This window comes from Colobus angolensis, unplaced genomic scaffold, assembly GCF_000951035.1.
Source record: "Colobus angolensis palliatus isolate OR3802 unplaced genomic scaffold, Cang.pa_1.0 Scaffold11, whole genome shotgun sequence".
Classification (NCBI taxonomy): domain Eukaryota; kingdom Metazoa; phylum Chordata; class Mammalia; order Primates; family Cercopithecidae; genus Colobus; species Colobus angolensis.
Window position 1 is genome coordinate 18361898 of NW_012112030.1, and position 105768 is coordinate 18467665.

Here is a 105768-nt window from a genome sequence, read left to right on the forward strand (position 1 = left end):
TTATAGCACCTTGACTTTTCTATTAGAAAGAAACCAAGCTTTTTAGGATAGTATTTATCCAACCATTCCTAACATTTTCTTCAGCGTGGTTCCTTATTCAGCCTGGGGTCAAAGAAGTGGTTTCAATAAACCTCCTGAAGTAGTATGCAAAAGTTCATGTGTATGCTTATTTTGGGGGACAAAAAAGGTCCAGAGCTTAGATCAGATTATCAAAAGTACTCTGAAAAAGACCCTCCTCTGAAGGAAAAAGGAAAAAAAGACAATTTGTAAATAGGTGTGTTGCTTCCACACAACACACATTTTTATGCTTCCACGTCTTTATGCACCTGGTGGCGTATTGGAAAGAGGATAGGTTTTGATCTTCCAGACTTCTGACTCAAGCTAAACCGGCTAAGTAGTAATGACATTTATGGAAATAAGAAATAGTAAATTTTTACTGATGGAGACATACTGACATAGGAGCAATTCAAAATGTATGAAAATTGATGAAGCTTAAGGACAACCCCCACAGAGGTCAATTTAACTAAGAAGCTGAAAGAAGGAGATGGTCACACTGTCCATAATAAAAAATATAGATATTGTAAAAAGTTACTGTAAAGATAGACAACAAAATAGGGGGGAAATTGTCGCACACAGCAGATTAACAAGAAAAAGTCAACTCCATATGACAGAAATTTTGATTTTCACAAAAAAAAGTGCAAACTCAAATACAAAACAGCTCTATTATTCCTACTGGCCAAAAACGTTGTCCATGCATAGATGCATCTCAAAAGCATTATGCCAAATGAAAGTTGCCGAGCACAAGATCCCATTGACATGGAAGAGGGAGTAGACTGCGGAGGGACACCAGGGAACTTTATTGGTGATGGAAACGTTCCATACTTGGTTACATGATGAAATATATTTGCCAAGCTCAAACTACACACTTAAAATAGATGAATTTTGTTGAATTTAAATTATATCTAACAGATTTTTCAAAATATGTAAGGATACACACTTGGTTATTAACATGGATTGGAAGGGATGTGATAGGGAAGAAGAGAAAACCAGGCAAAAAGGTAAAAAATAAAACTACTCTAAACATTGTTTATAGAATCCCATTTATGCACTTATGAAAAAGCTGTATGCATAAAAAAAAACTTTTGCCAAATACTTAATACCGCAATCCAATACTTCTATCTTTGGCATGTTCAAATTCAGGGGCGGAACAGGTGATAAAAGCCAGATGATAATGGATCATGGGAGAGAAGGAGGTGGAGGAAGTGGGACAATGAGTTCCTTTAAATTGAGTCATTTCCCCTTGGAGCAGCGATGAAAGATGAAGGGCATGTTAGACCTGCTGTAAATGCTGTAAACTGGCCTATTTCCAAAAGAGTAAGTCCTAGCATGTCCATTACAGATGCTCATGCTTCAGGGATAATCTACACATAGTGAAAGAGCAGCAGCTCTTGGGGTGTTGGGTAACATTGGCCTTCCTGGAAGGAACCAATCTTGGTCCAGATGATTGTGCTTCAAAGGTGGCCCACAGGAGCAAACAGGCCCATGTGAGCAAATGGGCAGCAAGTCTGGGTGGTCAAGGAAACTCTAGCTTTGACAGAAATCAGTCTGGGTCTCACCGTGAGTATACAATTGTTCATACTAAGAGATAATCCCACCTGGCTTGTTTTATGAATTATCGTACCCAGGACATGGCACAAAACAGCCAATTAGCAATGGCTGTGTTATTATTCCTTTGCCTAGAAAAGACTCTGGAGCACACTATGCAATCACTTAACGGCTGTTCGACGGACAAATGGTTGGACGAATGGATGGATGGATGAATAAACTGGCAATACCAAATTCCAGTGAGCTACTTTTCCTGACTGGAGCTAAAATACTGTCTCCTTTGGGAAGTACTTCTATTCCAAGCTACACTCACATTTTCTGACTTACTAGTGTAGGTTTTAGAGCCAAGTTGCCCGCGCTTGAATCTTGGCTCCACTATTTACTGTGTCTTTGGGGCAACTCACGTAAACTCTCAATTCTGTTTCCTCAACTATAAACTGGTGCTTAATAATAAGGTTTCCATAAGGATTTAAAGAGTTAATACGAAAACATCTTTATTAGACTGGCTGCCCATAGTAAGCATTCAATAAATATTAGCAATTATTAAAATACTGCACTACCACATCTTACAAATTGCTTACCTGTGTAAACACTGACTTTAAGCTCTATGAGAGGAAGAACTTTTGTGTTTCATTCACTGCTTAAAACTGTGCCCTACCATCTAGCAGGCATTTAATAAACAGTTGTTGAATGAATACCTACCTAACCTGAAACAATAATTAAAGAGCCAAAATTGCAAACACACACCCCTTCCAAAATTAAGGCCAGGGCCTTGCATTTAATAGGTGCTCAATAGATGTTTGTTGACTGAAGAAATGAATGGAGATGATCAGATAGAAAGTGATTCAGAAAACTGACAGTAGTATATGATGGAGATAAAAAAGAGATTTAGGAATATTCCAGTTTATTTTTATAAACTTTTTATTTAAAAAATAAAATTATAAACAAAATACAGAAAAATATTGACACCTGTGATAACAAGGAAATGACTCTTAAGGGCAGTTTGTTGTCCTGGGAGGAAAAATCGTTAAGTGTTATAAAGAAGTATTATTGTGCAAAGGAGGAATGTAATATTTAAGGTTCATTTACAACAGGTATTTGGCATTGACAGAAGAAGTCTTTCTATGTATACATTCAACAATTTGCAGCATATTTACATTCAAGTTACATTTCCAAATTCTATGCCAAATACAGTCTAACTCACCATCAAAAATCCCTCAGATACTACTAAAATTCTGTTTATTTGGTAGGAGTGCAATATTATCTGATTAGAAAATAATTTTATGTTCCTACTAAGTCACCTGTATTTTTACTACTTCAACAAAATTCACTGACATTTCCATCCTAGTTGAAGTCAAGCCACTTTTAGACAAATTCAATACTAACTCAAATATTGTCAGTTATAAAATTATATAATAATCTTTTCCTCCCTCCTTAGAGACAGTATTAAAACTTTCAGTGAAAGGACACCAGCTATGACAGATTATTTTCTTTTATAGGAGTTAGGATGTATTACAGACACAAGTTCCAGAATTTTAACTTGTTTTCAAAAGATGGCTGAAGTACTTTTCCCTTTCAGTTGTTACCAAATTCCTCATCAAAATAAAACACATTCAGAAATCTACATGGTAGTTTTCTGAAAACTTTTCTCCGTTGTCCCCACACATTTCTCATATCAGACTGCTTACTCACTAACAATTGGAGAATCTCTTGCTTAGTTTTTCTAAATTACACTACAGTAGCTATCCTAATTTCCTGACAATCTTCCCATTTCACTTTTTAAATTATGATTTTATTAAAATCAACATAAATTACAAAGGTTCCATCTTTGCTACAGTTCTTTTAAAAATTTATCTTAACTTACTGAAGGGTCAAGATCCCACAGGGCCTGTCTAGAACAGGCAAACAAAATGTCAAGATTAGAAAATTCTCTTGCCTCCAAAAGACTCCAGGCAAATCAAATCTACTCAATTCTTCCTTATTTATCTCAAGCTCAATTTTAAGTCTAAGAAGATAATTAATGACAAAATAACGTTGATTGATGAATTTCATTTAGTTGAACTCTTTTTTCCTAATTTTCTTCAGGTTGTAACTTCGCCTTCAGTACATGATGACTGGCAGTTGGTAGTAGGTTGCTGAGATGACACCACTTCTAAGTCAGATTCACGAACAAAAACCACTGCATCACCACTTACATTTATAAGACACTGTGCCTATAAGAACAACAAACAGGACAGGTTCAGTTATACTCAACACATTCATACTCTTCTGTTACACAAGGGGCAGTGCTGTACAGCCAAAAAAGCACAGGCTTCTAAACTTTAGGATAAAGATAGACAATCCAACAGAAAAATGAGAAAAGGGCAAGAGGGCAATTCACAGGAAAGAAAACTCAAGGAGCTCCTGTGAACATATGAAAACATATTCAAGCCTTCTATTAGAGATATACAATTAAAATGACGAGATACCACTTCATATATATTGGCAAAAAATGTAAAAGTTGGATGTTACCAAGTGTTAACAAAGACATGGGACAACAGCAACATACTTAACACTGCAGTGGGAAGTGCAACCATCCTGAAAACAACCATCTCCTAAAGCAGAAAAAGAACACACTCCGTGATCCATTAATTCCATGTATATGTGTTCCCTAGAGAAATCTTGGACACGTATGCAACAAAGATTAATAAGTGACTTTTCACTGCATCATGTTTAGCAAAATACTAGAAACAAACTAAATGCCCATCAAAAGGGAAATGAAAATAAACTGTGGAATATTCATGTCTGAAATACTATATGGAAGTGAAAAATGACCTAAAGCTCAATCAATATGGGTAAATATTAAGATGAATTAACAAAAACAATTTGCAAAATGACATATACAATATAAAGTCATTTACATAACTATATCTATCCTTATATATTTATATAAAGTGCAAAATATCTCAATGAAGGGGAACTTTGGAAATCTCTACGAAAATTACAAAGGTACTACTTTTGACCTAGCAATTCTGTTTTAAGAAATTTTCCCTACAGAGATGCTCACACTTGTGCTAATCAATTATGTATCACATTGTTTTTGTAGCACTGTATGTATTAGCACAACATTTACTGAAAACAACCTAAAGGTTCATCAGTAGGGGACTAATTAAAGAAATTCCGATCGACGTATACCATGGAGTGTTATGTGGTTGTAACAAAATTAAAGGTAATCTTTATGTCCTGAAATGAAAACCTTGCCAAGAAAAATCAGGTGAAAGAGCAAGCTGAGAAGCAGTATGTACTGTAGAGCTACCACTTATATTAAACTGGAAAATAAAAGAATATCTATTTATATATATTTGCTTGTATGTATAAAATCTCTCTGGTTACATACTCTGGAGTGTTACATCTCTAGAAGTTACCAAAAAAAAAAACCAAAATGAAAAATTTGGTTGCATGTGGGGAGGAAAACTGACTGGCTGGAATAGCAGACAAGGAGAGACTTTTCCATTCATACCTTTTTGAATTTTGAATCATGTACTACCTATTCAAAAATATATTAAAACATTTTAGATACAAAATAAGACTACAATTAATTTTTTTAAGATATAAAAGCATGCATAGGAATGACAAAATTAAGATGGTTCATTCAGTATAAAGAGGAAACAGGCCCACTGAGGCTTCAACTATATTTTTAATACTTTATTTCTTAAGCTGAGGGTTGTAAGAATGCCTGTGTGCAGTTCTCTACATTTTTTGTGTACATGCAAGATCTCACATAAAAGTGGGGGGAAAAGCTAATGACATAAATCATGGCACCTGATATGATGTGTGCACCTCAGTGGTAATCAGCTGTTGATAGTTATCATTTAGGTACAGAGGAAGAGAGTTGGTGGTGGAAAATCTGGGTATATTCTAGCTTTTCTATTTATAGCCTCATACCAAACTTAAGTTTTTTAACCCTCAGTTTTTTCACCTACAAACTGGAGTTAATATCAACACTAGAAAGTACCAGAAATGGGGAAAAAAAAAAAAAAAAGCACAGTTCATTTGGAAACCAAACAATTCAATCTACGTCTTGGGTATGTTAGGAGAGGTGAGGGGGGCAACAGATGAGTTTGAAAAGGTAGAAGACCTGAGAACGTGGAAGACCTTGTAGGACATATTAAGAAGCATGACTTTGTCTTGTGAGAAATCATTGAAGACAAACATTTAAAAGATAATAGTAACAACTTTTACAGTGCTTACTATCCACCAGGCACAAAGCACATTACATATATTAACTCATGATCACCCCAATTTTTATCCCAATGTCATAGATGAGAAAACTGAGGCACAGATATAAGTCCTGTTTTGGACAAGCTGATTTTGAGGCATTTGTTAAGGTGCTAATTAAGTCAGTAAACAAGTTGTATAAATTTAACACTGGAAAAACCCAAAACTACAGATCTCATTCTCAAATACAAAGTAATTAAGCAAAAAAGGATTCTTAAACTAGGGAAAATCCTCTTATATCAAATAAATTATTACAAAGAAGTACCCAGTTGAATATAATTTCAAGATCTAATAGATGCTTTCTTTATGACCAGGTAATACCAAATTGTATCAAACACACCTGCTCAGGATATGCCTGGTTTCCATTCTACTTCCACTTTCAAATGATCTGTGTATAGGTAGTTCTCAGCACTCCTGGTTTTCCTTCTGCCTTTCTCACTGTTCCTTTCTCAATCTTTCTTCTCCCCATGTACTCCTTTTGACCACTCCACACAATCTCCTTCACTCCAGATCTTATCAATAAGCTGGTTGCAAATCCAGAACTGCAGTAGCCTCACTGAGCTTTAGATACGCCCCAATTATCTACCAAAAATCCTCCTAGGATGTTTCATAGCCTTAGCCATTGCCAAAATTTATCAGAAGGTTGTCTCATAGTTTTGTTTATCACTATTTTTCTTCAACATCTGTTAATGAAGTTTAACATACCATGAGTTATGAAAATGTATAAACTATCAAGAAAACCTGAAAAGAACTTAGTAAATGAAGTACCCTTCTGAAGAAACTGATTAAACTTCATGACTTCAAAATAAAACTAAAACCAGTCAGGTGTGGTGCCATGTGCCAGTAGTCCCAGCCACTAGGGAAGCTGAGGTAGGAAGATCACTTGAGCTCAGGAGTTCGAGTATAGCCTGGGTAATATGGCAAAACCTTATCTCTTAAATAAAGCTAAAACAATTTTGCATTTCCATAACGTCTTATCAAACTGCTTTTATATTTATGACAGCAACTCACTTTCACTGTAAGATAATTTTATTAATGAAAAAAACAATGATACTAAGAATTTAAATGATTTGTCTTTGGTTACAATTATCCAGATGTACAGGTAGGGGCAAAAAATTTATATATATACACACATCTATTCATTTTTACTCCTGCTTAGATGATAAGTAATTAGTCTACATTAGAGCTTCTTAAGCTCTGTGTCTGCCAAGATATTGATCCCCTCTGCTCTCAGGGGAGTCACCTGGGTCAGAAACCCAGGGCCAATTACCAGCAGCCACATACAGCTTCATGCATTTACCATAGTATACCAGTTGAACCATAGAAATAGGATTTTTGATGTGTGCCAAGAGGAGCAGGTTGGGAAGAACTGTGTTTAAGGTATTTCATACTATTTAGTATAGTTAATTAATTTTTAAAAAATTTTAACCACTTTAAGTGAGTTATTATCTTAACACAAAATTTAGAAATGTATTTTAAGATTTAAACTAACTGCTTTCATCCCCATTAACAGAATACACTACTTATTAGAAATAAGCAAGCAGTCTGGCCTCACTATGATATACTCTTCATTAGTAAGGCAGCTAAAACTGGACAGCATCATAGTCCAAACTAAAGGATATCCTTAGCTCTCCTCAGTTAGCTATCACTGTATTCCAAACACCTACCAAAAAGAGGGTGGAGACAGTAACTCAGAAGCACAAATTCTAGACATGATTAAGAATAATACCTAGTTACCTGAGATGCTGAAATAGCATGTATTGACTTGTGACTATGTATGATGGTTATTAAGAAATTCATTAAAATGTCTTATGCATCTAGATTCAAAGGGTTCTAAAGAGCAATTCTCTTTTGGAGGGGGTTAGGGGTAGGAAGCCATGGAAGAAATTCTCAGGTTCCCACCAATCAGGAATTTTTAACTACATCTTACCTGGTTTTTATTTGGATTCTCCATGAAGACACACTGCTTCATTATGTAGGAGACAACAGCATTCCCTCCTAACGCAGCAACATGAGCTCTCACCATTGCAAACACTTCAGCAATAAAAGCATGGAGAAAACCACTGACTCCTCCTTCCTAAATAATAACGCACAGGGAAATCATACCATATATACATGTGTATGGATATAGGAATACATACAAAATGTCAAAGAATATATATTAAAACATCCTAAATTATCTTAATATACCAAATAACTTAAACTTCCCTCACAATGGGGATTTATTGAATGAACAAACACTGACTGAACACATGTCCAGGCAAGGATTTACTACATTTACTTTATAGATGATAAAACTGAAGCCCGGAGAATTTGTAACTTGCCCATGACTAGCTATGATCAAACAGCTAGTAAGTAAATGGCAGGGCAAGAATTCAAATTGTGCCTCCACCTTCAACATCTCCATTAAATCATGCTCATCATCATCAAAACAAATTGATGATAAGCCTAAACAATAAAACTTACCTGTTATCCATATCTCTCATTCCGAACCTGAACCATGTTCAATCAAACTTGCCTTTTTTTTCAGTTTCTCAAATGCACAAGCACTTTTCCTACCTCAGGCTCACTGGTACATGTTGCTCCTGAAGACTTTTCACTCATTTTTTTTTTTTTTTTCCACAGAACAACTCATTCATTCCTTGGTCCCAATTTACCTATAATGTCTTCAGAGATACCTTCTCTGACTGTGAACTATAAGTTGAATTCCTCTATTATATTCTCTGATAGCCTCTGTTCAATTTCTTTATATTACTTACTCTCCCTAGTAATTAGATACTAATTATATGATTATTTGTTAATGTCTATCATGCTCCAGTTCTACTAGACTGTAAGTTCCATTAGGTCAGGGACTGTATCTGTTTTGCATACAACTATATGCTAACATCTAGTTCAACAGGTACATATAATAAGAATTCCATACATAACTGTTAGGAAATAAAATCCAGTAGTTCAGGGTACCTTTTCCATATTCAAAAACAAGGAAAACAGAAATCAAAGGCTAATCAATAGCTTAAAATGCTTTTCAACCTAGGTTTCTACAAATTCTATTGGACTTATTTACAGTCTAGGAGGAAATTTCCAACTTTAAACTGGAAGGGGAAAAATGACTGCAGTATTAGAAAACCATTTGATTAGATCACATCTTTCTGAAAAGCCTGAGGATACTACATATGGTTTTGTAAAGATATCTCTTTTTGTAGTTCAGGAATTAAGGGAGTCGCTTCAGCCTGCCTCCAACTCAATCATAGTTCAGTATATTTTTTCTTTTGACTTTTATCAATTTCCTCCTGTTTATTAAATCAAAAAATTCTGATGACACAGTAGCTCTGTAGAGGATTAATTTTAAAAATATTAATTAACTGTAAAGAAACAACTCAAGCAATTAACACATTTGGAATATTGTGCTACACAGTTAATATTATAAGTTTCTGTTGAAGGAAAATTTACCAAGAAGCAACATTTTGAGGTGTGGGAGCTTAAGTAGTCAAGAAGGCTTAGGAAATAAAATTTTATGGATTCAAAATAGTGTAATATCCATGTGCTACCAAGAGCAAGTAGAAAGGTTAATTCATAATGCATGCCAGCTTTTCACACCAAATCTCTGTCAAATTTAAAAGGATGCAGAGAAGTATCATCTATTTTAATTCTCTATCAAAAGGTTTTTGAGAATATCTTGATAGTTTATTTTTCATCTTAACATAATGAAGAGTGATATAAAACTAATTTATCTTTTTTTGGGGGGAGGACAGAGTCTCACTCTGTCACCTAGGCTAGAGTGCAATGGTGCAATCTCAGCTCATTGCAGCCTCCACCTCTCATGTTCAAGCAATTCTTGTACCTCAGCCTCCCGAGTAGCTGGGATTACAGGCGCGTGACACCACATCTGGCTAATTTTTCTATTTTTAGTAGAGAAGGGGTTTTGTCATGTTGGCCAGGCTGGTCTCGAACTGCTGGCCTGAAGCAATCTACCCGCCTCGGCCTCCCAAAGTGGTGAGATTACAAGCGTAAGCCACCATGCCTGGCCTAATTTACCTCAAAGAAAACATCCATCTAAGTAATTAAATAATCTGTCAGAAGCTATTCATTCATTTACACAAAAACATATTGTGTTTACTCTGGGCCAGCCACTGTGCTAGGTGCGGGATGGTGAGTATGTTATTAAAGATAGTGTGCGGGCTGTTATTCCTAAGAAAGTATAGAAACACTGCTGATGAAAAAGGGCACAGCTAAGTTGTCTTTATAATGAATATACTTTTTAAAAATACAAACTGCAGCTAAAGTAAAATTTGAAAAAATTATTGGATGTCACACCTCAGTAATTAAAAAATTTCCCTATTAATATTAATTTGCTTGGTAGCCCCTGTTCCTTAACATATGACATTATATAATTTTTTTAAGTTTAAATTCCTTGTCACAAAAGATATAACAGGCTGACTCTGATTCTGAACTTTTTCCACATCAAGTAAAATATTACAACTTGTTATTTAAAAACCAAATTAAAGTTTAATGATACTCAGTGTGAGATAAGACTGAAGAAATGTCATCCTCATACACTAATGGAGAGAGTAAAAGATGAGCAGCTTCATTCCTTTCTCAGTAGGAAGAAACAGCAGAGCTAAATTAGATAAAGTATCTCCTTAGACATATATCTATAATACAGTCCTCTATTATTTCTAAATGTGATCTGTCAAAAGTTGCTAAATTACTGAGAAAACGAAGCTGTTCTTTCAGGGCTATTTTAAACCTCTATTTGAACACAGATATTTGTTTTATTTACTATATGATAAGGTTCTAAGATTTTTAACAATAAATAGGTTTAAAACTAACACAATTCTTGTGATAATCCTAGCTGCTAAATGAAATAAACTCTAGACTCAATCCAGATAGATTATTAAAATATAAATAAATATTTGTAAGTTATTTTTGGCAAAAAATAACAATTTGAAACTTGTTTGGTTTTGTTGCTAAATCTTCAATCAGAGAAAACTCAAAAAAACAATGAAATAACTTCTATAAAATTACCTCCCGAAGAGAAGTAGTCTCTCGAATAAAAAACATGTTAATTATCCCAAGATATTTAGTTATTTTTGCTCCAGGAATAAAAGAAAGAGGTGTCATCTTAACAACCCCAACTGTGGAATTTGCACAAGGTGGAGCAGAACGATTCCGGAAATTTCCATCACCCACTGGACTTGCTTTTTCAACTGTCACGGCTAAAATTGGAGAAAGAGGAGAAAACATTCAGAACAGATGCTGGTGACACAATTATTCCCTGAGGTTTCCAAATAAGTGGTGACAACATTCAGCTGTCTGTGAGGCTAAGCCATGTCATGAAAGAAAAGAAATTATCATGCACTGCATGCAATTAAAAAAGAGAGACAGAAAAACATGAGAGGAAATGCTGGCATGGAATTCTTTTGGAAGAAAAATGGCATTCCTGCAAAAGAAAATGTTGATGCAGTATAGCTACACACACAATGATTGGTTATAAAGTGAAGAAAAAGAAAAAGCGGCAGAGCATTAAAATTATCTGCTGTAGGAACAAATTATTACAAGGAGAGTGTGAAAGTTGTTATATTTCCCAGTGCAATTTTTCCATCTTTTTCAGACGACTTCATCATTGTCAACTTGTAGATAAACCTTATGTTATCTAATTGTAAGATATTTGCTTTTTTCAAACCTTTCTGAAAACCAACTCGTAGTTTTAAAAGCTTAACACAATGACCTCTGCTAGCTAAAAGCTGGTTGTTTATAAAGGAAAAACAAAACAAAACAAAACAAAAAACCAATAGCTACCACTTATTAAATAACTGCCATAAGACAGACATATATATATCTAATCCTTACAACAACCCAGAAACATAGGCTATCATCATCATCCCCATTTCATGCATGAGGAAATGGAAGCTTAGAGAAGTTAAGTAACTTGCCCAAGGTCTGATAGCTATTAAAATAGCACTTCTAGGATTCAGAACCAGATCTGGCTGGTTTCACATCCTATGTTATTTCCTGTGAAATGTAGTTTTTTCCCCTTCTAATATACGGTAAGCTCTTTCACTCAAATACATTTACCTCAAAATTTACCAAAACACATGGGGTAAAGATAACATATAAGTAATGATTCTGATTCTAGCAGTAAGGTAATAACTACTTTCCCTCCAGAAATTCTTTATTCGTTTAGCCCTCTGCATATCACACTTAATAAACCAACAGATGCCACATACTAAATAGCACCTTGGGTCCTGGAAGAACGTCTCTTCAATAAGAGAGTTGGTAATTTATTTTCAACTAGAACAATATAATATCTATTTATATACTTTTAAAAATGCCTGCACAAAAAGGAAAATGTTAAAAACACAATTCTATAGGTAAAACTAATAAATCTAAAGGCCTTTCAAAAGTTTTTCCTAAATGACCATTAGAGTCTGCAGCTTTCACACTCTAATACATGATGGATTGGCAATGTTGTTACTGGGTAGTAAGGTCTAGCTTTCACCACTGGGAAATCAGGGATATGTTTCTCAGATTATCATAATGTGGTAGAAACATCCGCCTACTTGTCTTAATTGATCCACGCCTTATGGTCTGAGCTTTCAGTTTAATGAGCTCTATCCAGCTGCTGCATCTGTCTGCAAAGGAACTGTAATCAACTGACGTTGCTGAAAACACAGACAGAAAACAAAAGAAAAAACAAAGAAAAAAATATGGATGATGTCTCTTACTCGTCTTAACACTCCTTTCGATGATGTAATTTAACTGTAACTCAGAAAAAGAATGGTCCTTTTCAAGTCAGATAAGAGAGATAGTAAAGAGTCAAGCTTTAGACACTGATTTGTCCAAAACCAAGTTCTCAGTTAGCAGGCTGAGCATTTTTGGTGATGTCATAGTTGTGTGGTCTCTTAGGGAGAGCCTGATTGGGGTCTAGCATAAATATCAGTGAAAGGACCACATACTGTGCTTTAACTAACTTTATTTCCTACTCTTCTTAATTTATAATATTTCAGTTGTTTCTATTTTATAATCAAAACTTTGTGAATAATTCATTTCCCTAGTTTTACCCTAAAATTTAAAAAAAAAAGGGAGAGAATCAAATGAAGAATACATTTTAAAAAGTTACTAGTTGATTTATCTGTTATTAAAATATCTTCCTTCTACAGTCAGTAAAAGGAAAACCAAAGGGCCATTTTTGTTAATGTTTTGTTTCCATGTCTGATTTTGGGCAATGAAGCCTCTGATAATATGGGGTTGGGGCAGGTGTGAGCCTCATAAGTTCCCCCTTTTTAAAAGAATAACTTTTACTACTGCTAAGCTGAGAAGAAATTTTAAGGAGCTAAAATTTTATGCTTAGAAACTGGGAAACCATTAACATACTAAAAAATTTAAATATTAGTTTAATTGATGTTTTTTAAAAGAACATATTCTACCTACAAAAAAAAAAAAAAGCCAGATTTTGGTGTTTATGCCATATTGTCCAGTGCATTTCTTTGATGTCTATAATTTTATGCACCACCAAACTAGAATTTTACACCTTTGGTGACTATTTGCTTAATTAGACAAACTCACCTCTCTGTGCAGCTGGAATACCTGAGTTAGAACTTGCACTCTCCAGGTGTTCTAATAAGACAATATGAACAACATTAGCTCGGATGCTAAGTACAAGCCAGTACCTCTTCTTTGTTATTTGTTAATACCTCTATAAGCCAGAAGAATAGGAGGAAATCTTTATGGCTTCATTGCAAAAGCAAACCAAATAAAAGCATTTAGGTTTAAAATGCAGTTTCTATTGATACATGAAAACTAGCTCAGTTCATAAATATCATGCCAAAGGAGACTACTTGCTTACTATAACACAAAAAAAGTTTCAGAAACTTTATAGTCACAAGAAAATATAAACATAGTAACAAATGTGAGTATGATGAAAGCAGGATGTGAGGCCAGGAAGAGAAAAGGGCCAATGTGTTGGGAAGAATAGCTGAAATGAAACACAGAAGGGAAATGTTTGCTGTGGGGAAGAGCCTATAAGATTAAAAATTACAGACAAGATAATGATTATGCTTCATAGATCAGCATAAGCTGCTCCCTAGTCTTAACTCTCCTCACCACCAATTTCTTCATTCGAGGACTTTGGTATCAACAGCTCCCTCTGGTGGTATCAAGACTTTGCAAAACTAAAAAATGAGTTATCACAGAGATAACTAGGAATCCCAAGCCAGTATCACTCCCTTTCCAGTAACCTCATAACAGTAGCATCCAGAATTTTCCGTGATATTTTTTATTACAGGTATTTAAGGTATTGTACCAATTTAAGTAGCACTATAAAAAAACTTTATAATCTATTTTTCATGCTCATGTTCTACCCACATTAGAACATTTAAAGTTTTGTTTGAAAGAATTTTACAACTAAAATAATAGTGTTGCCAATTTAGAAATAACTCATGAAAAGCACTGAGAATAATTTCGGTTGGCCAGTTTAAGTACAGATAAATAGATAGATACATTTTTTCATTTCTACTTTATGTGTTGATTTTTTTGATAACATTCTGAAATTAATTTAAAAAACTTTTCAAAACATTATTTGTACAGAATATTTCTGCCATAGAATGTTGCTGCTAATTGAGAATACAATGCAAGTATCTCACCACGACCCACCAACACAATTTTTTTTTTTTGAGACGGAGTTTTAGTCTTGTTGCCCAGGTAGGAGGGTAGTGGCATGGTCTCAGCTCACTGCAACCTCCACCTCCCATATTCAAGTGATTCTCCAGCCTCAGCCTCCCAAGTAGCGGGGATTACAGGCACCCACCACCACACCCAGCTAATTTTTTTATATTTTTAGTAGAGATGGGTTTCACTATGTTGGCCAGGCTGGTCTCGAACTCCTGACCTCAGGTAATCCGCCTGCCTCGGCCTCCCAAAGTGGTGGGATTATAGGTGTGAGCCACCACACCTGGCCCACAGTTTTTATAAAGCAATTGACCACTAGCTAATACTGCAGCATATACAGAGCTGATAAATAAAAAGGATCACCAGGTGGGGTTCACGAAAGGCCTGTGAGGATACCACACTGTGGACATGCCCATCATGCTCGCTGACTGGAGATCTAGATAGGAAAAGTCCTCCTGATTCAGAATCTTGAGGGACTTTGGAAGTTTAGGAGATGAGACCTACAGAAAGACCAGCACAGAGCTGACATTCAGAGGCTTACCAGATCTGCAGGGACACTCAGCACAGAAACAGACTCAATGGAGAGACTGGGACACCAACAGTCCTACCCCTAACTTACATATCCCGAGAGGGTCCTGAGGCTGTCATATGTCTTGTGCAGTATAGATTTGGTTGGTGTAGAATTACAGAACATATAGCTGGTATTAGGAATTCCATGCATTTTTTTAAACTGCAGGGGAAAGAGGAATGGCTTAAAATTTTCTGAAAAATCACTAAAACTAAAATCTTTTGTATACCTTGATATTATCTGAGTAATATAGAATTCCCTAGTAGGAACTACATATATTTTAATGGCAAATGTACAAAGAAAGAGCTTACCTAAGTATGTATTAAGTATCTGTTCCCATCTCTAATGTCAAGTAGAAAAAACAAGGTCAACAATGATATGTAAAATACTTGTGTTTTTTAAAAAGGATGAATAGAGTATCTTTGAAAGACAGACAGTAAACTGTTAAAAGTAGTTGCCTCTTGGGGAAGAAAATGGAGAAGGGAGCTTTATTCTGGACTATATGATTTTTGTAGTATTTGAATTTTTCGCGATATACATGTATTACTTTTACCCCATAACATTTATAAAGGGTGAAGAGGGAAAAAAGGGAGGGAAAATGTTTATTCCCTGCCCTCAAATATGAATGCACCTGAATAAAAATCTGAAAACCAAAGTTTTTAAGGGAGAAGATTTTGATTTCACTTAGGGAGAGCAGGTTCATCTTTTAACATGCTTGCTATCTTAATTCTTCTCCCAGAAAAAAAAGGCCCAAGAGGCCCAAGGCCAGCTGCTCCCAGCAGCAGGCAGACATCAGCACCTTGGACTGGTTTGAATACCTCAAATGTCTGATGACCTCAAACTCCCAGGCCCTCTGCTCCTCCTGATCAGAGTTTGGCTTCTCAGGTGATAGGCTTTTCAAAAGAGAAAGTACTGCAGATACATGCAGTCTGGCTCACTGACAAACTGGGAGTTCTGATTTAAAAGAAATAAAACAACATGCAATCTCTAGGCTAATACTAATTTAAAAACAATGTATTTCATTATTCAAGGGTAGAAATCTCCTCAACTCTTTCAGACTTTGTTGAGTTGTGCTCAGCTGTGTGCCATTTGTAGATCTACATGGAAGAGTGTGAAACAAATGTTTTTATGTCAGATCTCCCTTCTCGCTGCAGAGTCTCAAGCCACACAACAGTCCACTTCTCTTATAATTTGGTTTCCCATTTAATACAAGAAGAAGATTATTTTGCATTTTTTTTTTAAAGTCACCATTAAGTGATAACCCTGCAAGCCCCAAATAAATGACCCTAGAAACTTAGCAAAGCAAAACAGGGCTATGGTTTTATTATTCCCCTAGTGCACTCTAGCAGTATTTAACAAGCCCTGTGTCTAGTGGTGTGAGAGAGAAACTAACCCAGGTTAAAAGCAATTTAGTGGAAATGAGCATATTATTGAACAAAAATGATTCTTCCTCCCTCAAACAGACAATCTCCAGTGCATCTAAAGTCTGAGACTTTTCCATTCTTCTAAATAACTTGTCGTAACCAATGGCAAAGGTATTTGTTAGCTGCAGTGATTATTTGAATGTATGTGCCCTCCAAAACTCGTTGAAATTTAACTGTCATTGTAACAGTACTAAGAAGTAGAACATTCTGGCCAGGGGCAGTGGTTCATGCCTGTAATCCCAGCACTTTGGGAAACCGAAGTGGGCAGGTAAGTTGAGCTCAGGAGCTCAAGACCAGCCTGGGCAACATGTTGAAACCCCATCACTATGATAAAATATAAACATTAGCCAGGCAAGGGGGTGCTAGTGGTCCCAGCTACTCAGGAGGCTGAGGTGGGAGGATCGCTTGAGCCCAGGAGGTAAAGGCTGCAGTGAGCCAAGATCGCAGCACTGCACTCCAGCGTGGGGGACAGAGTAACACCCTGTCTCAAAAAAAAAAAAAAGGCCAGGGCGGTGGCTCATGCCTGTAATCCAGCACTTTGGGAGGCCAAGGCAGGTGCATCACTTGAGGTCAGGAGTTCGAGACCAGCCTGGTCAATATGGTGAAACCCTGTCTCTACTAAAAATATTAAAAAAAAAATTAGCCAGGCATGGTGGCAGGCACCTATAATCCCAGCTACTTGGGAGGCTGAGGCAGGAGAATCACTTGAACCCGGGCAGCAAAGGTTGCAGTGAACTGAGATCGTGCCTCTGCACTCCAGCCTTGGCGACAGAGGGAGACTCCATCTCAAAAAAAAAAAAAAAAAAAAGTAGGACATTTAAGGCCTGATTAGGCCAGATCTGCACCCTCATGGATGGGATTAGTGTCATTATAAAAAGGGAGGTTTGACCTCCTCTTGCTCTCTTTTTGCCCTTCTGCCCTGTGATAACGCAGCAAGAAGGCCCCAGCCAGATGCTGGTACCTTGATATTGGACTTCCAGCCTCCAGAACTGAGAGCCAATAAATACCTGTTCTTTATAAATTACACGGTCTCAAGTGTTCTGTCACAGTAGTACCAAACAAAGATAAATACAGTAATAAATTTCTACACTGATCAGTACCTTTTTTGACTACCCCCTTTATATCATTAGAATTTACAGATCATCTTTGCTCTAAATAATTAAAAAATATTTGAGAAAATCTTATCTGAATGTCTTTTAAAACTAAGAAAGTTACTACAAATGATTAACTAGTTACTACAAAAGTTAACTACAGTTACTACAAATGATTCTCTGGCAGATTAAAATATATGCAATTGGGAGTCATTATAATTTATGTTTTATTTTCCTATTTAAACATTCTCAGTTTTATTATGATCAAACCTGGGTTTTATGTTTCTTTAGGAATTCCCATCAATCGATACTGCATTGATTAGTTATGCTTTATAAGTATAAAATCTAATTTCATGACTGGGGTAGACAAATGATATACTTAAACATTCAGTATAAACAATACTCGAAACTGCCATATTACAGTTACAAATTACTAAAGCACACTTAAAGATAAAACTAGCTTCAATTTGGACAGTTTACAAGGGAAAAATTCAACTGTGATACCTCGGTAGTACATATATTAGATAACAAAGACAATTAACTTCCCTATTTGGGTCATTTAGGTTTCTAATTAAAGGTGTACAACATCCTAAACCACTTGTCTTTCTTCTTCAATCCACTTCTTACATTTTCCTGCTTCCATTTCCAAGCATGCAATTCCCCTCTCACTCCTATCTTTTATAGCTTCTCTTCCACATAATCCGTTTTCTGTCAGTAACTCAATGCAATTTTTCTTTGCTTTTTACTCCCTCTTCCTCTAACTGTGGATTTCACTGTCCTCAAGCTGCCTTGAAGAAGCTACTGAGATAAAGATTCTTTGTTCCTACTTCTCCATCAATTTTTTTCCTTCCTTCCTTCCTTTCCTTTCCTTTCTCCCCTCCCTCCCCTCCCCTTCCCTCCCTTCCCTTCCTTTCCATCTTTCCTTTCCTTCCTTCCTTCCTTCCCATTTCTTGGATGAGTTTTTCACACATTTTCCTCTAGTTAGTTTCTGGTTTTTGCATTTTCTTCCCCCGAGCATCTCTTTCCTTTTAAAACTTGCCATTGATTATTTGGCCATCCAATAACATCAAGAATTTTAGCAGCTTCTTATTGTTGCTGCCACTTGGTCACAGTGATAAAATGTATTTTTTTTAAAAATAGTAACAACAGACATGCAATGGACTATTAATATATAAAAATGCTTTTAATTAGTATAAGGAATTATATATAGTCATAAGAATTCAAACTGTTAGTTGGTAGGAAAAGTAAAAGATAACTTCTGTATTTTTTACAAATGTATACTTCTAATTGCTAGTTTAAAATAATGTTAGCAAGACATTAAATTCAAACAGTTAAACTATTTTAAAATCAAATCTGTGAGAGAGACTGTCTCTAAAAAGAAAAAAATCTAATTTGGTTTAACAAAGAAAAAGTAACTCTTCTAGCCTACAATAAAAAACTTCCGATGTAGACACCTAATTTTGAAGTACAATGTATTGTGGGTATAAGCCAACTTGTTTTCTTTTACATTGAAATCCAGATTTTAACCTATGCTTGCTACAGCAGTCAGCAGCTAATGTAATGAATAGCCTATAGCTTATGCCACTGAACATGAGGAAAGTACTCTAGTAAAAGCAAAAGAAAAGCAGAAAACAAGATGGGTATTTAAAAATATATACGTATCTTCTATATAGTTTCACTCAACGGTATTTAAAACTAAAAATGACTTAATTAAACCTTTTTAATTTTTAAACGATCAGTGTTTTAATGAAAACTATTATCCTACCTTATTTTTTTAAGAACTTGAAATATATTTAAAGTTGTATATGATTTATACACACTTGTCTAATCTAAGTTCTTAAGCCTTACAATACAGCAACTAATAGCTCAAGATGTAAGCCTTTAGATATTTCTCTGAAGTAATATGCTAACCTTTTATAAAACTTACATGTATAAAATTCTTGAGATAAACTGAATTCTTGAGATAAACTGAAACCTATGAGAAAAATCTTGCCAATTTTTTTTACTCTTCTTTCTCCCAGATTACCTCAACCCAGACTCCCCCCATTTGCTCATTCTTTTTTTCTATCTATCTATCTATCTATCTATCTATCTATCTATCTATCCATTATTTTTAAAGTCTCTTGAAAATCATTTCAGAGAAAAACTCAGGTTTGGATATCAATGATGAGAAAAAAACATGAAAATTGTATTAAAAGTTTGCTATAGCTATCATTTTTCTCATATCATACTCTTGTATAAACATAAATAATTTATGTTGATATCATATCATCTATCCTTTAATAAATTATTTAAGCTCAGCACCAGCTGATATATCAAATCAGAAAAATCAAGATAACCAGCAAGGTAACACCAAATCAACCATAAATTTGAGACATACATCAAACCACTTTGTTACCTTTAAAAACAAAAGCAAATATAATAAACGATGGAAAGAAAAAATTGAACATGGATGGACAATTCAGGCCGAGGCTTACTCTACACAGTGAAATAAGATATACGTTATTGAAGCAACATTTCTTTACATGACATTCACCCATTTTCAATAACACAAAAAGACAATGAAAGGTTTATCTACAAGTAAAAAGATGGAAGTATTAATAAACACACTATGCTTAGTTCTTGAAACTAATCCCCTAGTCAATATAAAGGGAAATAAAAAATTTTGACAATCATCCAATTTGTGATTAAAAACATGAAATATAAACTGGAATTCAAAGTTACTGAAAGTAAAAAAAAAAGCTATCAGCTTATTCAACTTAAAACGATTTAAAAACTATACTTTTATTTATCAGCATTAGTAATTGACTTTTAAGCCTCTTATGGATGCATATTTTATAAAGCAGACAAATCTTCTGAGCATTTATCCTCAACACTCTTACCTTCCTCTCTTCCTGCCTATCTCCACTAAATGGCAATGCTTAAATTTTTCCAGACATTGCCTTCTGTCATGTTACAACACTCGATTACTCCATTTTTAAGACTCTATTATATTTTTCAGGCCTTTTCAAAACCTATCTTACCCTCAAATTTTCCAAAACATTTTGAGATAACTTTAAAAACTATATTTAGCCCATGTCCTCCTGAAAAGACTTGAGGAAGCACGAGACAATAAATAAGCATAGAACATAAACCACAATTCACAAAACTACAGAAATATTGACAGAAAGGTACAGATATACTTTTAACTGTTTACTGATGATTTTACAATGCAATATTCAAGGAAAAGCACATAGGTTTTACAGTTAAGCACTTAGTATAAAAAGTTTTACATATATTACTATTGGATGGTCTGATGATGATGATGATGACAATAAAGGGTGGCATGATCAATCAATGGTTTTCAAACTTTTTGAGACCCTTTCTTCAAGTGAAAACACATACAGAAGATGGATATAAAAACAAATGGAATCATAGCTGCTGTTTCAGAAAAGTAGGGGATCCAGACGCCTACCCTCAATCCCATCCTTCTCTGCTCCCTTTCACCCTGCCTCCTGGAAGGTCATGAGGTACCTCTGACAAAACTCTATGGTTCAGAGGAGCAGAATTTAAAATTAAAATTATTGGTTTAATTGATTAAAAGTTATTTGAAATCATTATTTATTTATTTTTTCTTGAGACAGGGTCACTCTGTCGCCCAGGCTGGAGTGCAGTGGCACAATCACACCTTACTGTAGCCTCAACCTCCCCGGGTTCAGGTGATTCTACTGCCCAGCTTCCTCGGTAGCTAGGACCACAGGCACACCATGCATGACTAATTTTTGTATTTTTTGTAGAGAAGAGACTCCTAGGCTCAAGCAATCCGCCTGCTTCGGCCTCCCAAAGTGCTGGGATTACAGGTATGAGTCACCGCGCCCAGCTGAACACATGTAAATTACAGAAGCTCAGTGTGACCTTGGGGACTAATTTAGCTTTTGATTTACTTTTCAAAAATGGGAATATGTTAATAATTGAAGAACCATAAACTACAGAAACCCAAGGAATTTTAAAGGTTACAGAGAATCTTAATCTTTTCACATTTTACACATGAGGAGCTGAGGCTCAAAGAGGTTAAGCAATTGGTCCAAGTTCTCACACCTAATCCATAGCAGAACTGAGAGAAAAACACAGGTCGGTTGCTTTTCCAACCTACCTCCTGGTCCCTCTCCATTCTCCCTAAAACGAGTTGCAAATATTTTAGGTACTGTTCAAATAGGACTTACTCTACTCAAATTCTTATTTTCTTGTTTTTTAGTTCACAAAGTATCATTTTGCATACCACATACTAACGATCACATAAGCACCAGTTATAATTCCTTTGAAAACATTTTGAAAGCTACTACAGAAGTGGAAAGTTGTCCTTATAGACAAGTCAAACTTAGCTTAAATCTAATCTTCTGCAAAATTCAGTAGGTATTAACAATATAGTAAAACAGAGTTAACAGGGACCCCAAGTCCACAAATACCTTTTCCTACAGAATAACAATCAATCAAACCTTTGTTGATTAGGTTTTAGGTTTTTTTGGTTTTTTGGGGGTTTTTTTGGCCCCTATTGCAGGGTAAGGATGTAAGGATAAATGAAATTATACCTAGAAGTGATATGGAACTAACCATGAATAAAAACAAATTTCTGTATAAAGTAGATGTTAAAGAAAAAAAAACTTGCTGTATAGTGAGTTCAAGAAAGACTTTTCTTTTTGAGAGAGGGTCTCCCCCTATCTCCCAGGCTGGAGTACTGTGGCACAATCACAGCTCACTGTAGCCTTTACCTCCTGGGATCAAGCAATCCTCCCAGCTCAGCCTCCCTCGTAACTAGGATCACCACATGCAGCTAATTATTTATTTTTTGTAGAGTTGGGGTCTCACTATGTTGCCCAGGCTGGTCTTAAACTCCTGGTTTCAAGTGATCTTCTCGCCTCAGCCTCTCAAAGTGCTGGGATTACAGGTATGAGCCAACAGGCCCGGCCCAAGGAAGACTCTTGACAGTTCTGCTTTCTGCCTGGAAGCTGTATTTAATTCATAAATCTGAACTCACATTACCTTTGAATTTGACTTTTCCTCTCTATTCTTTCAAGGATATTGAGATATGCTACAATTCTCTATGGATTTCTAAATCAGAATTTTAGGTGATGACAGAAAGGAAAAAGGATCACAGTTACCACGTCACAAAGTTCAGAATCTGGAAGCAGCTTATTTTTCATCTTCGAAATATGAGACAAGATCTATTTATCTACTAAACAGACTTTGTACTGATTTAACAAAGATTCTGTTGACATATATGTAAAGTGAATATAAAACTATTCTGTATTATACATAATTTGGTATCAAATAACGAGTAGGAATCATAAAATAATATCCATTGTATTATAAGACATAAAAGTTGAATAGCTGATTTCAAATAACTGTATCATTTCTCAAAACAAACAGTGAAAAACACATACTACATTTATCTAATACATAATGTTACAAAATAAGGTATAGTAATTTTAATTTTTTTGTAATAAAAATTATACTAAAATCAGATGAGAAAGGAAAACAATATCTCCCACTTTTCTCCAAAGATTATGCAGATCAAAATAGGTTTATTGCTATTAAAATAAGGAGCTATCAGTTTGCACCGGAAAAAAAAAATGCAGTGTCTTATATAAGTACATAACAATGTTCTTCAATTATCGCCACAGCAAAGACCGGAAGCTCATCCCTTTCTCACTTGTACTACTCCCACTCAAAACCTTTTCATATATCCTCTGAAAAAAAAAGCATTCTGTTGTCCAGGAAAATCCAAAACTTTTTGTGAAGGTTTAATTGTTGCTGGAAAAAACTTACCAAATATAATATAAATATCAAGTATTCCATGTGTGAATAATTACAGTGGAAAATCCAAACCTTTGAAAATAAAGCTTTAACACATTAAGGTATGAGAATGGAGTATCACAGGAAAAATTTCCTTAATACCTTATAATGAAATTACTTGAGAAATTAAAATAAGAGGAACATTAATTTATCCCCTTTATGAATATGAAGAAACACATAATGAGGGAATGAAGGATACATTTTCACCTCAAGGTTAGTAAGATTGCCTATAATGAAGAAGCAGTGAAAGGAACTAGAAACTAGGATTTGTGTTTGCTTTTTCCCTTACTTAACCAACCTTTAACTGGTGGAAAAGGATGAGAAGGAAGTGAATCTGAACACAGTTCCAGTGGAAACTGTAAAAGTTCTTCATTATCTGTAGAGGCTAGAAAGGCAAGAAAAATACCAGTTATTTAGTAATGATATATTACTAATTTTTTTAAATTAAGAATCTGTGACAACATATATATACATATTCTCAGTTCCACCTTCCTGCCCCAATTTATTCTGGTCATTTTCTCCCTGATTTCTCCCATGGAAACCCTTCATCTGCATGATGCTGAGACTGGTGCTATCTTCCCTGGTATGACTGTTGTGAGGCTTTAAGAGATTAATATCTGTAAGTAATTTAGCACACACACACAGTGCTTTGCAAATAATAAATGCTAGATAATAATAATTAATATCCTACACTTTGCCCATTACTAGTTTTTATGCCACTTAAACCGGTTACATGTCTTCTTTGACAAATATCGGAACACATAATCATTTAATACATCTACCTGACATTAACTCCCTGCTCAAATCTTATCAATGCTATACATGTAGAATGTAATCAACTTTTAAAAGTTTAGGACTAATCATGAATATTTCATTTAGCCAGTAAGTCATTCGAACTATACAAGAAAGTATAGTATCCCTCATTATGTGTTTGTCAGAACACATAGTTTCCAGTAATTTGGATTTCTTCAGAATATATTACGAATACTACTTTCTAAATTTTACTGGATTAAGGCCACCTTTGTGAATCTGTTGAACACTATGGAACTTGTCCTGAAAATAATACACAGGCACACAATTGTGCTTATACATCAGTAGGTCCTCAGATGCCTTGAAGACCTGGCCAGAGATCTTAGTACAGAAACCCTTATATTACTGCAGAATTAATATGCTATAATTTAAGTCTAAAAAACCCAGCAGCATTCCCTATGTAAATACCAGTCAAATACCACCTAGTCGTGTATGAAAAATATCAAGTCAGTCATATGCTTATCCACAGTTACCTTCACAAAGATGAACAGAAAAAGCAGCAAATATTCTTCAAGAAACAAGTAATTTACTGAATCCACCTGTCCTGTATATTTTATCACTGAACCATAACACAGACAAACACAAACTGAACTTCCTATCTAGTAAAGATTTACCTCTTTGCAACGACTTTTCAACAGGGGTCTTTGTGGTTTGTAAAGCCTGATTTTTGTCAAAAGTTATTGCAACTGCCGTGACTGTAACCTAGAATTATAGAAACAATATGGTTAACAAAATAATCACTGCCAAAACTAAGTTTCTTACATATTTTTTTCAGTACCATGGTACAACCTATACCAAATACCTTTCCTGGTTAAAATCCTCAACCAGAATTATATATAAATTCAGATACACAAACTACAACTATGCCAAACAGTTATACCTAAATCTCGATATTCCAGAAAGAGCTCAAGAACCTTCTCTAAAAAACGGGAACTGGTAAAATCCCACATGATGGGTACAGATCCTAATGTACACATGCTGGAGCATACGTGTGCTTACTCCCTCAGATAACTAAAGTTCAGAAAAAGAAACACACATGGCCTAATGCATACTAACATATATTTTGTAATACTGTGAGGTAAACTAGTATAAGTTATTTAATTATGGCAAAATCATGATAATGAAATAAATAATAAAAATAATAGATCAGATAAAGATTATTCTTTAATAATGGACTAAATCTTAATTACCTGAATTAATTCATCTTCAGGCAGAGATACTGTAAAATTTACATGGCAAAGGCAGCAGGGGATCATAGATCGTAGTTTAAAGTACAGGCTCTACACAATAGAAAATATTAGTAATGTCACCTTTTTTATTCAAAAATTTATAAAAGCTGATTTTCTTAATGTACATTATATTATAGTAAATGGAGAGTTAAAAAAAATTAAAACAAAACCGGTCCACTTTTGTTCTGTGTATTTTTACACTAAGGATATACTTTTTAATATTTAAGTAGACAATAAGATTTAATCATTTGTCAGTAAGTCACAAAAAACAATATAGTAAGTTTTTTTTTAATGTACACATATACACTAGATTTTTATGGAAGTTAAAGCTATTAACTAACAAACTATTTCTTTTACAGTATGATATAGTAAGGGGGAGAGGACAACTTTAGTATCTCACCTGCTGACAGAGGTAAGATACGTAGGTAGGAGTGATTCAGCCCACAACTGTGTAAAGTATTACAGATAATACAGCAATATACACACTTTTAAAGTTTCATTATCTTGGACACATGAAATAAAATTTAGTCAGAAGGTTCCTACCTTGAGCAAATTTTCACAGAGATCATTAAAGTTCTTATTGAGAGCTTGATTAGTCAGGTTGAGGCTGCTTAATCTGATTACTCTTACTGAAGTGAACATCTAAATGTGGGGTGACAGAACATGTCATTTTATTATTTTTAACTAAATATTTTAACAGTTGATAAATTGCCAAATAATGAACAATATTAACTAATGTAGTAGAATAAGGATAGTATTTTAATTGCAGTAAGGAGGTTAAAAAAAAACAAAACAAGTATTTAGATGGAACTTACTAAGACAACTTATGTGTTATTTTCTTAAAATTAAGAAAAAAAGGTTTACCTGTATTTCAGATGTCCAATTATTTATACCGGGCATAATTTCTGTATTACAACTATAAAAGCCTGCCAAAATAAATTATAATCAAAATATATGATAACATTTCATTGATTTTTGTGTTAAATGACATTTTTCAATTATTACATGAAGTTCTAACTATAAAACCCTTCATTTTTTTTCTTCTAAAATTTTACCTTCAGGAGACTTTAAACCATCCTAATTATCATAGGTTTTTTCCTCCATGTATAAATATAAAAGGACTAAAAATCACTTCCACCTAAGTTATGTTTTCTACCTTGGAGTAGCAAAGTACATGACAAGCTGTGACACTGTGGTAAGTCCTTCCTTTAAAGTAAAATTAGTACTGTAACAATTATGAGCTAAAACATTTATATATAAAACTAGTTTCATCTCAAAGGTAATTTTTTTGTTCACCTGAAGGAGGAGGAACATCAGTAAGTAGAGAATGGACATCTTCCATGGCATCTGTGTCATCAATCTTAAAATAGAGAATAAAACTATTATATATGTAGTAAATGCATAATTATTTCATATTAAAAAAACTATTTATTAATAGAGTCAAGAAAAAGTAGAGTCATTTTTCCCTAAGGAAAAATATGTAACAAGAAAATTCTAGTATCAGTAAATTCCTCCACAGTAATAACAACAAATACTTCTAAGTGAAATATTTTACATACAAAGTACACTACGTTAAAAAAGAAAACTAGCTCTTTCTCAAACCTTTATGAGAATATGTTTCTAAAGACTTACAAAGAGCAATCATTATTCCAATTTGTTTAAATTAATAAAGTATAATCAAATCCTTTGACTAAATGCAGAACTGCTTTACAATGGAATTAGGCAGAGATAAATTTAAAGACATATTTAATAATAGGTCTAAATTCTATTTTTCTAATAAAATAAATAGGTCTAAATTCTATTTTTCTTATATCACCATATTCCACTGTGAATAATAAACAGGGAAACTACCCAGTTGGACAGGTGCTGACATTCATCTGCATCTCAGTTTCTAAGTCCTAATCTGCAGACTTGCTAAGCTGCTTCTTCCCACATCACCCTCAAGACTTCAAGAACCACTTTCACTTCGACTTCATGTGGCTACCCAGTCACAGTCATACCTCAACCCACTATTCCCCAAAATGCTCCACACCCAGGATCTCCAGCATTCTCCAACTACAGTCCTGTCTCTTTGTCCTCTCTTACTGGATCTTCTACTTGCCCTCTGTCCTCTGCCCATGTTTGAAGCACTTTGTTCTCATGTGCTCTCTACTTAGTCAGGATCCCAAGATCAGACATATCAATAATGCCCTAGATCAAACTTCAGGTAATGTTTGACATCACCTGGAAAGTTTGTTAAACAGATTCCTGGGCTCCACGTTTAAATTCTCATCTACTAGGTCTGAGGTAGGGGCCCAAGAATTTGCACTTCTTACAAGCTCCCAGGTAGAGCTGACGCCACAAGTAGTTACATCACACTTTGAGCAGCATTGTTCTAAATAGTACCCTGGAACTTTTAGCCTCCTTGACCTGGCATATTTTCCATTCTCAGACTGTAGAGAAACGGGGGGAAAAAGTGGGGGCAAACAACCATATATGTTGGGTTTTCTACAAATTGACACTCTCACCTTGGTTAGGCCTGTGCGTCTCTCATAGATCCTCGTTACAGCCACTGGCACTGTTCCTGACTCTTTAAACCTCCAGTCCCATCCCAACACTATTCTACCACCAGCTTCCTGCTACACCGAGATCAAAGCATCTGATTTTTTTCTCTCTCAACTTACATCTTACTCATTTATTTTTCCTGTCCTTTGATATGAAAAAGAAAAACCTCTCTCTTTGGGAGCCAACCATTCTACAGGGGAGTGCAGAGGAAGCAGATCTGGGAGGAAGGAGTCTCCATCAACTTTTCATGTGATATTTACTCTCTGGGAAAGTTCCTAAAGTGTTCTGAGTATCTTTTCATAAAGATGGATCAATTATACCTTTTGAATTCGGTAAGAAAATACTACACTCAGAATTCACAGTGTTTATATTAAAAAATGTTATAACTACAGTAACATACAAAAAAAGCAATAATTATAGTAAGTTAAAGAATGAGGCCGGGCGCGGTGGCTCAAGCCTGTAATCCCAGCACTTTGGGAGGCCGAGACGGGTGGATCACGAGGTCAGGAGATCGAGACCATCCTGGTCTACACGGTGAAACCCCGTCTCTACTAAAAAATACAAAAAACTAGCCGGGCGAGATGGCGGGCGCCTGTAGTCCCAGCTACTCGGGAGGCTGAGGCAGGAGAATGGCGTAAACCTGGGAGGCAGAGCTTGCAGTGAGCCGAGATCACGCCACTGCACTCCAGCCTGGGCGACAGAGCGAGACTCCGTCTCAAAAAAAAAAAAAAAAAAAAAAAGAATGACACTTTAATTTCTTATTTAAATTCATTCAAGTTTAGGAAAATAACTTCAAAGGTTTAATACTATTGTATCATTATTTCAACCCATACATTAACTTTTTCAGAACCATCTGCATTATTATATCAGTCACCTGGTATTGAACAAACATATGTTACCAAGTTCTGTTATTTTCAAGTCTGTTGTAATTTATATACTAATTTTTTAAATATTTATAACAGGTGCAATGATATAAAAGTATATTAATTTAGCATCTGAAAAAATGTGTATCTTAGCTTCCAAAACCTTTAAGAAATTAGTCCAATGTGACATTACCTCCAAAACAAAAGCATCTTTTTTCCCATGTGAAAGGTCTAATTCTGTAACTTCATCCGAGCTTTCTGATTGAGATCTTAGAAGTCTTGAGCGTTGCCTAGGTTCTGGGATAGGTGATCCTATAATCTCTTCAGATATCTCCTAAAAGAAATATAATTGTTTCATATTAAATGAGATTGTCTTTTCCAGTTTAAATTTTGTATCTTTGTATTAGTAGACACTTAGCTGTGGAGAAAAAGCCTGTAAAATATACTCAGTGAAGTCTGTACTTAAGTATAACCTTTATAACTAAACTTTTAGAGGATATGGCAGCCTTAATGATACATGAATCAGAAAAATATATATAACTGTCACAGACATAACAAGACAAAACTGACATCTGGTGTACACACAGGACACTACAATGTGTATGGAATTGGCAGTCCTTACAGCTCAGAAATCCAGTACTCCTGGGTGTGCATATTTTCTATTCAGCATTATGAAAGTCCTAATAGGCCATAAAAATTTAAAGACTTATGTTCCTAGAAAGATTTCTAATCTTTTATATCTTTTCTTATCCACTGGTAATTTTTCAAAGCTCCACATAGCAAAACGTGGAATATGATCAATGTATGAGTATGAATATATATATACATATACTATGCACATATTTGCTATTTGATTTATTAAGCTAAATAAACTTTAGTAGTTACAATAATGATCTTTTTAAGGTCAATGTATGGTGCAATACTGTATAGCTTAGTGAGCTTTTTGCTGTTACACAGCCAAAGATCGCTAGAGGTTCTAAGCATCTGTTGGCCACAAGGAATGCTGGAAGAATGTGAATATGTGAAAACAAAAGCAAAAGGCATAGCCTATTGCTGATGCAACAGAGTTGTCTTTTTGATAAACAAGGAAATTGTACATAAAGTTCTTCAAAAATATATAGTTTTAAATGTTCATTGATAGTACATACCTTAGATAAAAGGCTACCACTGCACAATTTCACAATGTAATGATCTATGGAGCACTTTCACATCCATTTATCTTATTTGTACTCCAAATTAATCTGCCCTCTATAAAGTTAACATTATGATGACTACAAAATGGAAAAGAGCTGTAATTCAGAAGTAAATTAGTAGTCTGCCCAGATTTGAAAACTAGAAAGTGTAGAGCCAGTCTAGGTCAGTCTTTTGATACACAGTGCAACGTTATTCCCATTAGATACCACACAACTTTTTATAATTTTACGTAGTTTTAAATTCTGTTATGCCTTTGTTCACAATGACACAGACTCGATAAATATAACTGTCTGGTATTTAATACGTTCTACACTCATACTGAAATTTCATCACTAGTACTGTTATTCCAAGAGATATGCATCTTATTTTGATACCTTTGATTATCTACAGAAAGCTTAAGTGGTATTACACCTCTGTATTAGAAACATTTTTTAATGTATTGAGAAAAAATTCAAACAGCAGCATTTATTTCACTGAGGGCTATCATCCCAAGAGAAGGAACACCCTGATCCACATATTCAGGGTGGACATAACACAACACTGTCATGTATATAGTGGCCTGGTAATCAACCCTGTATACTGACTCTGTCAAACAAATGCTGAGAGATTATGCTAAAAGACTATAATGTAGTCAGTATCTACAATAAGGAAAGACATATTAGAAGATTCATAAACTGATGAGTACTGTTGTGAAAATACAGTCATCCTCAACACATGAAATTCATATATACTAAAATTTTTAAAATCATAATAGATTTACTCCCTCCTTCCAAATATAAACTGTGTGACACACAGTAGCAGCTCAATAAGTACTGAATGGATGAAGTAACTTAATTCATATTCTTATTTAAATACATCCCTGTCTCCAAAGACCTTACATTATAGTAAAGGAAGACAGATACATAAAAACTAAGTATAATAATATGTACCAGTTTTTATACAAGTACATACAGGTACAACAAGTACACAATGGAGGAAGAGTCCACTCTCCCTATGAGAGGTCAGGATGGATTTACAGAGGTGAGAAACACTATTAAGTAAAAGAGTTCAGCTCATATCATTAGAAATAACAAATGAAGAATATATGAAACCCTAACACAAAGTTTTACAAATCATTTTTCCCAAGTGGCAGACTATAAACAGATGTTCAAATATCAAAATATAACTATCAAATAAAAATAATGTACTATAAAAATAAGCAGTCAGTAAAGTAGTGCACAAAGAACTTTTACAGTCTATTTTTCAAATATAAATATGTTAACACATCAACATTTGTATTCATTTTAAAGAAGTCCTAAGTCAGTACTGTTCAATACAAATATAAAGCAAGCCACATACATAATAAAGTAAAAAGAAATAGATAAAATCAATTTTAATAAAACATTTCATTCAGTAATCCAAAATATTAAATTTTTGACATATAATCAATACAAAAATATTCATATTTTACACGGTTTTTTCACACTAAATCTTTAAAATCCAGTGTATATTTTATACTTACTACACATTTCAATTCAGACTAGTCACAAGTGCTCAAAAGTCATATGTGGCCAGTGGCTCCCACAGTGAATAATGAACAGTGCAGCTCTAGGTCATATCCTTAAAATTCCTCCCAAATTAACAACTATACTAGAATAATATGATGAAAGCTATACTTGTGACACAACAATCCAGACACACTGTTCCAGAAGATCAGCCAGTTAGGTAAGACATTTAAAATAATGAAAACAACAATGATGTTATAATTTCCTCTTGTGAAAGTATTTCATTATCAGAGACTCATAAAAACAAAAAATTTCATTCTAACTCCAACACATTTTTCTTTCAATTCAGACTACTGCCATTAGGCATCCACAGAGGAGGAAGCATTGTGATGTTTATTGCAAAGTTGGTAAAAAGACTGATTAAAGGAAATGACTGGGAGCAAAATTGTAAAAAAAGAAACTGTAACTGAAAAACTGTATTCTTTCACATTTTTACCACCGACAAGAATCTCTTTTTACTAACAAAGAACATTTTAAACCATTTATTTCATCACTCAACAAATACTAAGAGACTAATACCAAGAGAAACTTTTCTAGGCAATAGAAATAAAGCCCTCATGAAGCTTCATTCTACTGGTACTAACAGGTAACAGACCAACAAAACACATACACACACACAAACACACACTCACAAAGATAAGAGCTACAGAAAACAATAAAAGAGGGAAAGGTGATAGGAAGTGCCAAAAATGAAGTCATAATTTTTAAATAGAATGGTTAGAGTAGGCTTACCCGAAAAGGAGACCGTTGAGCAAAGACATAAAGGGAGGTGAAGGAATGAGTAATAAGGAGAGCTAATCTAAACAGTGAAAAAAAAATCTTACGTCCTCAATAAGATAACCTAAAAATATACTAATAAATAATAACTGATATATTCACAATGTAGGTTTGTTTTACTTACTGGAGGATTGATTTCATATAACTCTTTGTTTTTAGCAATTGTGTCATTTATCTTCTTCTGCATATGAGAGATGTGTTGTTCATATGAGCCATCATTAGGAGTCTTCCCAGCAATCTGAATACCACCAGGAGTTGGTAAAGCTGCTAAATATACACCTGTGGCAGACTTGTAAAAAATAATGGGGAAATAATCAGAAAAAATATCTACAGAATAACAGTCCTTAAGTTTTCATATTTAAGAATGTGGTCAACAGCTGGGTGCAGTGGCTCACACCTGTAATCCCAGTAATTTGGGAGGCCGAGGCGGGCAGATCACTTGAGGTCAGGAGTTCGAGACCAACCTGGCCAACATGGTGAAACTCCGTCTCTACTGAAAATACAAAAATTAGCTGGGTGTAGTGGTGTGTACCCATAATCCCTGCTACTCAGGAGGCTGAGGCAGGAGAATCACTTGAACCCAGGAGGCAGAGGTTGCAGTGAATCAAGATCATGCCTCTGCACTCCAGCCCGGGCAACAGAGCAAGACTGTCTCAAAACAAGAAAAAACAAACAAACAAACAAAAACCAAGAATGTGGTATAAGGAAGAATATAATCAGCATCAGGGTATATATAGGACATCTCTGGAAAGGCACACAAAAACAACTGGTAACAACGGTTGGTTTCTTTTGGGGAGGCCCCTGGGTAGGTGGGAGACAGTTATGAAATGGGGATTTACTTTTCACTACATACCCAATTATATTTTTTATGTTTCTACCTCACAATCTTTTTTTTTTTTGAGACCAAGTCCCACTCTTATGCCCAGGCTGGAGTGTAGTGGCACGATCCTGGCTCACTGCAACCTCCACCTCCCGGGTTCAAGTGATTCTTCTGCCTCAGCCTCCTGAGTAGCTAGGATTACAGGCGCCCACCATCACACTCAACTAATTTTTGTATTTTTAGTAGAGATGAGTTTTCACCATGTTGGCCAGGCTGGTCTCCAACTCCTGACCTCAACTGATCCACCTGCCTCAGCCTCCTAAAGTGCTGGGATTACAGGTGTGAGCCACTGGGCCTTGACCTACCTCATCATTTTTAAAAATACAATTAGAATTAAAAATAGCAAAAAAATATTAAAGGTTGCTAAAAAACAAATTTTTCATGAATAAGCAGACGCGCTATCTTTAAAGGTGGCAAAAGTAAAGAGGAAACTTTTGCAAGGCAAGAGACTGAAATTCAGAAAGGACAGGGAACTTACTCAAGCCAAGTCAGTAAATGTGGACAAACGATTTAAATTGAGTGTTTCTCACTTCAAAACCCAAACTTATTTCACTATATTGCCCTACCTTCCTAATTAGCAGAGAAAATTTTTTACTTGATACAGATTTATTTTAAATATCTATTTAATATCTATTATTATTTAAATATCTATTTAAATTACTATTTAATATCTGACTCTGAAACAGTACTACGTATCATTAGTACTGGAAAACTATTATGAGAAATACAAAACAAGGTAACATTTATATATATCCTTATGTGCACTTATGTGTAAATATGCTAATACAAGCAAAGCAAAAAAATAGAAGTATAAACATCAAATTGTTAACGTCAACGGGGTGGAATGGTAAAGAGAAAAGACAACTCTTTTAACTCAACACCAATCCTAAAAAGGGATTGATGAAGAAGTCTGCATAGTAGATGAAATTGTTCCTCAAGAGTGCTTACTCCTGGTTTGTTCATTAGTGTCCGTCACTGTATACATGACCAAGTCTCTAATACTCAACCAGGGAACGCCCCTTCACCATGCCATATGAAGCCTTAGTCCACCACTTCTAATGCATTTTAGCTCCTCATTAATGAAGCAACAGCCCTGAACGGCTGAGAACACAGACTCTGGCATCAGATAGGCCTGGATTTGAAATCCAGTTCTAACGCATGTAACCACATCACTTTATAGTCTCAACCTATTACAGCACACATTTTCTCCTCCTGTAAAGTGAAGATAATATCACATTCCTTCTGGAATAGCACAGTGCCAAACATCTAGTCAGCACTCATCAGAGATCACCCAATAAAGAAGCTACTCTTGAGACCTTACGATTTAAGTGCACAAACTATAACAAAGCACAAAGATGAAATGTCAAACCGTGGTAGTTAATAGCACTAGTGATCAAGAAGGAAAAGATTAGTATGAATCAGAAAAGCAATACTGGAGGCAAGTCTTGAATTACATCAGTGTCATAAACCAGTTTCCTGGGGCTCAATCATCAAAAATGTTTGCTATAGCTAGCAAAATGTTTTTTAAACCCCTCAATTTGAATCCAGCTCTTAACTGACATGCATAGGCACCCACCAATCATTACAGTCTTGCATCAAGCACAAATTATATATTTATATAATGTCCTCACTAAGCATACAAATTTTTAGACCACTGAATTAAAATAACCACTTTTCCCCAAGTTACTCTAAGTATAAAAGAGAAATTTTTTTTTAGACAGGGTCTTGCTCTGTCCCCAGACTGGAGGGCAGTGGCATGATCACGGCTCACTGCAGCCTCAAGCTCCCAGGCTCAGCTGATTCTCCCACCTCAGCCTCCCAAGTTGCTGGAACTATAGGCACAAGCTGCCACGCCTGGGTAATTTTTGTATTTTTAGTAGAGATGGGGTTTCGCCATGTTGCCCAGGCTGGTCTCAGACTCGCGGGCTTGAGCGATCTACTCACCTCAGCCTCTCAAAATGCTGGGATTACAGACATGAGTCACCATACCCAGCCTAAATATCAAATATTTTAATATGAACCAAGTTACTTATTACAAATTTCTGTTGTTAGAAAACTGTTAATACCTAATTAGTTTATCATCATCATACAATTATCCTCTACATACAAAAATTTACATATTTGCTCTTAGAGAAAGATGAAATGGAACAAATGTGCATTCGACCTGCAAATGTATACAGACAAAAAAGTCAAATTCCATAAATTTCTTAAAATTAAATGTCTATGTATTCTCAAAAAGATGGCAAGAGAATTTAAATTTGAAAACTGACAGTAACATAGACAAATTGCTGGTTAGCAAAGTACCTAGAAAATGAGAGAATTTCCATAAACGTGGTTCATCAGATTCCACATGATCAATACACATTTTGCAGGCACCTGGTTCTCTGAGTCCTACACTATTTATAGAAGCAGCACTGGGTTTCCTCATTATCATCTTTCCAGTCTGAATTTATGTGCTAACAAGCCAAAATGAACCTTAAGCTAAGACACTGCTTTTTCTTCTCTTGTATTTCATCAGCACTTAAGAAACACACCTTTTTGTTTCGTTTTGTTTTGTTTTGTTTTGTTTTAGACAGAGTCTCACTCTGTCACCTCGGTTGGAGCGCAGTGAAATGATCAGGGCTCACTACAGCCTCAACCTCCCAGGACTCAAGTGATCCTCCCACCTGAGCTTCCTGCCAGCACACCTGGTTAATTTTTAGTATTTTTTTATAGAGAGTAATCTCACCCAGGCTGGTTTAACTTCTGGGCTCAAGTGATCCTCCCACCACAGCCACCTAAAGTGTTGGAATTATGGGTGTGAGCCAACACACCTGGCCAGAAACACCTGTATTTTATTACACAGTCTACCACTGGCCACAGGTGCACATTTATGATAAAGCTTAATTGTCTGTCTAATAGTGTCTCATGTGTTTTGCTTTATCTTCTCCATCAAAACTAAAGATTAATCCACATCCTGGGGTAATTTTGCTCTGCCCACCAAGGGACATTTGGCAATTTCTGAAGACATTCTTGATTGTCACAACTAGGGAGATGCTACTATCTTATAGTGGGAAGTTGCCATGGATGCTGCTAAGCATCCTACAAAGCACAACTCAGTTCCCGGCAACAAAGAGGTATCCTGCCCTGGTACCGACATGGGGGAACCCTGTTTTAGCAATATGTAAACAATAATAAAGTCCAGAAAAACTGTGGACAACTTATTAAGCAAGTGACAAACGGTAACTTTTAGAAATAGAATTATTGAAGTTATGATCACAGTCCCTTTAAAATACGTGAAAACCTATCACCAGATTTTTCGCTTCTTAAAATGCCCTCATCCCATAAAGGTCTTAATGTCAAAGTCTTTAGATAAGTCTTTGAAAAGACTCTTTGAATCACATAAAATAGAATCTACTATAATTAAGAAAATCATAAAACAAAACCAAAAACATCTAAACTTACCGCTAAGCCCATCAACATATTTTCACCCACTGTGATCTGAATTCTTAGTCCAAACAAAGCATTCATTCCTTTGAGTTTTAGTTTATTCATTAGCTGAGTATGCACTTCATATTCCATAAATGGCAACAGATTACTGATAGCTGTAGCATTTGCTTCTGCCTGTGCTTTCTTTTTTAAGCGACATAACCTGTAAATGAAAATAAGTTAGTGAATAGTATTCTTGGTACCAACTTTAAAAATGTCAATTTTTAAAACTTTCTAAAAGTGTGCTGAATAAAACATTTACTTATTTTTAATGGACTTACTGAGTTATATCAATAAACTTTTCTTTTTTTGTCATTGTATCAATTTGCACTAAAAATCCTATTTCATAACGGGTACAAAAAAATAGAAAGAATGAATAAGACCTAGTATTTGATAGCACAATAGGGTGTCTACAGTCAATAATAATTTAATTGTACAAGTTAAAATAACTAAGAGTATAACAGGATTGTTTCTAACACAAAGGATAAATGCTTGAGGAGATGGATACCCCATTTTACACGATGTGATTATTATGCATTGCATGCCTGTATCAAAGTATCTCATGTATCCCATAAATACATACAACTGTTTACCCACAAAAATTAAATATTTTAAAGAACCACATTTCAGTAAACAAAAATAAAAAATCTCAAAATCTTTAAAAATGAAATAATGACCAAAATCAGTAGAGAATATCATTTAAAATCTTAGGTTTTATAACTGCATGTGTTCAATATAAATGGAAAGCAGAAGAAAATGTTACTCATTAAAATAATACAACAATCACTTGAGCATCTACTTTGTGCCACATAGGCTACATTCAAAGGGACAATAATTAGACTAATAGATTATTTCTCAACAGTAGCAATGAAAGCCAGAAGACAGTGGTGAAAGAGTATCTTTAATGTGCTGTAAAGAAACAACTGCCAGCCCAAAATATTTTTTAAAGATAAAAGTAAAATAATCACATTTTTCAGACAGACCAAAAAAAAAAAGTTCACTACCAGCAGATCCATCAAAAGAAATACTAAAGCGTACACTTAAGGCAAAAGGAAAACAACCCCAAATGGAAGGTCTAAGATGCAAGATGGAAAAAAATAAATGGATTAGAAATACATTTTAGAAGAAATATCAATGGGCTTTGTAATAAATTTGATGTGGGGAGGTTGAAAAAGAGGATAGTGTCAAAGAATACCAAATTTGGCATGAAGAACTGGATAAAGGTACCATTTATTAAAACAAAAAAGGCTAATAAGAAAAGTGGAGAAAATCAGCAGTTCAACGTGGAACAAGTATGAGATGCCTATGGCTTATCAAAATGGGATAGAAGTAGACAGGTATAAAAGTGTAAAGCTCAAAAGAAAGTTCTGGACTAGAGTTATACATTTGGCAGTCACAGATACATAGATAGCATATAGATCTATATAAGTTGATGAGTTCAACTAGGGAGAGAGCTTTGAGCAAAAGGTCCAAACCCATGGCTCTTAAAGATCAAGAAATGAGAAGTCAACAAGGAGGCTGAAGATTACCCATAAAGGTAGGAAAACATAGAAGGTGTGGCATCACGAAATCAAAGGAATTTCAAGGCGAAAATAATGGTGTCACTATTGCTGAGATGTCAGAACTAAGATGAGGACAGAAGTACCTGATGAATTTGGTAACCTGGCAGCTGTTGTCATGAGTGTCCCAATTAGGATTTTCTACTCCAGTGCATTTTAAAAGGAACTCTTACCAGCTAATTAAAGCAGTAAAAGAAACACTTCGTGGCACTATTCTTTAAAAGAAAAAAAGAGAGTCAATTTCTAAAATGTGTTACACATTGAATGTCATTGAAGCAGTCTATACTTAGTCACATCCCTTGCCTTTGGCAAGTTAATAATTCCCAGAATGATAAACATTTGTATAGAATTTAAAAGTTAAAAACTGCTTTTGTATAAAAACTTATTTGAGTTTTACACAGAGGATTTTTTTTTTTTTTACATGCAATAAAATACAAAGTTCCAATAGAATTGCCCAGTTTGTGCAGGATCAAACAGGTTGGAAACAGTAGAGGTGACACTTGAAAATAGGTTTATGGCTCCATATATCATACTTTTTCGGGGACACCAAATGCTGTTTTCACAAACATACCTTGCTTGAATAAGACAACCTTTTCCAATAACTGTTGCATCTGTTGGGAGGTCTATAGTTGTAAACAGAACATCAGGAACTTTTTGTTTCCTGCAGTTATAGCAATATGTGAGATGAGCTGGAAATGGCATATTCAGTTCATCATATGGTATATGGCAAAACCCACAACGTGTAGACACATTTTCTTCAAGCCTATATAAATAGATTAAGAAAAAAAAAGACATTCTTTAAAAACATACAAATTTTTTCAAAAATAATTATGTAAGTGATATTACATACACAGTACTTGTATACGAACTATCCAACTTCTACCACTGTAGGCTACAAGAGTACCACTATGACTGATAAGAATTAAAAACGACCATGAAATCAGAACCATGAATTTTTCCTATGAGAGAAAAGACTTACCAACTGCAAAGTCATTTTGCACCAATTTATTTGTGTGATGACTTATCACCTGACAAACACCACTATCACCTCAAAGTTTTTTCTCTGGGATACAACATTAAAAAAAAAATGGTTAGATGATGATGATGACATTTTCCCACTGGCTGACAAATATAACCACAAAAAAAATTCCCAAACAAAAAAATATTTTGGTTACCAGAGGCTGGGAAGGGTAGTGGCAGGCTGGAGGGAAGGTGGGGATGGCTAATGGGTACAAAAAAAATAGAAAGAATGAATAAGACCTAGCGTTTGATAGCACAACAGGGTGACTATAATCAATAATTTAATTGTATATTTTCATGTATCCTATAAATATATACAGCTACTAGGTACCCCCAAAAATTAAAAAACAAAATCCAAGCATAATAGTTTTTAATTTAATGTAAAAAGTATTAAAAAAGAAAAATAGTAAGTCAAAAATAGGCATACTCTAAGATTTCTAATTCTCTGTGATAGTTTTAACTTTTTTGAAAAACCAAAACATCTATTTCATAAATGATATATCATACATAAACCACAAATGAACCATCCACAACCTCCCCACTTATTATAAAATGCTTGTTGTGTTATGCTGTTTGTGAGTTGATTCTAAAATGATTAGGCATTTTTTTCGTTCATTAAATTTGAGCATGTCGGCACAATAAGGATGGAAACAGAGAGAAGCTCCACAAAAAAAATTCCACGCTTTCACACAAGCAGATCCTCCAGAGCTCTGGTAAGATGTGGGTCTCAATGCTCCCTAACTTAAAGTAACCCATTAGAAGCTGAAACTTGGCAACCAGACAGATTTAAAAAGGAAAGGAAAATTCATATCATATATACGAGGAAACAAGACTTTTGCAGATCTTGTTTTTTTCTTTTTTGAGACGGAGTCTCACTCTGTCGCCCGGGCTGGAGTGCAGTGGCTTGGTCCCAGCTCACTGCAAGCTCCGCCTCCTGGGTTTATGCCATTCTCCTGCCTCAGCCTCCAGAGTAGCTGGGACTACAGGCGCCCACCACCTCGCCCGGCTAGTTTTTGTTTTTGTATTTTTAGTAGAGACGGAGTTTCACCGTGTTAGCCAGGATGGTCTCGATCTCCTGACCTCATGATCTGCCCGTCTCGGCCTCCCAAAGTGCTGGGATTACAGGCTTGAGCCACTGCACCCGGCCGACTTTTGCAGATTTTTTATATATATATATTTTTTGGATACAGGGTGTTGCTGTCACCCAGGCTGCAGTGTGGTGGTGGTACAATCATAGTTCACTATAGCCTTCAACTCCTGGGCTCAAGTGATCCTCCTACTTTGGCCTCCCAAGTAGCTGGGACTACAGAATTTTTAACTGAATCTTCATAACTCTCCAACTCACATTAAATTACTCCCAGATATTATTCTTTTACTGTGAAGATGCCATTCTGGTATACTACAACTAACAGAGAAGTCAGACATCTGAACCGAACTGTGTGATCCTGAACAAGAAAATTATTTAACCTCTCAGAAACTCCTTTATAAAACTAGAATATGTACCTAGAGAAGTTTGTGGGTTTCTCTGGAGATTAAATAAGAAAACTATAGCTAAACACACCCACCTCCCCAGTATAATGTTCACCATATAGCAGCAAATAGTAGTTCCACTTAGCCTGAAACCAACCTGAGATAACTTGCTAAGTCACACTAAGCACTAAGTAGCAGGCCTCATGTTTGAATTTCAGTTTGTTTGAATCCAAAGTCAATGTGTTATAAGGGGGTATAAAAGGATGAAAACTGAAGCAATTTTTAACTAAACGGCTCACACAAATTTCAACATTAGTGGTATATATAAGGCATAAAAATAAAAGTATTAAAATTTATGAAAGCATTCGAAATATGAAATGTACACAGGGATTGTCCCTGAATAGTGAGATCATAAGGAATCTTTTTTTCCTTCTACTCTCCTACATTCTCTAAATTTTTTCTAATAAGCAACAATAATTTCATAGCAGAAAGAAAAGACATTTTCCTTGTTTTTTCTTTATTTTTTTTTTACAACTAGGGGTGGCACCTATTGTACTGAACTACCATATAAGAGAATGTACTGTATCCATCCAAGCCACAATACAGAAAAAAACCAAGCTACATGAAAAAGGTTATTTGTTAAATTAGGCTTCCTATCAACTTAAGAATGAAATCTACAGATGTGTAAGAACTATATCATACCACTGGTACAACTCACTGACAAAGAGAGTTTTCCCAACACAACATTCTAATTATTTAGTGTGCTTCAAAATGCCCCTCCTTCACTTTCCTATTTACAATGATAAGGCTCTGGAATTTATAATAGTCAATATCCATTTTAATACTGACCAAAGAAACTGACCAAGTTCCTCTAGTGAATACCAGAACTAGAATATCTTAAATGCTTGCAAGTTTACACTAAATTTGACAAGGTACAGAATTTTTTTGCCTTTTTATTTCTTTTTAAGATGGGGTCTCACTCTGTTGCCCAGGTTAGAGAACAGTGGTGCCATCTTGGCTCACTGCAACCTCCACCTCCCAGGCTCAAGCAATCGATTCTCCTGCCTCAGCCTCCGGAGTTTCTGGGATTACAGGCGCCCGCCATCATGCCAGGCTAATTTTTGTATTTTTAGTGAAGATGGGGTTTCACCATGTTGGCCAGGCTGGTCTCGAACTCCTGACCTCATGTGATCCACCCGCCTCAGCCTCCCAAAGTGCTGGGATTACAAGTGTCAGCCACCACACACTTGACCTTTGCTTTCTTAATATATGCTTAATATATTAATACTGGGCAGGGGGTAAGTAAATAGGCACACTGTGGCATAAGGGGTAATTAAAATCTGTATTATCCAGGTAGACTCTGGTAACAAACTAATAGTTTCTGTGTGTGTGTGTGTGTGTGTGTGTGTGTGTGTGTGTGTGTGTGTGTGTGTATATGTATATATATTTAAATATACAGTCACCCTTCCGTATCCATGGGTTTGGCATGTACAGATTCAACCAACCACAGGTTGAAATATTCAGGAAAAAAATAAAAAATCCCACAAAATTCCAAAAAGCAAAAAATGAATTTATCACGTGCTGAGCATTACACTGAATCCATGAAAATGAAACGATGAACAGGTATTGTATCAGGTATTACAAATAATCTAGAGATTATTTAAAGTATAGGGGAGAATGTGCATAGGTTACATGCAAGTACTATACCATTTTATATAAGGGATTTGAGCATCTGCAGGTTTTGATATCTGCAAGGGGTCCTGGAACCAATTCCCTACAGACAGGGAAGGCCCATATATATCTATAGATAATCTTGATAAAATACAGTACTTTTATTATTTTGTAAATTAAGAATTGTTTTTATAAAAATTGTTTCATAACCTCTGTTTTTGGAGGTGAGACACAGGGAAATGAAAGGAAGACAAAAATCAAAAGATTAGTTCTATATCATGACGAAGCAAAAAAAAATGTACACTTGAAATTCTTCAACTGGCAATCATATATGTCACTTATCAAGATACTAGAAACAATAATGTTTGCCATATAGTACAGAATCCAATACTCCTCTGTTACTATGGGTTAGTTAAAAATTAGTGAAGTGCTTGGTCCTGATTTCTACACTGTATCACTGTAAGCCACCCTACAGAGAAGAATTATCCCAACTCTGAGAAAAAAAGTCAACCTCTCCCTTCTCTGCCCTTATGGAAAATAAGCCAGGCTGCCATGACAACCTCTGTTCCAAACAGCCTTCCACGGTGCCATCCTGCAGAAATCTAGGATTCAGTACTGCCGCTGTACCAGATGCAGATAAAATGCAGACCTCTTCACTATAAAGGAAAAAACACAAATAAGTTAACATTTTTCAGACAGTATAACTTTGGAAAATGCTAAATATCAAAATAATTATAACAGTGACAATTTAAGTTCAAGTTAGACTCTACTAAATATTAATTAATATTTATGAGGTTTAACTCCTAAACCTAGGCTAGAAAACAGAGGTAACTTTATTTGAATGGAGGACAAGAATTCTTCATAAATTAAAAATTGAAATAAAGTATTAATATTAAAGACAATAACTTCATTTAAAATATGGCAAAGCTGAAAGAATGAAATGTTTCAAAATATATAAGCAGTAATAAATTAATTGCTGAATCTAGCATGAATCAAATTATATTAAAATATTCTTTAAATGTATATGAAGTTTTACTAAAATTATTCTAAAAGCACAACTATTTAAATATCTCTATATAGGTGATTTATAGCTTAATCTAAATTTAAATCATTATAAAGGTTTCTGAAACAATACATAAAATATACTAAATGAAGCTTAAACTATATCATCATATAACAGAAAACTGATATTCAAAATAATTTTTAAATTCTTTATATGTCACCCAATTTGAAAGCTAAAAAATTAAACAATCAACATAATTATTGAATGAGATAACCTAAACAAATGAGAAAAGTAGCAACCTAGGGATGAACTGCTGAAAACCGGGTATAAATAAAACAGAAGCCTAAGAGAACAGGGAAGGAATAGTCACTTGAACTGTAAATAAACAAAGGGAGACCAGGCTTAAAGCAAGGTAGGAATTAAGGATGTCAGAAGGAATAACATGAAACCACTGATGCCTTCGAATCAAGAAGTTATAAGAGCAGAAGTGCATTTCAGGGAGTTTAATCCAGTAACAGAAAGTAGCATGGGCTGGAACAGAAAAGATTAGTAAAAATTTAAATACATAGATGTTTTTGAGGTCTAGAAAGGAAAAAAAGCTTCTGTCAATGTACTCAAACTTCTAAGTAAATTAACTGAACTCATTTGCAGACTCCTCCAACTGTGACCTATCTTCAGCCATCCTGAGTCTACATTCTGTGGCCTTCTTTTTTTGCTACTCTTTTAAGCGTCGAATGCATCTTGTAAGCTTTGAAACCTCTCCCTATGCCTTTTCTTTTTATTTATATAATTCATATTCATCCCCCAAAATCCAACTCAAGCATCAGTTACTTCATTGACACTTTCTTCCAATTCTACTTCGAGCTTTCAGCCCTCTAGGATCCCAAAGCATCTATATCTCAATTTTAAAATTTATTTTACATCATAATTATCCAGTAGAATGTAAATCTGATACTAAGAACTATGTCTTCTTTATAAAACCATATCTCTGGTTGGGTATGGTGGCTTACGCCTGTAATCCCAGCACTGTGGGAGGCCGCAGCGGGCAGATCATGAGGTCAGGAGTTTGAGACCAGCCTGGCCAACACGGCGCAACCCCATCTGTATAAAAAATACAAAAATTAGCCAGACATGGTGGCAGGTAGCTGTAATCCCAGCTACTAAGGAGGCTGAGATGGGAGAATCACTTGAGCCCGGGAGGCGGAGGTTGCAGTGAGCCGAAATCACACCATTGCACTCCAGCCTGAGTGAAAGAGTGAAACTCTGTCTCAAAAACAAACAAACAAAAAAACCACTTATCTGAGGCTTGAAAGTTTATGACATTAAATCCATCAAGACAACCAGGGAGTAAGGCAAGATAAGCATGACAAAGTTAGTAGTTAACAAGAGTAGAACAGCTACTATGGGAATAAACAGTCCAGGGGTATATAACACATGATCTGCAAAGGAAAAGAAAAGCCCACAGAAGATTAAATAATATGGCTCTGTAATGCCCACATTTACTACAGTTTAATCCTTTTTTCCCTAACAATAAGGATCACCACAAGAGCAGAGGATCTGACAGTAAGAATTATCTAAGAATAGATGGTAGAAAAATAAGATAGCAGAAGGTTAAACAGTTTCTAGATGATATCAATTGTAAACTTTCGAGGGGGCTGAAAGTAGGGTTCAAGGATGGCAAAAGAACAAGAAAAGCCAGAACCTAAGCAAGGGGCTGAGAAAACAATTGGTTAAGGTAAGGGTCAAAACAAACTAGATATAAAAGAACAAATGATATTGGTAGAAAAACGTTAAGTTGTGATCTGAGAGTAAAATTTTATAGTTTCAAAATTTTAAGGAGGAACAGTATCAAGTGATACTGAGGTCCAAAATATGGTTGAAAGTTAAGTGGGGTCAGAGGACTTGAGAATAAGAAACTATAATGCCAGCTGCTAGAATGAACGTAATCATGGGTAACTGGAGGAGAGAACAGAGAAGTAACTAAGAAAGGCAAAAGAATGCTTTGGAAGTAGATAATGGAACAGTAGAGTGGCAGGTACTTTAAAGGAGGAGATTGTTCAAATGAAGGGAAGGAGAAAAAGGAATTGAGAACCAAGAGTATGAAAGCCCCTCCCTAATTTGTCAGTATTAGGAAGAATGATTTGTTAGCAGGAGAAAGTTACATTACAGTAAGTAAAAGAAGGCAGAATGAGTTTGTGGAAAAACTTTAAAGGCACATGGCAATTCATTTACAGTAGATTAAGGGTTCCAAAGGTTCCAGTGAAAGAAGTTAATACAGTCACACAGCAGAATAAAGGAAGCCTAGAGTTAATATTTGCTATGTGCCAGTATTATATTCCCATTTAATATTGATTTAAACAATCAATTGATCTGTGGTATTATCTCCATTTTAATGTACAAACTGAGGCTCAGAAGAGTTAAATAACTTTCTCAAAATTACCAGTCATTAACTGGCAAAGATGGCATACGAACCTTAATCTAATGTACTCCAAGGCCCATGCTCCTGACCACTTCGCTATTCTCTTTTCTTTTATTTGCATAAAGCTTTTCCCCTTTCAGATGGCAGTCTAAATTAGTGTCTAGAAAATCAAGTTGTTATTATCATTTACCAGATGCTAGTTGATTCACTGTAGCCCACTACAGCATGACAGCCTAATGCTTTAGCATGTGATTTTATTTCTTGTCTGATCTCTGCCCACCATGCATCTCGAGTTTCCGGTTCATCTGAAAAATAAATTTTAAATCAGTTTATTACTCAACAGCACATTATCTATATGAACATGAAATGTTTAAAATAAACATACTATGGGAAGTAAAGAAGTATTATTGTATAATGGATTTTTAAACTTCCCATCTTTAAAATGTTACTTCTCAAAAGGTGTAAGATTTAACATTTTAAACTCGATTGCTGGAAAACCAACCACCTATCTGCATTTGCTTTATTACTTCAAGAGATAACTAAAGGAATATATGATTAGACATAATTTTAAATGTAGACCCAGAGTTTCCAAATTCTTATCTTAGCTATGATTAGAATTTTAGAATTAGACTAAGAGGATATTCTACATCTCACCTCACTGAGTGAACACCTTATGTGTTATATCCATAAATTTAACTTAAATTCTGATTTCATTTCTTGGTACCTATATTTTTATAACTCACTATATTGTGGATTCTTTCCAAGGCAAAGATTTGTCAATGTTAAAAGAGAGAAAGCCATCTGTAAGCCATCCTTCTACAGAGATGTGGGTCTTCAGGCAAAATACAAGAAATTAGAGACTAATTTAAAAAAAAAAAAAGAAAGCAAACACACTTAAAAAATTAACTCCAATACTTTGGTAATGTATATAAGGAAAAATTTCAGATATAACACTCCATGTATTGGTCTGTAATTTTTAAAAATGATTTAGAATCACAGAATTGTATTTTATTACCAAAGAGAAGTCCAATATTGCTTGTAATGGAGCACTGTAAGTGGAGCATCTGTCATACGTATTTCCTAATCACTTGCATTTAGCTGCAAACTACTGGTGACAGCAGCTGCAAATGACAGTAGCTTTTCATGTACATGTTAAAAACAGAAAGTCTATAATTAGCATATCATAATTTATTTCTTTTTGTGGCCAATTCTCATTTGGGAACAACTTGATATAGAAAAAAAAAAATCAACTCTAAATAGAATGCTAAGCTCTCATTGTAAATTTTTCATATAAAAGACACTAATAAATCTAAAAACCAAAAAATCCAAAGTTTCTATTTTTGAATTGCAGTATATATCTGATTTTCAAAATATGTTTTTCAAAATTAGTAGAATAAGTAGAATTATACTCACTAGTAAAATAGTGAAGACAGCAAAGTAAAGAAAGGTTAAGAGGCGTGTTATAGCTCACATTCCTATGATGAAATTTTTGTTTCCTCCACAGGGAGGAGGATCAGCAAAGGGGAGAATTAAGGAGATAAAAGCCAGAACTACAAATGATGCCAGCCAGTTCTTGAATTAAAGTTTTGGTTCCAAGACAAAGCTACCTTAAAACTTTCTTTCAGAAGAAAGAAATGCAGAATTCAGGAAACTGAGAAAAACATCAAAGTACAAGATCAAATAAGGACGAGAAATAGAAAAGACTACAATATGGTATTAGCAATCAATGTTATAAATTAAGAAATGTGTGAACAATTAAGTCAACCTATTTTACACAAATACTACTTGTGTTAAAGAATTTCTTCATATTCCCAAATGAAATATATATATTAACAGCAAAAATACACTTCCAAATCCATACTCTCTTTTTCTTCTAAGACATACACACTTACGGACCAATCTGAACATCCATTTAACATCATCCTTTCCTAAAAGAGAATTTTTGTATCATAAGATGAACTATTATTTAGGTGGTTGCTCTAATCTATTAAATTACCTATGATTCTGAGAAAATACTTATCACAAATAACTATAGAAATGTATCCCAGTTTAGAAAATACCTATTTTCCCAAAAAATTGCATGAAATAAAAAGTCTTAACTTTTCATAAGCTCACTAATAAAACCTACTTACTTTTTAAACCATTCTAGAAGTTTACAATATTATTTTCTAAAGCAAATAATTATGTACTATGTTTTTATAAGAATAGATTTTTCTCACATTAGGCTTGCCTACATCTGTACCACAAGTAATACATGGTAGCTTTATTGTTTTAAAAATGACCTTTACAGAAAGTAATCCATAAACAATGTTTTAAAAATTAATAAAAAATGGAGGAAGCTACTTAAGTTCTACATGTATTTATTTTTAAAAGGCCAGCATATCTAAGTGGGAAAGTATATTATAACAATTCCTATGAGATATCACATAGAATACAAAGTTCATTTACATTAAACTTACCTTAGTATAACACATAAAATAATCAAATAATTAAACCAAACACTATGAAAGAATAAATGGCTGATTCAAAAAACAAACAAACAAACAAAAAAGCTGAATGCAGCACAAGTGGAGCATTCATATTCTTCTGACAAATTCACAAGCAGCCTTTATTTTAACACATGAGCCACACAATTGCACATGGGGATGCCATTATTGTATTTAATAAAGTATTTACAAGTTTAATACAAAGCTAAAGAGTTACATAACATGGGAGCTAAGGAAGCAAATGGCATATGTCCACACTCCAGAAAACTTGTTAAATTTGGTTTTTGGCTAAAGCAAAAGCTCAAAGAACGAAGGGTTTGCAAAGCAGATTCAGCATACAGGAGCCAGAAACAGTGGATATTTTGGCGCATGCTTGGATCAGGTGACAGTACAGACTGAAAACTATGGCAGCTCACTGAAATGGTTACAGAAAGTAATGGCCCTAAATTCTAGGTGAAAGCAAGGCAAGCATACAGTAGGGAGCACTTAATCACAAACTGGTAATTATACTAACAATTATCTACAACTGTAAGCAAGAGACTAAAGGAAAAATTTTTGGTTACTAAATTTAGGGGGCGTTTAATTAAAACAAAATTAAGATTAATTTGTTTAACAGTAAAGAAAAGTTATATTTATCTTCAAAGCTTATTTTATACTCACGCCAGACATGAGCTAGAGAATCTTCAAGTAGTAATTATGATTCGGCCTATTCTATTACCAATAAAAATTCAGAGATATCACAGCATTTAATCCCTATAATAGAATGTTTAAGGTTTAAAAACTGATAGCTACAGTCTTACAGGAATGTATTGTGTTTTCCTATAAGAAACACACTAATGAATTTGAATTATTTTATTCACCCTACAAAAGTACAAAATTGAGGATACTATACTAACATAAAAGCAAACAGAGTCTGGCTTAAAATTTTGTGGCAACTATATATGCCACATATGAAATGATACTATTTAGTTATTTGAAGGATATACAGCTGAGATGTGAGGTCACATTTAATAAACATTTCAAAGAAGTTAAGAAACAAACCTCTTCACCTTAAACACCATGTTTCTTCTGCTAATCTACAGAATTATTTATAATTATAAAAGTTATTTTAGGAGAATTTAAAATTTAATTATATACAAATTAATATATTTTTAACATATTTTTATACTCAAATTATATATTTTATACATATAAGTTTAATATACAAATTATATTTTATACTATTTTATGTTTTTCTTCTATGGGTCAAAACTCTTTGTAGATAATATCACAAATCTTTTAATATATCCTTTTAATTGCAGGCATGAACTGAGCTCTAAATCAATCCTCACTGATGTCTCTTTTAGGGGTAATGTCAGTACACTTAGGTTGACATCAGAATTCATTCATTTTTACTATGTTACATTCCTAGAGCATGGCCACAGCTCGATATCTTGCCATCTTTTTAACACTTTGTTTCTGAAGTGCAGGTGAAACTGGTAAAATTCTAAAACGGCAGTTTATATCTCAGAAAATAACAATGTGAACAACTCAACATGATATGCCCTTATTAAACTCAACCTCTTTGAGATTTTAGGCAATCACACAACTGGCAACTAAGAAACACCAACTACCTGAAATGTTAAGTTCAGTCCATTTTTATATAGCCCTGGAAGAGAATAACTCTGCCTTGCAGATTCTTTTAATATGGTTAAAAGAAAAAAGAAATTATTCTAATATTTTAAAGCAGATTCACTATAGTTAGCAACACTGTACTGTATATTTCAAAACAGCTATAAGAGAGAACCTGAAATGTTCCCAACACTTAGAAATGATAAATACTCAAGGTGATGGATACTCTAAATACCCTGATTTGATCATTACTTATTCTATGCATGTAACAAAATAAAACATGTACCCCATAAACAAATATTATGTATCAATAAAAATTATTTTAAAAATGGACAGTTATTCAATCTAATTTATAAATCAACAAAAGGAGATAAAATGTTAGGTTGGATCAAATAAAGGTTAAGACAATGATAATCTATCATGTTAACGGACAGTATAAAAAGCTGTATTCCCAAATACCTGAAAGTAACATTCCAACTGCTAACCTCTTGAAGAAGATAAATTTCCCCTAATGAAAAAGAAATTAGAGAGTTCAGGTTCAAAGGAGTATATAACCTCAAACTGGGTGGGGATCAGTAGACTAGGAAGAAGATTCTCATTATAGAGGAAGTCATGTGCAAATACAGAGCAAACATCAAGACGTAGTCATTTGGGATGTTAGGAGGAAACTAAGATATAATCCATGTTGGACCAAACTGGAGTCTTTACTATCTGTAAATTTAGAAAGTCAAATGTGTAATCTACTCCATAATTGTGAAATTTCACTACACACATGCATGCACACACACACACACAATGTAACTGGAGTTTCATTATTCTAAAGTTACTGGTAATATAGAAAAGCTCACATGTCACACATACTGTATTTATGCCATCTTGCATCTTGAACTTATTTATCTACTTCCTGAAAACCTTATTAAAATACTGAAAACCAAAAGCTGTATAACTACTTTAGGTATAGTTTGTACATCTGTTTATAAGTATCTCTCAGAGAAAATGATAATTGCTGAGATTATCAGTAGAATTAAAGTTCCAAGACAGCCTACCACCTATCTCCATTTAACCAAGACACACATATGCACACACCAAATAGTGTAAGAATTACCCTAGACTGGGTGTGGACAGGCTGCCTGCCTGGCTTAACAATTTTGTTCCCAGTACCCAACACAGTATTCAACACATGGTAGGCACTGCACAATGAAGAAAAACTTAACTGAATTGAAACTTAAAAAAAGAAATTCATTCAGATGAGCAGACTGATATCTACATTCTATAAATATATCCTTATATAATCATCTGACTCACACTTTGTTACCATTAAATATTTTGTAAAATAATTATCATACTTATTTTTATAGGACATAACTACTCACTTTTGCTCCTAAAATAAATTTTCTAAACTATAATTCTGATGGCTAACAAAAAAGACTAATATGTTTTAATTTTGAACCATTAATCCAAAGCTTGCCTTATCACTAGTAAAAGTTTCTGAATGAGAAAAACTTAAGTATAATATGTCCTAAGATCTATAATCTGTCCAAAATAAAATCTATTTAAAACCCTTTTAAAAATATTCTCAAAAACAAACAAAAGGCTATCTAGTGTTAAACAATTTGTTTTACTAACTCAGGACTTAAAATATCAACTCACAAATTTTGTCTACATCCGGAAACTATCTCCAACTAATATATAATTACATTTTGATACCACACTATATAACTACTTTACTTCTTCTTGACACTTCTTAAAAAAAAAAATCTAAGCTGACACGCAATCTCCACAGAGGAAAAAATAGCAAATTATCCACAACCATCAAGATTATCACTGATTTAAAAATTATGTATGTTAGCTACTCAAAAATACTTCTAGTGGTAACTCAAGGGAAAAAAATAAAAGATCACACTCATTTGAAAACTGAGTTAGGACTATTAAAACTTGCTCTGTAAACATTTTCCCATCTCAACGCTCAAATAAACTTGAGTTTCCAAAGGGTAGAACCCAATTGCTATGTATAATTTTAGAGCTGTAGGTATGTGGGATAATTCCCCTTTCTTTTTCTTGTCTTTAAAGCAGACAAGAGCCTGCTTCATTTGCCACATTTCACTAGTTACTAGGTCCTGCTGTTATTATACTCAAAATATCTCATTAATCTATAGTTAAGAGTATAGTTTCTGAAGCCAGAGTACGCAAGTACAAACTGTGACTCAACCACTTTCTAATTATTCACCTTTGGAAAACTACTACTTCACTTTGCTCACCTACAAAACAGGATTAGTGCTGACCTCAGAGCTCTGTTTTGAGGATTAAATGGCCTACTATTACAAAACACTTAAAAGACTACGTGGCACATAATAAGTTATTGATCAATGTAGCTCTCCTTTCACCATCAAAACCTAGGTTACCTATTTAGCCAAGGTTACCACACAGTCTACTAACTGGTCTCCCTCTCTATAGTCTTACTGCCTTTAAGCCCATTCTCCACCCTATAGTCAATGATCGAATGCAAATATGAGCATAGGCTACCCTTATTCTTATGCACTTCCAATCCTAGAATGTCACACATAAGATCTGTAATGTAAATGCTGCATTCTGCTTCCTAGCAGCAACACTCACCTGCCTGGCCTTTCTCAAAGTCTGTTACCAAGCCAGAAACATAAGCAGCATGATAAGTAAAGGTAACATTTTAAAAATAAATTCTAATATTGAGTTCCCTTCTTCCTGCTCTATAAAAACATTTCTAGGGCTGGGTGTGGTGGCTCATGCCTGTAATCCCCGCACTGGGAGGCTGAGGCAGATGGATCACTTGAGGTCAGAAGTTCGAGATCAGCCTGGCCAACATGGTGAAACCCCATGTCTACCAAAAAAATAATTAGCTGGGCATGGTGGCACACACCTGTAATTCCAGCTACTTGGGAAGCTGAGGCACGAAAATCACTTGAACTTGGAAGGCGGAGGTTGCAGTGAGCTGAGATCACGCCACTGAACTCCAGGCAATAGAGCAAGACTTCATCTCCAAAAAAAAAAAAAAAAATTCTAACATTGTAGTTAACATAAACTAAGGCAGCAAAGCAGGAGAAAAGGAGACAGAAAAAAAAAGCTAAACTAACCAAGATATTTTGTACTCCGTGGCAAGCAACCTAGTAAGCATGAACTAACTATGTAAACATCATCAAATGAGTACTGGCTAGCACATTGTTTTGCAAATGCTAGAAGTTTCAGAACCACACTCAAAGTATATATAAACATGGGTACTGAAATATAAATCTATGTGAGTCTCCCATCTATCCTTCAAATCTGAGCTCAAGAATTACAACTTCTGTAAGTTTCCCTCATACAGAGTTAATCAAGCCTTCTTCTTTAACCTTTATATTGTATCACACCATACTACACAGTAAATTATTTAATGTTTTTCTATCCTCCAAGAATATGAGCTTCATGAAGGCAGAGGGACTGGCAAACTTTCCACCCTAACACCTAGCAAATTGCATAGCACAAAATAAATTCTGATATAAGCCTGCATGATCTGTCATATTTTATACAACATTCTGTATAATAATCTTCCCGCATCTTTCCATATTTTAATGTTTCTGAAATAAGAATGTCTAATAATTAATTATATTTAATATGGTGGTGTATATTTTCTCTTGGAAGGCTGTTATTAAAATGATGATGCTTCATGTAATACATGGTACAAAGCAGCCAGGAAATACAGTGTGAATGAGCAATTCTAGCCCTAATAAAAATGGTATCAACAATTCTTTTCCTAACATGGTTAGTTCTTGATTTTCTACATAGGAGAGCAATGGCTAAATATTCTCAAATTACAGAGAAGAATACATGAATGATTTGCATATATTTACCTATATCAAATTTTTCTTCAGAATTATCAAGTTATTTTTCCTAAACAAGTATGAAAATCAGTTGTTTCTGAATATATACTAGGTCTTACCAGAAAGATTCTAATTAATCAGAAGCATACTACGAGGTGTCATCATTTATGTTCTTTTAACATTCTATAACTTATATGCACCTTTTTTCTTCATACACTTTCTACCTGACATTATTTTAAATGATGGCAAGATATACTGCTTCCTCAACCATGTTTCTCTTTGCCAAACCATAATTCTGCTTTTGTGGGACAACGTCCTTACTATGTCTATAAGATTTAATTATTGCCATTTCCATTTCCAAGATTGTTCTATGATTTGACAAACACACATCTCATCCTAAACATCTTTGCCCTGACAAGATTTCAGTTCCCTACATTATTAATGATGAATATGCTCTCAATGTCCTTTTTCTATATATCTTTTCACTATACTAATCTGCCTATGTTTTAAAAGTTCTTAAGAAATTAACCTAGCAAGGTATTTTTCAATTTCTCACTAAAAACCAATTATAAAATATTACACTAACAAATGATCGTTTTAATTCTAATCAGTGACAAGCATGCTGGTAAAAACTTGGATAGGAAATTTCCCTATGGATTTATCGACTGATATCAATCTGCACCTGTAAATGTTGGACTTATCATATGGTTTACCAGACTGAATTTAGGTAAATCTACATGATGAATATGATTTACTTCATAGTCAAACATGCATTACTTACATCAAAACTTATATCTTGAACTCCTAAGAACAAAAAAAGTTTACAATATTGAAAAGATTATGAGATATTATCTAAAATTCTGAGCCCCTTGGTGCCTTTGCTTTTCTGTAAGATATACTTTCTGAGACAAATAACTGAAAAGTTTCTTTAGGCAACATACCAGCTTCTGACTGAATCAAAATGGTTGTATTATTTCATGCTAAAAAATATAATATAAACAATTAGAAATGTACATTATTATGTTTTTATCAAAAAGAAAAATTGCTTTTGATTCTAAAACACATCATCAGCTGTAAAACTTGCTATCTTGGTCTGGTTTATTTAAAAGCTACAAACTACATTCATATGTAAAATTACTTTTTAAAAATTATATTCACATGTGGAAAGGGAAGGAGGAAAGTTTAAGAAAGCTGTTAATCCCCCAAGTCTGTTCTTAGTTATCTATTTTGGAACACTTCTAGAATTATAAATAAAAATACTAACAGTTACACTTTTACAGTATCCTACAGAACACTAAATATATTCTATTCAAATCTAAATGTGCATTTAAATATACTTTATTTTTAATTTATGAAACATTAAATACTTATATTTAACAAATACTTGCTTAATCTTAAAGCTAATGCCTACATCATTTACCTGATATAGAAAACCATCCAAAACATAATAAATAAAATTTTAAATGATCATTCTGAAGTTAATCACCTAAGAAAAGTCATTGATAATTTATAGTATTTCTATGGCTTTCATTAATTCATTTTAGTTAACACATTTTTATATTTGCATTTCCACTGAAATTACAAGAGTTATTACATACGTAGCACAGAATATATCTGTATAACTGAATTGACCTTAAACTGACTTCATCTAGAACATTTCTAAAAACTTCACTGAGCTGCCATAATTTTTGTCAGCATATGTAGTACTGAATGACCATTAAAATACCTGAATTGAAACTATTCCAGTCTAGCAGTTTGTAAGATCTTGTGTTACCCATAATTCCGACAAAGGCTGAGTTCAAAACAGCAAATTAGTAGATCAGTTTTAGGTGCAGAATAGTAGGAATAAAACAAAAAACACTACAAACAAGAACGCAATTGACAACACCACTCGACAGGAACTGGAAAGACACAGACAGCAGAGTTAATAAGAACTAGAAATAGAAAAGGGGAAATGAGCATGCTATAGTAATCTAACATTAACTAATCTAATTATTGAATTACCGTGATTTTTAAAACCACCCCATTCTTTCCCTTGTTGCAGTCACCTGTTTGCTCAAAATTTACCAAAGGAGGATGTTCTTTAAAAAAGCCTCCAAAATAAGAATCCATAGTTAGCAGGTGGTAGTGGTTTTAAAATAAGATTTTTTCCCTTCTATAGTGAGAATGAAACAAAAATTTCCCATATTCACTAGTCAAAAAATAGCTGCAAAATTCATTTGAGAATGCAAACACAGCATTTTTAACATTAGCACATGCATCTCAATCCATCATAAGTTTCTCTCAGCTGAGTAACTGTCACAAAATTAAAACATCATCATTATGGTAGATGTTAAGAGTTTTGTTTTGTTTCAACATTCAGCTTTTCTTCAATATATTAAAATTTCTTCATAAATAATTACTTAAGAGGCCTGGAGATTAGTAAATGTTCTTAAGAAAATGTTCCTTTTTAGTGCATAATAATACATAAAACAATCCAAAGAATGTGACATTTTATTTTATTTTTTGAGATAGAGTCTCCCTCTGTCACCTAGGCTGGAGTGCAGTGGCATGATCTCAGCTTACTGCAACCTCCATCTCTAGGGTTCAAGTGATCCTGCTGCCTCAGCCTCCCAAGTATTTAGGACCACAGACATGTGCTACCATGCCCAGATAATTTTTGTATTTTTGGTAGAGAGAGGGTTTCACCATGCTGCCCAGGCCGGTCTCAAATTCTTGAGCTCAAGCGATCTGCCCGCCTTGGCCTCCCAAAATGCTGGGATTACAGGTGTAAGTGACCATGCCCAGTCAGAATGTGATACTTTAAATGAAAATAATATAATATTGGAACCATTAGAATAATTACATGTATTTAACTAAAAATAAAACAAAATGAAAATGTAACTCATATACCATTTGAAAGCACTTATATGTATATGTCTATGACCTTTTGGGAAATAATCCATTAATAACTGAGAATTTCTACATGTGAGCTGAAAAAATACTCTAAACTGGGAGGAAAGGCAGAGAATGGGTGAGCTGGTAGTTACAATACCCAAAAGACATTCTGTAATAAGAATTACTCTTTTCTTCCCTGGGCCTGGATTCTTACATTTCTTGCACAGGTAGCATGAACTGGCAGGTAAAATAAACCCCAAAATGCAGTTAGTTTTTTTTTTTAAGTAGTGACGCTTTAAATACAGCTCTCTACTTAAAACTTATTTAAGTAAACTTCACTTGTTCTCCCAGACTCTATAGCTTACTCAGAGTACATGGAAGCAACAAAATAAAATCAAAATGTTTTTCTTTTTCTTTTTCTTTTTTTTTTTTTTTTTGAGACAGAGTCTCATTCTCTCGTCCAGGCTGGAGTGCAGTGGCGCGATCTCAGCTCACTGCAACCTCTGCCTACTGGTTTCAAGCAATTCTCCTGTCTCAGCCTCCCGAGCAGCTGGGACTACAGGCGCCTGCCACCAGGCTCGGCTAAGTTTTGTATTTTTAGTAGAGGCAGGATTTCACCTTGTTGGTCAGGCTGGTCTCAAAACTCCTGACCTCAGGTGATCCACCCGCCTCAAAGTGGCTTCCCAAAGTGTTGGGATTACAGGCGTGAGCCACTGCGTCCAGCCCAAAATGTTTTTCAGTAAGCAGAAGATATTCAGTAATTAAATATATTCCTGAAACCATGTTTTGAACTATTAGATCAGTGGGTGCCATCTATTAAAATATTTGAGTCAATGGTCCATAGAAACACAGGTAACTGGCCTTGGCTCGCAAGGTTGATGTCAGGTATGTTAACTCGGTACTTCCTTGCATTTTTCAAATAATTCAAGTTCCTTAACACAAAGATGTAGAATTTGGCATAGTCTTCAAGATCCCAATATATTAAACTGGCATCAGTCTGAATTTTTCTTTAAGTACTGTACACAAATACCACAATGGAGAAAACATCTTATATTGACCACAAAAATAAGAAACAGGGAAAAAAAAACTAAAGAAGGGAAAAAAAAGAGAAAACCAGTGCTTAAAAGATGAATTTGCCCAGTTACAGAGTTAAATAATCCTGACTTGCACTGTTTTTCTGAAATCTCATTCAGGGTCCAGAGAATTCTAGTCTTCTCTGAAATAAACTCAAATGACATCAAACTACAGGGCATAAACTTTTAAAAAAATTTAAAAAATAGTAATGCTCTGTATCCTCAAAAATAGTCATTATTTACAATGTTTTGGTCCAATAACTTCAAAGCATTTTACCCTTCTTTTTTTCCTTTTTTTTTTGAGACAGAGTTTCGCTCTTGTCGCCCAGGCTGGAGTGCAATGGCACGATCTCGGCTCACTGCAACCTCCACCTCCCAGGTTCAAGCAATTCTCTGCCTCAGCTTCCTGAGTAGCTGGGATTACAGGCGCCTGCCACCACGCTCAGCTAATTTTTGTATTTTTAGTATTTTACAGGCATGAGCCACCGTGCCCGGTCACCCTTTTTTTTTTATAGCTGTCAATACAAGCCTCACAAAGAGGTCACTGGATGTGACAATTTAAAATTTTCAAAAATATATACGTCTATATGCCAAATAAGAATACTAATATAACTTCAGGTTTAAAGTATGTTGATTGAGCATCTAGTCAATGAGAGATATAAGAACACATTCCATATGGAAAGTTCCCACTATTTATCATGCTTATTTTAGACATAGAAAAATCACCAGAGTATTTCTGATCCAAGGGCCTGAATCCAGTAGGACTTTGATGCCTACTTGCTTTTATAATTATGTTCCTATGTTTTAAAGAAGTAAGCTACTATTCTTACTCGTTTGCTTAAACAGAACAAATAGCTACATAAAAGAAACTGAGGGACCAGATATTAGTTTGTTTGTCTGCTTTTCAGTTCTTAGCTACTCTAGACAAAGTCTACAATTACTTTGTTGCCCATGCTGGATTCCACCACCAATGACAGAGTGGAATCCCAGTACAGTGCTGGAATCTCGGTTTTGTGTCTCCTAAGTGCTGCCTGGGCAGGCTGGAGGGGACAGGTGGCCATGGTCAAAGACAGTCCCAGTGTGTTCAAGTTACACAATGAGCTCTAAGAAATGACAGCTCCAGTCGCCTGCTCAGGAAGCGGGTCTTTGACCCATGGACTCATCTGGTTCCCTCTGCTACCTATCTGTTCCTATGACACCCACAGTGTTTACACAGGTCTTGTTGTGCTGCCAGTGTACACAGGCTGTTGCTCAAGTCTGGCTATGTTGCCCTGGGCTCAAGTGATCCTCCTTGCCTCGGCCTCGTGAGTAGCTGGGACTACAGTCACATGTTACCGTGCCCAGCTTTACAATTACATTTTTAAAAATACCTGTTTTAAGAAAAACAAAAATAAGCAATCTATAAAGAGCTACTGCTAATGAAAAGAACTAACATCTTAAACTAATGGCCATAATGGTCAATTTATAAAAATGTTTATCTCCCCTGGGTCAAAGAAAAGTTATTTAAGGATTTCCTTAAAGTGATATTGTGACCAAAAATAAATTAAGATTTGTTTTTTACAGAAAAGTAACTAAAATACACTTAGTTTATTTACAATTAAGATTACTACAAATATATTAAAGTAACATGCTAGTTTATACTTTCTTTTCATTTCTCTTTTCAGATAGATTTGGCTTTAAAAAATCATGAAAATCAATTTTAATAATCACAATTTAAATAAAGGAAACATTGAAACTTTTTAAGAACATACCAGGATTGTGGATACGATCCAAAAGCTTCACAGAACGTGCACTAACTACACCCCCAACGTGTACAAGGAATCCAGGAGGAAATGCCGTCAAGGTAAAAAATGGAAATTCCTAGTGGAAAGAACAGGGGAAAAATAAACTTACCGTGCGTAAAGTGTAAAAAATTTGCTGATTAAAAAGCTTGTCGTAAGCAAATGTATTACATCCCTTGAAACAAAAGGCCACCCATTCTACATTACACATGCTTTGTAATTAAAAGTTTTATTAAATGCTTAGAGTTTCAAATCCATTTCCCCATATATACAATGTTATACAGAATCCAAAGACCCATTTTGTCAGTTCTCAATGAGGAAAAAAAGAGTGTTCTTTCAATTTAAGATATTTAAAACATACTCTTCCTTCCTCTGAATCTCCAACTCTGATGGAACTTCTCAATAAGATGAGGGAACTGCCCTATCACTCTACCCCACTATCTATTTCTCAGTGGTATAGACACCCCCTTCACATGAACACCCAGTATAAGACACTGGTAAAGACTCTAAAAACCTGGGGCCAAGAGATCTAAATGAAAGTGGGACCAAGGGAGGGTAAGTGAGAGGCTAAGCAGTGTGGGTTAAGAGAAAGAGAATAGGGGCAAATATCAAGTTGAGGTGGGTAGAGAATCATTGCCTGAGGTTACTCTATCAACACCAATGTGGCACGAACAAATACAAGTGCATAAAGATACATTAAGGAAAGGTGACAGGTACATAGATAATAGCTAGGAAGGCAATAAAACTCCACAAGTTCTTGCACGCTTTATTCTCTCCTTCTCTCTTAAAGACATAAAATTCATCAACTTAGAGACAAAGAGAAACACAAGAAAGAGAAATGAAAAAGCCGAGAAAGGAAATTCATTGAAATAGCACCCAATAAGAAAACAGAGCTCCTGTGGAAACATGGAGGACCCTCACATTATACAAACTGGATGCAAGTAAGGATAACTTGATGTTTGACCCGTCTGGTTGCAAGATTAATGTAGCTCACTTAACTGGAATCACTTACCAGTAGCCTCAGCTATTTAGAACATAATTGAGCATAACTGAGAAAAATAAGCAAAACAGGGCTCTCAACAGTCAAAAGAACTGTTACGGTCTCAAGCACTAAAGCTCATATACTTTACTCATAAGAGATTCCCACAGATCATATTCATACTATATTACAGTAGTTATAAATTTTTATCTTAAGAACAAACAATTCTAAAATTTATCATGATCTTATTTTCAAGACCACCGCAGATTAAATGCAACAAATAAAAGTTGGTAAAGAGATACAGAATACCACCAGAAGCAGGCACATTAAAAGCAGCAAGAATTATTCACTGGCTGCTTCAAGCATGGAAAATATAAACTCACAAAAGCATGATCACAAAGCACAGCAACTTGGAATCATTTAGCACAAAAGCAATCAGTCCTGCGCAACTCAGTAACCCATGAAGATTGAGTATAAAAAAACATGTGTACACACACACAATTTAGAAATAAATTCAGTTCAAATTTAGAAGTAATCTTTAAACAAGAGAAAGAAAAATCTAGGCTACGTAAGAAAAGAGTAAAAAAACTACTCTATGGAAGTGGTTAGGTTTGGCCCAGCAGACAGGTAGAGGAAGATAAGGAAGAGGATGGAAGGAGAGTACGTCACTTATAATAAATGTATTATAATATGTTTAGTCAAAATGCATCCTTATTTCCATTTAAACTTCTTTTTCTGTCCTCCAAGTTTTATTCCTGGAAATCTAATAAAAACTGTGCAAACTAGAAGATCACCTCATAATGAATTCATATTTATTGTTAAGAAATTTGAATGTAAATGAAGTTTTGAGTCATAAAAATATTTGAATGGATTTATTGTTAGGCACAGCACACACAGGGGTAATTACACAATAATATAAGTGTGAAGAAAGAAGTTGGGAAAACAGTTTGGTAGTCACTGAGCAAGTCCATTTGAACTTTATAAATGTGAGTTTTAAATGAGAAATGTATAGGTAAGCTTATATTATTAATAATGTAGTTAGGTTCAGTGTTAGGATCACTTAAATTTTAATACTTCCTCAAAATATCTGAAGCATGTGGTGGTCTCACAGAATAAAAAATCACTTTATATGTAATCTTTCTACTTAAATCTTTCAAATATCTAGACAAGAGATACTGAAAGTAACATTTTTGTGAGCTAAATGGAAGACAGTACTTCCTTTTCCCTTCTAAAGAAATTAAATAGGTACATTATGTATTAGAAAATATTTTCATATAAGATTTTACATAAGTATGAATAAATGAACCTAAATGACTTTTCAATTCAGGGTTCTTTACCCTTCTCCCCAAAGTTCTTTGTTTGGGGTAAAGAAATGAGGGGAAGCATCGTACTGGAGCTGGTCAGAAAGAAACACACAGGGCGATGGCTGTCCAAAGAGGCCACGACTCACTCTCCACCTTACGTGTCCCCAATTCACTTACTCGGCACACCAATTCATTCTAAAACACAAAATTTAACCTATAATAAATAAAAAATCTCATTGTTATTTAACCAAAACTCTGTCTTCATACAATTCTCTTATTAGAAGACCTACTGCTGAAATCTATAGCAGATTGTTAAGTACCTATCATCACCACCATAACTAGCAACTACTGTCAAGTACTTCTATGTGCCAGGCCCTGCAGTCTGTGCTTTATAACCTTTCCCAAATGAGAGAAGTACTATTATCTCCATTTTTTTTATACGAAAAACTGAACTCAAGAGGGCCTTGTATTCCTAGATTCTTTGTGACCAACAAACTTTATCATCTGGTTTCACTTTCACTTAGAGTTACGGATTTGATTTTATTACACCTGACGAATTTACAGATTTTTCTTCTGTTTAAAAGAATAGTTTTCGCTGGGCACAGTGGCTCATGCCTGTAATCCCAGCACTTTGAGAGGCTGAGGTGGGTGGATCACCTGAGGTCAGGAGTTCAAGAACAGCCTGGTCAACATAGTGAAACCCTGTCTCTACTAAAAATACAAAAATTAGCCAGGCATGGTGGCAGATGCCTGTAATCCCAGTTACTCGAGAGGCTGAAGCAGGAGAATTGCTTGAATCCTGGAGGCAGAGGTTGCAGTGAGCCAAGATCACGCCATTGCCCTCCAGCCTGGGCAAGAAGAGCAAAACTTCATCTCAATTAAAAAAAAAAAAAAGAATAGCTTCCTTAAGATCAGCCCAAGCACATCCTGCTTTCAACGCCTAGATGTGAATTTCAGGAATTGCAGAAGAAATTTTCTCCAGAAAGTCTTCATATTTAAAGTAGCTTTCCCTGGGGTACCTAGATAAAGTTACATGTTGATGATCTGACATAAGCCAAGGGCAGGCAGCATAAACATATTTAATAGTGTGTGCTCAAAGACAGGTTAGTTGAAAAATTATGAGAGCACAATGGGAGTATTCTTTTAAAAAGAGATTTAAATAGGATTTTTCTTAGGAGATATTTAAATAGTTTATTCTTTAAATCAAATACTCTTTTTATTATTGCAAAAGACTAAACTTTCTAGATATAAAATCAATAACAGATTTCTACCATGATTTATTGTACAATTTTACTCTCACTTCTAAAAAGATCAAAATTCTTCAAGTGTTTACCTTATATCAATGTTTCCCAAAATGTGTTCCTCACTAACAGGTATTTTAAAAGGAAAGTTCTAATAAAATGTACTTGGGAAATCCTAGGTCAAACTAAGTTACTAGGTTTCTTGACTGAAGGAACTAAAAAAGTACTTCCATATTTTCTCACAGGTAAAATAAAAGTCTTATTGAAAAAGCAAATCTGGCTGAGCACTGTGGCTCATGCCTCTAATCCCACCACTCTAAGAGGCTGAGATGGGAGGATCACTCGAGCCCAGAAGTTCGAAACCAGCCTGAGCATCATAGAGAGAGCCTCTCTCCTAATTAATTAATTAAATATCTATTTACTTTACATCAAAAAATTCATAGGTGGAAGTTAAATCTAAATAAAACTTTTATCTCTATTTCTCATCTACCAAAAACCCGGCAATGCTTCCGTGAGAGTAAAGAATAACACTTTTAATTTTGATAACTACTACTTGAATAATCCATAAAAGAGATTCGGCAAATAAAGTTTCTCTTTCCTCAAGAAAAAAAAAAAAAAGTCATATAATTTATTAAGGGTTGTTTACCAAGAGATAGAAATGAATATGAAACATTATATAAGTAGAGCATGTCAGTGACATAATCTAGTGTTCAGGTTAGCAGAATTAAGTCATATCTGAACACGTATGGGGAAAATTCTTCATACTTCTTGTTTTTCCCAAAACAAAAGCCATACTAATGGCAGTCACAAGTGAATAGGAAAGCCAAATATGATAATGCTTTTGCTGCTTACTTTGTACACAAGGTAGAGAAGTAGTTTCATAAACCTAAATAATTGCTACTTCGAGGTTAGACGATGTAGATGTACTGCCAACTCAGGACTGACAAAGTTGTAAATGAAACTATAGTTCTCTACACCTTTGCTGTTAATTACATGAAGATTATTTAGTAATCTATGTCCAATGAGTAAATGTGTCCAAATTTTAAGAATGTTTAAATGCATATTTGAAAACACAAATTTTATCCAAACTAAATTCAAAATGGTTTTCATTGCTTAATATTGTTTTCCCTTAAAGTGAGATGGTTTTTAAAGATTCTTGGTACAGACAGTAAAGTCACAGGCACAACATACAAGTAAAATCTTATTATATAGAATTTCAAGGGAATCCACATTTTTCTGTTACTGTGAATTCCGGAATGGTAATTTGATTATAAGCAAGCATATTCCTATTGTGAAAAACTCTGTAGAGAACATAATAATGGAACAGGGAAAAAGATAAGAGCATTCTGGCCAAAAAAAATGGTAAGTGAATGCACACACACACCTTCACTCTGACCCTCTTCAATGTTTTCAGTCTTTTGTTACACTTGGTTTTAATAGTTGATCTGAATGTTTAGGTGGGCCTTTTGGTGGCAGTTGTAGGTTTGCCTGCAAGGTGCAAGAGTGGCTGGAAGGTAACTGCTGCTTGATAGAGCATGAAGCAAAAAATGAGCTAAAGCCTCATCATTGCTTAGTTCAGCTCTGCTCTCTCCAGCCTGGTCTAAGTAAACAGTGCATACACAGATACTGTCAGCATAAGGAGGGAAAAGTCTAGAAAACAAATTGTACCAACTTCTAGAGGAGAAATACTTTAGTTTTATGAAATGTATCCTTTTACAGGTATTTATTCTTTCACCTTTTTTCTCCCAAATGCTAGTGTAATATAGAACATGTAAAAGAAAATTCTGTGAATGCTTATAGCTTCCAAATCAGACATAATGAAAGCTATAGAACTACGTCTTAAAATTATTGACATGACATATATAACATGCACCATATTAGTTAGTAGAAAAAAGAACATGAGCCTCACAGTGCTATTAAATTTAAAAAGAAAAAAACTTTTGCATTATGAAAAGACAAATGCTGTCAACATTTGCTAAAAGCTTAAATAAAACTTAAATGATCAAGACTAAAACTAGAAAAGCTATCAATACAAGAAATAGGCTCTCACACATTTTTTGGAAACATACCCGCCTTCTACAGAACCTATGAGGCGATCCTCCCTTAGCAATGAAGTTTATTAAAAAAAAAGAGAGAGAGAAATCATCCAAAAACTGTAACTGCTTATTTTCCCAATCAACAAATACAGCTAAATATCAAACTTACAATAACTAAAATAGATGCATTACAATGAATAACCACATTATACTAATCTTTAGAAATATAGAATCTGTACATTTCTTATTCCTAAGAGATTGGCCAATGATAAAAGTAATCTCAGCAAACAAATATATTTATATACTAAGGAATTATTTTTAATATAATAAAATGCTACTTGAATACTTTTTTCTGCAAAAATGTTTACCATCTCCTTTCCAATAATAAATGTAATGGAAAATTACTTCAGCATTCAATAGGTATTCTCGAAAATAGTATTTCTGATAAAAGATTAAATGACAAAACAAAAATTATTATTATTATGTAATTATTCCAAATCAAAGGTAATTATCCATAAACAAATTACTTTGACATCTTAAATCCATTTTGGACTTCAAAACTGCAATATTATAGATGTGTAACCAAAACAGTTCATGAAAACATGTAAGTACACGGAAGCATAAGATAACAAAGTCATATTAACAGTGTAAGAATAAAGAATATCAAGTGAATCTTACCCTCTGTTCCAACGCTGATTGAGTCTGTTGTCTTAAAAGAGCTTTAAAGGGCCCCCCTTCTTTTCCAGCACTACCACTTCCCATTCCTACAGAACATCAGTACATAAATAACAACCAAAAAACAACAACTATAGAAACAAAGTTTAATTGCATTCATCTTCATAAACATCATGAGTTGAAATGTGATAAAATGATCGAAACATTTAAAGCACTGGGGATGACAACTAAAGCACATATTTTACTCTACTTTTATTCACAAAGTTTTCTTTAGATGCAAGATGTCAGAGCCCTACGGACCCCAGCTAGTTTCGGACTTAATTTTTTCTGAAAATTATAAGAAAAATTATGTTAAGGTGATGAAACTTTCCATAATATTCCATTTTAAAAGCTAAGTCTTTTAATTAATTAAAATAATCAAGATAATAACAATTACTATGCTAACAATTTAGGAATACTAAAAAATGAGAAATATGTCTGATTAAATTTAAATAGAGACAAAAGCACTACTTGTGCTCACTTAAAATATTCCAAAATTCTCTAAAAAACATAAAATTTAGGTGATTTTGAAATATAGTCAAATCTATTTTCTTATAACTTCCCATTTCTAAACATATCATGACAAAACAGTATTAATTTCATACTTGTCAACGCTCATTCACAAAAATCAACATAAACTTTTTTTAAATAAACAAAAAACCACGGACATGTAATAGAGACATCACAAATGTACATAGTTATGAATGAAAGAAGTACCTTTCCCAAGCTCTTAGATATATTTTTTATGGCTTCATTTTAAATTTCTTTCCCTACCTTATTTTATTGTTCTGACCATGCCAATAGATCAACGATGGTCAAAGAATCACAGAAAGCAGGGGACAGGTAAGAAGCCAGTGCTCTACAGACTAGAGTTCATCCCATCCCTTTCAAAACTGAAGATGCATACAGCCAAATTTACTACAATGACTTAAAAAGAAACTAATTAACTTTTACATTTTTAGCTGTTCTTGGATAAGGAAACAAAGGTTAGCATATGTATAGTCCCATTCTGTTCTTAAAAAAAAAAAAAGATTTTTCTTATAGTAATCTGAACATTATTTTTAGAGACTATACAATACTAAACATAGAAATGAAACTAAGATCTTTATATGAAGCATATTAAAAGCCAGAAAATAAAATGTAAATTTGTAGTGATAAGTGAAATATCAGAAAATATATCAGAAAAATTTAATAATTAATGCAACAGACAGAAAAAAAAAAAGATAATGAAAGAGTACCACCAAAATGAGACTTAAACTGATTCAAACAGAATAATTTACTAATGTAACCATATGGTTTAGCAACATGATGATACAGGTCCAATGTGAATGGAGTTGGTATGAAGAGAAAGAAAGTAAAGCATCTAAAACAGAAACTGTAGTAATAAGAATCTAATAATATTAGAAATACCCAGATCTATGTCCTTAGACATATAATTTTTTAATATATAAAATAATTTGGCAGAATATTCACGATTAGCCATCAAGTAATCCTCAATTATATCCTTATAACTCCAATTATTCAACTGTCTACCAGTAAGAAAAATAATAGAAAGGCATCTTGTATAAAATATCCAATAATTCTTTACAGCATGAAAAATAAAGGGATTAAAAAGCTGACATAATGTGATCCTACCAGAAGCAGCCAGGAACAGCTCTTCACTGAAAGAAACACTTTTCCTCAGAACTGGGCTGACAAGGCTAGAATGATGAGGGGTAAGGCTAGATTCCGAGAGGAGGAGACAGGACTTTTTAAGATGAAGGGAACCACAAGAGAGAGAGGGGGAGCTGGGACACAGGTAAATCCTAGGTCCCTGTGGGTAAGGTGCTGTGGAGGAAAGTAGCAGAGAAAAGATGCAGATTCAGAAGATGATCAAAAAATGCAGGCTAAGGAAAGCAATGATGAGGCAAAATATAACAATAAAAATGAACTTTAAAATGTACAGACAAATTACACTAAGCAAATGAAAAGTCACTAGCAAGACCATCTATCCCACAAAATGTAAATAAAAGGCATAGTCTAAAACTTAACAAAACCTTTACTAACTTCACATTCACTAAAATTTTTTAAATCACTAACTTAGGATTTTATGTGATTCTAATAACTTTTAATTGATGTCTTCAAAATACTTAACTTGCCTGCCCTTTTTGGCTTAAGAATTTGTAAGATTAAAATGTACCACATTTTCAAATGTTTAGAGCCAGACTTGCTGCCTAAAATATAAACACTTATTTAAAGTTATAAAGGTGCAGTACTTCAAATGTTACTAACTTTAGATAGCATTTATGGGCACTTTAATTGAATACCCATAAAAAATACTCAGTACTGGATTAGGTAAACAGTTGTCAGTATTGATTTTAATATTAACTTCTTTCTGTCCAGTTTTGAGATACATATTAATGCTTTTCTTTTTCCTCTAAAATGTTTAATACTTTACTCTGATCATAGTATTATTTGCATTTACCAAGATTTGAGTACCCTAAGGGTCAAATACCCTCTGCAAAAACTATACATAGTTAAAAGACTGGCTAAAAATATTAGCAAAAATCAAGTATCAAATCAATATTCTAACACTAGTAAATCTAAAATTCCACTATTAAATACTTGGGAAAAAATATAAAAATAAAACCTTGTAAATGTCAAAATTAGTATCTAGAGAAATAAATATAAAAGTTTTTAAAAGAGACCTACCAGAAAAACAGATAATGTAGCTTGAACTACAAACAGAAAAAAAAAAAAAAAAATTCCATCTAAATGTCATTTATTCTACTTTTGGATTCCCAAATAAATTATAATCAGCTTCTGACTGTCCATTATTTCTCAAGACACTGATTCTGATATAGGTAAATTAGAAGGCAGAAAATCACGAAATACAGGCTGAAATTTTAGTTTTAGAACTTTTATAACAATCACAATTGTTCCATTTGAAGTCTCCATGAGATAGGAGTGCTCCTCAGGACAATTCAGAGAGATTCAGGGACTCACAATATAAGGCCAAGGGGCTGAAAATTGCTAATGGTATATAAATAAGCTATAGAAGTAATAAATAATTTTAGGAAAAACAATATTATTTAGAGGCAGCTTATAAATATAGGAATACATGGGAATAACACCCCATTTGTAAATAAAAAAAAATTTTTTTTTTTTTTGAGACGGAGTCTCGCTCTGTCGCCCGGGCGGGAGTGCAGTGGCCGGATCTCAGCTCACTGCAAGCTCCGCCTCCCGGGTTCCCGCCATTCTCCTGCCTCAGCCTCCCGAGTAGCTGGGACTACAGGCGCCTGCCACCTCGCCCGGCTAGATTTTTGTATTTTTTAGTAGAGACGGGGTTTCACCGGGTTAGCCAAGATGGTCTCGATCTCCTGACCTCGTGATCCGCCCGTCTCGGCCTCCCAAAGTGCTGGGATTACAGGCTTGAGCCACCGTGCCCGGCCTACAGCCTTTTTAAAAAATGATCTTTCCTTAGAAGTAGCACTGCTTTGGATTTAGACTTCTTTTCCTTGTTTTCACAAAATCTAGGATTGTTTTATAAATTTCTAACATACAAATAGGGCTATTAAAAAATATTAATTAAAAATAACAAATAACTGTTTAAATCATCTGATGGGAAAACTATCAGACAAAAATACTATTTATAAAAATTTCACACCATTAACTTTTAAGTTTAATTTATTTTAAATTTTTCTAAACAATAACACTTTAATGATTTAAATAAGTTAATTCTATTCTAAGGTATAAGGAAATAATCTGATTTTTCATCAACTTTTTATTATAAAACATTTTCATGAAAACCCAGAAATCATTCATCAAAATACAATAGAAAAGAAAAAGATATAAATTTAATAAACAGAAAAATTTAAGAATAAGTAAAAATGCTATTTTCTAACCTAGAAAAACTAGCAAAACCAAACATTTTAAATATCCAGTTAATAGATAGATGTACTCTAATACAACCATTTCAGTGGTTAAAAGTTTTTTCATAATAAAATCTTAGAATTATATTCATTAATAGGCAGAAATAATAAATTCAAAAATGCTTGTATGCAACTGATTACAAGCTACTAGTGTTACTTTTTAGTCAAATGTTTTAAGATGTTATTCCTCTTAATTTGAGCATAAAATGAAAAATGTCTATATGCCAAAATAAATCGTGGACTGTGATATCTACACTAAGATTAAATCAATGAAATGTAGACAAGATAATTTCTGAATTATACAAAATTTTCATATTTTAATTGCAGTAACTGTAAATGGTCAGTATTCACACTTTCTTTTTAACTTAAGTGCCAAAAACAAGAGGAAAGATTTGGATGGAAAGCTCATAAGAAATAGAAACAAATTTTTTAAAAAAGAAAAAACAAAAGGTGGGTGGAAGCGCCTTACCAGTTTTGGGTGTCAAACTCAAATCTGTGTCAGAAGAAGAGGACTGTCGACTGTAGGACTTGGAAGGTGAAAAGGAATAGGTTTGGTTTTTCAGAGGGGTTGAGGGTCCTGATGAGTGAGTATTGGGATTGGGATCTTCATTGAAGGGAATCCTGCCAGAAGAAGGTGGAGAAATATTAAGTAATCATGTGCCAAAGGGCTTGACGGGTGGCAGCATGATCCAAACACCAGGAAAGAATTGGGGCAGGGCCAGCAGTCATTTCTTACGTGTGGAGCTGGGAATGAGGCCAAAGACAACCAATTGCTGTTTAACCATTCATCACTCTCCAGATAAATATTATCTGCATTGAAACAGTTAATAAGCCAAGTGAAAAAGCAAAAAAGCATGAAATGACAGACCAAGGGGATAAAAAATATCAAAAGGAGAAATAAAAAGAATATATGACAAAATATTTTCAAATAATGCTGTTAAGTTACGAAAGAAAAATGGTAACTACAAGCGGTGCGTGTAAATATTCATAATTGTTTTTATATTTGCACACACACAGATATCCTCAAAATAAAAAATGTTTCCTTATCCTATAGCAGCAAGAGTGCCACAGCTAAAAACACAGCAGAGAGAAAAATGAATACAGCTACACAGAAACATTGCCTTTAATGCAGAATAGTTGCTTACCTGTTCTCCAATAGTTCTCTTCCACAGAATGAAATAGAACCTACTGTAATAGGTTTTGTATATAAAGAAAATAAGCAAATTGGAAGCTTTGGCAGCTACTTCATTTAGAATCTAATCATCAATTTTATTTTTAAGCAAATGAAGAAATAATTACAAAAATATGTATGGGAGGATTCACCTCAAAACTCACAGTACACATACACAAAATAGCATTATTTGAGGATCTGTGGAAGAGACTTTGGAAGCTGGAAAAATACCTTCACTTCCATATAGTTAGAGACTCTGTGGCAGCTAAATACAGAAGTTCCTCACTGCAGCTGGACTTCGAGTAAGAAAAGGATGAAGCAAAGACTTGTGGTACCTGCCTACACTACCTGCCTGCCTGCCTCTGCAGCCACTCTGCCCGTGGCCTGCATCTCCCCAGCTCTGGAGTCTGAGCAGTCTCGTACCAGTATAGATGAGAGTGGGAACAGACACAGAGAAGTTCTGAGTAAGTCGTGAGCCAGTAGCAGTGTGAATTGGGCTGTTGTGAGTCGAGCGGCATCCATGGCTTGGAGGATGAACCAGCGGAGACCTGAGGGAATTTGCGGTCAAAGTGGAAGAAAAGAAAACAATACATACAACAGATTGCAGAGTTATGTTAAAATAATTTCAAAGGAGCTTTAGTTAGGGAAGAGAACTTATTTTTTTAATCCCTAGCATGCAAAAAACAAGTTGAAATTGAAAAATAGCTAAATATTAATTTGTTAGGATACAGTCATAGTTTTAAAGTATCCGATTAATAAATTAATTGTGATTAATTTATTAATTGTGAATAAGAAAATGGCAAGCAGAATAGTCAATGAAATTAAATGAGAACAAGACTAAGATCTGTATTTTAAGTTTCCTTAACATATTTGTTATTATTTTCATCACAACAGAACTCACTATGCACTATTTATGGGGAGGGACACCCATAAAAGTAAAAAATCAAATATGAAGTTCTTATATTACTTTTGAAACTGAGATATGAATTGCTGATATAATTAATCATATTTTCTATAAAGAAAGTTAAATAACTGTCTAGGTTACTAAGATAGGGGTACTTAAGAATATGAGAGATGACAGCATAAAAAGAAATGAGTGAACTGAACGGATATATGCAGATAAACGTATTCCAGTATTTCTATACACCAAATATATAGCTTAAAATCAGGTTACACTGGAAGCAAAACAAGGGGCCCTTGCTTTTAAAGACATCTTCATAAAACAATGTCAATAACTTTGGCTCTCATACAGAATATATTATATAAACTATATTCCCAATCAAAATTTTCTAAGATATCAACTTACATCCTATAATAAACCATATCTATGTGTGTATATACTTAGAGCAGTTATACGAGAATACATTGATATATAACATTTGAAATTTTTAAGAAAAAATTTGGCTAAAAGGATTACATTGAATGTTGTAAAAAGGTATAATACATAAGAATCCTGAATTTAATATCAGCAATTATTTCATTGTGCAATGCCTTTGCTTACACACGAGGGAAACAGAATCATATGAATCATATGTGAGTACGCTCTGAAAAACTATCATCCCCATTTTAAAGGCAGGCCAAGAGCCCAACTTTACCTGATCTTTTTTTTCCTTTTCCACTGCTATATTACTGACTGCCCAGGAACATTCCCCAATTCACAATTGGTCAAGGTTCAAACATGAGCTATCACTAATTGATCATAATAGTCCTTCCTAAGGTCTACAGACTACTTTCGGAAAATATTACTGATTTTACAATAGCAGAAATGTTTCTACATTTGTTGCTAATAGAAATTAAAAAATATTTACTACAATGGATAAAAATCAAACAATTCATTGGTGATCTACTTTTACACATAAAAAAAGTAAGGTTTTGTTTTTGTTTTTATTTCTCCGCTGAAGTGAGAAAAAGTGTAAGAATTCTCAAAAAGAATTTAAAAATCCAAAACTTAAAAATAAACAAAGCTATATTTATTATAATCAGTACTATACACAGGAGAATTTGTCTCTTAGCACTTTTCTTAAGTAAAGAAGCAATAACTCATACTTAAAAGCACTTTCTATCGTCAAGAGAGTTAAGCTGGAAAACACCAAAGGGATTTATAGTGTGCATGACACTAAACATCTAAAAGAAAAAAACAAACTTAGGAAGTAGAACACACCATTAATATAGGTAAAATAAAATGAAAAAAACTAAAATGAACAGTATAAAATGCTCAAATTATGGCATCAAATTAAAATTCAAATACACCGGAACATCACCATAATGTATTCTTGGAGTTTTCTGATTTGATCAGTCTCTCTGCATGAAAGGATGCCTCATAATAATAACCTGTGGTATTTATAATATTAATATTCCTTTCCAGTCAAATAACATAATCTAGACAACCTTTTATCAAATTCCTGTCTAGAATCAACAATATTACATGATAATTAAATACCAGAATAGCTATAATCAGCTGAATCATAAAATAGGCTTTGAAATAGAACCCAAATTGCTTCATTATCAAAAATACAATGAAGCTAGTTGAAATAAAACAGCCTGAGTATTGAGGGTTTTTTCAAAATAACTTGACTTTATTAGTAAGATGCCTTTCAGAAAATCCTAAGGAAGGAACTTAGGTTCATCATGAGGCTACAAAAAGATTAGAAAAGGAGAAGACACACACAATCCCAGAAGATTTACGCTAATATAACTCTTCCTGAATGTATGCAAAACATATACCCCTGCTATCCTTATTTCTAAGAAAGCAACAGGTAATATAGCTTTCTCATTCTCTTTCAACTAAGTAACTTACTTAAATTGGCTTAAACTTGCACTTTAATTTGCTACTAAATATTTACTTAAATTTGCCACAGAGATAGGGAAAAACAATCTGAATCCCTCAAAAAGCTAAACCTGCAATCGGACTCTACTGCTGGCAGCTGGCAATTCTTATCTTTCCAGGAGATATTTCAAATGGAATATAAAGCAAATTCATTCTTCAATTTATTTAAAACAATTATTTCATTTGCCAATGTGTTTCCAAATAAAATTAAGCAGTATGTAACACTGTGCTTCCTCTTATGAATAAAATTCAACCCAAATGACTAATAGCCAGCAGAAACAAAATGGCTAAACAAAAAGAATGCACTTAAGATGAAAATTTCATTTTAAAAAAGATTGTGAAAAAACATGCTTTTTCATACTATGATACCTTTCTATTCAACCCCTCCTGACTACTGCTGAACTGCGGAACGTTTTAGGTTTCCTGACTATACAACTCTGACTACCTGATTATCTAGGACAGGAGTCCACAAACTACAGACCGCAGGCCGAATGTGTCCTGCCATCTGTTTTGTAAGTAAGTTTTATTTGAGCACAGCCACACTGTATTCATTTGCATACTGTTTATGTTTGCTTTTGTGCTACAATGGCAGTTATGAAGCAACATTGGCAAAAATTGAATTATTTACCTGTACATTTTCATTCACAGACAAAGTTTGCCAACCCTAGACTTAGAAGAATCTCTAGATGAGTGGTCTTCAACCAAAGTTCTAAAGGCATTTAGGATGGAACAAATCTTCGTTGTATAGGGTTGTCCCTTGCTTTGCAGAATAGTCAGCCTCTCTAGTCCCCAACAGGACCTAGCCCCCTAATCATTATGACAGAAAAATCGTGTTCCAAACATTCGGTATTGACAGTCACCACCATCATCATGCTGAAAATCTCTGCCTCTGACACAATGATGACACACACAGGCCAAATCAAGTCAACAGAAGTGTTTTGCAGGATCACACATAGATTTTCTAAAATGTATGACTCTAAATTTATTTAGATTAGGGACCAGCAAACTCCTTTTTTTGTAAATAAAGACAAGAGATCATATGGGCAGATCCTAAAATATTGGCCTTTCCCAAAAAAAGTTTGTCAACCTTGGCTTTACAGGCAGTAGTATACTCTATTTAATTACACTTGGTTAGTTTATTCATATAAACTCCCTTGCCTCTAGACATTTGAGTTTAAGACTTCCACACAAATCAATTTTTCCTGCTTTATATAGCATGTGGCCATTAATAAGTATAATCAGATTATCTGGTAGAGGGTTTTAAGCATTCCTCAGAAAATAAAATGCCACAGAATGCATGAATATTCATTTTATGCTTCATATATGCAGTGTCTAAATATCTGGAATGTTTAATTTTATATTACTTAATTTGTTTCATAGTAAGATGGTATAGGCTGGGCATGGTGGCTCACACTTGTAAATCCCAGCATTTTGGGAGTTCAAGGCAAATAGATCAGGAGTTTGAGACCAGCCTGGGCAACATGGCAAAATCCCATCTCTACTAAAAATACAAAAATTAGCTGGGCATGCGGGCATGCCCCTGTAGTCCCAGCTACTCAGGAGGCTGAGGTGGGAGGATCCCCTGAGCCTGGAAGGTCAAGGACGCAGTGAGCCAAGACCGTGCCACTGAACTCCAGCCTGGGCAACAGAGCAAGACCCTGTCTCAAAAAATAAAAATACAAATAAATAAGATGGTATAAATAAAATATTAGGAATATTTAAATATTTTTAAGTTTTAAATTTTGACAGTCATTGTCAATAAAAATCATCACAGAGAAAATGTTGAACCACCCCACTAAAATGTTTCAAATCAAATGAAAAAGCATAGATAAAAGATAAAAATCTTAGCAAGAACAATTTCATTGATTCATACTTACTCCTTCATTTCTTTGGATGGGGAATTACATGCAGGAAGGAATGCTGCTGGGCTACTTAATTTATCCAGAGTACACGCCGTTCCTATGGCTCTCACCACTAACCCAGACTCGCCCTCCAGATCGAAACACTGTAAGTACCCCACAACTGCATTTCCTCTCATTTCAAGTACTTTCAAGCCAATCTTCCTCTGCAGTTCACCTACAAAAAATGGGAAATCTCATTCTTGCTTCTCTTTACATTACATACTATAAGATTGGATACGGTAGTGGTAAAAAAAAAAAAAAAAAGTCCAAGAAAATCACAGATTTTCAGAACTTGAAGGAAACTTAAAAGATAATCTGGTTTAACTTTTACGGAATACAGAACATAATTCTATTACAATACAGCATAATTATAAAATATAATATATACTTATACAGCACAAATACATAGAATAAAAACAAATATACATATATACTATATGAATATAACATTGATACTTTGTGTGAAACATATGTATGCATATATATTCATGCATATACATATATAACTCTTAATATAAACTTTAAATAAAACAGTAAACGAGTTTTTCAAAGAAAAAATTTAAAAAGGGAAGGAGGTCAGAGTGGCAGGGAAAGTGGTCAAATGGGTAGAGGGAACTACAGTACCCAGGGAAGAACTGTGAAAAGGCAACATTTGAACAGAAAGTATAAGAGACAGAAGAAGGTGATTTGCTTAAGCTCTGACAAATAAATGGTAGAGGGAGGAAAACTAGAATCCAGGTTCCCATTCAGGGTTCCTTCCTGAATCCCCCTTGTTTAGCGCTCTTTCCACTACACTACCTCATCAACACAATTTCCTTTTACTACAAGCTTCTGATTTGCATTTCCACTTGTTAAAAGAGGGCAATGCAAGTGTGTTCAGGAAGGCTGGGTCGGGGAAGGCATTCAGTCACTGATAATTCATACCCTTCATTGTAAAAGTTGAGGTAGCCTGTCAAAGGAAAGTGAAAAATTTAAGAGAGTATTAAATCAGTCAGTAATAAAGTTATTTTTTTTAAATACCTGACATTAATGAAATGAGTCTCTGTCTGGCCTCATTTGATGCCCTTGGTGTGCGAATTCGATCAATCCACTGATATTCTGGGTCTTCATTGACCACAAGTTCTTCTACAAATCCATGAATTATCACAGCTCTATAGCACTTTGGAATAGATGTTGCTGTTAAAACAAATTATTGTGCTTCTGTTTATCAAAAGGTAAAACTCAATTTTTAAAAACTGTTCATCTCAGTTTTCTGACCTTTAGATACATCATACAAGAATATCTTTTACTGTAATATTCTCAATGTAATTATAATAATACTTCCAATCAGTCTTCTAAGATCTATTTCATTTTTAGAAATAATTATTTTCTTTCATGGAGTCTCGCACCTTTCTCATGTAAGCAAAGTAAATATAAACTGTATTTGTATAAATTGGAAAACAGCTATAGACGACCTTAAACAGAATTCAATACAAAGTTTAAAAAATCAAAATTTAAGTCAGCTAGCTAATTATTACATAAATAGGTAGAAAGCAGATAATGAATTTTTTTAAATCTTCAATTATTCAAAGCCCTTTGTGAAAGCACTTCTGTACACCACATAGCACAGTTGCAAAAATCAAACCACTACCTTTCTGACATAACCTGAGGAGTCAAGTTCAGATTCAAAAAGGAGAGAACCTGAATACATCTGTACCAAATTAGCCTCTTAAAATAAACATTAGTGCACTGAAGCTAAGTCAGCTAGTTAGGGATTTCAATCCTACTATTGCAAGCTGGCTGTGAGTCACCAAGATCTGCCCATTTCAGACCCATATATTTCATGGAGTTCCCTAGACCCAATAACCACAGAAGCCTGTGTATTTTGGGACAGCACCACAGTGCTTAGCCGTAGTGTTCTGCTCCTTTCTTTCACTGTCCTATACTACAGTAAAATGTCACTGGATTTTTCTACTAAAAATTTCTATAAATTTTCAAAAACTAGATACCATTTATACTCAAATCAGAACTACTGTAACTATTCTAGAAAATTAACAATTTTCTCTTTGGCATTAAAACCAAGTATATAGCCTTTCTACTTGCCTTCTGAAATGTTAACTTGATTTCTCATATTTAACAGTTATTACATTTCCTATTGAGTAATAGAATGTGTTTACTTACTGCAAAAGAATTTGACTCCACATGATGACTGCCTAAATCGATTTAAATCATTGAAGAGGTCTACTTTGACAACTACATTGATTTCCCCACGGATACCTATAAATTTAAAAAGAAAATCAAGTTTCTACCTTAAGAAAGTAATGTATAGTTAAATAATGAAGCAAATTAATGCTAAATAATGATTTAAATTTAAAATACAATGATTTAACTTACAATTTTTTGAACTTTACCATGGTGCAAACCATTCTGTTTTTCACTTTCAGTCCAGAATTCAATGAATTACATGAGATGTTCAATACTTTATTTAAAAAGTACTCTTTGTTTTAGTTGATTCTGTCCAACTGTCGGCTAATATAAGTGTTCTGTGCACATTTGAGATAGGCTAGGCTAAGCTACAATGTTTGGTTGATTAGATATATTAAATGCATTTTCAACTTAGGATGAATTTATCTGGATATAACCCCATCACAAATCAAGGTGCATCTGTAATGTGTTGATCCTAATAGTAATGGCAGCTTTGTGTTAGAAAGGAGTCCCATTTCAATTGATGATGATGTAATGATTATGGTGACAACATTTGCTGAGCAGTGAAAGAGGATGTACTAAATGCTTTACAGGTAGTATCTCAGAGTGGTCACATCAACCCAATAAGGTAGCATTATCCCCATTTTAAAAAGGAAGAAATTAATATTTAATAAAAATGAAGGAATTAACATAGTGTCAACAGCTGTTAAGTGGCAGATCCAGAATTAAAATTCAGATCTTTATGATCCTAGATTATATATTCTTAACAAGTAATGCAAGAATCTGACTTAAAACAAAAGAAGTTTTATTCATTTCAATGAATATAAGTTAAAGTAAGCTTACTAAAAAATTCCAAGCCAGGACTAGTGGCTCATGCCTGTAATGGGAAGCAAGGCAGGAGGACACCCTGGGCTCAGGGATTTGAGACCAGCCTGGACAACATAGCGAGAAAAAAATTAAGTAAATAAAAAATTCCAAGAATACGGGTTTTCAAAACATGCTCTGATAAATAAGAATGACCCAGCTCTTATCTCTAAACATTTACTAAATATTTTCATTTGACTGTCCTGACTTCATGTCAAATTCATACTTATGGTGGAAGACCTAAGAAAACTGACTCAATAATTTACCTACTAAAATATTAAGAAAGCAAATCTCAACACTCTGGGAAGCTGAGGCAGGCTTGAGCTCTGGAGTTAAGGCCAGCCTAGCCAATATGGCAAAACCGTGTCTCTACCAAAAAATTTAAAAATCAGCCAAGTGTCATGGCATGTGCCTGTAATCCCAACTGCCCAGAAGGTCCTGCTTCAGGCAACAAAAAACTTTTAAATAATTTGTAAGCACAAAAATCAGTATTAATCAGTTTGAAAATGTGTTTTAGAAACACAGTATCAACACTAGATCAGTTTTAAATCATGCATTTACTAACTATACGGTACAATAATTTAGCAAGCATTATCTCAAATTATGTTCAGAGAAGCAACAATTTTACTAACAATAATTTACTATTATTTGTTTATTTTTAAAAAGGCATCATCGTAAGATATACATATATACACACACACATATATACGTATATATGGTATATATGGTTTTTTTTTGCAACAGTTTCGCTCTTGTTGAACAGAACATAATCTCAGCTCACTGCAACCTCCGCCTCCCGGGTTCAAGCGATTCTCCTGCCTCAGCCTCCCAAGTAGCTGGGATTACAGGCATGCACCACCACGCCCAGCTAATTTTGTATTTTTAGTAGAGACAGGGTTTCTCCACATTGGCCAGGCTGATCTCAAACTCCCGACCTCGGGTGATCCACCCGCCTCAGCCTCCCAAAGTGCTGGGATTACAGGCATGAGCCACCACACCTAGCCTAAAGATACTTATTTTAAACCACCAAATATAGCACAAATGTCTTTAAAGACAAATAAAAAAGATTGATTGTTATTTTTAATACTTTCTTATTATTCCTTACCATGTATGGTGTCATAAATTGGAAACCATCCTGAGATGACTGTTGCAGCTTCACTATACAGTAAAGGATCAATATCAATGTACACTTTACCAATGGCATCATTTGCACTGTAAGTATCATGGTCAAGAACTGTGATCTGTAAAGGTTCATCTTGTAAGTCTTCATCATCCACCTGAAAGTATACCTTAAAATTAAATCTCACATAGTTTTTAAATCTTAATTACCACAAATGTACACCTATATCAAATGAAAAGGATGACCATCTGCAAATAAAATCTTGCAGATTTCTAAGCACCAAAGTAGAGAAAAGAATTAACACACAAAAAGTTATAGCTCCTTTTCCTACACAATATCCCATCTTTCTAAAGAAAAAAAGTTTATCTCTCAGCACAAGAGTGGGATGACTAACAACAAAAAAAGTTATATCTCAATTTTTGTACATATCATTCTGTGTTTTACAACTTTGCCTATGATATACAGCAAAAGTGCCTAAGGAATGTCATATTAGAGTTCATGTAGTATCTATAGAGAGAAGAATGCTAATTGAGTACAATGACACCACAATTTCTAAGGGTGATTTCAAAGAACAAAACCATAAGGAAAACTAACATTATGTGTAAGAAACTAACATTATGTGTAAATTATGTGTAGTTACACATAACTAACATTATGTGTAACAAATTCACAAATTAAGTAAGTTCACAAATTAAGTTCATGATATAAACGTTTACCCTCTTCCCTTTTATTTAGTCATTATCGAGTTATTATCATATGCCAAACACTGTGCCCAACGGAGGGATTTACAATGGAGAACAGTGCAAAACGATTTCTCCCTCATGGAAGACACATTCACTATTTTGGCTGCCACCGTCTGGATATCATGCCACTATCTAATTTGCCAGCCCCCTTCATCAAATATAGTGGCCAGAAGGGAACATATTATGGACAGTATTAAGCCTGGGACAGAATGCAAAAGGATTATTATTTACTATAATAAGAAAATTATACTTTTAAAATGCAGTCTATGGATGTTTTTCTTTACATCAGCATACTATATTATTGAGTCTGTGGTTGGCTAAAATCTCTGTATCACTCTTACATATGCTTTGGTCAAGTGATAACTCTACAACCCGTATACTTTGGTTGGTTTTTTAAACTTGGATATAAAACATTATGCCTTTCCCTATCCCCTATTTAATTTCTTGTTGATGTTAAGCTAATAATCCAGCCTCTGAAGATTCTTTTAAGAATTAAAGTACATTAAGGAATTACTGATATCATTAGTGTGATAATGTGATAAGGTTTTATTTATTTATAAGGGGTCCTTCTTTATAAGAGGTATATAATTTGGAATTTATAGATGAAATCATATAACATCTCAAATTTGCCTTAAAATATCCCCCCCAGAAGGAAAACTGGGGTGGGCGGGAGTTAAAAAGATGAAACAAGAACAGTAAAATGTAGACAGCTGTTAAAGGTGGGTGAGGTTCAATATACTAATCTACCTTTATGCATGCTTGAAATTTTCCATAATGAAATGTTAAAATAAAATGATCATTTTGAATCCCAACCCATTCTGAATCATCTGTCATCCAAAGGCATTCTCTCCAGTACTATTCTGTTATGTATACATTTAATAAAAGAGAAAGAATCATAAAACAAACCATTAACCATTACTCCAAGACATTTCCCCCAATTTCTAACTCCTGTTAGAATAAAATACTGTTAGAATTAAAAATACTCTCTGTATATACTTATTTAACCACCTGTACATTCACCCCTGAGTATTATCATTTTTTCTCATGGTACACTAAGGTATCCCTTCCCTGACATTAGGGGGCGCTATACTAACAACTAAGTGACTAAATATAGCTTGTGATACATACATAGATAGCTAATAATATGACTAATATGAATAGGGAAATTCAAGAATTAATTATAATGAAGTAATTAAGAATATTTAGTAGAGTAAATGGAGCCTATCTGGAATCCCAAAATATTATAAATTAGGACTTTCTGAGAGATGTTTTAAATGTTTAAATTAGCAATATGCACTGCTAAAATACTGCATTTCTTAGCCTCCCTTGCAACTAAATGTGATACAAGCATAAATCATTACATAGAGTTTGGTAGGGAGGGTGCAAACTTGTTAAAGAAGGCTTGCTCATCTGAAAGTGTTATGTTAACTCATCAGCTCCTCCTCTTGGACTCCCCTTCACTCTAGCTCCTTCTGCCAGCCTGGAACACTCATGTGCTCACTGGAACTCCAGGTGCTAAACTGGAGCCAAAAGGACCTTGAATCATTTTAAGAGAAGCCACAGGCTATGTATAGATGACAGAGTCCGAAATGACTGCATGGAGCAACCATACTACCCTTACACTGCCTAGTACAACATTCCTTTCATGTAAGATAAAAACATCTATTTTGCTTAAGACATTTATTTGAGCACTATATATATATATACATATATCCACACAACTGTATATACATATATACACACAACTGTATATATATACTATATATAAACACAGTTGTGTATATATAACTGTATATATATACACAGTTACATATATAGTTGCATATATATAACTGTATATATACAACTGTATATACACAACTGTATATCTACACTGTATATATATACACTATACACACACAACTGTGTATATATATAAACTGTATATATACACAACTGTGTGTATATATATAGATATACAACTGAATATATATATATAAAAAACTGAATGCAATTAACAACTGATAAACAGGGTTTTAAAAAGGATTTAAAAAGTACTACATAATCAATGTTAACTGTAAACACAAAGTTTTAAATACATTTTTCACAGCATATACATTATTCAGGAAGACTAGTCAAAACAGTAACTTACTAAATGTCTTTTTTTTTTTTAAGATGGAGTCTCACTCTGTCACCCAGGCTGGAGTGCAACGGTGTGATCTTGACTCACTGCAACCTCTGCCTCCCAGGTTCAGGCGATTCTCAGGCCTCAGCCTCCCACATAGCTGGGATTACAGATGCGCACCACCACACCCGGCTAATTTTTGTATTTTAGTAGAGACGGGGTTTCACCATGTTGCCCAGGTTGGACTTGAACTCTGGATCTCAGGTGATCCACCTGCCTCGGCTTCCCAAAGTGCAGAGATTAGGCGTGAGCTACTGCACCCAACCACTAACTTACTAAATTTTAAGGGAACTGCCTGGTAAATCCCTTATTTCAGAAAATAAATATATTATTTTTCATATTGTTAAGTAAGCTGCTTGAGTACTCATTAGCTTTAAAAAATATCATTTATTACCATCATCATTAAAATGAAATATCACTTTTTTAATATTTCCTAGTATCATGAAAATTACTCCGACACATGAAGCTTGCCTTTTCCCACCATTCCAATTAACAATGTAATTAAAACTATTTGTTTTTAACCATTTCTAGGTTATAGTTGGGGGAAAGGCCATCAAAATAAACTATATAAACATTCCAGTGTTTTGCTTGGGTAATGAAGATAGACTCTGTAATTCTAATTCCATCTGAAATCATGTAAGGAAGGTACTCTGATTATTTTTTGACTCATATATTCCACACCTTTATTTTAATAATGTAGTTTAAAATGTCACAATAGACTGAATATATGTGCAACAGGTCTTTCAAAATACATAGTGGCATTTTAGAAAAAGCTAAAAGAAAAATCTGTACATATACATAAAAGAAAATGAGAAGAAAATCAAAATATTTCATGATGAAAATATCAACTAAAAGTATAAACTTGTAGGACTCTCACTTCCTGATTTCAAAACTCACTACAAAGCTATAGTAATCAAAACAATATGGTAACAGTATAAAGACAGACATATAGACCAGTGGAATGGAATTGAGAGTCCAGAAATAAATCCTCACATCTATGTCCAACTAATTTTTTTTAACTTGCCTCAAAGGTAAAGTCCTAAAAAATTTACTGACCTCCAGTTCAATGTTCTAGCAGATAACATGGAAGTACAGTTTAAAAGAGGAGGAGTTTACAGAAACCAGGAATTATCTTCCTTAGCGAGATCCATCTGCTTGAAAACCTTTCGGTGAAAGCTACTAGGAGGTTAAGAATAACAGTTTCTATAACTGAGTCCTTTTGGTAGAAGACTGAGACATAGCCAAGCTACTCTGATGAGGTAGTAATTTTGAGAAACACAGTTATATTTCACAGAGTAATAAATAAAAGCTGTCACTGCCCATAAATGCTCTGAGTCTACAGATGAGGTACACCTTTCTTATACAAACTGAGATTAAGTTTGGTAACAAAATCTTTTCAAACTGCAGTTCTATTTTTTTTAGCACACCTACGCCACTCAGACTAATTAAACTATACATTAACGAAAGAACAGAAGATATACCCCAAAACGCTAATATTCAAACCCACTTTCTGCCAAACGCTGAATGCCTATCCAAAATGCTGAGTGATTTAAAAATATTATTCCCGAGCCGCGAATGGTAGCTCATGCCCGTAATCCCAGCACTTTGGGAGGTTGAGGCGGGTAGATCACCTGAGGTCGTGAGTTTGAGAACAGCCTAACCAACATGGAGAAACCCCGTCTCTACTAAAAATACAAAATTAGCAGGATGTGGTGGCACATGAGTGTTAATTCCAGCTACTCGAGAGGCTGAGGAAGGAGAATCGCTTGAACCCGGGAGGCAGAGGTTGCAGTGAGCCAAGATCGCACCATTGCCCTCCAGCCTGGGCAACAAGAGGGAAATTCCATCTCAAAAAAAAAATATATATATATACACACACACACACACACACACACACACACACACGTCTCCTTTTTTTTGACTAGTGCAACTCATATTAACATACAACATGCTTCATAACCACCTCTATGCTACTCTGGAAAGGATTCACGTTTGAAAAAAACAGAGGCTCCAAATGGTAAGGCTGTCTGAGGTCATCTGCAAATTAGCAGGCACCAGAAATAGAATGTGTTTTCTCTTAATCCAGACCTTTAAGCTTTTCCAATAGAGGGCTGCTACACAGTATCCCAACCACTACAGAATCTGCCTTCCAACACTAAAAGAAAGATCACGGTACTAATATAAACCATAAGCAAAGCAGTGCCTAAACATCCTAGTGTTATTTCTTCCATCTTCAGGTATGAGTTTGGCAGGTTCCCCAGCATGATCAAAGCGTCTTTCAAGCAACCCAATACTTTCCTTCCCTTGTTCTCTTTCACTGAAGAATGACACCTTACTCTGCAAGAGCTCAACTTTACCCAGGCTCCATAATGGTTATGAAAGAGGCCTCAGAAAAGGCACAGCAGCCACAGTGCTGTCCAGTATAAGGGCTGGCATGAAATAGCAGGGGAGGAAAAACCAAATTGGTCCTCACAAGGTTCTTAAGTAGTCCAAAGAAAATTCCAAAGAAGAAAATTTCTCTTGCAGCTGAGAGGTGAAGGAAGTGGTTATCAGAGAAATGGGCAATGTGTGTAGTAAATATTCACTGAGAGCCTATTACATGCTGTTCTAGGGGTTGAGGATATAGCAGTGAAGAAGAATAAAAAAAGCAGGGAAAACACTGCTGGCACAGGGAACAATAACTGACAAGGATGTTTAATTAGGGAAGGGGAGTGGATAGAAAGGGAGAATGTAAGATGGAGGTGTGGTGGTCTGGTAATAGCTTTGGAGTCAGGCCGACTTCGGTTTGAATCCTTACTCTACCACTTAGCTAGCTCTGGGTTGGACTTCTGAGTCATCTTAAAATAAAAAGTGCCGGCTGGGCGTGGTGGCTCACACCTGTAAACTCAGTGCCTTGGGGGACCGAGGCAGGTGGATCACGAGGTCAGGAGATTAAGACCATCCTGGCTAGCACAGTGAAACCCTGTCTCTACTAAAAAACACAAAAAATTAGCCGGGCGTGGTGGCAGGTGCCTGTAGTCCCAGCTGCTTGGGAGGCTGAGGCAGGAGAATGGTGTGAATCTGGAAGGCAGAGCTTGCAGTGAGCCGAGATCACGCCACTGCGCTCCAGCCTGGGTGACAGGGTGAGACTCCATCTCAAAAATAAATAAGTAAATAAAGGTGCCTTCGTGGCACTGTGAGAATTGAATGAGGTTAACACATGTAAAGCACTTCACCAGTGCCTGAGCTATAATAAGCAGTCTGTAAGTGAGAATTTATCTCCTTTTGTATGTCACCTTGTTGATCCCAAAGCCTAGTAAAGTCCCTATAATCTCTTGGAGGATTGGGGCATGCTGACAGACCAAATCAATACATGAAAAAATAAACAGATACAGAGAGAAAGAGGGCAGAAACTGCAGGGAGGTGGCTGGGTGCAACATAAAACAGACATTCTAACAGTAACACAATGGACTTCCTAAGAAGAGCACAAGAGGAGAACATGAGTGATAGGGATCTCTACATTGAAGTGTCTCAAGGAAGGAAGCACAAGTGGGAAGATGGGAGGAATGAAAAGAGACCTGGGTGAGGACATGGGAGGCTCCCCTTTTGGAGAAATCCCCTCAGATCACCAGGCCATGAGCCATTTGAACATAACCAACTCCTGTCTCTGTGTGGACTACCAATCAATGGGAAAAGCACAGTCTCTTCAACAAATGTGCCCAAACAACTGAATTTCTACATGTATGAATTTCGACATACACGAATGAAGTTGGGGCCAGGCGTAGTGGCTAACACCTGTAATCCTAGCACTTTGGAAGGCCAAGGCAGGCAGATCACTTCAGGTCAGGAGTTCAAGACCAGCCGGGCCAAAAGGGTGAAACCCCGTCTCTACTAAAAACACAAAAAAATTAGCCAGGCATGATGGCACATGCCTGTAATTCCAGCTACTAGGGAGGCTGAGGCAGGAGAATCACCCGAACCTAGCAGGTGGAGGTTGCAGTGAGCCAAGATCACGCTACTACACTCCAGCCTGGGCAACAGAGCAAGACTCTATCTTTAAAAAAAAAGGAATGAAGCTGGCCTCTTACCGCACACCATTATAAAAAGTAACTCCAAATGAATCCATGACCTATATATAAAAACTAAAACCATAAAACTCTTACAAAAACCAGAGGGGTAATCTTCATGACTTTAGAGTTGACAATGGATTCTTTCATTTCACACCAAAACAAAAATAAATATATTGGACTTCATCAAAATTAAAAACTTCTGTGCATCAAAGAAAATTATCAAGAAAGTAAAAAGACAACCTACTGAATGAGTGAAAAAATTTGCAAATTATATATCTGATCATAAGTTAACATTCAGAATATACAAAGAACTTTTACAACTCAACAACAAAAATAACTCAATTAGAAAATAAAATGTGGCATACATATACAATGGGATATTATTCAGCCATAAGAAGGAATAAAATCCTGATACATGTTACAGTGTGGATGAACCCTGAAAACATTATGCTGAGTAAAAGAAAGCAGATACAATAGGACAAGTATTATATGATTCCATTTATATGAAATATCTAGCATAAGCAAATTCAAAGAAACAGAAAGTAGATTAGAGGTTACCAGAGTCTAGGGAGAGGAGGGAATGGGAAGTTATTGGTTAGTGGGTGTACAATTTCCATTTACGGCAAAGAAAAGTTCTGGAAATAGTGGTGACGGTAGCAAAACACTGTGAATGTAATTAATGCTACCAAGCTGTACACTTACAAATGATTTAAATGGCAATATTCACAATATATAGTACTACAATTTTTAAAACTTTATTTTAATCCATATATTATTCTTAAGTAATTTTTGGTATATGCTAAAATTTAGAGAAAACTACAATAATAATAATAATATAATATATTTGAGGGCTACTTTTGTTCATGTGTTATTATATACTATATTTTCTTAAATGTAATATAACATTTTTAGACTCAATATTCCTAGGTAAGCAGAAAAGAAAATATTTTTATGACGCAGAAATACTACTGTGCCTGAAATAAAAGGTTCTCATTATTCGTAAGGGAAAAGAGTCACCTCAAAAAAATACACTCAAAAATGCTGACATTTAAAAACTTACCTCAAATTTAAACCACTCCGAGTTCCACTGAGGGTTGAGTGACTTAAGGTACACATCTGTTTTAAAGGTGGTATTACCAAATTTTACCTAAAAACGAATAAGAAATTATTCACATATAAATATCAAAAATGTGAATAAAAGTAAATGTTAATGTCAGCCAACCAATAGAAGGATTAACCATAAAGGGGACAAAAGACTATTATCCTCTGAGACAAAGGGAAGAAAGTACAGATGGATCCAGGCAAGCTTGTAGACTATACCCACAAGAAGGGATTACCCATGTTCTGCTTGACCAGCTCCACACATCACAAAGAACTAACTTCTCCCATTTCTAAAGAGCACGTACAGAGCAAGAAAAGATCAACAACCCAATAGAAAAAATAGGCAAAGGATATGATCAGATAAGTCACAGTAATGGAAATACAGCTGTCTTTAACCACATCAAAAGATGATCAACCTCATTCACACCAAGAGAAATACAAACTAAAATATTTTTACTTATCAGGCTGGCAAAGATCAAAAGGTTTGAACACAGAATTCGTGAGGTACTGTCCTACTTTGCTGGTAGGAGTGTAGAAAAATCTCTACAGAGAACAACTTGACAACATATATCAAAATTTTAAATGCCTTAAATCCCTTTTAAGCTAGCAATTCTATTTCTTAGAATTTATCCCACAGAGGTACACAATGGCATATATCAGCAGCATTACTGTAGCAAAAGCTTGGAAACAAGCTAAATATCTATTAATGTGGAAATAATTAAATTTATGGTAAAGCAACACAATGTAGCACTAAATAGAATAAAGCAGTTCTCCATGCACTGGTAAGGAACAACTTCCAAAATACATCTTTCTCCTGCAGATATATGGCATTCTTCAGCAAAAAAAAAAAAAAAAAAGACAGAATTTATATAATAGGTATATGTCTATATATGTGCACATTATTTCTAGAAGTATATACAAGAAATAGTAACAGTGGTCACTAGAAAGAGCAGAGGAAAGGCTGGGAGAGAGAAGCTGACTCACTTTGTACCTTTTGAATTTTGAACCATGCATGATACTACCTATTTTAAATGCATTATTTTAAAATTCAAAAGCATCAAAAATTAAAATTCAAATGGCAATAACTTTATGTTCATTCAAATTGCACAATCCTAGATTTGCTTCCAGGAATTTTAACCTACAGAAGTACTTTCACATAAGCCCTCCCCACCAAAAATATAGTCATTCAGCAGGAAAGTGACTGAATAAATCATGTGTCCCTGTAAAGAATGGAGTCGATTATACATACTGTCATGAGAAGATATTAATTACACAATAACTGAAAAAACAAGTAGCAGAATATATAAAGTAGGATTATATTTGTTTCTAAAAATGCAATAGAGATATACAAGTATTTTTTTAATGGGATGAAGAATAGATTAACATAAACCAAAGAACTGACAGCAATTATCTCTGTAGAAGGGATTGATAGGGTGTAGGGAATACAGTACAGTGCTTTAAGAAGAAAGTAAGGGGTTTTCAAGTTATATTTGAGTGTTTGAATCTTTTTTAATGGGGAGCATTCAAGTATTACTTGCATAATTTTTTAAATCACAACAATAGAGAAATGAAACTTAATAAGGAAAATCTTAGGAAGAATAGAGGTTCTTGCTTAATTACTAATTTAATTTTCATTCCATTTCAATATTCAAGGCATGATGGAAATATTTATTGTCTAATTTATCTACAGTTGCTTTATATGAAGTAAAATACTGTTAGGATTTATAAAAACATTCAAAATCATTCAAAAGCCAAATATACTTAAGGGTTTTGGCTCAACTGCCAAAAGTAGCACATGATTTTTTAAGTGACAAATTTAAAGCACTCTACAGTTTTGTCCCACTATAACAGTTTTGCTATACTGTGCCTTTTTGTTGTTGTGCAACTGTTCATTCTAAATAAAGATCTGATAGTCCACAAACCGCATTAAACAAACAAAAAAGACTTTAGAAAAAAGGAAAAGGCATCAGCCAGGCAGGGTGGCACGTGCCTGCAGTCCCAGCTACTCAGGAAGCTAAGGCAAGAGGACTGCTTGAAGTCAGGAGTTCAAGGCTGCTGCATTCAGGCCTGAGTGACAGAGCAAGATCCAGTCTCTCAAACAAGTAAACAAATAAAGGATAAGAAACAAAAAGAAAAAGGCTGGAGTGTGTATTTTGCCAACATTGGATGATTTCCATTCTAGCACAGGAGAATCTCGGTTCGCTTAGTCTTATTTAATTAAAAGGACATTTTATTACTCAGCAATTAAATGAATGCCTTATAACTTTGTTAAAGAACATCAGGGATTTTAATGGAGATCCCCCCCAGTAAAGTAAAGCATTCTCTTTACCTACTCATTAGCTAAATTACCTTGAGAAAGTTATTAATCTGTTATTTAAATTGGCTTCTTCTTCTGAAAAGTGGGACTGTTAAGTGAGCATTACATGATATAACGCATGTAGAGACCTAGCAAAATGTATGTACGTAGGAAATATTCATTAAATATTTATTTTCCTCTCCCTGTTCCCTCAAAGGTTCCTAGAAAAACACAAGATGACAATGCAGTTTAGCCAAACAATTGGTAACACACATTAATATTGAGATATATTTCCATTAATACTTCCCTTATACAGAACCCCATCTTACTATAGAGATTCCTGCACGACTAATCATCTTTAAGTATTACTTGATCTTCGCTGGGTCCCTACACTCCTGACATCATATATAGTGGAAATTCTCTCAATCAATGCAACCAGGACCAATACTTGATCAGTTAATCAAATAACTTGGTTAAATTAGAGGATCACTAAAAATTATACAAACTGTAAACATTTTAAGATAAAACATATAAACAAACATTCATTCCCGTTTTTTAATTTAAGGCTAAGACTTCTTTGTGTAAAAGTCAACTGTTTAGTCATCTTTTTTGCATAAGCCACATTCATCTCTGATTTCTAGTTTGGGATGCTATAAAAAGCATGAACAAAGAATACTCTATTTTTTACAATCTTTTCTCCACCTAATTCAAGAATAATTTTTAGTGACCATTTTCATGTCTTTACATTCACTAATCCTCTATTTTTTATAATCTTTTCTCCACCTAATTCAAGAGCAATTTTTAGTGACCATTTCCATGTCTTTACATTCACTGATTTATATAAGCTTTAAATAAAATATAGTAACAAATACAGTTGACATAAGCAGATTTGGGAATAAACACAACTGCCTCTTGGTAAAGTATATCAGCCAATTGATGGGAGACTCCAGGCACACTAGAGTAGTCTTACCCAGAGGAGTATTTACGAATACGCTTTATGGAAGGAATGCAGAGCACTGAGGATTGCAATGAGTCAGTTAATGGAAGTTGTTAAGCGAGCTTCAACTGTATAGGCTTCTCCTCCTAATTTTTGGACTATTCAGTAATCTGTATCCCCCTTTCCTAGCCAGATTTCCCACTTCTATTCAACAAGAATCTTTCCAATTACATATGAATGAAATTCATTCAACTGAAATACAATTACATCGATACGTACCCTATTTCTTCTTCTGCTTTTATCAAGTTTGTCCTAGTCACCTGAAAATTTTTTCTTCCTTTTTCTCTCTTCCTTTGGAAATTTTACCGTCCTCCAGGCCCAGGATAAAGGTTTCTCATGACTAGCCCACGCTTCATTATCTCCCTCTTCTCTGAACTTAGTCTGTAGCAAGCATTTTTCCCTTTATCATATTGTAATCCTTCATTATCCCCCTTTTCCTGCATTAATTTTTCCCCTTTCTACGGGATTATTCCTATTAGCACACAAATAGGTTCTGTATCTTTTCATTTATTTCTTAAGTACTAAAACTACTTTTCAAATACCACACTATTTTTCCTCCCCCCTTCATAGCCATACATCTTGAAACAGTTGCCTATTCATGCTCTTTCTACTTCCTCACTTCCCATGTACTTTAATTGTCTTTAAATCACTACAGGATGGGATTCCATCCTCATCATGCCTCTTGTCACAACCCCCATGTTGTCCAATCCAATAATTTTTCTGTCTTCTTACTTGACCCCAGTGACATCTGACAGTTGAGCTTCCTCTTTAAAGAAACTTCCTCTCTTGCCTTCTAAGACATTATGTTCCCCATTTTTCTCCCACCCACTGGCTCACAATCTCAGTTTCCTTCCCCTAGTCCTCCTCCTCTAATAAACCTCTTAATATCAAGTTTTTTCAAGGATTCATCCTGTTTCTCTCCCTTCCCCTAAGTCACAGGTTTGCAAAAAAGACAGAACCAAATCCTAAAGAAGCTTTAGAAATTTCTAGCAGTGTTTTTGGGGAAAAAAGTAATTGCATTAAGTGGAAGGGCCAGAAATGCTAGGTATTCTTCAATGCAAGTGAGTTCCCAACAATGAAGACTTTTACCACGTCATGATTTTCAAATGTCTCACTAGACAATCACATGGGTAAGAAACCTACCTAGAAGGCTGGGTGCGGTGGCCCATGCCTGTAATCCCCGCACTTTGGGAGGCCAAGACGGGTGGATCACCTGAGGTCAGGTGTTCAAGACCAGTCTGTCCAACATGGTGAAACCCTGTCTCTACAAAAATACAAAAAATTAGCCAGGTGTGGTGGTGTACCGGTAGTCCTAGCTACTCAGGAGGCTGAGGCAGGAAGATCGCTTGAACCTGGGCGGCGGAGGTTACAGTGAGCTGAGACAGCGCCATTGCATTCCAACCTGGGCAACAAGAGCAAAGCTCTGTCTCAAAAAAAAAAAAAAGAGAGAGAGAGAAAAAAAAGAAACCTACCTAGAACTTCAGTTTTACAGATAAAAGTATTGCAATTGGGTTTCAATGTACATAATTGTCAAGAACTACAACCATCATGTAAATCAAGAGGCAACTCTGCTTTTTCCCATGAGTTGACTATTTTGAAAAATCAGATAACCAATGGCAATGAAGATCTGAGATGCCAAAACTACACAACTGTCTGACTGTGTTTGAGAGGCAGTCATATTCGTGTGATTTTCACATAGGCACTGCACTGCCCATTCCATGTCCTAGCTTTATTTTCTCCATATGTGGCATTTCTCAACATTCAGCAAACTGTCTTTCACTTACTTACCTTATTTATGAACTCTCTCCTCCCACTAAAATGTAAGTTCCATGACTCAAGTTTTTATAATTTATTGCTATAGCCCCAGCATCCAGTACAGTGTCTGATACATGCAAAGGTCAAATAAATATTCATTGATCCAGTATACTATATCTTTTACTTAATTACCTTATTTATGAACTCTCTTCTCCCACTAAAATGTAAGTTCTATGACTGAAGTTCTTTTAAATTTACTGCTATAGCCCTAGCATCCAGTAGTGTGTAATACATACAAAGGCTGAAGAAATATTCATTGATTCATCTGATTACCTTATGTTTTCTATTATGGTCATGAAAAAGTACTTCCATATTAATATAATAACAACAGGCCGGGCACAGTGGTTCACACATGTAATCTCAGCACTTTGGGAGACCCAAGCAGGTGGATCATCTGAGGTCTGGATCATCTGAGGTCAGGAGTTTGAGACCAGCCTGGCCAACATGGCAAAACCCCGTCTCTACTAAAAATACAAAACTTAGCAGGGCGTGGTGGCGAGCGCCTGTAATCCCAGCTACTCTGGAGGCTGAGGCAGGAGAATCACTTGAACCCAGGAGACGGAGGTTGCACTGAGCCAAGATCACACCACTGCACTCCAGCCTGGGTGAAAGAGCAAGACTCTGTCTCAAAAAAATAATAATGATAACAACAACAACAACTTCTATTTCTCTGTTATAGTTAGACCATGGTACTGATTTGTTTTTAATTGTAAGAATACACAGGATATATTAACTAAAAATATCATGCCAGGATAGAAAGGGTAGATTTCAAAATACCAGCTATCTAAAGGGAGTCCTGGGTCTCACAGTTGAGAAACACTGGCTTGTGTGCTCATTTTTACTCAGACCTTTTTTTTTTTAATGCCACAGTCATAAATCACTTCCTTAATATCTCCAATTAAAGGCCCTACAGACATCACAAACCTAACATGCTGAAATGGAAAATGATCCACCTCAATCTTTACCATCTCTATGGAGTTTCAGAAAACCCAATACTTCAGAAAGCTAGGAGTCATCTTTTAATCTATCTTCAAAATACACCTGGAATTCATCCACTTGTCTGCATTACCAAATCCATCACCTTGGCCCATATCACCTGTTATTTGAACTATTACAGAATCTCCTAACTGCCTGATTTCTACTCTTTCCCCTTCAATCCATTCTCCATATAACAACAGTGCTCATCTTAACAAGGGCTTTTCAATGAATTTAGGGTAAAATTCAAACTGTTAATCATGGCCTTAGTCCTTGCAAAACTGGCTCTTTGATTAACTCTCCAACTTTATCTTATACTACTCTTCCCTTCACTGACTACGTGCCAGCCACAGGCATCTTCCTTCACTTCCTAAAACACACCAAATCGCTACGTGAGATATCCGGGTTACCTTCTGTCCACCCACTCCCCTACGCACACAAATATGCTCCCTCAGCAGCAGGCTCCTTCTCATCCAGCAGATTCTGGGTTTGACACTTTTCTCAGGGGCCTCCCCTGATAACTCAACCTAAAGTAGGTGTTCCCTGTTGTTCTCTTTCTATTGTTCTCTTTCATGGCACCCATCCCAATCTGTAACTATATATTTAATAATTTATTTACCTTTTAAATAATTTATTTACCTTTTTATTTAAATAATTTTAAATAAATTTAAAATTTATTTACCTTATTTACCTTTAAATTTATCTGTCTCTCCCACTAAAATATAAGCTGCATTAAGAGCAGGAACCAAGTCTGTCTTACCATGTTTATCCATTGGCTAGACCAGTGACTAGCCTAGAGCCTGGCAAACAGCCGACACTCAATTTGTTCAAAGAAGGAAGTAGTAAGTAACCCATGAATCAGCCCCTTCATCACCAGCAAAATCCACCTAATTATCAAGCCCTGACAATTTTAACCTAAGAAATGTCCCACAAATCTTTCTGTTCAAATCCATTCCTATGCACATTCCCATATATTACCTGGATAATTTTACCACCTTCTTAACTGATCTCCCTGCCTCACTTCCCATCTGTCTAGTCCATCAATAGCATCCCCATTCAGGCCATCCTATAAAGAAACAAACTAATACAAACATGATCTTATTTTATTTCTGCTTTAAAAACTCCCCTGGCCAGGTGTGGTGGCTCAGGCCCATAATCCCAGCACTTTGGGAGGCTGAAGCGGGAGAGGCAGGAGGATGGCTTGAGGCCAGGAGTTGGAGGATGTAGTGAGCTGCATTCCAGCCTGGGCAACAGAATAAAACTTGTCTCTTTAAAAAAGAAAGAAAGGAAAAAAAAAAAAAGCTTCCTTATCCCTCCTTACAAATATTACAGTAAAGGAGGTTTTATAGAAAATAGGGCTTTCCAGCCTCATCCTTAACAAGCTCCACTACCCACATATCACATACCCTTTCCTCCAGACACATACCAGACTAAGGCAGTTTCCTGAACATACTATATATCCCATCCTATGACTTTGCCTTTGATGTTCCCTTTGCCGGGTAAAATCCTGGGTGTCCTTCAAGGCCCATTTCAAATGTCACTTTCACAGCAAGCCTTTCTCAACCTTCAGAGACAATTGTTTCCATATTCTTATACAATATTCATCACTTTGTCTGGTGAGGCTGTATTAGCAGAGCGGTTAAGAGAACAAACTGTCAGGCTATGGCGGTTTGCAAGCTATGTAACCTTAAGCAAATTATTCACCCTTCCTGGGCCTCAGTTACCTCAACCATAACATGGGACAATAACAATACTCCTATAGCAGGACTGCTGTGAAAACTAAGAATTTACAAGTACTTAGCACAGATCAGGCAATTATTATATTCAACACGTTACCCATTAATTATTAAATAGGCTGTGTGGGTCGATGTCTGAACTACCAGAAAGCAAACACTATGCTTTGGTTATTTGTGGATTCCTATTACCTAACATCTGGCACAACAGCACTCAAAAACTTTCTCCAATGAAGTGATTAAGAATCACCATGACAATGGGGAGGGGCAGTGAACTGCAATTATTAGGTTAGAGAACATTTAGGAAACACCAGGAATATTGAGATGAAATCTGGCTACATATTATGATATATCTATCCATCAACTCTAAGCACTAATAGCCCAAATGATTACTGCTCTAACGCTCTGGCTCATCACGCCAATTTTTATTACAATCTTTACTTGGCTTCTTTCAGACTCTGGGTTATTACCTTCCGGGCCCTAGGCCTTTACTAATTTGCATGACTTTTAAACTAATCATTAGACTTAAAAAGCAATTTTGCAATTTAAGTCCATGGCAATTAATTGACCTCCTACCTCAAGGCACTAAATTACTCTGAAACACCTCATCAGACCTACCAGTCTATGCAAGAGCAGGAAGTGTTGCAGTTGTGTTTTAGAACGTGCATCGAAAATTCACAAAATGTTAGGCACGTGGGACGCACTGTGGGACTCCAAGTGTCCATAAAGGGATTCATGCACCTTCTTAAACATGATGTCCACCACTCTGGCCATCCCTTCCAAGGGTGTGTGTTTGTGTGTGTGTGTGTGTGTGTGTGTGTGTGTGTGTGTGTGTTTCTGTGGCTGTGGGGTCACACTTTGAGATCTCCTGAGTGGCAGTCCTGACATCAGAGTCCTGACATCAGAGTCACCCCGGCATTCGTGTGTGTGTGTGTGTGTGTGTGTGTGTGTGTGTGTGTGTGTCGGTGGCTGCGCGGCCACGCCTTGGGATCTCCTGAGTGGCAGGTGGCCTGTTAACGGTCCTGACATCAGGGTCACCCCCGCATGCAGAACAAACAGTACGAGCCTCCCCGCGCAGCGGACTGTGCCGCGGACGCCTGCAAGCCGTGCACCCATCGCACGCACTGAAGTCTCGGCGGTCATCCCTCGTGAGACAGCTGGACAACCACGGCCGACGGGAGGGCAGTCGAGGGGGGAATAGGCTGAGGGGCTGGGGGCGAGGTGGGTAGATCCTTCACAGGGCTTGGCGCTCCCTGTGTTTTGAGGGGCAGGACCCCGCACCAACCTCCACGAAGGCATCAGTCAGGTCACTAGCACGGTCCATCACTGGCAAATGGCGCCCAGCCACGATTTTCACCTTCAGCTTCCCAGGCATGGTCTCGGTTTCGGCCTCTTCTTGGGCTCCTGCAGAAACAAACAAACGAGTCTGCGCCGAGCGCGAGGCCGGCGGGAGAGGGGCGGAGGCGCGCGGGGTAACTGACAGCGAAGGGGCGCGCGGGGGCGCGCGCGGGCGCTCGGTAGTCGCGCCGCAGGTCGCCACTCACTCTCGGAGGAGGAAGGGTTCTGTCCCACGCGGGTGCTGCGATCTCATTCCGGAGAGGCGGCCGGAGGAAGGGCTTTGATGGGTTCTTCTGCCCCGGCCCCACAGGGCTGGGACGAGAAGCAAAACCCAGTCAGCATTCCATCGAGCCTCTGCTGCCGATGCTTGTTTCTCTTCCCCCGCCCTCAAAAATGGCGGCTCTCGGGGCACTGAAGAAAGCATCGATCGTTCGGCGCTCTGCCCACTTGGCGGGGCGAAACTAAACTCGCCGAGGAAAGATAGGAGGGCGGGGCTGACTTTGAGAAAGCTGGAGGGCAGGGAAATGGGCCGAGTCCTGCATCATCCACCGAGTCGAGGCTGTGCATAGGTGCCGCGCTGCTTCCCTGGAGGGAAACGCTCCATCTTGCGGGCTGAAGCGCGAGTGCGGCTCTGTGACTTAGCTTCCGGCCGCGGCCTTCCCAGCTGCTAACGCGGCTTTTCGGATGGGCTGTGACAGATGGAGTAGCAGCGAAGACTGTTAGAAGAGCGTTTTCAGTCGGCCTTTAGTGACCCCTTTAGTGATTCGTAAAACCAAATTAGCTGGTTTCCACTTGGAAGGGGTACAGGTGCGTGTAGTGGTTTCAGTTTTCTATGAAATAAGAGTTAGATGGCGGGGCGCAGTGGCTCACGTCTGTAATCCCAGCACTTTGGGATGCGAGGCGGGCGGATCACCTGAGGTCAGGAGTTCCAGACCAGCCTGGACAACATGGCGAAACCCCGTCTCTACTAAAAATGCAAACATTATCTGGGGGTCATGGCAAGTGCCTCTAATTCCAGCTACTCAGGAAGCTGAGGCAGGAAAATCGCTTGAACCTGGGAGGCGGAGGTTGTAGTGAGCCGAGATCACTCCTCTGTCTCCAGAAAGAAAAGAAAGAGAGATACCAGGCACATCTTGAATAGTGAAATAAATATTATTTGGTGAAATTTTGTATTCAGTCATAGGCACTTGTATTGTTTACTGGGTCACAGATATTACTGTGGGCGGGGTGGGGGAGGTCACCTTGAAATCCACAGTCGCCTCCTGAAAAAAAGTTTCTGCTGGTGGGTGCGGTGGCTCAGACTTGTAATCCCAGCATTGTGGGAGGCTGAGGCAGGAGGATTGACTGAGGCCAGGAGTTAGAGACCAGCCTCATGGAGAAGGGGCACCATAGTAAGACCTCTTGGCTACAAGAAATGCAAAAATTAGCTGGGCCGGTGGCTCGTCTGTGGTCTTAGCTACCTAGGAAGCTGAGGTGGGAGAATCTGGGAGAATTGCTTGAGCTCAGCAGTTTGAGGCTGCAGTGAGCTGTCATCTCACCACTGCACCCCAACCTGGGCAACAGTGAAACCCTGTCTCTTAAAAAAATTGTTTTTAAAGTTTGCCCTGCACTCTTAGATCGTCTCAGTGTTCTTCTTAAGCATCCACAAGCCTAAAGATAAGACCTACAGTAGCAGCAGAAGTTCAGGACTTCCTACCATGGAAAGTATAGTCAACCACAAGAAATGAACTCAGAGAGCATTAAACATCTTGAAGCATTGACTCAACTATACATAAAGTAAGGTGTTATCTACAGACTCAGACTACATTAGGGAAATTGAGGCACACACAGGATATAACATAAACCAGTACTTACCAAATATCAAAATCAGCATTAGCAGTATACCCAGTATCAACAAAATCCGAGCTCATGCCGGCTGAAAGATTATAACCTTTCATTCCTAAGTGAAGATATCTGTATGATCTTTTTAACTTCAAAAATACTGAATAGAGTAGATTAAATACTCCAAACAGTAGTGATCCCGAATTATCTTTTCATGACAAAAATTCCTTCTATGACAGGAATATTGTTCACATAAGTGAGAAGTTGAACTCCTACAGAGAAAACGACTTCCTCAAAATAAAAATCTAAAAATATCGCTTGCTTTTTGGACTAGAGAAACTTTTATCAATTCGAACTATGTCAAAGGATAGGGGTCATAGGTCCCATGCAGATTTCCTTAGGTCCACCTGCAGCTTTTTCTGGAGTCTGACTCTACCCTTAAAATACCCTTGCCAAAATTCTGAAGGTTGGCTACACTGTGTGATCAAGGTTATTTATTTATTTATTTATTTATTTATTTTGAGACAAGGTCTCTGTCACCCAGCCTGGAGTGCAGTGACATGATCATAGCTCACTACAGCCTCAATCTTCTGGGCCAAGCGATCCTCCCCTCAGCCCCCCAAGTTCCTGGGACTACATGCACACAGCACCATGCTCTGCTAGTTTTTTAAATTTTTTGTAGAGATGGAGTCTCCCTGTATTGCCCAGGCTGGTCTCAATCCTGACTTAAGCCATCCACCTGCCTTGGCCTCACAAAGTGCTGGGATTACAGGCATGAGCCATCTTGCCCGGCATGATCAGTGTTTTTTGTTGTTTTGGGTGCTAGAGTTGAAATGGTTTTTGTGATGAAATTGAAGTATTACCATATTTACCAACTCACTTTTAAAAATATGAAATGTATAAAGAAAAAATACTAGAAAAATGAAGTTTAGCACCAATATTAATGGAAAATAATGCATTGCGTTACAAAATGTAATGTAAAAAAAATTTGCAAATTGCACAATTAGAGGTTAGCAATCTCAGCCTCCTAATTAGTAGACTTTAAGGTACTTGTACATACTTGTTGCCTTAGGCTTCATCAACAAGAGATTATAATTAAGATGCTTCCTGAAAACTATTTTTAGTAGACTTAAGCCTGACTTCAGTTGAACTGTTTCCTAATAATTGTTCTCGTTTGTTTTAATTAATGCTGGGAACAGTGCTAACTTTCCTGACAAATCTACCATAATGTGACTCCTGATTACCTTCTTTAGCTTCATACCCTGCCACTCTTTTTGCATTTTAAATTAACAATAACAAGAGTTAACACGTATTGTTGGTTTGCTGCACGCTAGCTACTGAATTCGGTTTCACAGCTTTTAAGGCTCCCTAAAATCCTGAGGTAGGAATTATCAGCCTTCATTTTATAAATGAGAAAATTGTGGGTTTTCAAAGCTGTGGTGATTACCCAAGGTTACAAAGCTGCTAATGATAGAGGCAGGTTTTAAATCTAGACAGTGTGATTCCAAGAACCCACCTCTTTAAAGATTACATGTAGTTTTCCAATAAACTATACTTTTCCTTCTTCCTGGAGTATCTCTCTCTTAGTCATCCTACCAAACACGTATGAATTCATAACTCAGTTCAAAAGTCAATACTCTGTTTCTTTTTAGAGCATATAAATCTTTTGCCTTTTACAGAAGTCACTTCTACGTCTTCTCTGATCTCCTTCCTAATAAATATGCTCTTCACTCCCACCTATGCTACTACTAAATCTAATACATTTATTATTATACTTTCCATGCAATAATTATTTATCCATCTTTCCCCCCCACCCACTAAACCATGAGCACTCTGAGGGAAGGGATTGCTTCTTACTCATCTCTCAATTCTCAGTTCTTTGCCTTGTGGCCTTCATGTGATCAACAAATTATTGTGGAATTAAATTAACAGTTAATACGCATACTATTACTACTTGGATCACTCTTCTTTCCTGGCTTCCTAAAATGTTCCTGTTAATCTTTCCCATCCTTTCAAGGTTAAATTCCTCAAGGGTTGTCAGTACTTGGTGCCCTCTCCTCACCTCCTAAGCACTCCAAAAACTATTAATATCTGGGTTTAGCCACCACCATTCTACAAAAGCAGCTTTCACTAATGCCATCAATAACTTCTGGTTGCTAAATGCAATGGACACTTTTTAGTTTTAAGTTTTTATTTTTGAGATGGGGTCTTGCTATGTTGCCCAGACTGGTCTCAAACCCTTGGGCTCACACAGTCCTTCTGCCTCAGCCTCCCAGGTTGCTGAGACTACAGGCACATGCTACCATGCCTGGCTTCAGTTTTTTATTTACATGACTCTCAGTAGCATTTGATGCTGTTGACCACGCTCTCCTTAAAATAGTCTTCCTTTTAGTATGCAGAAACCAAGCTTCTCTTACCTATTCTGGTTTATACATCTGTCTTCTCAGCCTACTCACTGTCCTTAACTATTAAATATGTGTTTTTCTCAGGTTCAGTTTTTGTCTCTATTCTCTTCCAACTGTACTCTCTCCCTAGGTGATCTCATCCATGCTCATAATTTTAATTTCCATCTGTTTAGCCAAGGACTCTCAAATCGTTATCTTTAGTCTATAACTCACTTCTGGGATCTTGACCCATATATGCAACTGCCAAGTTGCTATTTCCATTTGGAGTATCATAGTGACCTCAAATGTCAAGATGTCCAAAACTGACCTGATTTTCTTTGCCTTTCCCATAAACACAACAACCACAATGACAACAACAACAACAAAAGACCTGGTGGTCTTCTACTAAACAGCAACACCAACTACATAGTCAGTTGCTCAAGCCAGAAACTCACTGATTTAAGTTTGAAAGTGGGTTGGGATTAGAAGTATAATTATACAATTGACAACTTGGGTTCAGTTCAGTTACTTTTGCTTTGATTTTTTTTTTCCTTTGGGACAGGGTCCCACTCTGTTACCAAGGCTAGAGTGCAGTGGCAAGATCACAGTTCACCGCAGCCTCAATCTCCCAGGCTCCCAGCCTCAATCCTCCCAGGAGGATCCTCCAGCCTTAGCCTCCTGAGTAGCTGAGACTAGGCACACACCACCACATCTGGCTAATTTTTATATTTTGGTAGAGATGAGGCCTCCCCATGTTGCCCAGGCTGATCTCAAACTCTTGGGCTCAAGTAATCCGCCTGCCTCATCCTCCCAAAGTGCTAGGATTGCATGTGTGAGCTACCGTGTGACCCACTTTTGCTTTGATTAAGGAGTAAAAATGAGATAAGTAGGCATCTAGGTAAACTCATCATCTTATTAGTTCCCTTATATCTCATGAGGGCATACCTAATGTACCATGGGCATAAGGACCACATCAAGTAAAATATTCTCTAAATTGGAAGATTATTACAGTGGAAGACATTACTTTTTTGGGGAGTTTTGCTCTTGTTGCCCAGGCTGGAGTGCAATGGTGCGATCTCTGCTCACTGCCACCTCTGCCTCTCAGGTTCAAGTGATTCTTCTGCCTCAGCCCCCCAAGTAGCTGGGATTACAGGCACCCGCCACCACGCCCAGCTAGTTTTTGTATTTTTAGTAGAGACGGGGTTTCACTATGTTGGTCAGGCTAATCTCAAACTCCTGACCTCAGGTGATCCACCCTACTTGGCTTCCCAAAGTGCTGGGATTACAGGCGTGAGCCACCACACTCGGCCTACATTGCTTTTTATCAGTGCCTATCAATGCACTCAGTGAGTCATGGTACTGAGATATAAATAGGCAGACACTTCCTTATTGTGTTAGCACCAAGACAAGTTCCCCTTATTCATGCTGGTACTGCAAAGCCTGCAGGTTTTCCATTTATGTCTACATAAGGGCTTTGTGGAAACTCTAGTCTGAACTGACACTTATCTTTGACTCTTCCTCACCCCTGACCAATTACTCCTGTACTCCCAGCACTTTGGGAGGCCATGGTGGGTGGATCGCTTGAGATCAGGGGTTCAAGACCATGTTGACCAACATGGCAAAACCCCGTCTCTACTAAAAATACAAAAATTAGCCAGACATGGTGGTAGGCACCTGTAATCCCAGCTACTTGAGAGGTTGAGGCACGAGAATCATTTGAGCTCAGGAGGTGGAGGCTGCAGTTAGCTGAGACTGCGCCACTGCACTCCAGCCTGGACAACAGAGTGAGACTCTGTCTCAAAAAAACTTAAAAATAAAATTAAAATTAAACTCTATGGCTTCTCCACCTTGTGTTAGCTTGTCACCTAGTGCTAGATTGTTCCATTTTAATTTAGCATTATCTACAAACTTAAGGAGGTCCCAGTTCACCTCAGTTCATGGGATCCAGGTTATACTCCTGACTCTTAAAATTTTTAAACCCAAAATTTTAATCCAACACTACATATTTTCTCTTATGCACACCCCTTTCCCTTTGCCAATTAGATGGCACTAATAATTAGAGTTTTTATAGTCCTATAAGCCATTATTTTCACAGAGGCACTAACTGTAACGTTAATTAGATTAATTAAATTGATGTGTAATTTCCCAACCCACTTGTTAACTTCCAGTCTTTCCCTGTTGTTAGAGGAGCAATCTAATAACATACCCAATGTACCTTGAAAAGAAAAGCTAGATATATTTGCTAAATCTGTAAAGACTAGGATACCGTGGCCCTTCAGCTGAACTCGCTATGCACTAGCGTTATTTAAAGGAGTGCTGACAAGTGGGCAGTTACAAATTACTGCAATTGATGGGAAGAGCAAGTGAGCTGAATCCATGGCTAGTGTCCCTATACAGCCCACGCAGTATGGCACCTATCCAGTTTGTTCCAGACAGCTGCAGAAGAGAATTCTAAACTTGCTACAAGTTGTGTTGCTTCCCACAGGGGGAGTAGCTTCACACATTACAGGTACCATCATGCAGGCAGCTCCTGCAGTTCACATGAGGTGAAGTGGAAATTTTAGCCTTAAGTAGCAATACTTATGGGAAACATATTAGAATGAGAAAAATCAATACAGGTCTTCTAATTCTAAAGCTATTGGGGCTTTAGTATCTTTAATACTAAAGAAGCATACCCTGGGACTTTAGTCATTACTTCTGCCCCTTGTGGCTTGGTTACCGGGCCCTCAGTGTCTTGCGTCATATTTGAGCAAATAAACCTACCATCCCCAGCTAAAGGAGATTTGCTCAAACATCCCCTGACACATACTGCCTAGCTTGAAACTCTTCAGTGGCTGTCTACTACTATTAAGATAAAAACCAAAATTTCCAGGGTAGACCATAAGACTCTATGATCTGGTCCCTATCTACTTTATTAGCTTTATTTCACATGACTCTCCAACTGCCCTATTCCAACTATATTGGTCTTATTTCAATTGCATAAAAACCACCATATTCCATTTCTTAATCATTGACGTTGGGATAACTGGATAGCTAGATGAAAAAATGAAAAATTGAATGTGTTACTCATAATATTTGGAACTTATATCACAGAAAAAGAATTAATATATAAAGGGCTGATATATAAAGAGCTTTTAAAAGAGCTAAAAGTCCTTTTGAAAAATAGACAAGAAATATAAACAGGTGAGTCACAGAAAAAGACAGTCAAATGGTCCTTTACCATATAAAGAAATGCCATAATAAAAGAGATGCAAATTGATTTTATAACGTTGTATATTTTTTGCATATTAGGTACAAATCCAAACATTTGACAGCATACTCTGTTGAAAAGGCTGTGGAGAAATACACACCCTCATATGTTTCAGCTCAGCATACAAATGATACAACCCCTATAGGGGAGAATTTGCCAATATCTAGCACAATTAGGTATGGATTTGTGCCTGATCCAATAATTCTACTTCCAGGAATCTATCCCAAAGAAACACCAGCAAAAACACAAAAAGTTGTGTGCACCAGGATATTAATGGCAGCACTCTCTGACATAGTAAAAAGACTAGGAACAATGCAGATGCCTACCATAAAAAGATTGGTTGAATAAACTGTGATTTTGCATATTTGAATAATATTCAGCCATAAAATAAATATCTACATGTGACCATGGTGTAATCACCAGGGTTTACTAGGTAAACATTAAAAAACAAGCATGTTTAGAGAAAAAGAAGCATCTTTTATCTAAGAAAGGAGTGGACAAATAATATAGAGAAATCTACTTGTATGTATTATTTTTAAATGAAGGATAAACAAAAATGGTTATCTATGGGGGCAGAAAGGACAGAGGGAGTAAAAAAGTAATGAAACTAAACTTTTCTAAATGTACCTTGTTTGATCATATGTAGCAAACATATTTGGAAGCATGTAAGTGATTTATATCATTTGATATGGTTTGGATTTGTGTCACTGCCCAGATCTCACGATGAATTGTAATCCCCAGTATTGGAGGAGGGGTCTGGTGAGAGGTGATGGGATCATGGGGGCAGCTTTCCCCCATGCTGATCTCATGATAGTGAATGAGTTCTCACGGGATCTGGTTGTTTAAAAGTGTGTGGCACCACCCTGCCTTCGCTCTCTTCCTCCTTCTCTGATCATGTGAGGCGTGCCTCCTTTCTCTTTGCCTTCTGCCATGATTGAAAGTTTCCTAAGACCTCCCCAGCCATGCTTCCTGTACAGCCTGCATAACCATGAGCCAATTAAACCTCTTTTCTTTATAAATTACCCAGTTGCAGATAGTTCTTTATGGCAATGCAAGAACAGACTCATACATCATTATAAAGTAAAATAAATGAAAATAAAATTTTAATTGAAAATAAAATTTTAATTGAAAACAAAATGAAATAAACTTAATAAGGTAGAGATATGGAAAATTAACCATACAGAAAAGAATTATTTTAAGTTATTTTACAATATAGGAATTTATCTATACATCCCTACTGGGAAATAGCCTAAGGACAAAAGTAACTACAAAAAAAAACTTAAACTGTTTTTTTTTT

The 105768-nt window shown here is 35.5% G+C and overlaps 1 protein-coding gene and 1 pseudogene across 6 annotated transcripts; one reads left to right on the top strand and one right to left on the bottom strand.

Annotated features, from left to right (window-relative positions):
- Positions 1-2502: 2502 nt before the first annotated feature.
- C2CD5 (C2 calcium-dependent domain containing 5) lies at positions 2503-97690 on the bottom strand. Of its 6 annotated transcripts, none has more exons than XM_011955181.1 (28): positions 97223-97690; positions 96964-97082; positions 87822-87908; positions 79791-79962; positions 77798-77893; positions 76658-76813; positions 75614-75812; positions 71333-71457; positions 65792-65877; positions 59524-59632; positions 55549-55614; positions 46086-46200; positions 43034-43129; positions 38884-39075; positions 36730-36916; positions 32530-32694; positions 29084-29224; positions 26780-26843; positions 26348-26409; positions 26027-26125; positions 25445-25534; positions 24869-24956; positions 23743-23829; positions 13429-13479; positions 12423-12494; positions 10888-11078; positions 7793-7939; positions 2503-3818 (listed from the first exon to the last, which is right to left on the bottom strand). In XM_011955181.1, the coding sequence occupies exons 2-28, from the start codon at positions 97051-97053 to the stop codon at positions 3687-3689; spliced, it is 3165 nt and encodes a 1054-aa protein (XP_011810571.1). In that variant the 5' UTR covers positions 97054-97082; positions 97223-97690; the 3' UTR covers positions 2503-3686. The 6 variants fall into 6 exon arrangements, with proteins under 6 accessions (XP_011810571.1, XP_011810581.1, XP_011810588.1 ...); XM_011955191.1 differs by lacking the exon at positions 55549-55614 and adding an exon at positions 65147-65179 and having other exon boundaries at positions 12423-12524; XM_011955198.1 differs by lacking the exons at positions 55549-55614; positions 71333-71457 and adding an exon at positions 70208-70359 and having other exon boundaries at positions 12423-12524.
- Positions 97691-103597: 5907 nt separating this feature from the next.
- The window catches only part of LOC105521516, a 44274-nt pseudogene continuing 42103 nt past the window's right edge, over positions 103598-105768 (top strand).

Coding starts and splice junctions, on each gene's coding strand:
- C2CD5 (XM_011955181.1), bottom strand. CDS start 97,053: ATGCCTGGGAAGCTGAAGGTGAAAATCGTGGCTGGGCGCCATTTGCCA. Junction 25,535..26,026: donor TCTGTGAAAATTTGCTCAAG/GTAGGAACCTTC, acceptor TCTATTGTGTAG/AGCCTGTACTTTAAACTACG. Junction 23,830..24,868: donor TGAAAAGTCGTTGCAAAGAG/GTAAATCTTTAC, acceptor TTGCCTTTCTAG/CCTCTACAGATAATGAAGAA.